Genomic DNA, 144,179 nt, shown 5'->3' with positions numbered 1-144,179 from the left:
CGGGTCCCGAACCCGAACTTTTTTCCGAAGTTCGGCCGAACCCGTCGAACCCGAACATCCCAGGTGTACGCTCAACTCTAGTTAATATGCATTGAGTTTAGCAGGTTCATTCCTTTGAATGGGGTCCAATGCACAAGAACAGACAAAAAAAACTGTAATTGTATTGTGAAGATACGGTGAGGTTCTTTTTTGCAACTCACCAACATGCATAAGGTGCATTACTGCAAAACAATGTTGTAAAGCCAGCCTTAAGTCTAACTGCTGTAATTTTTTTTTTCAAATACAGTTTTTATTTTTGCCTCTGACCCAGTTTTGGAGATTGCTCCCTACAAACCTGTTCCTGTGATGTCTGTTCAAGAAATGAAAGAGGCATGGCCACCACCGGTACAGGAAGGCATCATTGACCCATTGCCACTACATAATCTGAAATCTGAGGAAGAGGCAGGCTTCCCAATCATGTGTCCGCTGTGATTGGCTATTATAGAGGTCACATGATAGGAAGCTCCCGGTCCGTGAAAGCTCCAAAATCAGTTCACTATGGATGCATATGTGTGGCGATTCGCCAGCTACTGTTTATATGTGTACAGCTAACTGGAACAGATTAAAGTATATTCAATTCTAAAGCTTTTCTGTGTTGATAAGCTAAAAAACTTTTTGTTGATGTCTTGGTCCTTTTTAATGAGATTATTTGCCCTTATTACCTTGTTCATTGTAAGTAAAAGTTGGGGAACGAAAAACATGGGTCTATGCAGCGCTAGTAGCATAAAATTAAAGGTAAGAGTCCATAGTGTTTAAAGTAAAGTCTTTGTTCAGGAAAGAAAGCGGGAATCACCCATGGTGTAAACAAAGACAATCAGGTGAGCATGAAATTATCCTCCACCAAACATCAACACACTGGGCATCTTACCGAAGAAAACGGACCCCTGGATTACAGGTGGTCAAATAATCATATGTCGACAGCGCCACCAAACCACTTCAATTGGATCATAGATGGCTGGGTCTTGTAGTCTCACCAAATGGAAGATCATAGGTGCATGCATAAATACAAGAAAGGCAACTCCTCATGGTGTAGTATTAAAACCAGGCAAAATTTCTTTCTAAAAAACAGCCAGGGTACTCACATTTTGTCAGATAAAAACAGGCATATCAAAGGCTGCAGTCTGTCAGGAATGTAAGGGCCACGAAAGAATAAAATAGAGAAGTGGCCCCATGGGATTGTCGCCCCTAACACCCATTTGTTTAATGAATACATTTCATCTCAGCTGCAGAGCACTGGATTGGTGACAAATCCTTTGGCGGGAAACATCTAGCCAATGAGTGTAACCTTTTAATTATATCCTCTCCTGTCACTGGGAGGAGTCAGTATTTACCTCAGGTCTGTCAGCTTGACTCACCTCTGGATTCTCCTCAGCCTTCCTTCTGGATCTTTTGACCTGCTCTCAGCCCAGAATGGATATTCTATTTCATGAACTACTTCAAAGGACTAATTCCCCTGGAGAAAGGCTTGCCTCAGTCATTTAATTATTAATTTTATTTTTACCCCCCTCAGTTTTCACTGGTGAAAGCTGTATCTTCATTTACATCTGTGGGCTCGGGCCTGTATTGTGCCTCTCATTCCTGAAGTGCCAGGTATACTCTAAATACTGATGTTAACAGGTTACCTGAAGCCAGACATGAAACTTTTCATCCACCTGTAGGCAGACCTGGACCTGAGGCAAAACCATAGGAGCATCACATCACATCACCACTGGGACTTTACAGGGACCAGAAGAAGAGGACTGCTGACTGGAAGTGTCAGTGCACAGGCTGACAGGACAAAAGCCACTATGAAAGAATACACAAGATAAGGAGCCCCTACTCAGACACCCACAGTACCACTGTTCCTGCCAGCATGAGCCAGGTAGGCAGCGGCTCTGAAGCTGCTACCATGGGCCGACAGCGTGATCAACACCTCTCCAACAGGATCATCATCATCACAGACTAGGGGTGAGTGAAGGCTCCAATCGCTGGGAATGCACACAGACTTTACTCTGTTCTGGCTGCTTCAGTCTCCTCTGTCAGTGTCTTCCCTGCTCAGTGTGCTCTGTCTGTCAGCCTTTAGTCACCCCTTCCTGTTCACTCTCAGCTCTCTAGTGCTTTCATTTATAGTTTACTTATCACACTTCTGACCTGTGAAATGTCTTCATTGTTTCCATTTGCTGCAGTTATTGCAGGTACAGTACTGTGCTAGGATGGTTAGTGCTCCTGTGCAGTATACAACATGTCAGGGTTGTTAGGGGAGATTGTGTAAAAATGTGCATGTGTGCCAAACAGGCTGATGAGTCAGCTTATCATCATTGCTTTTTCTGAGGGTTTTTATTTACTTTCTTCACAGGAATTAGGCTGTTTAGGACTTGTAAGTTTTACATCTGTGAATGAGTTGCCTGATATTGTGTTTCTACATATATTTTCCCGAAAAGTTAAAGAGCAGTACACATACAGTTCACAGTACGTCACAGAACATGACATGTAGACATGATAGTGTTTTAAAATGTTCTAAATAAAATTATGAAGTGAGGATCCCGCCTCCATGTGTTTATTTAGGTTATCACCTTTAGCTGTGATTCCTGAAGAAAACAATGAGTTAATCATTTGTCAGTTACATAAGGGATCATGTTCTTTATTGATCTAATTGGTGATAGCCTATTCTCATTGATATACCTAAATCTACAGTATATCAAGCTCTTTTTGTGATTTAGATCATTTGATCAGATGCCCTTTTAGTCAAATCTGACATTAAATATTTTTGTTCTCTGCTTTTGGTCAGGAGCTTGTAAGTCCCTGGTCATACTCTTCTTGTTTCATCTCAAATGTATGTTTTTGATAAGCAGCATGAAGATTCAATAGTGAAGCATTGGAAGGTTTTTGATGTAGTTACATGGTCTCCTCTGAGGCTCTGCCACAGAGATCTGCATCCTCCAATGCTCCTCCTCCCCCTCTCAATTCAGTATAGGGCTCTGATTTTCTTTTACTAAATCACAATGCATTTCTGCTACAGTGCTGCAGAAATCTGCTTTGAAAAACACTGTTGCCTGGTAGGAAGTTTGTTCTCAAAGCCAGAGTCCAGTGAGCATGGGGAAAGTGATCCCCCTGGTCTTCCAGTTTGATGGTATCATGTCCCTTTATCTGCTGAATCTCAGTTCTGCTTTGCTCCACATTAATTTCCTGGTGTCGGTATAGAGTTTGCCAGGATGGATTTTTAGACTCCTACAAAAAAGACACAGTATCTTTTCAGAACCACCTTATCAGAAATTAGTATACTGTTTATGTGATTCAGTTGTCCTTGGGCTTTTTAGTGTTTGTATCAGGCATTATGCCTATGAGCAGAATTTTACTAGTGGGCTGGGTGATTCTCATCTCTGGTCTTAAATTCCCTTATTGGCATGTTGGTTTTGTTAGAAGGTAAAATAGTACCTAATGGTTTTGGCGTAATTTATTTCAACTTAAAATGTTAGCTCTATGTGGCAGGTGGAATTAGTTTTAGATGAACATTTTCTAGTTATCTACAGATGCAACATTAATGTATTGAATGTGGTCATTTCTGGTCTGGTAAATAATGTTCAGCGTTTTGACCAGAATATTGTATTTTTCATGGTATCCCTAAGAATATTGTTCACTTGGGCTCTTCCCTGTTGCTGTGGCTGTGGCACTTTGGGGCAAGCAGTTCAGCTGCCAGAGCCTCTTATTGATGCATGTTAGAATAGCGTTTTTATGCAATTAATTGTCTAAGATATATGGTTCTTCCTGGTCTTCATTTAATGTTTAGGTTTAAGTGAGACATTTTCAGGGTAGCCAAACATTTAATAGCAGATGCTTTGTTTTGTTTCCAGTGTTTCAGGACAGCGGTTACCCCAACAGTGAGCAATGGCCCACAACATCCTTAAAAACATTTTTTTTTGCTTGCAGCTATATCCCACATAATATTCCATTCCGTTGCTGAAAAAAATCTGCATTATCTATGCCACTGGTTGCTTCTCTTTAGAGAACTCTGCAGAACTTTTTTGGCCTTCATGTGACATGTATCGAAGTGATTGTTTCCACACTCTTTCACCAAAACTGTTAGGAGTTTGAGACATAATGACTTTGCATATAATTCTCATTTTTGGTTAGGAGTTCTTAAAAGGATTTTAGAAGCAGTGTTTATATGCTGCTATTGGGTCACAAATTGCATTCAACGTGTCATGTAATTCCGCTACTGCTATGGAATCAACCTGTTCTTCTGCATATACAACACATTAGAGCTGCTTTCCCACTCAGTTCAGTCTGGTTAGTTGAGGCAAGTTGTTAACTTGCTGGACAAAAGTGTTTGCAGAATTAGATTAGCAAAAAAAAGGTTAGGCAATTATGATTTAATGCCTCAGGACATTCCCATTGCCCAATAGAGCTGATTCAGCAATTTCCACTATTTGCAAGGTTTTTTATTTATTTTTTATTTTTTGTCACATATGAATGGCTCTCCTTTATCAGAATCATAATTTAAATCTGTGCCTAAAAGATGTTTATGGTGCAGGATATGCAGCGGCATCAGGACGTAGATGGGCGCCCTGCTCTTTATGTCCATCCCGCTTTTTGCATTTATTACGCAAGTCCCCACCTTTTATATTTATATATATATATATATATATATATATATATATATATATATATATATATATATATATATATATATATATATATATATATATATATATATATATAAAAATAAAAAATAATAGTATGTATAGTTGAGATTCATATGTTGTCTAATGCAGAGGATTTTATTTCCCTCCTGTTAAAAATCCAGTTCTCTTTCAGGGTATATGGGGTATGTATTTGGAATAGTTGGCTGATCATGTTCCCTATTTGCTAGTGTGAGCTGCGTTGGATATCCTTCTTGTTCACCTGAAAGGGATTATAAATATTAAACCTTCTAAAAAAAAAGTGAACTGTCCTGTCTACAAATAAGTGGTTTTCTAGGTCTGGGCTTCAGTTCATGGTACTGCTGATTTACTGTATACTCATTATAAGTGACTTAATTTTATCCCTACTGTGATCTGCGAGTTACAACAGAGGTCTAGCAGTATTTGGCATAGTGCCCAATTGTCCCTCCTTTGGGACCAAATTCCCTCTGTCCCTCATGCAGCTTCAGTTGTCCTGCTTTTTAGTCTATGCACATCTCTATACAAAATGTACTATTTTGCTGCCAAAAGTGTTATGCTGCACTAAACTTTTTATCCAGCCTCTATATTACTGCATTTGTTATTTTGAAAAAGCATTATAAAAGGAAAAGTAGAGGGAAGTAAAAAGCACATGTATTGTTTAGCCAATCATTTTCTGCATATAAGATCCTTGAGGTCCCTGTAACTGGGGACATGTCCTTTGTTACTTACTGTGCAGAAGGGTGCCCCTCTCTATAATTTCGGAAATGTGGGAGGTATGTTTTTGGTACATTGTCTTTGTCATTTTCAATGCTAGATTGTGAAGAGTGATTTTTAGGCCGCGGTGGTGGGGTGGGGCCAGGTTGGTAACCTGGCTTTTGGGTAATGTCGCCCACTTTGCGGGTGGACAGTGGTTGGTAAACTGGTATTTGGTTGGTATAAGATATTGCTGCTTGAGTCTTGGTGACTAAGCATGTTGGTCTGTTAATGGTTAACAGCGATTCTGTTTGGTATTAAAGGTTAAAGTTAATTTTATAATTAAAATTGTTTTAAACCCAATAAAGGGGCCGCGGCCTAAACTTCTCCACAATGCTTGTTGTGTTTATTTTATATTTAAGGTATGTTCTTATGGTATGATGGGTGTTGATGGGGTGTACTATCCCATAGCATTTGTTTCCAACCACAAAGATGACCGCAGTCAAAACATGACCGTGTCGTGATGCTCCACCCTACGTGGCGTTTCGTCCAATGTCATCAGGGGCATGGTCAGAGATCACCTTATCGTCTTTATATAGGAGGGAGGGAGTGCAGGATAAAAGCACCCATTCCCCCTGCACTCCAAGCCTCTCTCTCATCCACAGGAAGTGAAACCACGACAAAACAGGATGTTTACATCACAGCTTAGACATGCATGGCTCAATACACCTACGGCAGCAATGTTTAGAGAGACCAGATAGAAACCATAAAAAGTAAACCTATCCAGTTTCTGAGAGAGGGAAGGAGAAAGAACTGGACCAAATTGGAAACAAAAATCATGAAAATAGAAATACTTAAAAGTCCAAAAATGAAAATAAAAGTAATATTGAACTAATAATAAAGTCAAATTTAATCAAAAAATTTACTATGTAATAGATGTGGTTGAAAACGGGTAATACAGAAAATCGAAATATTTAAGAACAATATAGAAAAAAACGAACTAAAAATTGCTAGAAGGGGGAGAATAGTATAGGGATCAACTGTTATTGATAAAAGCATTAGCATCCCATTCTATGTTTAGGCTGAATGGTCTATAACATTTTAAACACAAAATCCACTAAGTCTCCATCTTTGAGATCTCCCTCCTAGTATGGTGGCTACCTCTCCAGCGAGGAATACATTTGTCTATAGCCATAAAAAAGTATCCTTTGAGCTTTTATGGCTATAGACACATTTGTTATCAAATTTGCATAGGAAAGTGCACCCTTGTCTAGTTTTAGTCAATAATAATGTCCTTAGAATTTCTGCCCTTACTCTGACTTTCACAGTGATATACAGTATATATTGTGTGTGGTGAAACTGATGTTTAGGCTCCATTCACACAGGTTGCAGACTTTTGTCTCCTATGCAGGTCTGTCTTTTACTGGCACAAAGACACATGGTTGTTGTGTTCATCCCGGTGGCAGCATCCCGTTCATTTCTATTCTATGTCCTGATATAATATGCCAGTGTGTGTGGGTCCCTAAATGCATACAGGGTGTGCTCAGGGAACTGCACCCACCCTCATGCTATATTAGGACACAGCGGCCCATGCAGCTGCCTGTTTGAGTAGAAATGAATGGGACGCTAGCACAAGGATGCACACAACAGCTGCACAATGCTGTACCAGTAAAGGATGGCCCTGCATGGAGGATGCATGTTTGAGCCTATAGAAATGTCCCCTTATGTACCTAAATGCACCCTATTCTGGCCTTTGAATTAGTGATTATATGTAGGACGATGGGGCTACCTATACATTTTCTTCTATTTCATTTTACTGCTCCACGCCCTAAAATGCAGATAATCATGCACAGGTTTTGATTTAGTAGCAGCCTCCCCAGGCACAACAGCATGAGAATGAGGACTCTGAAACCAGCAGTGCTCAGAGCTGAGTGCCTCCAGCATCATTGACATCAGAGGAGATCAGGGAATGGATGTTCCTCAAACTCTTTCCGACATCCTGAAATAATTTGATTCACAGGAAAATGAGGAGAGCCTGGGAACCATGGTATGGATTTGGGGCTCTAAAGGTGGAATACCACACCACCATCACCGTAAAAATGAAATAATTTTTTCATGACCTGTCAAGAGTCCTCTGAACAAAACAAATGTATGTGCATGGCAGATTCTGTAATAGTGAGCTTGTTTTAAACTCTTCACACTCTGGATGTACTATAGATATTATGTTGAGAGCGGTGAAGTGGTTATTATGCTTACAAGAGAGGAGAAAAGAGGTTTAACTTCTTTAGTGAGCTGTGTTCTTTGTCCAATTGCAGATTAAGGGAATATCCTTGACCAAGCTATGCTGCCACTGTGGTAGAGGTCTAAGACTTGGCTTTGCTGTCTGGCATGTTTGCCTGGATCACAAGAACAAAATTGCACATCTTTTTTTGTCAGGTAAAATAACTTACAGTATGTTTAAATCACATGTTGCTCTGAGTTACATTGAATATGGGCGCCACTCTGAAAAAGTCACTGCCTTTAACAACAAATTACAGTGTGCAACCAATTGTATTTCATTTTTGATCATAACAATTACAACAATGACAAATAACTTATGTAAATCACATTGTATATAATATATCCTGCCTATGTCTAGATGCTTCTTACAATTTGTTCTGCAGTTCAATTCACATATATTTAATGGCTGGTGAGAGGTATCCTTATCTATATTCTTTGTCCACACTGCCCAGAATATAAATAGTTTTTGGTCAGTATGTGGACCAGAATAAATGAACATCGGGGTGCGGACAGAAACTAAATGAAACAATCCTGCTTGTAAAATTATCTACACAAGCAGAGTTAACTGGAACAACAATGTGCCAAAAATTATTAGTCAAAGCAAGATACGTTTTCTATATTTTCTTGCGTTTCGTAATTATCATTTATTAAAACCTAAATAAGCATATCAATACCAATGTTTGACAAAATCTATATCACAGAGGGTGATTGCTTGCCAATGTGGTATTAAAAAGAGCCTGCCTGTTCCTCAGAGAATGGAATTTTTCTACAGGAGCGTACAGTAAATTAAATCACAAAGAGAGTAATGAGAGGTTGCAAGCTTACCGTAAGATAGATGGCAAGCCAATCTTAATATTAAATTAAACCTGCTCCACTGGAGAATAATTAGGTATGATATATTTGCCACATTTTAATGTTCTTTGAAACAGATTAATACATTTTAAAATTCAAAGGAGTTTTGGAGTAGATATGTTTGAATAATACTTCATTTACTGAGTATCATTGTGAGGGCTCCTCATAAAAGTAACAGATTGATTCTTACTAGCACAAGTTTATCAAGCAAGATGTATGTCAAGCTTTTCTTCACATCAACAAAACAGTTACTAGCTGGATTTCTATAATATCTATTCTATTCTGCCCAGCTTATTTAAATCTGAAATTTAAGCATGTTTTTCTTTTTTTACATAGTTACATTGGTTAAGCTTGGACCAATGTAAGAGTGCATATCTCATACCTGAATTATCCCTGCGGGACTTGCAAATTACTGTGGTAGCCACCACTATTACAGTGATAGCAGCAGTCTTCCATATGCAATGCCTAACAGCTGCCCTTCTTCATAATAACCACAGAGGGTGGCTAGCGCAACACTAAAACTTTTCCAGGCAGCCATGGAAACAGCTCCTCACATGTCCTGGAGTGTGTCGTGTGACTTGAGTTGGAACCAGAGGTACAATATTTTATACTTCGTTTTAAGTGCAGGTATATTCTGAGAGCACAATTTGGTAGTTTCCCAGATTTCCTGCCATTGCCGTGGTTCCATGGTAATGCTGAGAACCGATTCCCATTCCTGCATGTAGATATGATTGGGTAACAAGGAGACTGAAACAAGTGAGATCAGTCCTGGAAAATCCTGGTCCTTACAGCAACACTTTTTGAAGCATGTTATTGCCATCCCTTTATCAGGGAGTGGAATCGTAGACTGTATGACGTGTTTGCCTTGCAAGTAGCCAAAGATTTCAGTTCTAGGCAGTTTATTCTCTACTTGCAGAATGAGAAATGATTAAAGGCCACAAGATGTCAAGAGGTAACAAATGTTAGTGAGCTTTAGATCTATCCAAAGCCAAAATGCACTTGGATTTTCCAATCCTGGAGAATAAGAAGGATTGCAGAGAAAGGGCATTAAAGGCAGATGGGGGGACTGAAGCTTACTGGAGTATTAACCGCCATCCCATATGGATATGAAGTGCAGGGTGACAGAGTTCCAGAAAAAGGATGACTACTTCCATGTCATAGATAACAGGTTATCTGTATAAGAGTGCAATCCACTGCCTTAAGGGATACTCAAATAGGTATTTGCATTTTGACATGTTAAGTGAGAGCAGCCAGTTGGGCTGACTGATAGTACTTCTGCAAATGTTGGACTCCCAAACCCCCCTTGAGGCTAAAGGGTTTGTTTAGTTATTCTAGGTCTACGGTAATTTCAGATACATTTTAAAAGTTGTTGTTGAAGATCCTGTAGGATTGGAGTTGAGATCCTAATTGGCAACACACATGGATACAGGACTTCCAGCAAATATGTCATCTTGATTGCTGCTATGGGGCCAAGCCAAGATAGATGGTAATCCCTCCAGGCATTTAACCACTTAAATCCCAGACCATTATGCAGGTTAAGGACCTTGCCCCTTTTTGCGATTTGGCACTGCATCGCTTTAATTTTTTTTTCCAGAAATTCTTTTATTATTTTTTTCCTAGACATTACAATAAATACAACATAAAATCAACATATAGACTGACAACATACATGGTCTCGATAGGTACCCCTTACACTAAGAGAGATAAAAGATAAAAGAGGAGACATCTTCAGACAGTACTTCTTCTAGAATATTCCTTTCCATTTTGCCTCCAGGTCTAATTTTCCCCTTGTATTCTCTATGGGGAACACTGGGGGAGAGGGCTCTAAAGCCCCTAGTGGAGGGGGGGGGGGGGGGGGGATGAATGGGGTAGATGGGGTCACGGGGTAACGAAACATGAAAGAGATTAAAAAAAAAACACAAAAAAAAAAAAAAATATATATATATATATATACACAGTATATATTCTAGTTCCTTCCCCTTCTATTCCCACCTCCCCTAGGCCATGACAAGTGAGCACTCAGAAAAGACTATTCTAGGGGGAATAATTCCCCTTATTGTGTATATACATTAAGTGTGAAAGAGAAAAAAAAGAGATATATTTTTTCAAATTTTTTTTTTTTTTTCAAATAAGAAGGGGAGTACAAAAAAAGGGCAATTACCCTATATTGTGCTAGACGAAAAAAGACATAATTAACATATGGGGGATAATTCCCCTTAATTGTGTATATTCTACTAGAAGGGAGAAAAAAAAAAAGGAATTTAAACATCTCCCTTCTCTTTTCTCCTTTTTTTCTTTTAAGGGGAAGCCAAGTTCCCCTACATTGTGAAAGGTGAGAGGGAAAAAAAAAATATTCATAGGGGGGGAAATTTCCACCTATTGTGTAGAGGGGGGGTGGGGGAAGGGACCAATCCATGCATCATTTAATTGACAATTGTGTGGTCATGTGATGTGGCTCCCAAACAAAATTGCCTTCCTTTTTTTCCAACAAATAGAGCTTTCTTTTGGTGGTATTTGATCACCTCTGCGGTTTTTATTTTTTGCGCTATAAACAAAAATAGAGCGACAGATTTAAAAAAAATTCAATATTTTTAACTTTTTTAAAATTCTACAGGTTGCATGTTTTGAGTTACAGAGGAGGTCTAGGGCTAGAATTATTTCTCTTGCTCTCACGATTGTGGTAAACATCCCTTGTAATAGACAAAAAAGCATGACAGACCTGCTTAATAATGAGATCTGGGGTCAAAAAGACCTCAGATCTCATACTTGCACTAAAATGCAATTAAAAAAATGCAGTTTAAGAGCTATGGGCGGAAGTGACGCCCTGAAATTATATGGAGACATGTGGGGGTCATCTTCCCCTCACTCATCTCCATGTCAAGCCAGGGACAGGACCCGATCGCCACTGCCGCTTCCAGCAGCTCCAATAAGCGGCAGAGGGCACAGGAGAGCGGTGGGAGGGGTGGACCCCCTCCCCGCCGCTGATAAAAGTGATATTGCGGTGAATCAGGACGCTGGGTGGCAGGGAGTTATTTTTTCTCACTGCAGCAGCTGGGGCAGAGAAAGTTGCCTGCTATACTCTACGGCTGGTGTTGTGCTACTGGCAGATGTGTTGCAAGGACCTGGACAACCATTTGTTATACCATCATCCCTGTCAGTGGAGGCTGCTGAGAGGTCATGAGATATTGCGAGGGGTGTAAATGAAAGGTGAGGGTTGAAGCAGAGAAGAATTGTGTCCCTTGTGTGTAGCTTTCAGGTGCTCTTGTCAACAGTCTAAGTTGTGGGAGGTTAAATGCCTTGTCAGGCATGTGGTACCCTAATGACTGGTGTTTTTGCCATGCTTGATCCATTTCGCGGCAGAGATTGCAAATTGCAATAATGTGATCGGCCACACATGTGCTAAAAAAAAGCCCAGACAGCTGAGCTGTGGTAGTGGGCCAGGAGATAACAGCTCCATAATGTGATGAAATAGGGAGGCTGCTCTCTGCTCTTCCATGATGGCTGTTTCTAGAGGACATCCGCCATTGTTTGGGTGGTTTCTCCCCCTCACTTTCCTCCTCCACTCTATCTGGCACCCAAGTCACATCATTGACCTCATCATGAACCATCCCGTCAATCCTCCTCAACACTGGAACCAACTTGGCAATACCCTGCGGCTGGGGAAACAAGAGTGCCAATTTGTTTACCATTGTTCTCCCCTCTCTGTAGGCTCATGTTAGTAATGTCTGTGCATCCTCAAGAAGCAAGTGGCTAATCCTGTGTTTAAATAATTCAGATGACTCCTCCATGCATGATGTTGGGTCTATAGCAGGAGTAGCTGTGGAAAAACATAATAAACTACTCTGGCAACTGCGGTGGACTGCCAGCTTGGGTGATAGAGGATTAAGAGAATGGTTTAGTAAGCCAGTCCAGCACCTCATCTGCATGCTGTGACTGGATAGCACAGGCAACATCACTAAACAGGGACAAATGTGCCCTACCTAAGGACGGACCACATCCACCTTTGCCTGTGGACACAGGATGTGGATGCTGCTGGCCCCTCATAGTGGCATGGGAACATCTCCCCCTCCTGGTTAACCTCCTAGACATGATGGGGGATTTTTGCCCAAATTTTTGAGAAACTGGGAAATGTGTGATTGGATGCACTTTTTTTATTGAAAAGTGGTGTTGGGTGCACTTTAACTTGAGGCCTGATGCTGATGGAAACGTAAAAAATAAATAAAAAAGGGGACCAACAGCGTTGCAGTCAGAAAAACTGACAATTTAAAAAATGGTGGGCAGGCAGGGGACAAAAAGACAAAAAAGACCCCCAAGAAAACATCCAGAAACCAAAGAAAAGGGGGTACAGAACACTGTATACAGCATAAATGTTATATAATGCTGTGTTAAACACTGCACTACACTAACACTACACTATACTGACACACTATACTCACACACAGTACTATCTCTACACTCAGAGTCACAATAATTGAACACACTAACTTGCTAGTAGCAAACTGAACCTTGCTCTATCTCTTTCCACTCCAACACAATGCAAAAGCTTCCTATGGGAAGTTACCTTTTATAGTGTGGGGTGGGACTATGAGCACTAAGCCATGATTGGAGAAAGTCATCATCACTGCTCTGACAGTCTTCTGGTGCACAAATTGATGAAGCCATGCACCTGACCAACGGTCAGGTGCAAGACTTCATCCAATTAGGGCCCTAGAATGCACTGTGAAGCATGCAGTGCATTATGGGGCGCTTGGTGGGCAAACATCCTACCAAGCGAACCGCAAATACAAACTTTTACTCGTCTAGAACCATTTGCCCAAAACTACTAGCAGCAGGTTTTATCTAAACATTGGAGCAAGCCAGAAAAAATCTAAACAACCTCTTGGTGATATTTGAAGCTGAATGGATAACTCTCCAACTTTGCCATCTCCTCAGGAAGTGCTGGGTATTTTCACCAAATTACCTTCTTTATTGCACTGGTCACCAATGCTGGGGGGTAATTTTCACTGCCATTTCACTGCCAACCAATGCTGTTTAAATACCACTGTTACGGATGACTAGTTTTGGGGTTAAAAAGCACTGCTACTGAGCCCAGATGCAGGAGGGGGGTAACTGCACTGTCATTGACACCAATGCTGTGGTGTTATTTTGTGCTCACTGACACCAATGCTGGCGGTCCTTACTGTGGTCAATAGCACCGATGTTGTTGTTTTTTATTGTCACTGACGCCAGTGCTAAGAGTTATTATTGTGGTCACTGAAACCAATGTTAGGGGTTAAAATTCTAGCCACTGACACCAATGATAGGCATTGAGGTGTGCTACATTTTTAAATAGACTGCCTAACTTGACGCAATGCAGTTCAAAGCATGAAAATGTGTTGCAGTTGTGTGGCCCTCTGGAAGTGTTTGGGCCTCATCTAAGAGCATCTGTTATTTTCAAGTTGACCATCACAGGGACAGGAAGTGTGGAAATCAGCTGCCTATTTACAATTGAAAAGTATGTCCTAGTGCAATTTACTTTATTTTACTTCTCTTTAGATGTGTGTATGTTTCTTTGATTTTTTTTTTGTTTTTTTGTTTTGTTTTTTTACTTGTTTGGTTGCTGATTGACAACAATGATGAATATAAACATGATTTGTTGTAAGGATCTTGGTTTGAAACTGAACAGTGCAATAAAGATGGTAAAATATACCATGGGGTTGATTTACTAAATTTGCAAAAGCAGCTTCTCCAGAGCTTAGTAAATGAGCAGAAGCTCTGCTGACTTCCATAATCCAATCATATGCAAGCAAAACTTATTTTATTGTTTTCCATGCATGTGATTGGGTATCCTTTGCAAAGTCAAGCTTAACCTCATTTACTAAGCTCTGGAGCAACTGCACTTGCAGAGTGCAATTGCACTTTGCAAGGTGCACAGTCTGTTGGCCTTTAGTAAATCAACCCCCCAGAGTTACCATTTCACTAAGGTGCAGACAGTACAGAGTAGTTTAGCACCGCAACTTCTAGTACTGGGGTTAGAAACCTATGCATTCTGTATTTGCAGACTACAGTTCCTGGAATGGGTGTGCTGGTGATTACCATTAATTGGGCTAAGGCAAAGTACCTATTACTAGATTCATTTAAGGTTGGGGTCTGGCCAATGATCAAATGCCAAAGAGCAAGAGGGATACAGAGTCAGGGAATGTAGCCAGAGGCAGTTGCCAGAGATAACCAGAGAAAGGAGCAAATATATAGTTCAAGAATACAAAAGTGGTCAAGGCAGGCAAAGTACCATGTAAGTAGCCATTGCAAGACAAATTTATTATTTATGATGCCTCCTGACACCCTCTGAAATGTAGGAATTCTCAGTCAATCTCTGGTATTTTGCAATGCAGAAGGACCCAGCAGAGGGAGCTAAAAAAAGGGGGGTACCTGGAAGTCAACCAAGGGCATTCTGAGCAAAGTAACCTGGTGATAACCTGTATATATTGATGCAGCAATGGAATATGTGTTATATTAAAGGTGTTGTAAAGGTAAATGTTTTTTTCACCTTAATGCATCCTATGCATTAAGGTGAAAAAACATTCGACAAATCCGCCCGCGGTTTACTTACTTGACCCTTTAGAAAGTCCTGCGCTCGCACACTTCATCCTCCTCGTTTCTGAGCCTGGCCGTTGATTGGCTACACTGGATGGATTGAAAGCAGCGCAGCCATAGGCTTGCGCTGTTGTCAATCGCATCCAATGACGTGGCACGCCGGGGCAGGGCCGAGTGATACAATGAGCGGCAATAGTCACCAGCTGTATCACGGGAGCGCGCCCACAGGAACTCAACAACATGGGAGCTTACCAGGTTCTCGGGCACTCTGCAAAACAAGCTGCACAGTGGAGGTAAGTATAACATGTTTGTTATTTAAAAAAATAAATAATTACAACCCCTTTAACACCAACTGCCCAGCTAAATAACAGCCCTCCAGGTGTGTTGCTGAAGCATTTATGTATTTTATTTGTCAGCATATAGTTAAATGTAGAAGTATGTGACTAGCAAAGAGAATGAAACTTGCTGCTTTTATTCTGTAACACACTAGTTGGCATTTGTAAAAACAACAGTAAACTAATAATACTGATAAGTACCATATATTATCCGTATTGTTTGGGACAATAGGCCTGATCTACTAATGTATATGCTCATATGATCAATTACACCCGGGTGAGCAAAATCTATTGTATGTTTATGAACTAGGTTATTGATTTACACACAGGTTACAGTGAGCATAAGTGAAATTTCTTAAGCAGTATGCTTTGCTATAGAACGTTTACTCTATTGTTTGCTGCATATTTCCACCTTACCTCAGCATTCACTGTCAAAACATTTATTGAATGCAGCCAAACCACTCATCCCCTAATACCGGAAATCTACTTGAGTACCTTCTGTCCAGGAATGGCTCCTTAAAGCTGATACCTTTTATGACATGGAGGAAACATTATCTCAAGTCAATGACAGGGTTGAGTGATTTTATAAAATATGGTCTTCTTGGTTTGACTTCAGATTCTTAGAGAATTTTGACAACTTAAATAGAACTATAGGCAATTGTTTATTTTTAAGAAAAAATTGGATAGAATAAGGGAGGGTTCTAACCCCTGTCAGATTTTTTTTCACCATTTGTGTCCCATTGGGGAGATTTAACTTTACTTCCTGTCCCATAGCCAAACAGAAAGTAAGAGAAAATCCCAGGAAATTAACCACTTCAGCCCCGGACCATTTTGCTGGTCAATGACTGGGCCACTTTTTGCGATTCGGCACTGCGTCACTTTAACTGACAATTGCGCGGTCGTTTCCAAACAATATTGCCGTCCTTTTTTCCCCACAAATAGAGCTTTCTTTTGGTGGTATTTGATCACCTCTGCGTTTTTTTTGTGCTATAAACAAAAATAAAGCGACAATTTTGAAAAACAAATTATATTTTTTACTTTTTGCTGTAATAAATATCCCCCAAAAATATATAAAAAAAATAAGTTTTCCTCAGTTTAGGCCGATACATATGTTTCTACATATTTTTCGTAAAAAAAATCGCAATAAGCGTTTGATTGGTTTGCGCAAAAGTTATAGCATCTAAAAAATAGGGGATAGTTTATGGCATTTTTATTAATAAAAAGGAGAAGGAGAAAACACAATTTTATAACAGAAACTAAGAAAAACTTTTTTTTATTTTTTTCAAAAATGTTTGTCTTTTTTAGTTTGTTTAGCAAAAAATAAAACCCCCAGAGGTGATAATATGCCACCAAATGAAAGCTCTATTTGTGGGAAGAAAATTATAAAAATTTAGTTTGGGTACAGTGTTGCATGACCGCGCAATCGTCAATCAAAGTGCGAAAGCGCTGAAGGCTCAAAATTGTGGGCAGGAAGGAGCGAAAGGACCTGGTATTGAAGTGGTTAAAGGAATTATTTGTTTATTTACTTGTTGGCAATGCATACAAGTTGCATATTATATTCTCTTTATTATGACTGATTATGTATGTATCTTTTTTTTTCACTGTATCTGTGGCTAAGACATTGGGAATAAGATTATAGGATCACACTTTTTTTCATGTTTTTTTGACAGCGCTGGGCTTGCACATTACAGTAAGCTTATTAAACAACTTGCCTCCTAGGTGACTCAGTGCCCACCCAAACAATATTGTGATTAATCGGAGATCCTACCCCACCTCAGACTGTCGACACCAAGCTCCCAATCAATTTCATCACACATTATCATAAGTATAATTACACCATAACACCTTCATAAACAGACAATAGCAGGAGACCCCATGTAGCAGACTGTCAGGCTTTTACATTGGAGAGCATGAAACAGAGGCCAATGTGACCAGCTCTTTCAATGAACATGTCCAAATTATTCCTGGTTTATTTGATTTGGAATTCGTCTTCAATATAAGAAAAGAGTCCCTCAAAAATGGAACAGAAAGAGAAATCTAACAATAACAAATAACAGGGTGAATGTGGGCAGAAACGGTCCCTGCAGCCAGTGTCAGTGACAGTCATCAACATTGCAAATGCATGGATGTTTGCGTGCATGCTCAGATGTCCATGCACTAGTTGGGGTACCAGATTCTATATTATGGTGTTTGAAATAGAAATTATAATAATAAATAATCATGCATAAATTGACTTTTTGATATAACATAGCATGCAGATTATTTTGCTTGAGGGTTTCATTTTGTAGTGAGACAGTTTTTTTTTTTTTTTTTTTTTTTTACATTTCACGTCATTTTTTTAAATATGTGTAAGTGCATTCTGTGGTGTACCTTTTGTACTGTACCTCCACCATACACATTAAACATATAAGTGGAATCAGCTAAATAGATTCATTGATTATGATTGCATGTATGAGCAAAACTACATCTACATTCACTCAAGTGAGTCAACTGTACGCTCACAGTTTTTCCCTGCTCTTGTTTTCTTTATTTAGTAAATCAGCTTTACTGCATGTGGGTAATTGAGTTTGTGACTAAAAACCTAGTAGCTGCACATACAGTGCGACAAGCAATTTATTTTTTTACTTTTTTCAATCAGTAATAGTCTTGTACTGTGTAAGCCATTAATTAATGCAGAAAGTTTGCAGTTGCTAAATTTATTTTTTTGAAACCTACACACAGACACCTAGTTGTTGTTTGTCAGCAACATTAAAACTGTCAGCAAATGAAAACTGAAAAAAAAAACGTGTTGAGATTGGTTTCTAGATGGTTGCATGATGATTTCTTTAACCACTTCAGCCCCCGAGAGGACTTTTTACAATTTGGCACTACAGTATTCTGCTTTAACTGGTAATTGCGCGGTCATGCAATGCTGTACCCAAACAAAATATGCGTCCTTTTTCCCCCCACATAGAGATTTCTTTTGGTGGTATTTGATTACCTCTGGAATTTTTATTTTGTGTGACATGAATAAAAAAAAACAATTATATTTTCTACGTTTTGTTATAAAAAAATCCAATAAACTAAATGTTAGCCATACATTTAGGCCAAAATGTATTCAGCCACATGTTTTGGGTAAAAAAAAATCAATAAGCGTATATTTCTTGGTTTGCGCAAAAGTTATAGCATCTACAAACTAGGGTACATTTTCTGCAATTTACACAGCCTTTAGTTTGTGACTGCCTATCTAATTTCTTGAGTTGCTAAAATAGCAGGGCAGTACAACCCCCTCCCCCAAAAAAATGACCCCATTTCGGGAAAGTAGACACCCCAAGGAGTTCAATTGCTAAGAGGCATGTTGAGCCCAGTAAATATTGTATTTATTTATTTTGATTGAAAAATGCCCAAAAAAATTACACAAAGTTGTCACTGAAAATTGCTCACACATGCCATGTATATTCTGCTGCTTCTCCTGAGTATGGGAATACCACATGTATGAGACTTTTTGGATGCCTAGCCACGTACAGGACCCCCAAAACTAATCACTGCATTCATACTTTCTCAGGGCGTAAAATTATGATTTCACTCCCTTACTACCTTTCGGAAGCCCTGAAATGTCAAGATAGCACAACCCCCCCCAATTTTTTTTTTTTGTAAAATAGACACTTTAAGTTATTTGCTGAGAGTCATGTTGAGTCCATTGAGTATTTTATATTGTGCCACCAGTTTTGGGATTTTTTTTCAAAAAGTTGTTTCCAAATTATTTATTGCTCAAACATGCCATGGGCTTATGTGAAATTACACCTCAAAATACATTCTGCTGCTTCTCCTGATTATGTGGATACCACATGTGTGAGACCTTTTGGCAGTCTAGCCGCATACTGGCCCCCAAAAACGGTTTCAGAGGCTATGAAATGCCAAGATGGCACAACCCCCCGAATTACCCCATTTTAGTAAGTAGACACCCCAAGCTATTTGCTGAGAGGCATGTTGAGGCCATGGAATATTTTATATTTTGCCACAAGTTTTGGGAAAAGTAATTTTTTATGTCATTTAATGATATATTTCTCAAACATGCCATGGGTATATGTGAAATTACACCCCCAAATACATTCTTCTGCATCTCCTGAGTACAGGGATACCATATGTGTGGGACTTTATGGCAGTCTAGCTGCGTGCAGGACCCCAAAAAACAATCTTCGCCTTCAGGGTTTCAAAGGGCGTACATTTTTGATTTCATTCCTCACTGCCTATTACAGTTTCAGAGGCCATGAAATGGCAAGATAGCACCCCCCCTCCCAATTACCCCATTTTGTAAAGTAGACACCCCAAGCTATTTTCTGAGAGGCATTTGCAGATCTCACTTTATAAAAAAATCTATTTATTTCTTAATTTTCAAAAACAAATGAGAGCTGAAAAAATACTCACCGTGCCTCTTCGCAAATACCTTAGGGTGTCTACTTTCCAAAATGGCGTCATTTGAGGGGGGGGGTTGTGCTATTTGACATTTCAGGGCCTCTGAAACTGTGATAGTTAGTGAGGCGTAAAATCATAATTTTGCGCCCTCAGAAATCCTGAAGGCAGAGATTGGTTTTCGGGGTCCTGGACGTGGCTAGGCTTCCAAAAAGTCTCGCAAGTGGTATCCCATACTCAGGAGAAGCAGCGAAATTTATTTTGGGGTATGATTTCACATATACCAATGCCATGTTTTAGCAATATATCATTTAGTGACAACTTTGTGAAAAAAAATTTAAATAAATTCCTGAAACTTGTGGAAAAATATAAAATATTCCATGGACTTAACATGCCTCTCCGCAAATAATTTGGGGAGTATACTTTCAAAAAAGGGGTAATTTGGTGGATTTTGAACTGCTAGAATTACTGCCCTCGATCTGATGTTCTTGGTGATCCCTCACATGCATAGTGCAATTGCTGTTTACATATGACACAAGACCGACGCTTGCGGCATGGGTGTGGCATGAACAAACAAGCTGACTGATCGTGCTACTCAGTGATCCCATGTCCACACGCCACCATCCTGCTGCACCCCTACCCGGTGGGGGTGGAAAAAGACAGGATAAGGTGCTTAGAACTTACCTCTTGGCGCAGAGTGCGGATCCTGGGCGTGCAATTAAAAGAACCCGGTCCAGGAGGGAAGGAAGTTCGGCTCCCCTGGGATTCCCCTGCACAGGGCTGAGGAGTGACAGACATTGGAAGGGGTGTTGCAGCACATGGCAATGACCAAATACCTTTGAGCAGAGCTGTACAACCCTGGAAAGGGATCTCCAAGGCGAAGGGAGAGACACCTCGGTTTATGCCGTTGGAATGGAGGGGGAGTGTATTGGAGGGGACCCGAGTCTTCAGGAGGTGGAAGAAATTCCAGGAGCGATAGTTGAATCCCTGGAAGTTGAAAGTCGTGGTACTACAAAACCCAGCAGTGAATCAGCAAAGGACTTGTGATGAATCCTGAAACAGCCTCTAGAGGGCAGGCATAGTATGTTAACCCTTTGTCAATCAGAGTTAATAGTGGATTGGGACTTAAGAGAACATTTGAGAGCACTTTCTACAAAGAGACATTCAATTACTTATAACTGCTGTTGAATCATCCTACAAACAGGCTGTGGAGGGGTTAAGGAAGAATATAGGTGCAATAGGGCACAGAGTGGAGGAGATGGAGATGGACCAGGATGATATTAGACAAGGAGTGGCTGATATCCAATAAATGACAAAACATCATGAGGGAGTGTTGAATTCTCTGTAAGATCAAATGGATAATCATGAAAATAGAGATCGTAGGCAAAATATACGTATAAGGGGCCTGCCTGAAATAAAACAACATCTTGAATTACTTCCAAAGGTGACCAGTCTGTTCCAGTTAATTCTGGGGCCATCTGCACCGGATAAGATTGAAATAGACAGAGTTCATCGTGCCCTTGCCCCTACCCCCCAAAATGCAGATAAGCCAAGAGATGTAATTTGTAAATTACATAGATATCCAGTGACAGAAGCTGTCATGAAAACAGTCCATAATAAATCCACGGTTGATTTTAAAGGTGCACAAATAGCCTTATTTCGAGATGTATCATATAGAACTCTTATGCAACGCAGAATGATTAAACCCTTGTTGGAAGATTTACAAGCAGCTGTCACTTAAAATGAAAGATGACTTGCAACACTTCATAGAGGTGCTGAAGCTCCCCCTGGTGGACATTCCGGATTGGAGATTGAATAACTGCAAACCATCACTACAACGACCAGAACGATGGGAACAAGTGTCAGTTAAAGGTTGATGGAAAATTGATGTTGATATGGATAATACAGAACTATAATCTGGTCATAGAAAGATATAAGAGTAGTGGTGTACAGTGAAAAAGGCTAAGAGAAAAGGAGCAGATTGCCTAGAGTTGACTGGGGGGGGTGGAGAGGTTTTTTTCTTTTTTTTTTTAATCCTTTTTACTACCCCCTCTTGAAATGAAACATAAGGCCCATTTAAAACCTGGGGATGCACAGAGACTAAAACTGCGGGCAGACTTCTCGATCAATAAGTTCATAATAAACACAGATATTTTTCCCACCGATTCTATGAACAGGGGAATAAGGGTGGGATACCATTGGCTAGACAACTAAAGAAACAACGGGATTTACGCCATGTTCACACTATAAAGACAGGCAATAAGCAGATAGTGGACTCCCAAGCAATTGCAGATGAGTTTCATCGCTTTTATGCATCTCTATATAATGTAGACTCAGTTCCTGGCGGGGGGGGGGGGGGGGTGGACGTTTGGAAAGAATTGGGGAACATCTTGAGAGGAGATGGAAAAGGCAATCTCCATTGAAGAGCTGAATTTAAGCTCCTGGCTAAAATTCTGTCTCTAAGGTTACGAGAACATATAGTTAAATTGATTCAACAAGTACAAACAGGGTTTATGAAGGGCCGAGAGGCTAGAGATAATATTATTCGGGCCCTGCATGTATTACATTGGATGCATAATGGACCGAACCAGACCCAGAGTGTAGTCATTTCAATGGATGCTGAAAAAGCATTCAATAGGGTGGGGTGGGAGTTTATGGTCGGCGTTTGAGTGAGATAGGTCTGAGATAGCAGATGATGGGATGGGTGACGGTACTGTATGCAGATCCTAGAGCAAGGGTTAAAGATTTAATGGTAGACTATCAGATTATTTTGAGATACAGAATGGGACTAGGCAGCAGGCCCGTCGCAACAAGACAGGCAAAGGAAGCAATTGCTTGGGGCCCCCAAGCTGGCCTGGGGCCCCAGTATCCAGCGGCTTGAAGAGGCACAGGCAGCAGGAAGAATTTTTTGCATAAGCATCTATCTTTAATGGGGATACTGTCTGTGGAATGTGGATATCACACCAGTTAACAAAATTCAGCTTCACCCTTGCCGAGCCACCGAGCCGATGCGGCGCCGGGTCACTGCGTCCTATGCTGCAGCCCACGCGGTACAGGAGATTCAGTTTGTGGTAACCGGCCGGACTGACAGGAAGTGCACACACTGAGTGCTCTGTGCTAACTTCCTTTCAGTCCGGCCGGCCAGGAACGCGGTACTGTAGGGAGGGGGGTTAAAAAGAACAGGGGGGGAGACACTCAGTCATTACAAAAATATGTTAGCTGACAGTGACCATAAATAAAAATAACCCTACCTGGATATTATCTTACGTATTATAAACAAAACAATTACCATAGATTTCTTTACATTTTCTTTACCATCCCATTTCCATTTTATAGCTTCTTTTTTGAATCAGGTAATATTTATTAAAGCTTTTTGCAAAAATGTACAAAGCAGAGAAAATACTTTACAATAGACTCTACTGTTGAGTCTTTTCTCTGCTTTGTACATTTTTACAAAAAGCTTTAATAAATATTACCTGATTCAAAAAAGAAGCTATAAGATGGAAATGGGATGGTAGAGAAAATGGAAAGAAATCTATGGTAATTGTTTTGTATATATTGCCTGATAAAAAAAAAGAAGCAATAGAGCATATTGCAGGCGCTAAAACATTAAAAATAGCGCCTGCAAACCGCCCTTAAGCTGCTCAATTGTCTCCAGTGTGAAAGCCCTCAGGCTTTCACACTGGAGCATTGCACCAGCAGGACGGTAAAAAAAGTAAAAAAAAAAGTCCTGCTAGCCGCATCTTTGGAGCGGAGAAGGAGCGGTGTGTTTACCGCTCCTTCACCGCTGCTGCCCATTGAAATCAATGGGACAGCGCAGCTATACCGCTGGCAATGCGCTGCTGCAGCAGCACATTGCGGGCGGTTTTAACCCTTCCTTGCATCGGCGGTAAAATAGCAGAGTTTTACCGCCGACGCTATGAGCGGCTCAGTGTGAAAGGACTCTTAGATGGAAATGGGATGGTAAAGAAAATAAACGGAAAGAAAGCTATGGTAAGCCCGCCTAATTCAAATGGGGCGTGTATCATTTCATTTAGGCGCGTTCCCGCGCCGAACGTACTGCGCATGCTCCGTTTTGAAATTTCCTGACGTGCTTTGCGCGAAATGACGTCGCCCCGACGTAATGTTTTGAACGGCGACGTGCGTTATGTCCTTTCGTATTCCCGGACGACTTACACAAAAAGATTTGAAATTCGATGCGGGAACGACGGCCATACTTTAACATGGCCTGTCTATTTTTACACCACCTAAATAGCAGCCGTATCTTTGCGACGGGAAAAGCAGACTAGCGACGACGTAAGAGAATGCGACAAACGCGCGTACCTTCGTGGATTGCCGTAAACAGCTAATTTGCATACCCGACGCGGAAAACGACGCAAACTCCACCCAGCGGGCGCCAAAGTATTGCATTGTAAGATCCGAAGGCGTACGAAGCCGTACGCCTGTCGGATCTTAGCCAAATGCCGTCGTATCTTTGTTTGAGAATTCAAAATAAAGATACGACGCAGCAAATTTGAAAGTACGCCGGAGTATCAGCAGATACTCCGGCGTACTGTTTCTGTGAATCTGGCCCACTGTGTCCACTGTACAAGATGTTTATCCTAGTATCCATAATTTATATGCCCAGCCATATGGGTGCTTTAAGATCTCATTGTTTACTGCCACAATGCTTTCATGTTGGTGTGTACTGTAAGGGGTTAGCTCGGTAGCGGGGGGGTGGGTTCACTACACACTGAAGGATGCAGAGAAACAGCCGAAGACGGTTGAAAACAAAGAATTTGGTTTATTCTTCCATCTTGCTGGAAACAAGTGCAAGCATCCAAATAGCATAAACAAAATCAAACATAAAATAAACCCTGGCCACTTGGTGTGTCTACCTTCACCACACAGGAACCTATCTATGAAGTCTGGCACAGCCTACTGCTGAGCAGACACTGCTGGTCATACAGCAGAAAAACAAATAGTCTTTTTGATTTTTTTCACACAGAAAAATCAACAGCACCTCACCTCTTCAGAAGTATTTCTGTTCACTGCTCTCCTTCACTCAAAAAGCCTCAGGATGCAGCAATCAGTAGTAATCCTCTGGATTACTTAGAGGCTTTAATTGCCTCATTCTGAACAGCTGAAGTTTTCCAACGCCCTTAAACCTTTCTGGCTCCTTCTGCAGCCGACGCCTGATAATAATTGGTGTATTGTCTAAACAAGGCAGAAATGTATCTCCCATCTGTGACAACACCCACAGATTTTCCTGACTTCCTGTCACAGTATGTAACCCTCCTATTTTGGTTGTTCCAGAGTGGAACAACCAAAATAGGAGGGTTACGCACACTGTGGTACACACCAACATGAAAGCATCATGTAGCAGTAAACAATGAGATCTTAAAGCACCCATATGGCTGGGCATATAATGTATAAGGGATAAACATCTTGTCCAGTGGACACAGTATATCTACCAGTGGCGGTGCGTCCATAAAGGGTGCAGGAATGCCGCCCCCTCTCTCTCCTGCACGGCCACTGATCAACAATACATAGATTCATGCATTGCATGAATCCATGTATTGTCGCTGATGCCCACTATTCAGATGGCCGGCCCCCTGTGAGCTGAGCTATGTGGAAGTGCCTATCAGAGCCAGCAGCTCATGGGCACAGTGGCGACAATTGATGGGCACAGTGGCGACAATTGATGGGCACAATGGCTACAATTGATGGGCACAATGGCTACAATTGATGGGCACAGGGGTGACAATTGATGGCATGGCACAGTGGCTGTGTTTGATTAGACAGTGGGTGCGTTTGGCATGGCACAGTGGTGACAATTGATGGGCACAGTGGTGTAAATGAGCACAGTGGCGACAATTGATGGGCACAGTGGTGACAATTAATGGGCACAGTGGTGACAATTGATGGCATGGCATAGTGGCTGCGTTTGATGGCACAGTGGCTGTGTTTGGCATGGCACAGTGGTGACAATTGATGGGCACAGTGGTGACAATTGGTGGCACAGTGGCTGCATTTGATGGCATGGCACAGTGGTGACAATTAATGGGCACAATGAGTGGCGGCAATTGATGGCACAGTGGCTGCATTTGATGGCATGGCACAGTGGTGACAATTGATGGGCACAGTGGTGACAATTGATGGCATGGCACAGTGGCTGCGTTTGGCATGGAACAGTGGTGACAATTGATAGGCACAGTGGCGACAATTGATAGGACAGTGGCTGCGTTTGATGGCATGGCACAGTGGTGAAAATTAATGGGCACAGTGGCCACAATTGATGGCAAAGTGGCTTTGTTTGATGGCATGACACAGTGGCTGCATTAGATGGCATGGCACAGTGGCGACAATTAATGGCATGGAACAGTGGTGACAATTGATGGGCACAGTGGCTGCCTTTGATGGCCACAGTGAGGCTGCAAATTTTTTTTTCGTTTGTTTGCGCCCCCCAAAAATTTTGAGCACCCGCCGCCACTGTATCTAACGATATCTAATGAGGAGAGCAAAAAAGAAAGACAGTTCCATATGTATAACAAACCTGTGGACACAGATGTATGTGTTGTAGAAGACTATATGGGTACTGACTTCTGCTACTAGTCCAGAGAAGAGTTGGCTGGAGATGTCAACAAGGAGGATGACAAGGAAACTACACTTTTTTGATTTTTTTGGAGAGCCCCTCAGCTGCTAGGTAAGTTTTTCTCTCTCCAATATAGTGTTAACTGCATCTCACCATTGTGCCATAGTAGGGGGACAGGACGACAACCATCTGTCTGCTATAAGTTTACGAGCAAGGAAGAACAGACGTACTAGTAACAATTTGATGGATGGCTAAACAGCATCTTCAGGGATGATGCTCAAAGGGGCCACTTCAGGGTAGTAAAGGAGCCATAGTTCCGAAATAGTTTGAAATTTGCTAGACCAATATCTATATAATTTATAATCCCATTGCTTCTGATTAAGGATGAGCCGAACACCCCACTGTTCGGTTCGCATCAGAACTTGCGAACACACCAAATGTTCGTGTAAACTTTAGAACCCCGTTAAAGTCTATGGGACTCGAACATTTGAAATCTAAAGTGTTCATTTTAAAGGCTAATATGCAAGTTATTGTCCTAAAAAGTGTTTGGGGACCTGGGTCCTGTCCCAGGAAACATGTATCAATGCAAAAAAAAGTTTTAAAAACGGCTGTTTTTTCAGGAGCAGTGAATTTACTAATGCTAAAAGTGAAACAATAAAAGTGTAATATTACTTTAAATTTCGTACCTAGGGGGGGTGTAAAGTCAGCATGTGAAAAAGCGCATGTTTCCCGTACATAGAACTGTTCCTGCACAAAGTGTAATTTCTGAAAGAAAAAAAGGCATTTAAAACCGGCTTTGCGGCTGTAATGAATTGTCGGCTCTGGCAATTACAGAGATGATTAATTCATAAAAAAAAAAAAAAAAAAGCTGGGGGTCCCCCCAAATTCCATTAACAGGCCCTTCAGGTCTGATATGGATATTAAGGGGAACCCCGCCATCAATTAAAAAAAAATTACGTGGGGTTCCCCCCAAATATCCATACCAGACCCTTTAGGTCTGGTGTGGATTTTAAGGGGAACTCCACCCCAAATTTAAAAAAAATGGTGTGGAGTTCCCCCAAAAATCCACACCAGACCCTTATCCGAGCACGTTAACCTGGCCTGCCGCAGAAAAGAGGGGGGGACAGAGTGCGCCCCCCCTCTCCTGAACCGCACCAGGCTACATTCCCTCAACATGGGGAGGATGTCCCCATGTTGATGGGGACAAGGGCCTCATCCCCAAAACCCTTACCCGGTGGTTGTGGGGGTCTGCGGGTGGGGGGCTTATCAGAATCTGGAAGACCCCTTTACCAAGGGGACCCCCAGATCCTGGCCCCCCCTATGTGAATTGGTAATGGGGTACACTGTACCTCTACCATTTCACGAAGGAAGTGTAAATAGTTAGAAAAAACACACAGACACCGTAGAAAAAAGTCCTTTATTAATAAAGAAAATAAAAAATAAATCCAGCGATGTGAATCCACTCACGGCCCGGCCCCCCGCTCCAACGTTGTCTTCTATCCAGCGACGGATGATCTCTCCAGCGATGGGTGATCAGCAGTCCGGTCGATGAGAAGATCCATCCGTCCAGAGCGCAGCAGGCAGCTCCTCTCTCCGCTGGACACAGCCCAGCGGAATGACGCGCTGGAGCTGTGACATTTCTTATATAGGGGAAGCGGCCACCCGTCACGTGACCCCGCCACCTCTGACGCACCCTCGTACGTCACTGGGAAACACCGGTCTTTCATGGTGCTGGATTTTTTATTATTAATAAAGGATTTTTTTCAACGGTGTCTGTGTGTTTTTTTTTTTAACTATTTACACTTCCTTCATGAAATGGTAGAGGTACAGTGTACCCCATTACCAATTCACATAGGGGGGGCAGGATCTGGGGGTCCCCTTTGTTAAAGGGGTCTTCCAGATTCTGATAAGCCCCCCGCCCGCAGACCCCCACAACCACCGGGCAAGGGTTGTGGGGATGAGGCCCTTGTCCCCATCAACATGGGGACATCCTCCCCATGTTGAGGGCATGTGGACTGGTGCGGTTCAGGAGAGGGGGGGCCGCACTCTGTCTCATCTCATTTCTGCGGCAGGCCAGGTTAACGTGCTCGGATAAGGGTCTGGTGTGGATTTTTGGGGGAACTCCATGCCATTTTTTTTTTTATTTGGGGTGGAGTTCCCCTTAAAATCCACACCAGACCTGAAGGGTCTGGTATGGATATTTGGGGGGAACCCCACATATTTTTTTTTTTTAATTGACGGCGGGGTTCCCCTTAATATCCATATCAGACCTGAAGGGCCTGTTAATGGAATTTGGGGGGACCCCCAGCTTTTTTTTTTTTTTTTTATGAATGAATCATCTCTGTAATTGCCAGAGCCGACAATTCATTAGAGCCGCAAAGCCGGTTTTAAATGCCTTTTTTTCTTTCAGAAATGACACTTTATGCAGGGACAGTTCTATGTACGGGAAACATGCGCTTTTTCACATGCTGACTTTACACCCCCCCTAGGTACGAAATTTTAAGTAATATTACACTTTTATTGTTTCACTTTTAGCATTATTAAATTCACTGCTCCTGAAAAAACGGCTGTTTTTAAAAAAAAAATTGCATTGATACATGTTTCCTGGGACAGGACCCAGGTCCCCAAACACTTTTTAGGACAATAAATTGCATATTAGCCTTTAAAATTAACACTTTAGATTTCAAATGTTCGAGTCCCATAGACTTTAACGGGGTTCTAAAGTTTACACCGGGGATATGCAATTAGCGGACCTCCAGCTGTTGCAGAACTACAATTCCCATGAGGCATAGCAAGACTCTGACAGCCACAAGTATGACACCCAGAGTCAGAGGCATGATGGGACTTGTAGTTTTGCAACAGCTGGAGGTCCGCTAATTGCAGATCCCTGGTTTACACGAACATTTGGTGTGTTCGCAAGTTCTGATGCGAACCGAACAGTGGGGTGTTCGGCTCATCCTCCAGACTTTAACAGGGTGTTCCGCGGCTTTTCGAATTTGCCGCAAACACCCCTAATTGTTTGTTGTTCGCCGAACAGGGGAACAGGCAATGTTCGAGTCGAACATGAGTTTGACTCGAACTCGAAGCTCATCCCTACTTCTAATAGATACCCTCTAGTTACTCCCTGTCTACATGCACTTGTTTGTCAGCATCAGCTCATCATGAAGCGGAATTATGCTTCAGGAAGCCAGAAAAGAAAGAAGAGGAAGCAAGAGGAGAATAAGAAAAAAACAAGATGGTGGTAAGTGATAAATAACACTGGATAGAATACAATTAACTAAAGATTAATTAACTATCAATTTACCATCTATTAATGATTGTTATTATAAAGTGTTACCATCTTGTTTTCTTTCTCCCTCAAGGTGCTTTGCTTAAATTTCTCAGCCCTCAGGCTCTTCCTAAGGATACCTCCACTGATGAAGGTAGAGTGAATTTCTCTCACTAAGCTGAGCTGTTAATAGTGACCTCTTTCAATATGCTAACAGTGAAATGGTAAAACATACTTCACAGGTCATTTCAGATTTTTTTTTCAATTATTTTCCCAGCTACACCATCAACTTCATCCTCAACAACATCAACAGATGCATCACTTCTCAGTGCTGATGTTTCCTCTATAGCACAAGGTACCACAAGCTCTATAATTATAGCTGAAATCCTACACAGCCCAGAGTTTAAACTGATAAGTGTGTGCCGGCATATTGTTAGAAAAAAAAACTGTGCAAATCACCATTGAATTCCCACCAAACTGTGTAAATACCACCAATCACTTTTGCCCGTGGACAATTCTGAGTTTTTTAATATGCAGTAATGCCTGTCAAATTTCTAGGTGTCACTGACACCGTGTCAGACACTCAGTGATGAATTCTGTACCTGAACAGATGAATTATATTAATAAAAATATAATTTTTCCCCAGCTACACCGTCAATAGCATCTCTCACAGTGGAAGACACTGCATCCAGAACAGAAATTGAGTCTGCACCACTTCCCAACACTAAGGTTACCTCTACAGCTCAATGTACCACCACAATCACTGTAATTATAGCTGATGACCCTGCGCAGTGGTCAGCAGTCCTGACTGATAGTGTGCGCTGTCAAATTGTTAAAAAAGGACCAGTGCAAGTCACAAACATTGTATTCCCCCAAAATTCTGAGAATCCACCTTGAAGATTCACAAATGACAATTACATGAGAAGCATGAAAAATGGGGAGAAAATTCTTCGATCATGGATGTTATATTCCATGAGCACAGACTCAGTGTTCTGTTTTGCCTGCACTGTTTTTGGGAAGAGTGAAAATGTCTTAAGTAATAGTGGCTTTCGTACATGGAGGAACCTAGCTCATCATTTAAAAGTACACAAATATTCAAAAGGGCAATGTGACAATATGACGAACTGGCATGAGCTGCAGAGGAGACTGCAAACCAATACAACCATAGATAAAAGACAACAAGACTTGATGCAGATCTAGATTGAGCATTGGAAAAGTGTCATAAGGAGAGTGATTGCTATAATTTGTCACTTAGAACGCAACCAGGCTTTAAGAGGGACCACAAGTGAGTTGTATGACCCACACAATGGGAATTTTCTGGCACAAGTTGAACTGATGGCACAGTTCGATTCAGTTATGACTGAACATATAAGAAGGATACAAAACCAAGAGACAAGAGTAAATTTCTTGAGTGGAACTATTCAAAATGAAATAATTGCACTAATTGGAAACAAGGTACTGGAAGAGATTGTGAGAAGAGTACACAGAGCAAAGTATTACTCCGTTATTATGGATTGCACTCCTGATGTCAGTCATAAGTAACAGCTTTCCATTGTTCTGAGAATTGTTAATTGTGAACCATCTGAGTCCATTGCAGAACATTTCTTTGGATTTTTAGATGTTGAAGACACAACTGGTAAGGGCATGACTAAAGTCCTGCTTGACCACCTGCAGAAATACTGCCTGAGTCTTTCTGACTGCCGTGGTCAGTCTTATGACAATGAAATAAGGGGGGTGTAATGGTGCTTGCAATAAATGAGAACTAAGGCCCAGATTCACGTAGATCGGCGCAAATTAAGTTACTCCCAACGTATGTCATTTAAGTTACGGCACCTTAATTTTGTGTCGTAAGTGCCGTATCCACAGCGCATTTGCACCCAAAATTACGCAAGTGTAACTTAAATCCCGAGGCGTAAGGCGGGGTTATTGCAAGTGGGAAGGAAATGGGCGTGCTCCATTGTAATGAGCCATGACCCCATGCAAATGAAGGGCCGGCCGTACTTCGCATGCGCGCACGAATCTGCACCTCACTGGGCATGTGCAGAACTCGGCTCGGCGCAATCAGTGAGATAGGTAAAAGGCCAAGCGTACTTAGTTTGAGAATCGCCCTGTGTATAAATAGCCCCAGACAAAAACACTTCCCTTGCAAAAGTACATCCCTGTGTTCCCCTTTCCTAGAGCAAGTTGCTTTTGCTCTGTCATCTGTTGGTGTGTGTTGGTGAGTTTAGTGTTCGATAAAAGATTTGGAGGAGTAGTAGAGTGTAGTAGCTGTGTTTTTTTTCTGAGTGTATTTTCTGTTTGTTTTTTCGGTGTTTGTTTTTGAATTTGTATTAGCTGTCTGCTTGTGTGGTTTGATTTGTGTGAGTATTTGTGTTTGTTTGTTTTGTTTGTTTTTTGTTGGTGCGGAGTGTTGGGTGTTATGGCACCGAAGCGCAGGAAGCTTAATTTTTCAAACACAGAAAAGCAGATACTTGCTAGGGCCATCAGCCGTTTCGGGCGTTATTTGCATGGCCCTGAGAGCCGGAACACCACCCCGGCCAGGAGGAAGGAGATCATTAAAAAAATTACTGATCAGATCAATGCGGCGGGGGGGGGGGGACAAGGACCCCCAGTGGGATTCAAAAGAAGATCAACGGTCTTAGGAGCCTGGTCCGGGACAAGATGGCCAAAATAAATGCCCATGCCACGGGCACTGGAGGAGGCCCACCCTGCTCCGTCAGGCTGACTGAGGAGGAATGGGCAGTGGCCCGGTGTTTCCATAGCCAGCAGGTGGTGGGCCTGCCTGGCTTTCAATCTGATTCTCCTGTGAGGACAGGTAATTTTGGGGTTTTTCTATCTGGTGATTAGCATGTGTGGGTGGGGGAAGGGAAGATGTGCCAAGTGTGTGGATCCTCCAACCTGTGATTGTTTTGTGTCCTCCACAGATGGCCAGGAGATTGCTGGGCCATCAGGCCAGGAGGTTGCTGGGCCATCAGGCCAGGCTGCACCATCCCCAGGACAACAAGCTGCAGAAGAGCCCCAAGAATGGCAGGAGTCCCCAGGGGAGGGGAGTGGCCACACCTCCCCTCATTAGGAGGTTGAGGGGGGGGGAGGATGAGGGAGGGAGGATGAGGATGAAGATATGGAGATTGCCAGGGAAATCCTTTTGGCTTCAGATGTGGTTCCCCCTGAGGCTACCCCTGAGGCTGGCAGCAGTCAGGCCTCCATCAGGGGTAGCCCCTCCCACTCCTCCCCCAACAGGCCTCCCCCCACAAGGGTCTCTCTCTCCCCTCCTCCCAGGCCACAAGACTCAGCTGCAGGCAGGAAGGCGACCCAGAAGACCAGGGGGGTGGCCGAGGTTCTGCCGGCCACTCTGCGGAGTTACAATGCCTTTCAGACCCGCCATCTGGGTCAGATCAACCAGACTCTGACCCAGATAGAGGACAGCCTGGGCTCAATTAAGGAGTCACTCACTGATGTGGCCACAAACTCCTTGGTGGTCATCACATGCATTTGTGACCTGCAGACTGCCACAACAGGCGTGGCCCAGGAGGTGAGTGCCCTGACCCAGGCTGCCCAGGACAATACCCGGGCTGTCCAGGCCAATACGGCTGCCCTCACTCTGGGTCTGAACAGAATTGCAGTGGCCTTGGAGGGCAGGCCAGCAGGAGAACAGTCACCAGGGGAGGCTCCTCCTTCCCCTGCTCACCCCCCCATGAGTCTCCTCCTTCCCCTGCTCACCCCCCCCCCCCCGGAGTCCCCCCTGGTTGGACGTGGCCGTGGGCGGCCCAGGCGTAGCTCTCGCCGCCGCCGTTAACTTTTGGGGTACTTTTGTTTTTTTATTTTTATTCTTTTTTTTATTATACTGTACTTATGATTTGTTTTATGTGTGATGTATGAATGTGGGGTGACATTCCTGATTAAATAAGGGGTGTCACCCTCAGTTTTGGTGGAGTAGGGATCCCCAGGACCAGGGAGAAGTGATCCCAGGTCCATGTGAATGGTGTATGAATGCACAGTGACATAATTGGAGCCATGGCGTGGCGTTACTGCTCCCAAGTACCATTGGGGGTACTTGGATCTAATCCAATTAGATGTGCATGTGATGTGTCTGTGCTAGGAACCACAGTGGGTGTGCATGCATGCATTCTCATTGTGCCATGATTAATGTGTGTGTTTACTGTGCAAAGATGCATTCTGCGAGGCGTCTCCTGGCTGCTGTTCCCTCAGAAGAGGGGGTACCCTCGGTTACTAAAGTCACTAGTATAGTTATGAGCATGGATGCCCCTGGCATGTTGGCATACAGATTGTTGTCCTGCAAGTGTGTGTGCTCAGCTCTTCCTTAATGGTGTTGCTTTAGCTGACCTTTACACGGCTAGTGCAAAGTTAGGGCTGCTTTTATAAAGTGTAATTTTACACCATGAAACTAGCAGAAGCGCACAGGGCGTAATCTACGCCGCACACACTTAATCTTGTGGATCGCCTTATCTCCCTCATTTGCATCTTTGCCTATCAAAACAGCGGTGTGTCTAGTGTATTTTGCGCGCAAGGAAGCGCCGGTGTAATTCTTTTAGGTAGGACGGAAAAAAATGGATCTCCAGGCGTATCTCATTTTGAGGATACGGCGCAAAGATACATGCGGCGCATTTTTCAATTACGCCGCGCATCTCGAGTTAAGTCGGCGCATCTGCTTTGTGAATCTGGGCCTAAATAATCATAATGACAATTCCTGTTGATGAAAAATAATACGAACCAAGTATATAAATCCACCACTTTCTGTGTTTTTAAAAATGTTCCACTCCAAATGTAGTTGAATAACCATCCAACATCAATAAAACAATGTGGACGGTGATGGGAGTGAGAATATATTAATATGAATATCCTAATTCAGATAATACAAACGTGCCTATATACGCACATGTAAGACAAAAATAAATCCTCAACGACCTGGGATATTGAACTCTCCAGAGCATCAATAAATAATTGTGGGGGATAATGAGAGTGAGATAAAATCAGATTTCCTATAGGTGAGCAAACGTGCCAATAAAAGTAATATACAGTATGATAAGAAATGAATTAATGACAATAAAATCCAAATATCAAAAAATAAATAATAAGTGAAAAATCCAAAAAAGTGCTCCATTCATTAAAAGTGCATTTGTGTAGAAATAACTATAGTCCAATGTTAATCCTAAGAGCAGAAGTCCTTATCAGTGAAAAAAATCAATACCATGCATGGGTGAACAAGACCCAATCCATAGATAAGTCAAAGTGAAATGTCCCATAAAATTCAAAAAAACACAAAAAAAGTGTCATTATATATATATATATATATATATATATATATATATATATATATATATATATATATATATATATATATATATATATATATATATATATATATATATATATAAAAAATGAATTATATAAAAATATTTAATATAATAAATGTAGTAAAAATTATGAAAATGTGTCCAGTGCACAAACGTGCAGAAACCAATGGATGAAATCCAATAATGTGTCCAGTACACAAACGTGCAAAATGAAGTAAATCCAAAGTATATTGCAATCATAAACTTGAAAGGTGCATAAGTGCTCCACCAACCACCAGGCTTTCCACAGTGTAGGTATACGGATCAACATTCATGCAAGCCCCTTACCTCAGGGAGGCTATATTAAAGCCTGTATTGCTGCCAGATAGGTTTTTCCCAGCCAACCTGCTACTCCACTCCCACACAAAAACGTCTCACAGGGTTCCAGCAAAGGTGCTCAAATACAAAATAGGGATGCTTCCATAGCGTAATACCGTAAACATTTATTTAAAATTTTAAATCGGTAACACTTACAGACAGCGCTGTACCATCAGCATGTATACACAGACAGATATGTCTCCGCTCTGCGGCCGCGAGCGGATGACGTCACCAGCAATCCTCCTACTTCCTCCTCACGCGTATCGTGACACCACGTCCCTTTATAGGATGGAGGGTGGCTGGTAACGGAGGTGACTTAAATAGTGCCAAATTTGCATATCAATTCAGGCAATCGGAAAACGCATAATACAATACACTGCCCATTAATAATCCTCGGCTGGGAGCGATGATCAAATGCGCATTATAAAGTAACAAATTAAATAATAAAAATGGAGACAGTTCATAACGATAAAATTAACTCCATCTAGTGGTGAAAAAGGAGAACAGGAATAATTTTAAGTATACCAGCTAGCGACTAACAGGTGCACCAACACCCCCTGCTGGATGCTCCAAATACCACATGAAGGCAATATTCAGTTTATATAGAAATTCTATAGAATGAGGAACCAACTTAGAATAAATATATAGGAATCAGGAGCTCAAATTCAGACATAAGATCAACATTTAGCATGTATAATAAATAGGTAATCACCTATAAATAAATATAAACTTCCTAATGAATATGATAAAAGTGTATATAGCAACAACTCCAAAAAATGGGGAATGACTCAGAATGGGAAGTAACCCGTCATACTTATCCATATCAGTGAACAAATAATGGAATTTACGCAACAGTAATATATTACAATTTATAAAATATTAAAAAATGATGATAAAATCATATTATTAATAAAATATATATTAAAATGGAGAGTAAGAAGTAGCTAAATGACGAATGGTACTGAAGGATCTACAAGACTTGAAGATAAGACTTGAAGATAAAGAAAATATCTGACCCAGGAGACATCAAGAGCGGTATACATAAACTGAAAGAAAGAAATTATGTAGTGGTGAGACAGGCTAATAAGCGGGGGGCCATTGTCATCCAATCTAAAGTGGCGTATAAGAGGGAAAGTGAGCGCCAATTGAGTGACAATACTACATATCTGAAACTACCTGGGAACCCCAAAGTCCGCTACCATGATGACCTAGCAAGTCTTATCAAAAAGGGAACTAAGAAAGGTCTTCTGAACAAAAAGGAAGCTAAATATCTTCAACCTTTGGGATGTAAAATTCCAGTTCTATATACGCTCCCAAAAATTCACAAATCAAGAGAAAACCCCCCGGGAAGGCCAATCGTTAATGGAATTCCGTAGATGCGAGAATAGGGGAATATATAGATTGGTTCTTGCAACCCGTAGTGAAAAAAAATGAATCATATCTTAGAGATACAAAACATCTGATCCAGCTTATTCACTGTCTGGACCTTCGCTCACTGCTTTTACTCTCACTATTACACCCCTAGACAACGCCAGGGTAACTTAGCAGGCCAATCCCAAAACAAACCAGAGGCTCCTTCGGGGGTGAGCGCTACACATGTATTGTTTTTTTATTCCTTCTGTTACTCCTTGGTGGTGGGGAGTAGGATGACTGGCAGTGCTGGCGGGGAGTTGGAATGAGTGGCAGTGCTGGTAGGGGGAATGGGATGAGTGGCAGTGCTGGGGGGAGTCCTGATCAGCTAACTTAGGTGCTCTTGATCAAGGTCATCTGCTGATCTAAGAACTATAGTAGGGACTTTTAATGTCAGCTATATTCACAGGTAGTGTAACTCATTGTGTCTCTGACTTTGTGATGTCTCGTAGAAGTGACACCTATGCTGAAATCATGAGAGGTCTCTTACAGCCCCTCTCACTTCACATTCCTCACCAGTCAGCTGACCTCTAGTCTCTGCCCCCCAGAACTGAATGGGCGGCTGCAAAGAGACTGAGTGGGCAGCCGTGGACTCCAGGAACAGTCCAACTAGGTGGCCACAGGCTCCAGAGACAGCCCTGCTGGGCAGCCACAACAAGGCTGAGAGAGTGGTGCAGGCTTCAGGAACAGCCCAGGATTTGGTGACCCCTGGCAAATCATCATTTGACCCCCGAGTGGGTCCGAACCCCAGGTTGAGAACCACTGCTAAGACATTTGAGCAAAAAAATCCAAATCTCTCTGGGAGAGGTCCCTAACCCTATTAGAACCTCTCCAGGCTGGATGGATAGTATCTATGCCACAGAATTGTAGCAATGACGGATCTTGATTATGATTTTCTTTGAAATGTAGTGATACACTATGGTATAGAAACCCTTTCCTTATGTTTGCCAGATGCTCGGCAATACAGACTTTCAAAGGTCTTTTGGTTCTTCCCACGTAAAGCAAGCCACATGGACACCACATGACATAAACAACATGTGTGGAATTACAGGTGATGAATTCCTTAATATCAAAGGATTCTCCATGCCTATTGGATATTTCTGTTTTTCCTCTGTTGCTGACCCTGACGGTCCTACAGCATATACATTTTCTGCAGGCAAAGAAACCTTTCAGATCAATCCTCAATACTTGTTTGTCTGGAGGATCCAAGATCTTTTTAACTATTTGGTCACCAAAATTTGGTGCTCGCCTGTAGTGTTGCTCACGAATATTCACATTGCGAATATTCGACTCGAATATAGCATATTCGAGAAATCGCGCTATATTTCGAATTTCGCGGTGAATATTCGCAATTCCGAATATTCGCATTTTTTCAATTTTATTTTTAAAACAGATCACATCCTATCTACGTCTAAAAGCATTGCTGGTATGATTAGAGACCCTGGGCCGAGTAGCTAAGCTGAGGCGATCCTTTTATGTTGCCAAATTGAAAAAAAAAAAATTGCGATTTTTCGCTATTGCGAATGCGAAAATGATTGCGAATTTTTGATAACTGTGGTAGGAGAACTCTGATTGTCTCTGATGCAAAAGGGGGGGGCTTTGTGTATGTGTATGTTATGAATATTTGTATGTTTGATATTATTATTTTTTGTAAGAAGGAAAAAATTGCGCATACCTTAAAAAAAGGGAAGAATACAGCAGCAACTCAAAAATGTTATACAACATAAATTAATACAAGACAGAAAATGGAGTCGCTCTACAAGAATAAAAAATATGTCTAGTGACAAGACATGTGGGCAAATTATAAAATAAGCAAGCGCAAATAACTTGTGAAATACACAGTGAAACAAATATATAAAGAAATATAGTCCCAATAATAGAAAAATAATCTTTCATAAAAATGTCTTTGATATGTGAAGTGAAAAAAAGTCCAAAGCATGCAGCATGAACGTGTTCAATCTTCAAGGTGTTTGATTGACAAACGGCTGTGACAGATGGATAGAGTAAAGAATCACCACCAATGCAAAACACTTTTTATTTTCTATTGTAAAATATCAAGAATATTCTGAGCCAATCAGAGTGCTCCTTCTGCATTTGCCGAATATTCGCAATTATTTTGTATTGTAAAATATCAAGAATATTCTGAGCCAATCAGAGTGCTCCTTCCGCATTTGCCGAATATTCGCAATTATTTTGTATTGTAAAATATCACGAATATTCTGAGCCAATCAGAGTGCTCCTACAGCATTTGTCGAAATTGCGCAATAAATATCGCATTCGCATGTTGCGATATTTCGATAAAATATCACGAATATTCTGAGCCAATCAGAGCGCTCCTCCAGCATTTCTCGAAATTGCGCAATAAATATCGCATTCGCATGTTGTGATATTTCAATAAAATATCACGAATATTGTGAGCCAATCTGAGCGCTCATCCAGCATTTCTCGAAATTGCGCAATAAATATCGCATTCGCATGTTGCGATATTTCGATAAAATATCACGAATATTCTGAGCCAATCAGAGTGCTCCTACCGCAGTTATCAAAAAAATCGCAATTATTTTCGCATTCGCAATAGCGAAAAATCGCAATAATTTAATTTCGATAAAATATCACGAATATTCGAATTTAGCGAATATATCTCGAATATTCGAATATATATTCGAGATATATCGCGAAATCGAATATGGCATATTCTGCTCAACACTACTCGCCTGTAGATGAACTTTGGCTGATGAGTAACGACTTGCCCGAAGTCTCTATCTCTACATAGTATGTGCCAATGTCTCTTATATATGTTCTTGATTTCTTTATATTGGCAATGGAAGTTTGATATAAAGCCCAGTTGGTTCTTTTTTTATCTGTTCCGTAGATTTTTTCTGCAGGCATTGTTCTCTTGGTATTTCTGATACCTCCTGAATTATTAAATCTAGAGAATCTTCTGTGTACCCCTTCTGTAGAAATTTTGTCTTCAAAATTTGGGTCTGTTGTTTATAGTCAGTCATCTCAGTGCAATTCCGTCAAACTCTTAGCATTTGACCCTTTGGAATGTTCCTAATCCACGACGGGTGATGTCCACTTCCAATGGACAAGTAACTATTACGGTCCGTCGGCTTGAAGTCTACTTTGGTCTTTATCTATAAACCTGCGATAGAACCTCAATTGTGGAATATTTTTGCTGAAAACATGCCTGTCTTCCCATTCTGCCATAAACAGGTTGGCGAGGCTGGGAGCATATTTGGCTCCCATAGCCACGCCAACCTGTTGTGAGAAAAATTGACCACTCCACCAGAAGTAGTTGTGTGACATGCAGTATTCTAACGCTCCTGCTTAGTGCCCAATTTAACGCCAATGCCGCATTTTCATGCTGGATAATGGTGTATAGTGAACACACATCAGCCATTACTAAGTATGATTCAGTAGTAGTGCTCAGATGAATCTCGTCCAGCAGTCACATCAATTCTGAAGTATGCTTCAGATAGGCCCTGGTGACTTTGACACTGGGTTGCAGAAATGTTTCTAAATACTCCCCCCAACCTAGCTGTTACTGACCCTATGCCATTGACAATAGGGTGTGCTGGGGGAGTTTGGATATTCTTATGTATTTTCGGTAATGTGTAGATGATGGGAATTCTACACACACAAGGAACCAGATACCATCTTTCTTTGGAGTTAAGGGCATTAATACCATATCCCCATTCTACTAGTAAATCCAACTGGGTACTAAAAGAAAAGTTTGTCATGTGAGTGCAATGATTGAAGTGTTAGTGGGGATTTTAATAAATTGGTTGTTATTTTACACTATTGGAGCACTTTTTCTTATTTACATGTGTGGATAAACCCTGAGTTGAAACACAGTTGTATATTGGATGGTCGTTTTGAGTTGAAACACACAGTGGATGGTCGTTTAACCCTTTGGAGTTCTAACTAACAAGCTCTTGAGCCGAACATGAGAGTGGGAGTCAATTTTAGCTGGTAAATGCTATTCCAGAGGGGTGGTGTCACAAGCACAGCGGTGTGATGGAAGATTTTAAGAAGATTGAATCTTGTTTGAATATCACTTCACTTTATGTACTATTAATTTATTTATTAATTAGTCGCATGTCACTTGGGACAATTTATTTATATATATATATATATATATATATATATATATATATATATATATATATATATATATACTAGTGATTTGTTTACAGTTATTAAGTGATTGGCACTTGGGTACCGATCTCATGAGCACTACATTTTTGTCTTATTTTCACAGTTTGATTTGTAGGTTGACATTCAGTTTATCATAATTAATAATTTTAAGTGGCAGCTTTTATTTCTCATTTTTTTTCTTTGGAGCAGTGGTGGTACAGGATATTAGGGGCAGTTTTATATCTTTATACCAACAGTTCAGTTCCCTACAACTGCTTGTAAAAGCAGTCTAGCAGCTAATTGGCCAATAGGATTGCTTTTACATTAAAGCCGATAGCTGAAAAGAACGATACCAAGATGATGCATAAACCTGCAGGCATCATTGTGGTATAACCACTCAAAGTCCAGCAACTTGTTTGCCATATATTGTATAGTTTTTTTTTTAATGCAGCCTGTGGGCTGAACGAAAAAAGAGATTGATCGGTGGGTATGCCTACCATTAGAATGCCGCCCTGCGTCCACCCACTTCTAATGATGGGCATACAGTACATGTATCATTTTTTTTTACTGTGGTGGTGGTGGTGAAATCACCTCCTACATCGCTGGAGTCCCTGATTTACGTATCATGAGAGAAAACGCTGTTGCTCTCAAGATGAATAAATCAGTGCTGCAGCTGAATGGCGTAGCTGAAAAGCAAACAATGGTAACAATACAATATTCATGCCGCATACACATGATCGAACATTCCGACAACAAAACCGTGGATTTTTTTAAGGCGGAATGTTGGCTCAAACTTGTGTTGCACACACGGTCACACAAATGTTGTTGGAAATTCCAAACGTCAAGAACGCGGTCACGTACAACACTACGACAAGCCAAGAAAAATTAAGTTCAATGATTCCGAGCATGCGTAGGATTTTTGTGCATCGGAATTGCATACTGGTAAAGTGCCGCTAAAATAAGCTGCACCTTACCGCAACCGCAGAGCGGTCTAGGTGTGAAAGGGGTCTACATGTAAACAGTTACAGAAGCAAGGAACTCACCTGTTCTACTATGTGCGAATGTTTTTTCACTTGTATACCTTTACATTTCAATAAAATTACAAGTTAAAAAAATTGAAAACAAAACATGTAGTGGCTCCTCTTGGTATATCTAACTAGAACTCTTAAAGGGGTCACATGGTCAGTGGGAATACTCTAGTATGCTGTTGGTATTCACATTGTTCAAGTCTTCAGTCGAAGACTGCATAGCGAGTGGGAGTGAAACCTGGAATGCTCCTTGGCTCATCCTCTTTAAGTCCTGCATACAAAGATACCTTTCCACATATTGTTGTGAAGAGGTTTTCTTGCAACAAGTCTGCATGTACTTTTTATCCTCATAACCAATGGTCAATGGATTTTTTTTTTTAATTTTCTGTAAACCTGAGACTGCGTGGAAAAGGTCCTAGAAATTATTCCATTGTCAAGATCACACCATCTTCATTCTAATGTTTGTCCAAAAAGCAACTCAACTCCTTGACCATGTCTATATCTGGTACATATTGAGTAACAGCCATGTGATTCACTGTTTGGATATTTGCATCATTGAGCGCTATTTAACAGAAGCATCACAACGTGTACATACAGTAGCATGCATAGTGCAATGGATATTTTGACAATATGACATAAGGAGTGCAAAAAATCAAAAACAAGTCAAGTAAATTTCTTGGTCAGTGCTGTATCATGCTGTGAGGTGTAGAATAATACTGCTATATACACTATTGCATTTCCAAGCTCCTGCTGTTGACATGCTTTTTATTTTTAGAAATAAAAGGCTGCATAGAGGACTCTTTGTGCCAAATACCCAGAGCACAGAACACAGTCTGTTCTTTGAACAGAATATTACTTTAACTGTCTAAAATATCGGATACTATTTCTCATGTTATGATTTTTTTTCAACCATAAATGCATAGACACACATTAATATTTCAAAAATAATGGACAGCATGACAAGTTCTGATTTCTGCAAATTTTGTAAATCTGATTTGCTCAACAAGGTTACAGAATAAGCCTAAATGGCATGAACTGTATGGCAGGTAATTGCATGCCAGCTAATCCTTTTATATTAAAACAAACAGAAATTACACACATTATATATATATATATACACACTTGAAAAAGTGTTCATGCCATTTGGAATTTTTCGTTTTTGTCATGTTACAACCAAAAACATAAATGTATTTTATTGGGATTTTATGTGATAGACCAACACAAAGAGGCATACTAATTGTGAAGTGGAAGGAAAATTATACAGCTGTTCTGTGAAGCCCTCAGAGGTTTGTTGGAGACCTTAGTGAACAAACTGCATAATGAAGGCCAATGAACACAGCAGACAGCTCAGGGATAAAGTTGTGGAGAAGCAGGGTTAGGTTACTAAAAAAATCCCAAAGCAGCTGAGAGACCCATGGTAACTCTGCAGGAGCTGCATAGATCCACAGCTCAGGTGGGAGAATCTGTCCTAAGGACAACTTTTAGTAAAGCACTCCACAAATCTGACCTTTATGGAAGAGTGTCAAGAAGAAAGGTCTTAAATTCAGGAATTGATACAGGTTTACAGCCAAATTCTCTGCCAGGGGTAATATTTGGATTTGTGACAATAAGTTGACCAGCGTATAAATTGTTTTGGTCCACAATAGATCTGCACAGATCTTTTGTGGAAAACAGCTCATAAGAGTCAAGGGAAGTAAAATCTGTTGTTTACACCTGAATTTCGGGTTGGCAAGTGAATGGGGGAAATACGGGCACTGCAGAAGTGTTGGACTGCCAATCAGGATTTGCATGCGCATTAGGAAGGGCACTATGGGCTCTGCGGGCCTGTGTTTGAATTATTGGTGTCTCTGGGACACTACTTGTGCTAGCCACCGCACCAGCTTGAACTGCAATTATGTGGTTTGGGCTTTAAAGGCACACGGTACAATTCATATGAAAAAAATAGAAAATGTATTGGTATGAAATATCATAAAATCAGTTATAAACATAAAATCAAGATAGAAATTAAATGAATAGCTGGTTCTACAGAGGTTATCACATTAATTATATGGTCTCAGTATACAAAGGCTTAAATATAAAGCAGAGTCATAAATACAATCTTATATTGTGTTAACCGAGTAGTGATCCGGAGGATATGGAGGGCTTGCTCTACATGTTGCGCGCTTTGGAGTAGCGCTTCCTCAGGAGCATAGATATTTGAGTAATTGGGCCGCGTTGAGGGTAGACAACGTACGGTCGTGTATTAGCCCCACAATGGCTGTGCATTCAGAAATGAACTGATCCAGCCCAATAGAGGGGTAGTATCATCAACACGAACGCAAAATTGCGTAGGATGGTAGGGCAGTCAATTGCTGGTATACAACAATGCAAGTATCTGATCCAGGGGTATGATCAAACGGTGATTTGTAAGCTAGGTGGACAGTAGTGGGCAGATGGGTAAATCTGCCAGACCGATAACCAGCCTAGAGGTCCTCAATCCATAGAAAAGAGGAGGTTACAGGCAATGGTAGTAAACAAAGTCCTTAAAGCCCAAAGTTACATAAGCATCCGTGAGGTATCCCCCTGATGTCAAAATGTCGTCATTTTGACATCAGGGGGATACCTCACGGATGCTTATGTAACTTTGGGCTTTAAGGACTTTGTTTACTACCATTGCCTGTAATCTCCTCCTTTCTATGGATTGAGGACCTCTAGGCTGGTGGGGTGGTCGGCTCATCCCTACTCTGCAGTTTGCACCTAAAGCTACTTGGTGTGTACTGCCTGTGTCCTCTGCAGTTTGCACCTAAAGCTACGTAGTGTGTGTACTGCCTTTGTCCTCTGCAGTTTGCACCTAAAGCTACTTGGTGTGTACTGCACGTGTCCTCTGTAGTTTGCACCTAAAGCTACTTGGTGTGTACTGCACGTGTCCTCTGTAGTTTGCACCTAAAGCTACTTGGTGTATACTGCACGTGTCCTCTGCAGTTGGCACCTAAAGCTACTTGGTGTGTACTGCACGTGTCCTCTGCAGTTTGCACCTAAAGCTACTTGGTGTGTACTGCACGTGTCCTCTTGTTGTCCTGAGCTCTGCCGTCCCACGAATGGGCACTTCCACTGCATGTAGAAAAGATTGATGAGAGGCTTTACAGCTGCCTAAATTACTTCTATAAAGCCCAGAGCCTGTTTATACCATTGAAAACAAGTTCCTGGCTATATTGAAGCCATAAACTTGTTTTAACTCTTTTAATGCTGTCACCTGTGGTCAAACTATGATCTGAAGATTTGATTTCTTGGCCCAATGTTCTCAACTGTACATCTAAAACAATTTCACAGTAATGCAAATAGTAAATATCTGAGCCCTCAGTACAATGATATAATAATGGGCTAATGTGTGAGGTTGCCATGTGGAGCAGTGTTTTTAAGCTAATATTCAATATATTATATACTTTTTTTTATCGTATGTATTTTTGATTGATTATACGATACTTATTTTATCTATTATTTGGCTGCTGCTCCGCTTTGGCTATCTCTTTACCCCATTCCCCACTGATTTATTTACCTTAGCCTATCCTGATGCACTTGCTATACATAGCTAAGTGCCCATATTTGGGTATATATATGTGCCATATTGGCTTACGTTTGGCACTGTCTAACTTAGCTTAATAGGTTCCTGGCCATTTATATCCTTGCATGGAAGTCAAATGAATTTAGGTGTGTGTATCTTACCATGTTAATCATGTGTGGGTATATACACGTTACCTTATTATCTTTTAATAATTCACAGACATCTGTCTGGTTGCCGGGCTCTCCAAACGATCTAACATCCACACATCTTCTGACCTAGTGGACCTGACTACCACTGGTCAGTGTCTTGGCATTCTGTTTGTCTCGCCAATAGGACCTCTGGGTTGCGTTCTGGTACATCTGACTCAGTATTTAGCAGAATTGGTGAGCACACAGGAATTCTTTATTTACTGATATAAATATGTAGGGATGAGCCGAACATACCTGCGTTCGGTTCGCACCAGAACGTTCGAACAGACCGCGGGTTCGCGCGAACATTTAGAACCCCATTGAAGTCTATGGGACTCGAACATTCTAATTAAAAAACGCTCATTTTAAAGACCAATATTCAATTTAATGTTGGAAAACGTCGTTCAGAACCCGGGTCTTGCCCCGGGAAACATGTATCAATGGAAAAACAAGTTTTAAAAATGGCCGTTTTTTCCGGAGCAGTGAAAAAAAATGAAAAATTCCTTTAAATATCACACCTGCTGTGTGTCTATAGTAGTGGCACGTGTTTATAAATGTCCCTGCACAACATGAGATTATTATAAGAAAAAAGTAATTTAATACTGCTTGCGCACGTGCTGTGTGGCAACAATATGTCGATTATTTTAGGGGTGGTGGGGGGCCATTATTTTTTTGTGAAAGAAAAATTGTAGAAAAAAGGGCACCCCTCAAACATACTGTAATTGGAGCGCAACAAAGAGCCACGTGCAAAGTATTGCATCAAAAATTGTTATTAGGTGCCCCTGTTAAACAGGGGCAGAAAAATTGTGCCTTAGGCACAACACAACACTGCAACCCCTCCCAATAACTGTAATTGGAGCACAACAAGGAGCCACGTGCAAAGTATTGCATCAAAAATTGTTATTAGGCGCCCCTGTTAAACAGGGGCAGAAAAATTAGGCCTTAGGCACTGGTGGCGGAGCCCAGAAACACAACATTTCTTACTTGCTATCAGCAAGAAAAGTGAGGAGGATAAGGATATTCCATCAGCAGCATAACAGGACAGTCACTCAGCATCAGCATGCGCAGTCTCAAAGGGATCTGACATTTCAACAAAAAATTATTATTCAGTAACATCAGCATCAGGTGCTTGGTAGCTGTTGTTGATCCAAGCCTGATTCATTTTGATGAAGGTCAGTCGGTGGAGAGGCGCACCCTGTGATCGGTCACAAAGCCTCCAGCAGCACTGAATGTGCGTTCTGAAAGAACACTGTATGCAGGGCAAGCCAGTAGCTCAATTGCATACTGTGCAAGCTCTGGCCAGTGATCCATCCTCAAGACCCAGTAAGCCAGAGGATTTTCGGTGGGGAAGGTGTCCAAGTCGGATCTTGCCCCTAGGTATTCCCGGACCATGTAAACCAGACACTGGCGATGGTTGCTGGAACCGGTCAGACCTTGGGGCTGCGGACTAAAAAATTGTCTGAACGCATCAGTCAGACGGCCACCTTCTCCACCGCTCCTTCTGTGACTCACCGAAGCCTCAGCAACACGTTGTCCAGGACCAGGTTTTGGTAATCTCCCCAGTTCTGGGAACGCATTGCACAGACCCTTCTGCAAGGCCTCCCGCAGAAGTTTCATCTTCTGCTCCCTCTGCGATGGCAACATAAGGTCCGCAACCTTACTCTTGTAAAGTGGATCAAGGAGAGTTGCCAGCCAGTAATGATCCCTCTCCTTGATAGCACGTACACAAGGATCCTTACGCAGGCTTTTCAGGATCAGGGAGGCCATGCAGCGTAGGTTTGCAGAGGCATTCGGGGCACAGTCCTCTGGGTCACTGAGGACTACAGGATCCGCAGCCACCTTATCCCAGCCACGTAAAAGTCCACGTGTTCCTTGGGACTGTAAATGATCCCTTGAAGACTGCTGCTGCTGATGCTGAGTGCTAGGCTCCACCTCCATGCTGCTGATACAATCATCCTCCTCCTCCTCTTCCTGTTTGCTAGGTGGGCAAGCAGGACCACTGTCTGGATAAAGGGGGCCTTGAGAGGTAAGGAAGTCCTCCTCTTCCTCCCTCTGTTCTACCTCAAGGGCTCTGTCCATTATTCCACGTAGCGTGTGCTCCAACATGTGAATAAGAGGGACAGTCTCACTGATGCATGCACTGTCACTGCTCACCATCCTCGTGGCCTCCTCAAATGGTGACAGGACAGTGCATGCATCCCTGATCAAGGCCCACTAGCGTGGTGAAAAAAAGACAAGCTCCCCTGACCCAGTTCTGCTGCCATATTGACACAGATACTCATTGATGGCCCTCTGCTGCGTGTGCAGCCGCTGCAGCATGGCCAACATAGAGTTCCATCTGGTGGGCATGTCACAGATTAGGCGGTTCTTGGGCAGGTTGTATTCCCTTTGGAGGTCTGTCAGTCGAGCAGTGGCATTATATGACCTCCGGAAATGCACACAGACTTTCCTGGCCTGCTTCAGGACATCCCGGGTACCTGCCCAAGAACCGATGCACCACCAAATTCAGGAAATGCGCAAAACAGGGCACATGGGTGAGTTTTCCCTGTCGCAGGGCAGAGAGGAGGTTGGTGCCATTATCGCTGACCACCATTCCAGGCTTCAGCTGGCGTGGCGTCAACCACCTCTGAGCCTGCCCCTGCAGAGCTGACAGAAACTCTTCCCCAGTGTGGCTCCCGTCTCCCAAGCACACCAGCTCTAGCACCGCATGGCATCTCTTGGGCTGCATTCCTGCGTAGCCCCTCGTACGCCTACGGAGCACAGCTGGTTCTGAGGAAACACCACAGGAAGAGGCCACAGAGGAAGAAGAAGAGGAGGGGGTGGAGGAGAGAGGTGTGTCACAAGCAGTAGTAGTGTTTTGGAGGCGTGGTGGCGGAACAACCTCCAAAACTACTGTACCTTGCCCTGCGTCCTTCCCAGCTGCCAGCAGAGTCACCCAATGAGCCGTAAAAGACAGGTAACGTCCCTGTCCATGCCTGATGGACCATGAGTCAGCGGTAAGATGCACCTTACCACTGACCGCCCTGTCCAGCGAGGCATGGACATTGCCTTCCACATGCCGGTAGAGAGCCGGAATCGCCTTCTGTGAGAAAAAGTGGCGTTTGGGTACTTGCCACTGAGGTACTGCACATTCCACAAACTCACGGAAGGGGGCAGAATCTACCAACTGAAAAGGTAGCAGTTGAAGTGCTAGCAATTTTGCTAAGCTAGCATTCAACCGCTGGGCATGTGGATGGCTGGGAGCGTACTTCTTTCGGCGCTGAGGGAAGGGAAACTTGTCTGGTACTATCAGTAGATTGCCCGCATGTACTACCACTACTAGGTTGTGACACACCTATTTCTACACCTTCAGTGCAGGCTTCAGAGAGGACTGGGGGTCTAGTGGGGTTGGAGGTCACAGAAGGGCAAGGGGAGGTCCGCTTTGGTCTTTGGTGTGGGTCTTTCTGGTATGCTTGCCAATGAGCTGCATGGCAGCTCGACATATGTCTGGACAAACATGTGGTGCCCAAGCGGGTGATGTTTTGGCCATGCGAGATACGCTTGCGACATATGTTGCAAATAGCAAAGGTACGATCTGATGGACATGTTTCAAAAAAGGCCCACACCAAAGAACTTTTGCTGTACCGTTCAGACACAGCAGCGCCATGCACAAGCGTAGATGTGCGATGTGATGCAGTTGGTGTGCCCTTAACCTGACCCCTGGAGGGCATCCTGCCTCTTTGGAGATGTGCCTGTGCCTCGTCCTCCTCCTCCTCTTCCTCCTCCTCCTCTCTCCTATCAGGCACCCAGGTAGAGTCAGTGACCTCATCATCCCCTCCCTCCTCATCACTGTCGAAAACCTGGCAGTATGCTCCAGCTGGGGGAACATCACTGCCAGATTGCTGTCCCTCTCAGCCACCCCCTCTTCCTGGGCTCACATCAATGCCTTCCTCTATCTGTGTTCCATCATCGAAGCCTTCAAAACGCTGCGCATCTTCATTCAGCATGTACCCAACACTGTGTTGAAACAGTTCAGGGGACTCCTCAGGAGGACACAGTGGGACTAGGGAAGGATTGTGTGATGCCATTGTGCAGAGGGAAGAGGAAGCCTTGGCAGCTGCTTTGCCAGACAAACTAAGATCAGTCTGTGTGAGAGAGGATGAGGAGGATGAGGACGGCTTGGTCATCCACTCTACTAATTTCTCTGCATGTTGAGGCTCAACACGGCCAACTCCCGAAAAGAAGGACGAGCGGCCACGGCCACGTGCTGAAAAGGATGCACCACGTCCACCATGCAGAGCCTGCTTGCCCTCGTGATTCTCTGCCTCTGTTTGTTGTCCTTCCAGACATTTTAATGCGTTCAGGTGTAAATAAACAACACATGTGCACTTACAGTAAATGCGTTTAGGTGCTATTAAAGAGCAAACTTGCACTTGCAGTAAATGCGCTTACGTGCTATTAAAGAGCAAACTTGCACTTACACAAAATGCGCTTAGTTGCAAATAAACAGGACACATGCACTTACAGAAAATGCGCTTATGTGCGATTAAAGAGCAAACTTGCACTTACACAAAATGCGCTTAGTTGCAAATAAACAGGACATGTGCACTTGCAGTAAATGCGCTTACGTGCGATTAAAGAGCAAAATTGCACTTGCAGTAAATGCGCTTACGTGCGATTAAAGAGCAAAATTGCACTTGCAGTAAATGCGCTTACGTGCGATTAAAGAGCAAAATTGCACTTGCAGTAAATGCGCTTACGTGCGATAAAAGAGCAAAATTGCACTTGCAGTAAATGCGCTTACGTGCTATTAAAGAGCAAACTTGCACTTACACAAAATGCGCTTAGTTGCAAATAAACAGGACACGTGTAGTAACACCCAGTACGTTTAGGTGTAAACTACACAGCACACAGGCAGGCAATACAACACGTTAGAGCACTGCAGCTATGCACAATCTCCTGCCTGACAAATACTTAGGGCCAGATTCACAAAGGAGATACGACGGAGTATCTCAGATACGACGGAGTATCTCAGATACTCCGTCGTATCTCTTAGAGTATCTATGCGACTGATTCATAGAATCAGTTACGCATAGATAGCCCTAAGATCAGACAGGTGTAATTGTTTTACACTGTCGGATCTTAGGATGCAGTACCGCGGCCGCCGCTGGGGGGAGTCTACGTCGTAAACCAGCGCCAGGTATGCAAATTAGGAGTTACGGCGATCCACGGCGTTTTTTTTGCGTTCGCTACGTCGCTGCTAGTCTAGTTTCCCATCGCAAAGTTAGTCGTGGTTTTTGGTGCCCTAACTTTACACAGCACACGTATGTGCTGTATAAAGTATGGCCGTCGTTCCCACGTCGAAATTTGAAAATGTTTCCTTCTTGCGTAAGACGTCTGGGAATGCGGAAGTACGCTACGCACGTCGCCGTTCGAAAAAATGACGTCACGGCGCGCAAAGCATGGCAGGAATTTCGAAACGTAGCATGCACAGTAGGTCCGGCGCGGGAGCGCGCCTAATTTAAATGGCACACGCCCCTTTGAATTACGCGGGCTTACGCCGGAGGCCGCCAGCATAGGTTTTCATTGCAAGTGCTTTGTGAATCAGGCACTTGTGATGAAAACTTGCGGCGGTGTAACGTATCTATGATACGTTACGCCGCCGCACTTCTACGTGAATCTGGCCCTAAGAGCAGATCTAGCTAAGCTATACAGTGTATAAATTTATGTACAACTCCTAGGGATGTATATATATTCTCTACACACTGTATTTCAAGCTAAACTGACTACCCTGCTCTATCTATCTATCTAAAAAGATAATCTCCCTGTCTCTCTAACTGCTCTCTGTAACGAGCCGGAACACACTACACGAGGCCGCCCGGAAGGCGGCCTTTTATAGTGTGGGGCGTGTGCTAAAGCCCTGAGCCATAATTGGCCAAAGCAACCCAGGCTTTGGCCAATTATGGCTCTTCGTTTTTTGCGCGCTGTGATTGGCCAAGCATGCGGGACATACAGCATGCTTGGCCAATCATCAGCGCTCAACGCTGCAGTGAATTATGGGCCGTTTTGCGTCACTCGAATTTGGCGCGAACGACCCGTTTTGTTTGAATTTTGACGAACGATCGAACTGCCGATGTTCGAGTCGAACATACGTTCGTATCGAACGCGAAGCTCATCCCTATAAATATGTAATGTGTTTTATTATATGTTGTGTATTAATGGCGTATTCTTATGTCATACACAGACTACACTATTCAAAATAAAAGTTGCAAGGCCCTGACGAAGCACATCTGTGCGAAACTTGTTGGCTACCTGCATACTGCCGCATACCCTGCTTTTGTAACTACTGTGGTCTATAATAACTGTTGGAAATTGTTTTTAACAATTATTAAATTTTGATACTTTTTCATAAAACAATCTGTGTTTAGTGTGTTTGCCTTTTTACAGCAAGTGACACCTCTCATATTAAAATCCCCAAATTTGGGGAGTTTTTTTTTCTCTCCTAAATTGTTCTCTTTTCTTTTTTGCATTCAACCATGGGATTGTGAGATATTGTCTTATCTCATTTTAATCCCCTACATCATTCATCCTTTTGTTATTCCACATCAGCCACTGGGAATGTATAAAATAATCCCTGAATAAAACAAGTCTGTTGCTCAAGCCTGCATTGTCAAAGCACAGGGTTGCTTTAAAGGATAGGTGCACTTTAACAAACTTGCCTGACTTAAATTTCCCACCCTTCATTTCCCAGATGAATACTTGCCTTAATCTAATGGTTGCAGCCTCTAGTTTTTGTTTACATACTTCACCAGAAGCCTTCTGTGTACTGGCCAAACCCACACAGTAGCTTCTATGGGATCATCTCCCAGGAGTCCAGAAGTTCATGGGGATCTACTGTGTAGAAGACATCAGCTTGTAACACCCTCATATCGGCCTTCCCTGTATCAACTATTCTGGACATGTAAGCAGATTTAATCATACTGGGACGGGGTGCTCATCAACATATATGGTATTACATCTATCAAAATCTCCAAAGATCCCTGGTTGTGCCTGTTTAGCTACGATAAACCGCCATCCATAACCTCTTCTTCCTCGACCACTCAATTACTGCAATGGATTCACTTATGTCTAGTAATCGCTCAACGGACCATCATGAAATTTTGGACCTCATCATCTTCCCCACACAATTGCGACTATTAAAACAGAACTGATGTCACTCTTATATTTGGAAAAGTTGAATGCTATTCAAAAATTTGGTCCAGTTAAGCGCTTATTTACTAGATGAAGGTGCTTCATAGAACACACTTTCATGCCTTCACAAATTGCTTCACCAATGCATCTCTTCAAGTTCACTGACTGGTATCTCAAGGCTGCCCTCACAATTTATTTAGGGAGACTCAGGATCCCTGCTGATACCTAGTCAACATGTGTCCTTCCTCACATTGTTGATTAGCTATGATGCAGCTATTTACTTCATACGATGTGCCCTTGTGAGAGGATGAACCTGCTGACTATTGGTTATTTGTTTTGATTTTGGTGAGATTTCTACTGCTTTCATCCACATTTCTAATATGTTTTTTGGGTTCCTTTTTGGGCATGGGCAAACCCCTGGAGTAAGAAACCTACCCCTGTGATGATACTTTAAGTACTAGTTTATTAGTTTCTATTGTTTTTCCTTTTGTTCCTCTGGTACACAATACACATGTTGTGTATTAATCTAGTATTGCATATTTTGCATGCTCCAATTTTTTTTTCTTTTTCTATGGAATGGTTTATTTGACCTATGTTGCATGTGAAATATTATTTTAACAAAAAAACACCCTCAGAAAGGGATACAGCCTTAAAATCAAGGCAAATATGCATCTGGGGAGGAGAAGGATGGACTAATTCAGGCCAGGTAAAGTGGGAGAAGGAACATTTGCAATGTCAGGTTTACATTTCTAATTAATGATCAGATACATTAACAAAAAGACAGTATGCAAAGGTAAATGTGGGAGTTTAATAAAAGTAAATGCTCCAGTATAGCAAAAAATATGAATCACTATGAGAAATAAAGATAAATTGAAACAAATTATAAATACATCAGGGAGAAGGAAGCACGTGTAAAAATTACTTATGGATTATGGTAAACACTTATTTTAATTATGCTGCAAAAAGTAGCTTTCCAAACTTGTTGCTGATAGTTCTACCTTGGATCATTTTGCCTTCATCACAAAGTATAGTATCACCTTTTACTTCTATGCTGCAAGCCCTCAAAAAGAAAATATACTTTATTCTTCATTGTCAGCTTCCCTGCTGCTTGGTGCTTCTGCTTCATGATAAAATTTGTTTTTACCTTCAGTTTCTTACATAACTAATATTTGCAGTACAAGTAAAGTTACAATATAGAAATCCCCTTAGAAAAATAAAATAAAATCTTAGGGCCAGATTCACAAAGAATTGCCCTGGCGCAGCGTATCAGAGATACGCTACGCCGCCGTATCTTACCTAGCAGAATTTCGAAACCAGGAAGATTTTGCACCGTAAGTTACGGCGGCGTAGTGTATTTCTTGGCGCGTATTTCAAATTGGGCGGGTAGGGGGCGTGATTCATTTAAATGAAGCGCGTCCCCGCGCCGATTGAAATGCGCATGCTCCGTTTCAAAATTTCCCGCCGTGCTTTGCGCAAAATGACGTCGCACCGATGTCATTTTTGAACGTAGAGGTGAGTTACGTCCTTTCCTATTCACGGACGACTTACGCAAAAAAAAAAAAGTTGACGCGGGAATGACGGCCATATTTTAACATGGCAAGTCTATCTATACATCACGAAATAGCAGCTTTAACTATACGCCGGGAAAAGTCGACTAGCGACGACATAAGAGAATACGACGGCCGTGCGTACCTTTGTGGATCGACGGAAAAAGCAAATTAGCATACCCGATGCGGAAAACGACGCAAACTCCACCCAGCGGGCGCCAAAGTATTGCACCTAGGTTCCGAAGGCGTATGAAGCCGTACGCCTGTCAGATCGAAGCCAGAAGCCGTCGTATCTTGGTTTGAGGATTTAAACTAAAGATACGACGCGGAAAATTTGAAAGTACGCCGGTGTATCAGTAGATACGCCGGCGTACTCTCACTGTGAATCTGGCCCTTAGTCTCCTCCATGCTATTTTCTTCGGTGCACCTTCTAAGTTCAGATTAAGAAGAGATCATAGGTTGGTGAAATGTCAATTGGAGTTTTTGTCTGCTTTTCTATAAAAATAAAAAATAAACCTTAGAAGAGGACAATTGGGAAAATTCACAGATCTAACTCCGAACTCTCTGGAAAGTTAAAACAGACGGAGTGAATGTATTTAATGGGAACTTAAAGTGGACCTGGCAACAAATATATTTTAATATTAGAGACATGCATGCTAAATAATATGTAAGTGAATTTTTTTTATCTTAATAGCTTCCTTTACCTTAATGCAGTGCTGTTTTCATGTCCTCATTGTTCGTTTTTGCTCTCAAGTTGCTGTAATTCTTCTCTGATCTCCACACTTCCTGGTTGTCTGTTTCCTGATAACCACAGTGCTGGGAGCTTTCTCTCTGTGGTCACTAATCAAGGAGGTGTGATTACTGTGTGTCTAAAACCCCACAGCACTAATCAGTTTCGTTTTCCAACTCATCACAGCCCTGTATTGGCTCTGTGGCTCTGGACAGCAGAGAGGCAGGAAACAACATGCAAAAACGAAACTAGAAACTACAGGTACATTATATGATTAATTTTTATCCATCGTTAATTGTTTTTAAAAGAAATCCGTTAACTATTATGTCTCTATACCCTGTAAACAGTAATTTCAGCATATATATTTTTTTATTATTTACAACTCCTTTAATGATTTTTTGAAGGATAATGCTATAAGTGCTCAGATATTATCCAGAGGTACTAGTTATTTCTTGCACAGAGATGCCTCTAGGCAAGTCTGATCTTAATGTATGTAATGTTATATGTATGTCCTAAGTAGTTTAGAGCAGAGGTAGGCAACCATAAAGAGGTGCAATTCTACCTGAACAACATGGGAGAAGCCAAAGACCAGACAGTGTTGCCTCCTCTCACCCGATTTAAACCTCTAATTTCTGTGCTACCACATCACAGTTGCATGCACTGCACAGTAGCTACATGTTTTAATCAGTTGAGGCAACATATTACCACCTGTCAAACACACTTGGATCACTTTTCAGAGGAGTAGCTTAATGGCATTCAGCAGCGGCACCCTTAGGGCTTGTTCACAAAACGTTTTGGGGGGCTGCGATTTACTGGTAGATTGTGATCTATGGGTTGCTGACTCCGGGTTTAAAGGGACTACACTTTGCACTGATATGGCTTTATAAGTACTCGAACATGTATGCTTCAAAAATCCCAATTTTTATTTATCGAGTTTATTAGATATTTTGCACTGATCATTTGGATTAACTGAAATTTTGTATAGTTTGGTGTTTTGCCTTTCTTATATGCACCTCTTTTTGTCTGGTTATAAACAAATTCACGTGGCTGCCATTTAATTTCCTGGCTCGGAGATGGTATCGTCTAATGCCTGTGCTGCTTTCAATTGTGTTAACAAAGGTCTGACAAAGATCACTTGAACTGTTTTTGTAAAAATCCTGGATGAATATGTTTGCAGATGTACCCTTGATAGAGCTGGTAATTTGTGTCAATTGTAGGTCCAGAATACAAATCCTTCTTTCTGTAAGAAAACTGTTATTATACACTAATGTTATGATATCAATGTTTAATAAATCTTTCTATGCATATCAGAAGGACTTGTACTCTGAAACATTCTTAACAGCATCCATAAATAACATTGACACAAATCCTCCTTTGTACAGCTGATTCTGCAAACATCTTCATCCAGTCATCAAGTTCCAATAGACCATGTGCACATTTCCAAAGAAGAGATCAAGGACTAGGCATCTGGAAGCATTGAGAGTGACCACCTAAGATTCTGAATGTGAAAAAGGAAAAAAGTGCGCTTACCAATAAAATTGAATACAATAGTGAACAAGCTGCTAACTCAAAAATGTTATACTAACATAAAATCTTATACAAAAAAATGTGGAGTAGCGCTTAAAAAAGATAATAATTGAAGGCCTCCAAATGACAAAAGGCTGTTGTGAAAATGTCAATCAAGATACTGTAGTACATGTGAATAAAATCAATTAGTCAAACAATCAATAGTCCAAGTGAAAAACAAAAATAGGAGCGTAACGCCCCAGGCGATAAATCAGATCTGGCTCCAATGTGGATAAATGCAACTTGCTGACCCTTACCACAAACGAAGGTCCCAACGGACCTAGTCAAGCTGGAATCGCTGAGTGTATTGAAGAAAGGACTAGTCTGTGTAGAAGGTCCCTCCCGAGGTCATATATCCACAATTAAAGCAACCAGAAAAAAAAGGAAAACTCATATAGTGTAAATCTGTGTTGAAATATACACCTAAGTGTATCACCCTGTGACTGGCAACAGACAGTGTGAACATAAAAACCACCACCAGTACACACACTGACCCTTACCAGAGCATAGGATCCATCAGGATCAGTCAGAGCATAAGGAACATGCACAGTGAGTAGCAATGGAGCGTCTCAGCCGATGTTGAAACAGGAGATGCAGTAAATCCAAAGTATAAGGGGAGGAAAGAGAACTCACATGGCGTGATATCGTATGGATATTTATTAAAAAAATAGTATCACTTACAGTTAGGTACAGAAATGTCAGCAGAGAGAAAAAGCCGGCCGGCGTGACAAAACAAATCCTCAATTCGCGGTGACGTCAGCACGTCGCCTCCCTACGCTTCGTCTGCCCTAGACGTGGTCACGGGAATGAGGAGACGTTCTGCGTCACCGCATATATACGAAAAAAGGGCGGGGAATCAACCAGACAGCAGTCTCTGAAGATCACCCGTCCGCCATCTTACTTGAGGGCAACAGTCAGGGAAACGAATCCTATTGCATGTATAAGAACCTAAGCTGTTATGGGAACGTATCCTAACAACGGAACCTTAGATATTATCTCTTCAAGGGACCGTGGAGGGAATACTAAATATGCAACACTCAAAAAACGAAACTAATAAACAAAATAAACAAAAGGGAGGATGATCTAAAAATAGTGATATACATCCTCAGAGACTGATGTCTGTTTGGCCAACGCAATGGCGACATTATTATAAAATGCAATCAGAAGATATATAAAATCAAAGAAGACATGATAACAGTCTGAACACTGCCAGAAAAAAACTGATACATGTCCTCTGAACCTGGTGCTTCATTCAGTAACCTAAATAGCACCATCATTAATATCTATTAATGGTATTATAAATGATATAGATACAATAAGACACGTGTAAAGGGACCATTGCCTGCCAGCAATGACCCAGTTAAAAAAACTGCAAAAAATTGAAAGTATGCAGTGTTTGATAAAAAACATATATAAAACATGTGACACATATTATATTATTTAAAAGGCATATAAAAAAAGTTAAAAAAGACAAAAATATTCAAATATAAAAAACAAATGAGGTGGGTATCCTGCACCTAAGCGTTATCGATGAAACAATTAACATCTACCTCTATGTTCATACCGTGAGGTTCATAACATTTTAATTGGTGAATCCACATCATCTCAGATCTTGAGATGCTCCTCACCAAATCACTCCCTCTCCAGTGTGCCTGAAATTTTTCAATTCCTATAAAAATTGTGCCCACAGGGTCCTTATTGTGAGCCAACAAATAATGTTTGGACACAGAATGATTAGGGAAGCCATTACAGATGTTCGTGAGATGTTCATTCAAACGTATGTGGAGGGGACGTTTAGTCCTTCCCACATATTGGAGTCCGCAAGGACATTGAAGTAGGTATACCACTCCCACCGTAGAGCAGGTGATGAATGTTTCTATTGGGAACCTCTTGTTTGAATGTCTAGAGCCAAAGCTGGTGGTTTTTTTAGGGATTTGACGATTGACCGCACAAACATTACATTTGCCACATTTGAAAAAACCCACAAGACCAGATAAAAACATGGAAGGGATCCTGGGTGGATCCAGGACATTAGGGGCCAACTTATCCTTCAAGGATGATGAACCCCTAAAGATGACACGGGGTTTATCTGGTAATATTGCACCCAAAATTTTGTCACTCTTGAGCACATGCCAATGTTTACTGATGATATGTTTAACACTGGCATGTTGACAGCAATAATCTGTCACAAAAGGAGTTTTGTAACTGCCACTTTGATCATCTCGGGGTTTAAAACAAAGTAAATCCTCACGATTAGTTTGGGTCACCAAATCCAAAGTGTCAATCAAGGAACCACGGTCATAACCCTTTTCGACAAAACGTTCAGTAAGGACCTTAGCCTGATCAAGGAAAACGTTATGTTTACTACAGTTCCTTTTCAAGCGGAGGAATTGCCCCTTGGGCACAGCTCTAAGCCAAGTGACATGATGACAACTGTCACTTGGAATAAAGGCATTTCTGTCAGTACTCTTAAAGTAGGTGGCAGTGGTGAAAGCATCAATGTCTGCAGAAATGGTAAGATCCAAAAAATTAATTTTTTGCTTACTGGCCTCATATTTAAGTATAATCCCCCTGTTGTTAGTATTGAGGAATGTCATGAAGGTGGACAACTCATTCTCAGACCCTGTCCAAAGGAGGAGGATGTCGTCTATGTACCGCGCCCATAACCGAATATGGGGCCTAGTACCAACACAGACGACATCCTCCTCCCATTTGGCCATAAATAGATTGGCCAGACTCGGGGCATATTTGGCCCCCATCGCCACTCCCCTATCCTGCCTGTAATATTGGCCATCATGCCAAAAGAAGTTGTGAGATGCGGCATATTGCAGTAACTCCATGATGAAGGAGATTTGAGCAGTCGGAAGACCTGAGTCTCTTTCAAGAAAAAATGAGACAGCTTCCAACCCCAGATCGTGTGGGATCACCGTATACAAGGAAGTGACATCTGCAGTCACCAGCCATAAATCTGGTGTAGGTTGAATATCAGACAACAGATTAATGACCTGTCTGGTGTCCTTTAAATAGGAAGGCATGTTCTTCACCAGAGGCTGGAGAAAGAAGTCGATGTATTTGCCCACCCGGGACGTCACGGAATCAATTCCGCTGACTATAGGGCGTCCCGGGGGGCAAACGGGGTCTTTATGTATCTTAGGAAGGTAATACATTATAGGCACCCGAGGAGCCTTAGGAACCAGAAATGCCTTTTCCTTCCTATTCAAAATGTTAAGATGAAAGCCTTTATTTACAATCTTTACCAAAGCTTTCTTATATCTGTCTCCCGGATTAAGGGGGAGACGGGTATAAGTATCGCCATCGTCAAGAATACGTCTCATTTCCAATAAGTAGTCGTCTTTATTCAAGACTACAATACCACCCCCTTTGTCCGCAGGGCGGATGACGAGATTCTTGTTGGCACACAGAGACTTAATACCCTCCTCTAAACTCAATTTGCATCTTACTTTCTTAGTATTCAGACTATCCAAATCTTTAAGAGTAAGGTCTCTAAAGACTTTTAGAGACGCCGGAAGTTGACCCGGTGGGTTATAAGTGGAGGCATTGGCCAGACCTGAATGAACATAGTTAGAAGTCATAGTGGTTGATGGATTAAAGGGGTTTGAAGAAACGTAACGCTGGATGTTTAGTTTCCGAATAAATTTATGAACATCCATATATGCTCTAAATTTATTGATGTTTCTTGGAGGGGCATATTTCAATCCCTTATCAAGGACATATAGTTCTGAACTAGACAAAACATGGGAACTGAGGTTAAAAATGCCGGCCCCTGTTACGTTTTCGGCCTTTTTGGGCTTAGTGTGTTTGCCCCCTCGGCTCCCTCTTTTAGTTCGGCCAATCTTTTTGTTCCCTGACCAGCCTTGTGAAAACCCCAATTAGATTGAGTCAAATTGGAATAACCGGGATACCCCAGTTCAAAAGGGGCTGGGGGTACAGTTTGGCTGGTGGAGGGCTCATTAGAAAAATTATGACTCTCAATGTTCTCTAAATTTCCCAATGGAAGAAAGCTATTATGGGTAAGCACATTATAATCTGGCTCAAAGGTTCCAGTATAGTGCACTACCTCATTGTCAGTGTATCTCTGTGTCACATTTGGGTGGAGGCCTAAATTGTATGCATTAGAATGTCCCAAATCGTGAGAGGTTGGTTGTCCACCAACAAAGTTCGGTGGATAACCTGGGGGCGGACCATTAAAAGTACCTCGACCTCGTGGGTCAACAGTAGTTGGTCTCCCCAAAGTGCCTTGTCCCCATGGTTGACCATAGTACAAAGGTGGTGGGCCAAATGGTCCACGCTGGTTGCCCCTCCCTCTCCCCAGATTGGGGGCATATGGTGCTGTCTGTTTTTTGGTTCTCTGATGTCCTTTAGGGGTGTTGTTAGAATTAGTGCGACCTATACCTCCTCGCCCCTGAGGCACATTGGACCCACTATTGATATTACTGTTTGGTACAGAATACACAGGGGTGATTTCCATTGCTGGATTCAAAGAAGCAGTGGCTTCAGCCAATGTTTTCTTTTGCCACTCAAAGACGGTATTACTATGGTAATCTCCAAAGTCTCTGTTAAATTTCTTCTTTTTTTTGATTTTTTGCTCCCTTTCCTCTTTTTCAAGGATCTTAAGAAGGCTTTGTGATTTGACTGTATATTCCTCACTAGACATGAAAGGGGTTAACTTCTCCTTGATAAGAGTAATCTCATCATCCAGTCTTTTGAGTTTAATGGTTTTGCGGTCCCCTAAAAATTTAAGTAGATTCAGACCAGAATCATTAAAATGCTTGAACCACCCCTCCAAGTCAGTGTCACCTTTTTGAGGGGCAATTTCCCATCTCAAACTTCTGGGGACCATCTCCTGTTTGATATAAGCATCCAAAAATACGACGTCCCACTGGGTATGTAGCTCTGCAATGGTTAGATTTTTGAGCCTCATAAAGAGGCCACCCAAATCATTATCGCCCTCTTTAAAGGTCTCAAATACCCCCTCTGAATTGACCACTCGAGTGGCTCTGAAGGTAAAGATATCCATAAGGGCTAAAGTAATAGTGCTTATTGCAAACACCAAGTAGCTGCACTAAGTGTGTATACGAACAATAGATGTGAAAAAGGAAAAAAGTGCGCTTACCAATAAAATTGAATACAATAGTGAACAAGCTGCTAACTCAAAAATGTTATACTAACATAAAATCTTATACAAAAAAATGTGGAGTAGCGCTTAAAAAAGATAATAATTGAAGGCCTCCAAATGACAAAAGGCTGTTGTGAAAATGTCAATCAAGATACTGTAGTACATGTGAATAAAATCAATTAGTCAAACAATCAATAGTCCAAGTGAAAAACAAAAATAGGAGCGTAACGCCCCAGGCGATAAATCAGATCTGGCTCCAATGTGGATAAATGCAACTTGCTGACCCTTACCACAAACGAAGGTCCCAACGGACCTAGTCAAGCTGGAATCGCTGAGTGTATTGAAGAAAGGACTAGTCTGTGTAGAAGGTCCCTCCCGAGGTCATATATCCACAATTAAAGCAACCAGAAAAAAAAGGAAAACTCATATAGTGTAAATCTGTGTTGAAATATACACCTAAGTGTATCACCCTGTGACTGGCAACAGACAGTGTGAACATAAAAACCACCACCAGTACACACACTGACCCTTACCAGAGCATAGGATCCATCAGGATCAGTCAGAGCATAAGGAACATGCACAGTGAGTAGCAATGGAGCGTCTCAGCCGATGTTGAAACAGGAGATGCAGTAATCCGGGAGACAGATATAAGAAAGCTTTGGTAAAGATTGTAAATAAAGGCTTTCGTCTTAACATTTTGAATAGGAAGGAAAAGGCATTTCTGGTTCCTAAGGCTCCTCGGGTGCCTATAATGTATTACCTTCCTAAGATACATAAAGACCCCGTTTGCCCCCCGGGACGCCCTATAGTCAGCGGAATTGATTCCGTGACGTCCCGGGTGGGCAAATACATCGACTTCTTTCTCCAGCCTCTGGTGAAGAACATGCCTTCCTATTTAAAGGACACCAGACAGGTCATTAATCTGTTGTCTGATATTCAACCTACACCAGATTTATGGCTGGTGACTGCAGATGTCACTTCCTTGTATACGGTGATCCCACACGATCTGGGGTTGGAAGCTGTCTCATTTTTTCTTGAAAGAGACTCAGGTCTTCCGACTGCTCAAATCTCCTTCATCATGGAGTTACTGCAATATGCCGCATCTCACAACTTCTTTTGGCATGATGGCCAATATTACAGGCAGGATAGGGGAGTGGCGATGGGGGCCAAATATGCCCCGCGTCTGGCCAATCTATTTATGGCCAAATGGGAGGAGGATGTCGTCTGTGTTGGTACTAGGCCCCATATTCGGTTATGGGCGCGGTACATAGACGACATCCTCCTCCTTTGGACAGGGTCTGAGAATGAGTTGTCCACCTTCATGACATTCCTCAATACTAACAACAGGGGGATTATACTTAAATATGAGGCCAGTAAGCAAAAAATTAATTTTTTGGATCTTACCATTTCTGCAGACATTGATGCTTTCACCACTGCCACCTACTTTAAGAGTACTGACAGAAATGCCTTTATTCCAAGTGACAGTTGTCATCATGTCACTTGGCTTAGAGCTGTGCCCAAGGGGCAATTCCTCCGCTTGAAAAGGAACTGTAGTAAACATAACGTTTTCCTTGATCAGGCTAAGGTCCTTACTGAACGTTTTGTCGAAAAGGGTTATGACCGTGGTTCCTTGATTGACACTTTGGATTTGGTGACCCAAACTAATCGTGAGGATTTACTTTGTTTTAAACCCCGAGATGATCAAAGTGGCAGTTACAAAACTCCTTTTGTGACAGATTATTGCTGTCAACATGCCAGTGTTAAACATATCATCAGTAAACATTGGCATGTGCTCAAGAGTGACAAAATTTTGGGTGCAATATTACCAGATAAACCCCGTGTCATCTTTAGGGGTTCATCATCCTTGAAGGATAAGTTGGCCCCTAATGTCCTGGATCCACCCAGGATCCCTTCCATGTTTTTATCTGGTCTTGTGGGTTTTTTCAAATGTGGCAAATGTAATGTTTGTGCGGTCAATCGTCAAATCCCTAAAAAAAACCACCAGCTTTGGCTCTAGACATTCAAACAAGAGGTTCCCAATAGAAACATTCATCACCTGCTCTACGGTGGGAGTGGTATACCTACTTCAATGTCCTTGCGGACTCCAATATGTGGGAAGGACTAAACGTCCCCTCCACATACGTTTGAATGAACATCTCACGAACATCTGTAATGGCTTCCCTAATCATTCTGTGTCCAAACATTATTTGTTGGCTCACAATAAGGACCCTGTGGGCACAATTTTTATAGGAATTGAAAAATTTCAGGCACACTGGAGAGGGAGTGATTTGGTGAGGAGCATCTCAAGATCTGAGATGATGTGGATTCACCAATTAAAATGTTATGAACCTCACGGTATGAACATAGAGGTAGATGTTAATTGTTTCATCGATAACGCTTAGGTGCAGGATACCCACCTCATTTGTTTTTTATATTTGAATATTTTTGTCTTTTTTAACTTTTTTTATATGCCTTTTAAATAATATAATATGTGTCACATGTTTTATATATGTTTTTTATCAAACACTGCATACTTTCAATTTTTTGCAGTTTTTTTAACTGGGTCATTGCTGGCAGGCAATGGTCCCTTTACACGTGTCTTATTGTATCTATATCATTTATAATACCATTAATAGATATTAATGATGGTGCTATTTAGGTTACTGAATGAAGCACCAGGTTCAGAGGACATGTATCAGTTTTTTTCTGGCAGTGTTCAGACTGTTATCATGTCTTCTTTGATTTTATATATCTTCTGATTGCATTTTATAATAATGTCGCCATTGCGTTGGCCAAACAGACATCAGTCTCTGAGGATGTATATCACTATTTTTAGATCATCCTCCCTTTTGTTTATTTTGTTTATTAGTTTCGTTTTTTGAGTGTTGCATATTTAGTATTCCCTCCACGGTCCCTTGAAGAGATAATATCTAAGGTTCCGTTGTTAGGATACGTTCCCATAACAGCTTAGGTTCTTATACATGCAATAGGATTCGTTTCCCTGACTGTTGCCCTCAAGTAAGATGGCGGACGGGTGATCTTCAGAGACTGCTGTCTGGTTGATTCCCCGCCCTTTTTTCGTATATATGCGGTGACGCAGAACGTCTCCTCATTCCCGTGACCACGTCTAGAGCAGACGAAACGTAGGGAGGCGACGTGCTGACGTCACCGCGAATTGAGGATTTGTTTTGTCACGCCGGCCGGCTTTTTCTCTCTGCTGACATTTCTGTACCTAACTGTAAGTGATACTATTTTTTTAATAAATATCCATACGATATCACGCCATGTGAGTTCTCTTTCCTCCCCTTATACTTTGGATTTACTGCATCTCCTGTTTCAACATCGGCTGAGACGCTCCATTGCTACTCACTGTGCATGTTCCTTATGCTCTGACTGATCCTGATGGATCCTATGCTCTGGTAAGGGTCAGTGTGTGTACTGGTGGTGGTTTTTATGTTCACACTGTCTGTTGCCAGTCACAGGGTGATACACTTAGGTGTATATTTCAACACAGATTTACACTATATGAGTTTTCCTTTTTTTTTCTGGTTGCTTTAATTGTGGATATATGACCTCGGGAGGGACCTTCTACACAGACTAGTCCTTTCTTCAATACACTCAGCGATTCCAGCTTGACTAGGTCCGTTGGGACCTTCGTTTGTGGTAAGGGTCAGCAAGTTGCATTTATCCACATTGGAGCCAGATCTGATTTATCGCCTGGGGCGTTACGCTCCTATTTTTGTTTTTCACTTGGACTATTGATTGTTTGACTAATTGATTTTATTCACATGTACTACAGTATCTTGATTGACATTTTCACAACAGCCTTTTGTCATTTGGAGGCCTTCAATTATTATCTTTTTTAAGCGCTACTCCACATTTTTTTGTATAAGATTCTGAATGGACAATCATATTCTCCAAGAGCACTTAAAGTGGTTGTAAAGTCCCCAGGTTTTTCAGCTTAATGCAGTCTATGCATTAAGCTGAAAAACCTTCTGTGCTGCAGCTGCCCACAGAGCCCCCTGTGTTCTTACCTGAGCTCATTCGTTCCAGCAATATGCACAAGCCCAGCGACTTCAGCCGCTGTCCCCATCCTCATTGTATAAATTGATAGCAGCAGAAGCCATTGGCTCCCACTGCTGTGCATTAAATCCAGTGACATGGAAGCAGGAGGCAGGGCTGAGTCCCACTGTCTGTGTCAAAGGATGCAGCAGCGGAACTCAGGAGCGCACCCACACTGGTGCCCCCATGGAAAGCGTCTCTATGTAGGGGCACCCAATGAAGGGGAGGAGCCAGGAGCACTGCGGGGGCACCCCAAAAGAGGAGGATCAGGGCTGCTCTGTGTAAAACCTTTTAAAGAATATTAGACATGTAGATGAACATGCTTTAAATAAAGCACCTATTCTCTATACCGAGTTACCGCCTTTACCAATTTTTCCAACAGTTCCAGTGTTTATCAAAAGATGAACAAGAGTCTTTTGTTATAGCTATGAGCCTTTAATACTGGTAGTTGATCTTAACCTGTACCAGGACTTCTGAGGGGTTAGAAGTATAGGTGTTCATTCAATGCCTGCTAATAACTAGTTTAGCTGTAATCGGTATATGAATAACTACTATGAAAAATGTTGGATATTTGTCTATTCCTAAATGAAGGATTGCTAACACTGGCTCAGGGGGTAACAGAATTCCAGTGATGTCTTCTATAATACTGAATATTTTCCTCCAGAAGCTAGATGGGTTCTTACAATGCCAACAATTGTGTAGGATTGTTCTAGAGTTGCCACAGTCTCTCTAGCAGAGGGAGAATGTGGAAGGTAACATTTTGGAAAATTAGTACGGTGTTCTATACCACTGAGCCAATATCTTTTGAGTAAATTCCCAGTAATTAAAACAATGAAAAGCTGTGTAATTGTCTCAGAGCGCTATGGCCCATTGTTTGGCATCAAAAACCCTATACAGATCTGTCACCCATGACAACATGGGTGCAGGGCCGTCTTAATAGCATCATGGGCCCCTGGGCAAAGTAATTCTCTGGGGGCCCCTACAATGGAGACAGTGCAGGTAAACATAAATCAAGTAGGTAGGAGGTAGGGGATATCTAGGATGTAAGGGATCAGAGTGCTGGGGGGATATTTGGGATGTAGAGGGGCAGCCTGGGCTCAAGGACCAGCTGCTTTAGGGAAAGGGCAGGGCCCCCCATGCATATGGGGCCCCTGGGCAGTGCCCAGATGTACCCTCTCATTAAAACAGCCCTGGGAACTATTGAATGTCTCCAGGTGATAATTAAATGATCCTTTTGTTTTGTAAAGCAACTTAAGCCCTGGTTCACATTGATGCTACTTTGAAATCGCGTTACTTCACTTGAACTAGTGCAATTTCAAAGTAGCAAGGTCAGCGCAATTTCAGGTGCTACTTGATAGACATTTGTGTAGTTTCATGCACAGATGTCTATTGAAATCGCACCTGAAATCGGCAAAAGTAGTGCAGAAACTACTTTTGCAAATCGGTGCGGCGCAGCAAAATCTGTGTCGCACTGCCTCCAATAGGCTCTCAAATCGCATTAGAAATCGCTCCAATGTGAACCTAGGCTTAGAGGCTCCATCTCACCAGGGGACCGTTGACATGCTAATGTAGGAACTGGTTGGGCTGGAGATCAAAGGGGTTGTTTATTAAATCATAGGCATGTAGTAGACCGAGAGGCACCGGAGGTTTAAGACCTGATCATGAACATTAAGGAGGTTTCAGGTGCGGTCAATCAGAATTTGAGCAACTCTGGACCAATAACAAGGTCCCAGGGGGGTTGGAACCTGGATGGGGGGAAGGAGGGGCATGGGGGGTATAAAGCAGTACAGACAGTACATCAGGCTCTCTTTAAGCCTGATGATCTGATCTAAGGAGTATGGTGATGTAAGGTTTCTCTCGATAAAGGTACCTCCTTCATTTTCTTTAACTTTTCTGTAACTTTTCATTTCCTACAACTTGTCCCGATATACTGATGTGTCCATTATAGCAATATTCCTATTTGTATTACTTTTTATCATTGGTAACATCTTTGTTTTAAGGTTGCATCATGTATGTTATAGTTGCTAATATCGGAATAATACAAGTTTCTTTTCTGTATAAATAAATGTAATTTTCTCTTTTCACACCGTTATCATTTGTTTTTTAATTCTTACATAGACAAAAGGTGTTTAATCATTTTATGTATCATTAAGCGTGTACGTGAGGAAGGTATAAAGATCTCCAATGTCCATGGACATACACAGCTTGGCTTGAGAATGATCCCATGTGTCTGCCTCCAAAGCAATCACTTGCTATGAGGGCAGACACAGAACAGGAGGAGCAAGTAGCACCAGTGAAGGATCCTAGAAGAGGAGGTTCAAAACCCCTGGACAGAGCAGGTAAGTATAACATGTTTATTATGTTTTTTAAAAAAAATATTTACATTAAGTTTAGGATTGTGGGTAGATCTATGCAAATCATTTCTTTTTGCCCCTAAAGCTAACTTTTCACCCAGAACTGTTGGTTTTCAGCACAGATACAGCCTAATGGCCCGTACACACAATCCGAATATCGGACGAAAACGATCGTCCGATGAAGAATCGTACGATTTTCGGATCGTGTGTACACTACTTTGGAGAGCCGATCACGACCGTTCATCCGATATTATTCGATCGGACATGCACGAAAATTTTCCTCGTACGGTGTAAGATCGTACGATTTTCGTTTAGTCAGTACAGTTGTCGTCCGACAATACAAATACATTACAACACATGACATCACTTCCGATTATTTTTTTAGGTCGTACGAGAATTTTCGGGACTTTAATAACCTATTTCATTTTACTTGCGACTATTAAGCGAAAAAAGTCGTACGATCCGTCGTATGATATTCGGATCGTGTGTACGGGCCATTAACTATAAAGCCATTAATTTCAAACTGCATACAGCTGTTTCAGGTTTGTTGGTCATAATCACTGGCGTGTTTCTCCCCAATAAAACAAATTGAGTAAATGAATGCTAATGTGACATGAATTGTACGTGAATTTGGACAGCTTAAATATGTATTCTATTTTCATACACTTAGAAAAAAGATCCCTGAACACTATATACTTTTATGAATATTTTACACTAGTTTGGTACTAGTAATGAAAAAACCCATTTTTAAAAAAAATATAGAAGTCATTGCAAAATAAAAGAGCTGAAATCCACAAACACCGTGACAATGGCAACACTTATTACCATGATTCTCAAACTGATTAAAAACAAGTCCAGATCTGTCTAGACTTCTTGAGCACCATATCTGTGTTATTAGACTCCCTGCCATTCACATAAGATTGGGATGTCAGGTGACAGAATTTTAAAACAGCAAAGCACAGCGTGAAGATGATAACCTTTGTTTAGTGCATGCAGAGACTTGGTTTCCTAAAAAAATATATATTTATATACAGTCACTGACATTTAAGACACAAGAAAAAATATAAAGTAAAACTGCGTTCATGGCATCAGTTCAAATTTCTGAGACAGTTGGGAAAAATACCAAAGGGTCTATTAGGGTAGATCTTGGCATAGTCACCACCTTGAATTCATTGGCATTTGATTGAAGCAATGAATGAATGAAAGTTTGGATAATGGCTGATTCTTTAGTGCACCTATCGTGTTTCTCTTTTGACAATTCCTGCAATTTGACTGAATCTGTTGGTTCAAAGCGATAAATAGTAACAAGGGTATTTTTGTTGTGAATGTAACATTCCCCACCTTTAAAAGGCAGCTCATGATGTGGATGAATGATACTCTACTTATGGTGTGGTATAGCAGTGTAAATTCCCAACATGTTTCACCTTTAAGGGCTTCTTTAAGGGAAATGATAGCCACTAATAATGTGGACGCCTGTAGCCTGTCTTTTATTGAAGAAACAAACCAACAAGTTCCATCACGTATCTGTATGACCAGCCCCCTCTGGAGCCGGATGGTTTCCCGGGCTCGGCAATCAGTAATATAAGCCCGGGAAACCATCCGGCTCCAGAGGGGGCTGGTCATACAGATATGTGATGGCAACATGGCTGCCGCTCATCTTTATGCTCTTGGAGTACCGGAGCAATGTCATGATGTCACTTCCAGTTCTCGGGCCATTTAACCATTTGGCTGGCCAAAGACCAGGCCACTTTTTGTGATACGGCACAGCGTTGCTATAATTGACAATTGCGCGGTCGTGCGACATGGCTCCCAAACAAAATGTATGTCCTTTTTTCCCACAAATAGAGCTTTCTTTTGGTGTTATTTGATCACCTCTGCGGTTTTTATTTTTTGTGCGCTATAAACAAAAAAAGAGCGAAAAAAAAGCAATATTTTGTACTTTTTGCTATAATATCCCCATTTTTATATATATATATATATATATATATATATATAAAAAAGCATTTTTTTTTCTCATTTTAGGCTGATATGTATTCTTCTACATATTTTTGGTAAAATTGCAATAAGTGTATATTGATTGGTTTGCGCAAAAGTTGTAGCGTCTACAAATTAGAGGATAGTTTTATGGCATTTTTATTATTATTTTTTTTACTAGTTATGGCTGCAATCTGCGATTTTTAATGTGACTGTGACTTTACGGTGGACACTTTTGACACATTTTTGAGTCCATTGTAATTTTTACAGCGATTAGTGCTATAAAAATGCACTGATTACTGTGAAAATGAAGGGGTTACGTGTGTCCTAGGGAGTGATTCTAACTGTTAGAGGGAGGAGCTACCAGTGACACATTACTGATCACTGTTCCTGATCACATGTCACTAGGTAGAACAGGGGATTGCCTTGTTTACAAAGGCATCCCCCTGTTCTGCCTTTGCCGACCGCAATGGCGGGCTGCCCGGGAACATTGAGTTTCCAGGACCCGCGAGCACACTCACGAGGCACAGCAAATTTAAAGGGGTGTACAGGTACGCCTATTTGCCTGCCCGTGCCATTGTGTCGACGTAAAAGTGCGTGCGGCGGTCGCTATGTAATTAAACGTAAGTTATATGATTTTTTTTTTATCTTTTGCTTTTAAAGGTAGAGGAGACATTTGGGGTCTTATTGAGGCTTTGTCATGATGTGTTGCTATTACAGGGCATGTTTACATTTCTTGCGATAGCAATAAAAGTGATTTAAAAAATAAATAAGGAAAAGTGTAAAAATAAAAACAGTGGAATAAAATAAATAATAAGAAAAAATAAAAATGACCCAGTCCCCACATGCCCACGCACAGTGGCAAACTCGTGCAGAGGTCACGCCCACATATGTAAACAGTGTTCAAACCACACATATGTGGTATTGCCGCAAACATCAGAGTGAGAGCAATAAGTATAGCACTAGACCTCCTCCATAACTCTAAACTGGTAACCTGTAGAAATGTATTAAAGCGTTGCCTATGGAGTTTTTTAAGTAATGCAGTTTGGCACCATTCCACGAGCATACACAATTTTAAAGCATGACATGTTATGTATCTAATTACTCGGCGTAACATAATTTTTCATGTTAGAAAGAAATAATAAATGGTGACTATATTATGTTTTGTTTTCTTTTGACATTTTATTCTCTAGAGTCTATGCTAAATATATATAATATATATATATATATATGTATGTATGTAATAGTGAGAGTCCCTGTCACTATGAAAAGGGAGCAAAAATGCACACAGAGGGCCAGATCCACAAAGAAGTTACGCTGGCGTATCTATTGATACGCCACGTAACTTCTAGTTTGCTCCGGCGTATCTTTGTTTTGTATCCACAAAACAAGATACGCCTGAAGCTGGGCTAGATCCGACAAGCGTACATCTTAGTATGCCGTCAGATCCAAGGTGCATATTTACACCTGGCCGCTGGGTGGCGTTTCCGTTCGATTTCCGCGTCGAGTATGCAAATTAGCTAGATACGGCGATCCACGAACGTACGTCCGGCCGGCGCATTTTTTTACGTTGTTTCCGTAAGGCTTTTTTCGGCGTATAGTTACCCCTGCTATATGAGGCGTATCCTATGTTAAGTATGGACGTCATTTCAGAGTCAAATTTTGAAAATGTTACGTTGTTTGAGTAAGTCGTTCGCGAATAGGGCTTTGCGTAGAATGACGTTCACGTCGTAAGCATTGGCTTGTTGCGGGTTAATTTTGAGCATGCACACTGGGATACCCCCACAGACGGCGCATGCGCCGTTCAGAATAAAGTTAATTTACGTCGGGTCAAGACGTATTGCCATAAAACACGCCCCCATCTCATCCATTTGAATTGCGCGCCCTTACGCCGACACAGTTACACTACGCCGCCGTAACTTACGGTGCAAATTCTTTGAGAATACAGGAAATATGCTGTAAGTTATGACGTATCTGAGATACACTACGCCAGCCGTAAAGAAGCGCCGCACTTCGTGGATCTGGCAGACTGCAGAACTGCAGAACTACACGGCATAGTTTTGAAACTGAGAAAACTGTTTTGGCAGCTTTCTCCGGGTTTTTCTAAGCTCGGATGGGGCTGTGTAGTTTGGAGATCCTGCAGAGACTTGGGCGGGATGGGATCTTCAACCCTCTGTCCAGGTCTTGTGAATAACCAGCAGGTTGTGTGCCCAGGTGCATATAATGAGGGACTGGTGAGAGGGAAGGTGGAGTGTGTGCAGCTGGCTGCTGGTTCAACACAGTGGGCCGGATTCAGATACATTGCAGTATCTGTCAGCGCGGCGAAACGTATCTCATATACGGTACGCCGCCGTAACTTAGGGCGCAAGTTCCGTATGCAGAAAGAACTTGAGCCCTTAGTTACGGCGGCTTAACGTATGTGTGTCGGCGTAAGCCCGCCTAATTCAAATGGGGATGATGTGGGCGTGTCTTATGTAAATTCACTGTGACCCCACGTATTTGACGTATTTTACTAACGGCGCATGCGCCATTCGTGAAAAAATCCCAGTGCGCATGCTCGAAATTAGGCCGCAAGTCGTCATTGCTTTAAACGTGAACGGAACTTACGTACAGCCCTATTCGCGAATGACTTACGCAAACAACGTAAAATTTTCAAAACTCGACGCGGGAACGACGTCCATACTTAACATTGGCTACGCCTCATATAGCAGGGGTAACTTTACGCCGGAAAAAGCCTAACGTAAACGACGTAAAAAGATGCGCCGGACGTACGTTTCTGAATCGGTGTATCTACCTAATTAGCATTTTCTTTTTTTTTCATTCAAATTTAAGTTTATTTTCAATAAAAGTACATACATTTGTACTATAACAGCAGTATACAAGTCAGTAATATACAGAAAATAATAAATCAAATGCATTGCTTTACATATTAGACGGTCCTGTCGTAGAAACTGTCTATCATATACAGCCATTTCATATGCTCATCACCATACGGTGAGAGTAAAACAGTTTGTATAAGCTAAGAAGAAAAGTTAGGTTTAACTAATAATTTATAATTAAATAAAAGGATATTTTAATATGCTATATAATTCCATAGGGTTATCGTTGCCACACAATAAAAAAACCCATGTGTGTACTGGATCTAAGTTCATGGAACGAATATAGGATAGGATTTCTGGAGAACAATAACCTCTCTGACACCCCCACCGGGAACTGTCTGTGTCCAAGAGGTCAAGCAAACCTTTCAATCCCCCCTCTCTCCCTCCAATAATTATCACTAATACCCACCGGTATCTGTAAATATATATTCTCAAAACCCTTATCAAACCTATTATCCCCAAAAGTTTGGTGGAATCCTTTAACAACCTAAACATAGGCAAATACAAATGTTTATATATATATATATTTTTTTTTTTCTAAACATAACACTCTGAGAATGAGAAATAGCAAGGATTCTATCCTCGTATATAAGACAACGAGATAAAATCAAAGAAAAATCAATGAAAAGAAGAGAAAAAAAGACAGAAGACAAAAAGAGGAGTAAAAAAGAAAGTACGAAGAAGATCAGGAGAAAGAAAAAGGAAAGAGATATGGCAGCCTGCCTGCCAACGGACAACATCGTCCTCAGAATATAAATATCATCACAGCCTTTACGGAGTAAAAGATATTCCCATAAATTTCATCCAAGGTTCCCATATTTCATGGAAAAGAGTAGACATATCCAACATGGAACAGACCCTCTTTTCTTGTTCCATAATCCATGTAACCTTTTGTTTCATATACCGGATGGAGACAGTAGTCTTTTTCCACGCAGCTGCGATTGTGATCCTGGCACCTGTCAGAATGTATAGGATGAGTTTTCTAGTAACCTTGGAGGTCTGGGGTAACATCCCGTGAAGTAAAGCAATAGTGGGGGATTGATGCAAGTTACAGCCTGTGACACGTCTTATTATGTTGAACACCTTATTCCAGTATCCACGTATTTTGGGACATTCCCACCATATATGTACCATAGACCCCAATCCCTGACAACCTCTGAAGCATAGGGGCGAAGTTGACGGATACATGGAAGCCAGTTTAATGGGAACTAAATACCACCTAGTATAAATTTTTACATTAGCCTCTACAAGGGATATATTCACATATCCTTTAATGGATCTAGTATAGTTACTACACCAGTCAGATAAATCCCATTTGTTATTAAGTTTCCTTTCCCAGGCCAGCATATGAGGTAATTTGGTGCAGTTATTAGCAAGCGATTGATATATGAGTGAAATATTCCCCTTCCTGATCAAACCCTGATCACAATTACTTTCATAAGGTGTCAATAGTCCAAAGATCGAGTCACTATCCCATAGGCTTTGTGCATAGTCATGTAGTTGAGAAAATCTTAATTTTTCTGAGACAGGAAGACCTAGCTTGTCAATGAAGTGTTGTTCAGGAAGTGGACCCGAGCGTGAAAAAAAGCGACCTATACGATACAACCCTTTGTCATGCCACCATTTGAAAGAATCTATATCAATTTTAGCAACAAAGAGTGGGTCTAGAAAAACACTCGATAAAGGTCTGCCTTTAGAAATTAGAGAGGGATTGTTTTTAAGTGAATCCCATAAAACTAAGGTTTGAGAAAGAGTCGGAGATAATATAGAAGGCCTATTCTTGGTAGGACTCCACATTAACTCCTCTATCGTTAGAGTCGGGGTCGCCTGCTCTTCTATATCTAACCAGTCAGGGCATTCATGTTTAAGAAAAGTTTCCGATAACTGTGCCAATCTCGCTGATTGATAGTACCATAATAAGTTGGGTACCCCCAGACCACCCTGTTCAGGCAAGTTATAGAGAGGCGTGGACCCTTATTGTTCCAAATAAACTTGATAATCTTTCCTTGAAAATATTTTAGATGACTTTTAATTATCGGTATGGGTAATGATCTAAAAAGATACAAAAGCCTAGGGAGAAGAGTCATCTTAACCGAGTTAATTCTACCAATCCAACCTATATTCTGAGTCCCCCAATCTTTCAAATCTTTCTCAAGTTTTCTATACATAGGGGGATAATTGGCCAAATACAAATTTTGGATGTTGGGGGTCAAATAGATACCCAGGTATTTGATATAAGAGGTGTCCCATTTGAATCCATAATTTTTCTTCAGTAGAGAAACCGTGGATTCAGAGAGAGAAACATTGAGGGCCCTAGACTTGGCCATATTCACAGTTAGACCTGAAACCATAGAAAATTTGTCTAAAAGAGAATATATTTCCGGTAGGGATGTATCTGGAGCGGTCAAAAACAGTAAAAGGTCATCTGCAAATAAGGCACATTTATGCTCCATTTTGGCACATCTAACTCCCCTGATATTTGAGTTTTCTCGAATAGCTATAGCCAGGGATTCCATCACTATTGCAAATATCAGGGGAGATAAAGGGCAGCCCTGCCTAGTACCCCTATGGATCTCAATAGGTTCCGAAAAAATACCCTGAAAGCGTATATTAGCTTTAGGGTGAGAGTAAAGTGCAGATAAGACTCCAAGAAATTTCGTGCCAAACCCCCAACGTTCCATCACTCCGAACATAAATGGCCATGATACTGAGTCAAATGCCTTCTGAAGATCTATAGAAAGAAGCATACCCCTTTGATTAGTATCACCAGTCCAACCCGAGTTCAATATAGAAATTAGATCTACAGCCCTCCTGACCTGATCTGGACCTTGTCTTCCAACGATGAAGCCTACTTGATCTTTACTAACATACTGGCCAATGAAAGAGGACAATCTATTGGCCATTATCTTAGTGAGTATCTTAAGACCGTTATTAATAAGAGATATTGGTCTATAGTTTTCCACCAGGCTATGATCCTTTTCTGGCTTAGGAATAACCGAAATATAGGCCAAATTGAGTTGCCTTTCTATGGGAACTCCACCAGTCATTTGGTTGAAAAATCTAACCATGTAGGGTGTCAAAATGCTCGAATATGTTTTATAATATGCACTTGAAAACCCATCAGGGCCCGGGGCTTTATCTAATTTTAGGTTTTTAATTACTAACAATACTTCTTCAGCTGATATGGGAGACTCCATCACCTCTCTATGTATTTCAGTCAATTGAGAAAATTTTCTAATTGTCCAGAAAATCATCCATTCCTTCTGAAGAAGAATCATCAGTGGATGCATAAAGCTTAGAAAAAAAATCATGAAAGGCCTCCATTATCTTCCTAGGATTCAGGGTAAAAGAACCATCAATCATTCTTATTTTAGGGAGAGACCGTGATTGAAATCTAGGTGAGAGTTTATGAGCTAGCATTGGGCCTATTTTATCTTTAAATTTATAGAAATTAGCACCAGTCCATTTCATGTCTTCCCCTGCTTTAGTGGTAAGTACCAAGTTTAGGGCAGATCTAGCTGCATCAAGTGCCTGAGTAGGAAAGTTAAGAGGATCAGATTTATGTTTTTTACGGAGGTCTAAATAGTTGTTTTCCAGTCTCCTTATGTCCAGGTTTCTTTGTTTCTTGAGGCCAGCGGCCACTTGTATAATTTTGCCTCTGATAGAAGCCTTGTGGGCAGCCCACAAAGTTTCAGGGGACACATCTTCTGTATCATTATGCTTAAAGTATTCTAGAAGAGATCGCTCAATATCCTTCATTAGGACAGGATCCTTCAAAATAGACTTATTTAGTGTCCAATGAGACACTTTAGGAGAAGTGTCCTCTCTCCTCAGTGACAATAGAACCATCGAGTGATCTGACCAAGAAACATCAACTATATGAGACTTAATGGCAGCTGGGACGTGATGGTTAGAGATTAATATATGATCTATACGAGAATAAGAGTGGTGAGGGTTAGAATAGTGAGTATAGTCTTTAATTTTGGGGTTCAACTCCCTCCAGATGTCAGTTAATCTAAACTGATGTAGAATGCGTGCTACTTGCAGACTAAGTTTAGTTGGTCTGACAATTCCATTGACAGAAGGTTTGGACTTATCCAATCCCGTGTCAAAAGCCAGGTTAGAGTCTCCACCCATAAGAATGATCCCCTCCATAAATGGTCGGAGGGTATCAAGCATCTGTAAGAAAAACTTTTTCTGACCTCTGTTAGGAGCATAATAAGAAATAAATGTGTACAGTCTGCCATCAAGGGTACCTTGTAACAAAAGAAACCTACCTTCCGGATCTCCAAATTCTTTAATCAGGTTAAAATTACAATACCTAGAAAACAAAATGGCCACACCCTTAGTTTTGTTTTCTGCTTTAGCTAGGTAAAATAATGGAAAGTGGGCATGCATAAAGGAGGGGTTGTATCGTCTAGGAAAGTGGGTTTCTTGAAGGAAAAACACATCTACACGGAGAGACTTGTATACTTGGAAGGCTTTGCGCCTCTTAACAGGAGAATTCAACCCCTGAGTGTTGTGAGTAACAACACTAAGGGGTTTAGATACATCATTCGATCCAGCCATAAGTCTTGTCAACATCTATGAACAGGCAGGACCGTACAGATATCATCAGTAGTCTCGTAAATACGAACAATGGCAGGCAGGCTGAAGAAATGAAGAGAGTATGAAGAAGAAAGAAAAAGAAATGAAAAGAAGAGATAAAAAGAGAAAAATAAAAAAAACATATAGCACAACAAACTATTAGATCGTGCAAGGTCAATTCGTGACCCAGAATGGGGGAAGAGAATGATTCTCCTTCCCTCATTCAAACAAGAAATTTTAGTATAGTCCCAGAAAAGGACTACATTCTTACCCATTGGGTCGACAAAGTGTCGACACAAGAGGTAAGTTGAGGTTCAATACCTCACCGTCGTCAGTTGCCGACAAATTAAACATTACACCTTAAAACAAATTTAAGAAAAAAGGCATTTGAATCATAGGATGACCAAAAAAAAGAGGAGAAAAATCTAAAGAAAAACGGCATTAAACTAGATATGCATTCCCGGAGTCTTCTTTTTTTAAAAAGCATCCGGGATAAAATTCATCTGAATTAAAGAATAAGAGATACGTCCTGGGTAAGTCTATTCAATATTCAGGGTGCTTGGTCACCTCCAATTTTCCTGTATTTGACCTTGTTCCATGGATTTTGAGTCGGACTAGTAGGTGTGTTCCTCTTGGCAGATGGAAGTTGAGGCGGATTAGTGTCCATGGCAGGTTCAAGAGATATAATTTTCAGATCAAACAGAAGTCGTTCACCTTCTTGGAAACTATGTATTACATGGTTTCTACCATTATAATTGAATTTTAGGGTGAAGGGGAAAGCCCATTTATACTTGATGTCTTTGTTGATGAGGGCAGACAATAACGGTTTCATTGCTCTTCTTCTCTGAATGGTATATGGCGAAATGTCAGCAAATATTTGTATTTTAGTACCTTGGTATTGAAGATTCTCCTGTTGTCTGGACCGTTTCATAATGTCCTCTTTGGTGGAGAAATAATGAGGCTTGACCACCACATCCCTGGGCAACCCATCTCTTCTCAGTGGACCTAATGATCTATGAGCCCTATCAATTTCCAATTTTATATCAGGCATAGATGGAAGGAGGATTCTCATAATGTCTCGTATTGCTGAATGAACGTCCATAATGGACTCAGGAAGACCCCTAACCCTGAAGTTTTCTCTTCTTGACCTGTTTTCCAAATCGTCAATCTTAGCCTGAGCGGCCTCCAGTTGTTCTTGTAGGAAATGGATATGGTCATCATGTTGTTCAGTTTTAGAAACGTTGGTGTCCAATTTATGCTCTACTGAATCAATCCTGTTGCCAAGACATTGGAAGTCTGCCCTAATATCTTTAGTAATTTTCTCGGCCGTATGAGCTAAACCCCTTTCCAGCATTTCAGATATCCTGTTATAGAGATCAGCAACATTGAAAGAAACTTCTGGGGCAGTTTCAACGTTAGCAGTTACTTGTATAGGGTCATGTGAGGGAGAAACCATAGGAATCCCGTGATCAGCCATTGTAGGTATTATTCCCTCCCTTACTACAGATGAAAATAAAGCTGAAGTTGTAGTAGAACCTAAGGGAGGAGGTGATGAGGAGGGCGTCACATGAGACGAGAAATGTTCAGTAAACTTAGGATCCACCACAGGCACCTGAGGGCTTGTATGAGGAAGGGTGTCCATATCAAAAAGACACTCTTTGATAATAGAGTTCTTATTTTTTTTTTTGCACTGTTTCCCCTTCATATATAAGAAGTGCTATAGTGAATTCGTAACAGCAGGGGTAAAGTTGCTCTATATTGTAGAATCAACAGTTCACTCCTATATCAGCTCCTATAGGCATAACAGTCCTATAACCACCATCATACAGTGGGTGTTACTTATGTGAACAGACCAAGCCCAGATTTGAGCCTTTACAGTAAGTATCGTGAAAAGATCAGCATCATAAAAATGCCTCAAATTACTTATCATGCAGGTGTTATATTAGCGGATTGGTTTGTAGCTTTTGTCGACTAACATCGGACGGTGTGTAGGAACACTTCAGCAAGTTTCCATAGCAGGGACAATCATAGGATAATCCCACACTGTATAACACAGACCCTGGGCATCGTATCCAGTTGGTAACCAACCTTCGACTACTGTTATTAGATTATCATTGCAGTCAGGTAGCCAGTGAACAAAGAATTACCTCAGTTTAGAGAAAAAATAAATATAATAAGAACTCCAAATAGTGTGATACAGTGGATTATGTATGTTTCAGGATGTCACGGTGACCTGTGCATAAAATCCATCCATATACTATCAGATCCTTACAGTAATTCCACAGTATAATGGTCACAAGTCACTACACACTGAGTTTAAATCACTGAGGCGGATTATGAGAGAAAAGTGGTTAATTGCAGTAGTTTTTGCCACAGAAAAGTGTCTATAATATTTTCAAATTAGTATGAAATATGCAGGCCGCTAGATGGCGGCGTTACCTCCTTATATAGACCTCAAGGGGAGTCTGTGGGCTTAATGTGGTAGGATCGGGCTCTTTTCACTTAAAGCATAAAAATGTCTCATCCACTGTGAAGGGTAAAGGTGAAGCAACACAGAGCCTTAAGTAGATAGGATCGATTGTGAGGTAAAACAGTGGATAAAGCAAGATGGCCGCCGGGCCTCCGTGTGTAGGCCGAGACCGCGGGCCTCGAGTAGCTGAGGGGGAAGGAGATATGCCACCTGTCGCTTCCGACGGCTAGCTGAGGGGCAGAGAATCGAATCCTAGGTAAGGATGTTCCTGGGTAAGCAAGTAGTTTGTCCTATGGAGCCCGCGGAACGCGGAGGGATTACAGGCCTCAGGGATAAGGAATCCGGCAGTGACCACTGGAGGGATCGAATCTAACGGTATCGATGTCTGTCCTAGATCCCTGAGCCTATGGCTGTATCTGACTCCCAGCACAGAGTAATGTATCCTGGGTGGACGGAGGGGTGGATACCGCTAAATCGGCACCGCGATCCGTACTTGAGTCCGGGGATGTCCGTGCAGCCGTAGGCCTCAAAATGGCGATGACGCCACAGAGTGTAGAGGAGGCCCCGGGTCGCATCCACGGGTAAGTATATCACCAACCGCCTCAATAATGGTATCTTTTTGTGCAGGTATACCTCCTGATACGGGATGGGGCGAATTTAGAACCAAAACGGCAATATCGGTAGCCGATGGTTCCAGATTAGATTCGGCCTCACGGAGCTCATCTAAAAAGCGTCCAACGCCATCCTCGTCCGGCCACGCCCCTCCCTAATTAGCATTTTCATTGTGTAACTGTACGGAAGCGCCACCTAGTGGCCAGCGTAAATATGCAGCCTAAGATACGACGGTGTAAGACACTTACGCCGGTTGGATCTTAGAGAAATCTATGCGTAACTGCTTCTCTGAATCAGTCGCATAGTTACGACCATGCACACTCAGAGATACAACGGCGTATCCGGAGATACGCCGTCGTATCTCCTTTCTGAATCTGGCCCAGTGTGTGTGTGGAAAGCTGTCTGTCCTGGAAGACTACATCCCTGGTGTGGGGGGGACTTTGTGCCTGGTGGACTGGGAAGGCTTGTAGACCTGAGGTGGCTAGCGAGTCCAAGGGGGCTGGAGGAAGTCCGGAAGTCTGGGAGACAGTAAGCTGGAGAATCATGTTGAGGCCAGGTATAGCAGGTACTGCAAGGCTGAGTGAGCCTGGGAGCCAGGAGGCTTGGTATTTTGTTTCTATGAACATTACTGGAGAAGAACCCCTCCATGGGAATCCTTTGTGTGAACTGTTATTTTGTGCTTTTAAATAAAAATGGGCTGCCATGCCCTCAAACCTAACATCTGACTGCTGTGGATTCGCTGAAAAACGCATTTACCATTGAGTTAAACCCCCAATGTTTAATATATATATATATATATATATATATATATATATATATATATATATATATATATATATATATAATGTTTGGGGGTTCCAAGTAATTTTCGAGCAAAAAATACTGACTTGTCAGAAAAAGTGGAAGCTTTGATTATCTGTCTCCTCCAGTCTACCTTTTTTTGGACAGTTACCCATCTCCACTTTCGTCAAACCTCGCCGTGGCGAGGTACGTTAGAAGGTTTTTGTCCCCTCCTCCTCCCTCCTCCTTTCCCTGCTGCAGGGCCATTTACGCATGCAAAAGGCTACACTGTCGGTTTCCCTTACAGGCTAGGGCAGCAGCAGCACCCGAGAGCCAATGGAAACATTGACTGGGGTGCCGACATTGCTGGATTCCAGGACAGGTAGGTGTCTTATTATTTTTTTGTGCGGGGGCGGAACTCTGCTTTAAGTGGATATACTGTATCCTAACATGCTGCAAGGACCTTTGTTAGACAAAATACGTAACAATGTACAGGAAATAGGCCATGAGCAACTGGAGAATTAATAAAATGAATGTATTATTGAAAATTAAATATATGCAATGCAAAGAACAAACAGGACAATAGAATACGTTAGATTAACCAACTGGCAGGTTAGCCTTACCTTGCCTATGACTCATGCCGCAATAAGGTTAAGTCCATTATACTAATCCATAGAATGAATAGCATCAACCATGAAAGTATGAATGATGTAAAGGAAACCTCACTGCAATGACAATGTCTACACAAACAATGTTCTTGGGTGCACTTTATGCATACAGTCCCAATAGCGAGTGGGTGTATGTGGTACTGGCAAAGGGGTACCCCTGATGGTGGCATAAGTATCTGGTGCCAAATTGCCAGTGTTGGCCAGCTGTAAGTGGAGCCCTTCTGTAAGTGGTGCTCATGTAGCTGTCCCTTTAAGGCTGCCCTTTACTTTAGCAGCCCATCAGCCATTGCTTGTGTACAGTCTCAGTTGACCTCCTCTCTAATGTGGTGGCACATGGCAACAGGTCTCCCCAGCTCAGTTTCCAAGACACAACAACCCTCTCTGTGGCTCAATTTCTTGCTTGAATCCTCACAGTTCTGTCCTCAGTGTGGGCAAGCACAACACAGGTCCGCTCACCCTGATTTGAGGATCACACATGCTGGCGGGCACCCGGATACATTTATTTTGCGGTTTATGTCTCCATTGGGAAGATCCACCCCTCTATTTGTATTAGTGACCATTGCCACTGAAAACAAACATGAGAAGAAATTCAAGATGTTAGCTAAGAATTTTGGAAATACATACGCTTTAATTCCTAAGGTTGGAGAGATGGGGTTATCTGTCAAGGAGCTAAACAAGTTATAAATAGGTGTAGGAGAAACCCCAATATGCAGGGCTGTCTTAATGAGAGGTCACACCTGGCCACTGCCCAGGGGCCCCAGCTGCACAGGGGGCCCCTGTTTTTTCCCCAAAGCAGCTGGTCCTTGAGCCCACGCTGCCCCAAAATTGGGGGCCCCATGATGGCATGGGAATGTAGGCTGTACCAAATAAATTCAACTAATGCCTATAAATAAAAACTCAACATAGACCATAATATATTTAAATAATTTTATTGATAACACATTTTTTTTTATTGGTAATAGAAATGGCCGCGGCACCTTTATTGGTATATATATATATATATATATATATATATATATATATATATATATATATATATATATATCAATTAATATTATTTAAATTCTTAATAAATAACTTTCCAAACTTAAAATTCTCTCTCAAGATCTCGCTCAGTCCTAAAACTCGAGTGAATACCATAAATAATAAATAAATACAAAGTCCCCACCAGCTGATTTTGTTCGCTAACAAAAATGGCCTACCCCAACACCGTGGCCATTTCTATCATGGTTTGAAGATCCAGATTAAAAATATCTAAACCTATATCGGCTAGGTGAATACCATCTTGCCTGTAAAGGCCAGAAAAACCTCCTACCAATTCAGAATGCCTATAGGAAAAACTGCCCAAAGTAGGCATACATTTTTCAATTGAGTGATTAACTTGTTTCCGTATCTTTTCCAAAGATTTTTTCTCTGAAAAAGATAATCAGATCAGACGAGGAATCATCTCTGAAAAAATGATTCTGGTACCTGGGAAAAATAAATGAATACGCTGCAAATAATTTTTAATCATGAAAATTAGGTCTAACGTTGAACTTTTTCCTACATCATTCCCACCAAGGTGAATTATAAAATCATCCGGGTAAGGTAAAATATTAGATAGCACAGAAATATGATGAAAAAGATTGTTCCACCGGAGGCCACGAATACCTTTCCAGAAGACTTTAAAAGAATCAGGGGGTAAAGAAAGGTTAGTAGAGTAGCAACGTTGACCTGCCCTTTTGTGCAATGTCCAATGATCCAGACGGAAGATATTGAACCTAGAATCAGAGAGATAGATTAGGGCGAATATATATACTAAACCTCTTAGATTCCCATCTACCCAGACTCTTGATTACGGAATCATTAAGACCCATTCTAGCAGCTTCCGTGGCAGCTCCGATACAGAAAGAATGAGAGGAAAATTTTAAATGACCAAGATCTAATGAAACCAAACAGCGCTGAAATATGGTAGAAAATTGAAACTTTGTCAGTGGAGAAAAATCAAGGTGAACTAGAAAATTACCTCCACAGGAAGGCCTTACTGAAAAATACTTGGACAAAATTATATAAGGGCAAAACATAGGATCACCGCAAGCATGCAGAGTAAGCCAATGACCTCTGCAAAAAACGTCTGTTTTTGACTTGCTAATAAAAACCTGAACTTTAACTTGTGAGATGCAAACTTCTCCCACTTGCAAAGCAGAATTACCTTTTTTTATTGTTTGGAACTAGCTCCGATATACGGAGAGCTGCAAAGAAAATTAGCACGAAAGCTGTCTGGAAGAGTAATGATTCAAATTCTGAACAACATACTTTAATAGTAGCTAAACAAATATTTTTTAAAAGCTCTATTAAGATGGGCCTGCGTGTATCTGGCGTAAAGGTCTGCCTTCTATAACCCTTTAAAACTTGTCGGACTGAAAATAAACTGTTACAAGCTGGTAAATTATGCAACTTTAGGAAAAAAGAAATCTTAGCCAAACTCTTGTTAATTTGGGGATAGGATGATCTTTGTTGCATAAGGGAACAAAGAAATGCAAGAACTGTCTGTTCAGTAGGTGAAAAAACAGATAAACCTATTTCCTCATTGAACAATAGCCACTTTATCCATGCAACCGAATAATCGATCCATGTCTTGGGGGCAATAGAATTCCTAATGGCTGATATAACAGGAGTTATGTCAAATCCCATAAATGACTCGGGCAGGTGTAGCCTACTAGGTCCGCTTCCGGAAAGAGTTGTCTGAAACGAGCCATCTGAAAACGAGACAGGGCATCCACTATCAGATTACTTTTTCCAGCTACATGCTTCGCTTTTACCCAGATGTTAAGTTTTAGACATAATAAAACGAAATATCTTAGTAACTTTATTCCAAAAATGGATTTAGAAGAAAGACAATTCAGTGCAAAAATAATGCCTTTATTGTCTGAATGAACCAAAATTCTTTTATTGGCAAAAATGTTTCCCCACAGTTCAAAGGCTACTACTATAGGGAATAATTCAAGTAAAACTATGTTCTTAGTTGCATTATTGGCCACCCAAAAAGGAGGCCAACGACCACAGCACCAATGGGTGCTCCAAATTGCAGCAAAACCGTGTGCTCCTGCTGCGTCAGTGTAAAGGTTCCTGTCAGCTGAAAAAACAAATTCTTCCTGAAAAAAGGTACAGCCATTGTGATCTAATAAAAACTTAGACCAAACCAAAAGATCATCTTTTAGCTTGGAAGTGATGCGAATATGAGAAAAAGGAGATTTAAATCCAGACATTGCCAAAGACAACCGTCTGGAAAAAATCCTGCCAACCGGCATTACCCTAGTGGAAAAAGCCAATAACCCCAAAAAAGACTGAAGTTCCTTTAACAAGACCTTCTTTCTTCTTAGGAAAAGAAAAATCAAACTTTGAATTTTACTTATTTTAGCTACATGGAGTTGATACTAACATAGCATGGTATCAATGGTGATACCCAAGAACTCTATGACCGTAACTGAAAAAAAATTTTTTTTAGTGGCAATAGGAATGCCGAAATATTGAGAGATATTTAAAAATAATTTCAATAATAAACAAACAGGAGAATTTGGCGGACCAACAAAAAGAAAATCATCTAGGTAATGGATGACTCCGTCGCAACCCCACTCGTGGGTGATGACCTATTGCAAAAACGTGGCGAAAGTTTCAAAATATCTACACGATAGGGAGCAGCCCATGGGTAGGCACATGTAAAATATTTTTTTTTTCTTCAAAACAGAAACCCAATGAATTAAAGGATTCAGGGGAAATAGGCAATTATCTGAAAAAAGATTTGATATCAGATTTTGCTAAGAAGGCCCCTTTACCAAATTTTTTAATAATTTTTATTGCGTCATCAAAACTTGCATATGAAACGGAGGCTAAGGAATCATAAATCTCATTGTTTAATGAATCACCCTTGGGATACGAAAGGTGATGTATCAAACGATATGAGTTGGGCTCCTTTTTTGGCACAACACCCAAAGGAGAAATACGAAAATTTGCAAAGGGAGGAGAAACAAAAGCACCAGCAACCCTACCGGCTGCTATTTATTTTATTAATTTCTCCCTTACCACCTGGCTATGCATCATGACAGATTTCAAATTGCTTACCATAGTACAACCGACTCCTGAGAACACCGGTAACTCAAAACCTGAGGAAAAACCTTTAGTTAAGACCTCCACCTTCTCCCTATCTGGGTACAGCATTAGCCAAGGGTGCATTTTCCCAGGGCGTCTTTCAGGACAGCACCTCGAGATATTGGCTCCTCCCTCTCCACAGGAAACACCTTCAATCCAAATCTTTAAAGGGAGGCTCCTCCCAGCACACATCAGTTTTTGTGTTTCCTCCGACCCGGAGGGAACATCTTCCAGAGGGGAGTATATTTTTTTGTGGTCCAGTGGGACCGCTTCCCTCTTACCTGTCAGGCATCTGCCTGTGAGACGTCCGCTCCCCGCGCTACCCGTTCGGTGGCGGTTAGTAGCCGGGCTCCCCCTTCCACGGTAGCGTGCTCAGTGGAGCCAACGAAAAGCTGGGATGGCGTCCGGCGGCCGCGCGCGCGATTCGCGCCATTTTTTTTCATACAGCGCGGTCGCTGGTGTGATGCGTCATTTCCGGCGCTTTCGGCTAGAGGAAGGGGCGGGGCGGGAGCTGGTGCTGATTTCCTTCTTCCGGTCCGGCGCAACGGCGCTTTAGGTCTCCGGAGAAGGTGTGACAAGCCACAGGGTGAAGCGCTGGCATTCTGCGATGGAAACGGCAGAGAATCCAGCGGTGGGGACAGGCACAAGCACCAGCAAGACCTCAGCAGGAAGCAGCACAGTAAGTGTCCTTCCTTTTGGTTTTTCTGCCTAAGTTTTTTTCTTAAGGTGGAGGGTCGGTCTCAACTTTTTTTCTCCCCCCCCAGTGGCTTTGGGGGGCCTGTCTGGGCACTGGTTTGGCTGCTGTCTTTTACTAGTGCACCTTTGCTAGGGGACCACATATGGGAACAGGGTTCTCACTAGGGTCCCCCTACTTTCTTCTGTGCTTTTTTTCAGGCTAAATCCGACAATAGAAGAAAATGCCCATCATGTAGATCAAAGATGAGCGATAGCTGGAAAAAAGTACTGTGTAAAGCTTGCATTGATGTTTTAGTTCAGGAAGAATCAGCCGCCATGCGGGATGATCTGATCTCCTCAGCGAAAAAAGAACTATTGAGCACGTTCCAATCTATGCGTGATTCATTAGTTGCGCCTTCCACCCCTCAAGCATCCACTTCCCAATCTTCGCAGGAGTCAGGGATTGTACCTGAACTTGTTATGGTTGAGGATTCAGGTCCCAGGGACCAACACGGTAGTGAGGACTCAGAGGAATCAGAGGGGGAGGTGATAGGACAGCCCTCAAAGTTTAAATTATCTTTGGAGGAAGTGGAAGGCTTAATCAAGGCCATACATGTTACTTTGGGCCTGACTGAGGAAAAAAGGGATTTAACCTTACATGACCGCATGTATGCGGGTCTAGGTGAACCTAAAGGGCGGGTTATTCCGGTTCATGCAGTAATTTCTGAGGCCATAATTAGAGAATGGCAGGATCCAGAAAAGAAGCCCTTTTTCCCTAAAGCTCATAAGAGGCGCTTTCCTTTTGAGGAAGATTCAGCAGCAGTTTGGAACAAAGTTCCTAGACTAGACGCGGCTTTTTCGCAGGTGTCCAGGTCAACAGACTTGGCCTTTGAAGACATGGGGGTCCTTAAGGACCCCATTGATAAGCGTATGAATCTACTCTTAAAGAGGGCATGGCAATCGACTATGAATGGTCTAAAGCCTGCCATGGCTACAACATGTGTGGCCCGGAATCTGGAGTTCTGGATGAACCAGTTGAAAGCTCATATTTCAGCTGACTCATCGAAAGAAGAGATTCTGGATTCTTTTTCTACCTTAACCACAGCTGTAGCTTACATTGCAGATGCTTCAGCAGAGGCTATAAAAATGTCAGCTAGGTCCGCGGCTCTGGCAAATTCTGCCAGGAGAGCGTATGGCTAAAAACCTGGCCAGGGGATGCGGCATCAAAGAATAAGTTGTGCGGCATTCCTTTTTCAGGAGACCTCCTGTTTGGTCCTGAGTTGGATAGCATCTTGGATAGGACTGCGGATAAGAAGAGGTCTTTCCCTGTCAAAAGAAAGAGGCAACCTCCCAGACGGTTTTTTCGTCAGCAAAGAGGGCAAGACAAAAACAACAAACCCCAGGGAGATAGGAGAGGTTGGGCAGCCCAAAAGGGCAAGGAGAAAAAAGGAATCCTTTTCAATCCTCCTGCGCAGCCCCAGAAGTCTCAATGACTCGGTGACCCGGGTCGGCAGAAGATTGCAGAAATTTCTTCCGCGGTGGTCAGAGATAACCACCAATGGTTACATTCTGAACACCTTGTCCCGGGGGTACGAGATAGAATTTTCGGAGGCCCCACCGCAAAGTTTCCGGGTAACAAACCTCCCAAAAGATCCACTAAAATCCCTGGCCATGAAATCCTCTTTAAAGGAGCTTATTCAGCAGGGGGTAATAGTGCAGGTGCCTCAGGCAGAACAAGGGTTGGGGTTTTACTCCCATGTGTTTCTAGTGAGGAAACCCACGGGAAAGTTCAGGATGATCTTAAACTTAAAACCCTTGAACAAATCAGTCAAGTACAGGAGGTTCAAAATGGACTCTATTTTTTCGGTAAGGAATCTATTGACGCCAGGTTGCTTCATGGCGTCAATAGATTTAAGGGACGCCTACCTACACATCCCAATCGCTCCGCAATCCCAGAGATACCTCAGACTAGCGGTAAGGAGAGGAAGGGTGGTCCAACACCTACAGTACAGGGCTCTCCCCTTCGGGCTCTCATCCTCACCACGGATATTTTCCAAGGTGATGGCAGAGGCTTTGGCCCCGCTTCGTCTACAGGGGGTGGCGGTAATCCCGTATTTAGACGACCTATTGATTTTTGCCCCATCAAGGGAAAAACTGCTGATAGATTTGTCCAAAGCTCAGAGTCTCTTAGAATCTCTGGGATGGATTCTGAATCTTCAGAAATCATCTCTAGTAACCACTCAAGAAATTATTTTCCTGGGCTATCAGGTGAACTCTTTGAGCCAGAAAATGTTTCTGCCCCTAGAAAAGAAAGCCAAGGTCCAGGAGACCATTTCTCGGCTCCAGTCCAACCAGCCCATAACTATAAGACAGGTAATGTCGGCTTTAGGGGTGTTAACCTCGACCATGCCGGCAGTACAGTGGGCGAGACTGCATGTCCGTTGCTTGCAGAGTTTTCTTCTAAGATCTTGGGATCACAGTCTCAGCTCCCTGGACAATCTTGTAAAGATTCCATCCCAGGTAAAAAGATCCCTTTATTGGTGGAAGAACCAGCAGGTCCTCTTGAGGGGTCTGTTGTGGTCTTTTCCGGTGGAAAAAAGGTTAACAACAGATGCCAGTGCGTGGGGATGGGGAGCCCACTTGGAGAAGGATTTCATTCAGGGCTGCTGGTCAAAAGAGGAGTCGGTTCGGTCCTCAAATTGGAGAGAGTTACGAGCGATCTCATTAGCTCTACAGAGGTTTGCCCCAGATCTGGTAGGCCACCACGTTCAGGTGTTGACAGACAATGTTACGGCTGTAGCATATGTAAACAGACAGGGGGGCACCAGAAGCAAGCCCCTGCTGTTGTTGGCCGAAAGCACCTTACAGTGGGCAGAAAAGAACTTACTATCCCTCTCAGCGGTGCACCTGATAGGATCACTGAATGTGGTGGCAGACTTTCTGAGCAGACATCAGGTTCGGGAGGCGGAGTGGTCATTGAGTCCAGAAGTCTTTCTAGAAATCTCCAACAGGTGTGGTCAACCGGAGGTGGACCTGTTTGCCTCGAGAGAGAATGCCCAGGTACCTCGATTTTTTTCCCTGGACAGGCGGGTCGGGTCCCTGGGGATAGATGCTCTGGCGCATCCATGGAGATTTCGCCTTTGCTTCGCTTTCCCCCCTTTCCAGATTCTCCCGCTAGTCCTAAGAAAGATTCAGAAAGAAGGAGTCCCAGTTATTTTGATCGCTCCTTACTGGCCCAAGAGAGCATGGTTCTCAGCAATCCTAGGGATGGCGACAGAACCATGTTGGCATCTTCCTCTCAGGTCAGATCTTCTGAGGCAGGGTCCAGTATTCCACCCGGACGTATCCAGACTCTCCCTTGCAGCTTGGTTTCTGAAAGGAAGATCTTAAAAGATAAAGGTTTTTCAGATCGGCTGATCTCTACCCTGTTAAATAGCAGGAAGAAAGTCACGAGAGCCATCTACGCTAAAGTTTGGAGAGTATATACGTCCTGGTGTAATGCTTCAGCCAGGGAGCCGAGCAGTCTTATTGCCATCCTAGAGTTCCTTCAGGATGGAGCGGACAAAGGATTAGCGGTCAGCACCCTAAAAGTGCAGGTGTCCGCCTTAGCAGTCTTCTTGGAAAGATCCATAGCCTCAGAGCCGTTGGTAGCCAGATTTTTTAGAGCCATCTCTAGGGCTAGGCCGCCACGGGTCAAGGGCTTCCCTAAGTGGGACCTATCGGTGGTTTTAAAGGCTTTAGCAGTAAAGCCTTTTGAGCCTTTGAGTGATGCGTCTCTTAGGGATGCTACCTTGAAGGTTCTTTTTCTGGTCGCGATAACCTCAGCTCGCAGGGTTAGCGAACTACAGGCCCTGTCAATAAGGGAACCGTATTTTTCGTTATTTTCTGATAGGGTTGTGCTTAGAACAGACCCAAAATTCTTACCTAAGGTAGCCTCAGCGAGCAATCGCTCTCAGGAGATTGTGCTACCCACTTTTTGTTCCAACCCCGTGGGGGAGAAAGAATCTTTTTTTCACATGTTGGATGTGAGAAGGGCTTTGCTATGCTATCTCAAAATAACAGAGTCCTTCAGATGTTCAGAGTCACTATTTAATTTATTTGGGGGCAAAAGAAAAGGCCACCCGGCCTCAAGGGGCACTATAGCCAGATGGTTAAAATTAGCTATCAGGGAGGCTTATTTGCATTCAGTTAGTGCCGCCAGAAGGGATTTGTGCTCATTCTACACGTGCGCTTGCAACCTCATGGGCTGAGAGAGCTGGTGCCACCCCGGACCAAATATGCAAGGCGGCGACGTGGTCAAGCTTTAACACCTTTGTACGGCATTATAGGTTGGACCTTATTTCTGCCAAGGATCAAGCATTTGGCAGAAAGGTCCTACAAGCTGTTGTCCCGCCCTAGGGTGGTAAGTCTCTGGTATCCTCTCGAGGTGCTGTCCTGAAAGACGCCCTGGGAAAAAGCAAGTTAGGCTTACCGGTAACTTGTTTTCCAGAAGTCTTTCAGGACAGCAGCATCCCGCCCGTATATGTAATTATTAATGTGCCACGCTGTGACTAACCTATGTGTTTATGTGTTCCAGCCGGGGCCGGAGGTTTCTCGGTAACAACTGATGTGTGCTGGGAGGAGCCTCCCTTTAAAGATTTGGATTGAAGGTGTTTCCTGTGGAGAGGGAGGAGCCAATATCTCGAGGTGCTGTCCTGAAAGACTTCTGGAAAACAAGTTACCGGTAAGCCTAACTTGCTTTTTTTCCAGCTTCACTGGCGTGCAAGCTTTTGGAATTATCCCTGTGTTGTGTATGTGGGTAGTTCCTTTTAAAGCATTTTGTAACTCGGTGAGTCCCAAAACAAAAGGAGCACTCATGCTTGTAACGGCATGAGGTCGACCACTTGCACTGGGACTCGTATGCGTAACAAAAACCTTTTTTGTAAACTGTCGCACTATTTTGACTTAATGGTGATAAAACCGGTTTCTGTGGAAGAATTAAATTCAGCCACAAGCCAACATCTTTCATACCCCAGTTTAAATTGGGTTTAACACTCATTTTTTGGCAGAAAGATTCATCATAATTAAACCAACCATATCCGCCAAAATTCCGGTAGGCTTTCAAAATATTTTCCAGATGCTGGAATAAACCACTACATTTATCGGGGAATTTTTCACCCATAATAGCAGAAAAAATACAAAATACTTGAAGCCAATTATGAAAAGTTTTTGGAACCATGCGACGTCTATCGTCAGAAACCTCCTCTAATTTTTTATCAATCTTGCCAGAATATTCTTTGCCAGGCAGTAAAGTTAACAAATCAATAAACTCGCCCTTCCAAATTTTTTCTTTAATATTAGTTGTCAGGTGAAAACCTAACGGAGAAATATCGCATGGCAAGGGCTCTTTAAAACAAATTTCCGGGACTTGTGCTGGGACTGGCAAAGAATAAATGGGATCCTGGAAAGAATTAACCACTTCCATACAGGGCACTTACGCACCTTCCCGCCCAAGCCAATTTTCAGCTTTCAGCACTGTCGCACTTTGAATGGCAATTGCGCAGTCATGCTACACTGTACCCAAACAAAATTGGCGTCCTTTTTTTCCCCACAAATAGAGCTTTCTTTTGGTGGTATTTGATCACCTCTGCAATTATTTTTTGCGCAACAACTAAAAAAAGACTTAACATTTTGAAAAAAAAATTACGTTTTTATTTTTTTCTGTTAATTTTTTTGTAAATAAGTAAGTTTTCTCTTTCAATCACGGGCACTGATATGGCGGCACTGATGGGCACCGATGAGATGGCACTGATGGACATCGATGAGGTAGTACTGACGGGCACAGATGAGGTGGCACTGATTGGCGGCGCTGGTATGCAGCACTGATGGGCACACATAGGCGGCACTGATGGGCACACATAGGCGGCACTGGGCACAAATAGGCGGCACTGATGGGCACTCATGGGCGGCACTGATGGGCACTCATGGGCGGCACTTATGGGTGGCACTGATGGATACTTATGGGTGGCACTGATGGGCACTGATAGGTGGGCACTGGGCATGGATGGGCACTGTGGGCACTGGGCATGGATGGGCACTGTGGGCACTGGGCATGGATGGGCACTGTGGGGTGGCACTGATGGACACTGTGGGGTGGCACTGATGGACACTGTGGGGTGGCACTGATTTACCCATGTGTGCCAATCAGTGCCCATTTGTGGGCACTGATTGGCATCTTTTTTTTTTCTGCCCAGACTTTTTTTGCCCCTTTTTTTTTTTGCCCTTCCCTGGTCCAGGGTGGGCATCCATGGTGGTCCAGTGTGGCGATCCGAGGGGGGGCTGCGCTGATAAACAATCAGCGCGAACCCCCCCTGTCAGGAGAGCCGCCGATCGGCTCTCCTCTACTCGCGTCTGTCAGACGCGAGTGAGGAAGAGCCATCAACGGCTCTTCCTGTTTACATTGTGATCAGCCGTGATTGAACACGGCTGATCACGTGGTAAAGAGTCTCCGTGAGAGACTCTTTACCGAGATCGGTGTTGCGGGGTGTCAGACTGACACCCTGCGACAACGATCGCTACGATGCGTGCCCCCGGGGGCGCGCAGTGGCTCAGAATCCTGAGGACGTCATATGACGTCCAGTCAGGATTCTACAACCACTTTGCCGACGTCAATATGTCATTGGCGGGCGGCAAGTGGTTAATATTAGAAATGCTAGGAGCCTGAGAAGGGTTAACCTGACTAGTCCAAACACTAGCTGGAGACACTTGAGACTGTAATTGATTATTAATAACATCTTTTAATTTGTTAATAGAATTTAACAATTGGTTTAACATTGAATGGCCAGCAGACTCACCATCTACAGAGGACGCTGCTGCCACCTGTGGTGAAAATGTAGTACTGTGAATGTAGTGCTGTGAGAGCTTGTTGCTTTTGCAAATGAATCCGACCGTTGCTGAGCCATCACCTCATTCAGCCTATTCTGCCTGGAGACTGGTGACGCTGAGGATTCCTCTAAGGCTGAGGGAACCTAAAAAGGAAAAAGACAAGGCCTCTCTTCTGCTTGTGATTGACGGGCTCTACCCCGCCCTGCAGTGACGCGCACAGGAGAGGGAGAGGCCAACCTCTTCTGCTTCTTCTGTATCCGGAGACTGCTGTGTTGAGGCATGACGCTGGCGGACCCCAGATGACTGGCTTCCTCCTCCGTTCGGGACACAGATGCTTTTGCCGGGCGCTCGGGCGGCTGGCTCCTAGGAGACCTGTGGGGAAGAAAAGATGGCTGCAACGGGAGAGGGTCCCGAGATACCTCGGAAGGACCCGCTGTGTCTTCTTCTTCCTCGGGGACGAGAGGGAACTCCGCTTCGGATTCAGACACGCATCTCCTCAGCCATTCTTCGCCGCCTTCAGCCGGCCCACGCTCCAGGTCCTTCCGGACCAATGACTCCAGGTACGAGGGGGGGGGAGCACACCACGCTGTTCCAAGTTACAGCTGGTTAAGGCCTCAGGGTGCTGGGCTTATATAGCCCCATACATGTGTACTATGCCCGGGAAAAATTTGACTTTCAAAGCCCGGGAAACACGTGACCTTCCTGCTCAAAGTCACGCTCTACCCGCCCAAAACCAGGCCTCTACCCGCCCAAATTACACCTGATAGCCCCAGCTGACAGGAACCATTTTTATTTATTTTTTAACAATTAAAGACCATATTAAATATTATTATTGTATATATTTTTTTTTATTTATTCTGACAGCCACTCCCCCCATGTTGTGGGCACTAAGTAATGGCCCCTATTCACTGGGAGTGATAGATACACAGGGGAGGCAGTCTGCTACTACCTACTTGATGTCTGTTTACCTGCACTTACACCATTGTAGGGGGCCCCTGAGCATTACTTTGCCCAGGGGCCCAAAATGCTATTAAGACGGCCCTGCCAATATGTATGGGTTTCAGTAACATTTTGACTGCTGAAGCCAGATTGAAAACTTGTATTTATTAAACAAGCATGTAGGTAGACCTAAATGCAGGGAGAGCAGCACAATACAAAGCAGGTTATTTACAAAAGGCAAACCCACTTTACACTAAGTGCAAAGTGCACTTAAAATTGCACTGAAAGTGCATTTGGAAGTGCAGTCGCTGTAAATCTGAGGGGTAGATTTGAAATGAGGGGAAGCTCTGCTGATTTTATTATACAATCATGTACAAGTTACAAATGCAAAGTGGATTTGCCTTTAGTAAATAACCCCCCATAGTGTGAGCTCATCCAGTACAGATTGTATGCAAATTCATAAAACCATATTTTTGATGAACAATCACAGGTCCTAGTTTTTCATCATTATTCGGTGGTAATGCTTTACAAATGGCTTTTTACTAAATAACAAATATAAAAAAAATTATCAACAGGATTCCAAGGTAAAGCTTCATGTAGAAAGATGTCACACATGAGTGTTGCAATCTGTGCATACCCTTTAGTGATTCATAGTAAAAATGCATCTCTGAAAACTGTGGAATGTTTCTTCCAGGTTCATGGGATAACACTGTCTTCTTCTAAGTAGTTTAAACACTGCACAGTCATGTTCATGAATGATAGAATAACGAGAAGTGAGAATGCAGCTAGTGTTCCCTATTAGTTTATTTGTCCTGTGGCCAATAAAATAGTTCACATACAGTATTTGTCATTGTGTATTTAGCTGTTTACCTAAAGCTGCACTTTAAACCCTACACCAGCATTATGGTTCATTTTCACATCAAGAGACGAAAAGAATACAAAGCTAGCTGCTGTAATCTTTCCTCCCATTTATTTCTCATGAGCTGGATTCTAGCAGAAATCCTGGAGGATGTCACATCTGCTGTCCAGAAGACAGTGACCATAGAGGAGTTAGGAGTGAGAACATGCTCGAGATTACCGACAGGGACACAGTAAGGGCGGAAGCGACGTCCTAATTTGAATCACAGAACAGCAGTACGAATGGTGCTTAAGATACCCGGAAATACAGAGAACAAAAACCATCCTAAAAAAGGTATTTGCAGGCCTTGTTTTTGGGAGATTATATATATATATATATATATATATATATATATATATATATATATATATATATATATATATGTGTATTGCATTGCGATGAGCTGTTATAACTTAATTGAAAAACTGCAAAAATCAGCTGGGTGTTTACTTCAGAATCGAGATCTCTATTTTTTTTCTCAGTTTATTCAGGATTGTGTAGCTCTAATACATAGCTTGTGTATGTATAATTTTGTTCTATTTAAAGTAATGTATAGAAGGTAAGGCCCAAAAGTGACTCAAGCCCAGGGGCCTCCACCACCCTAAGTCCTGCCCTGCCTGGGAGTGATACAGGGTATACGGTGCCCAAAGGTGCACGGGTTGTCAGTAGTGCTGCAACAGGCTGGTAAGCAGAATGTGGCTGGGGTGTGCTGGGTAGTGATGTCAGTAGCCGTGCAAGAAGAAGTCCTAAATAGGTGTTTGCAGGATAAACCAGAAGCAGGGTTTGCAGCCAGGCCAGAGGTCATATACCGGGAGACAGTCCAAGAGCAAAAAGGAGCAAGTCGGGTCATAAACAGTGGGCAGTGGATCGAAGAATATTCAGCCAAGGTCAGAGTGAGGAGATAATCGGGATCACTGGTAAAGCCAAAAGCAGAGATCAAGCCAGGGGTTTCAAGGTAAACAGACACAGGAACACAGGAAGCTGACGACAATCCAGCAATTTGGCTCAGACAGTGGCAGCCTTTTATAGGCCAGCGGCAGCCTTTTATAGGCCAGCAGGGGGATCCATCTGTCACATGATGTGCCTCTGGCTGCCATTTCTTCTACTGGGAGGATTGACAGTACTTCCACGGCCGTTTCCAACCGTGCCCATGTTTTAGGGTATCGGGCACAAAATCTCTGGAGAAGTCTAGGAGCATGTATATTGCCTGCAGGTTCCCAAGAATTCTCTTCTGCTGAGTAATCCTTCCATTTAATAAGAAATTGAATAGTCCTACCTCTCTTGAGACAGTCCTGGATGGGTTCTACCTCGAATTTGGTTTCATCTCCCACTGAGACTGGAGGCAGAGGGTTTTCTTCTCTTCCTGGAAAAGGACTAGAGACAACAGATTTAAGAGAGATGTGAAACACAGGATGCACTTTTTACGAGCTTGGTACAGTTCAAACGCTACTGGGTTGATTTTTCGTTTAATTTCAAATGGACCGATAAATCTTGGACCCAATTTCCGGGAGGGGCAAGGGAGCCTGAGATTTGCTGAAGAGAGCAGGACCTTATCTCCAACCTCAAAACTAGTACTCTCTCCCCTCTTCTTGTCATATTGGTTCTTGCAGTTCTCTTGCGCTTTCTGTATGGTTAGCCGGAGGGTTTGATAATTAGCCTGAATGGAACTTTTCCTGTCTTGAACTGCTGGGACTGAGGCTTCCGGAATGATGTTAGGTAGACATGAAGGATGGAAACCATAATTGGCCCAAAATAAAGAGGTGGTTGAGTGTACTGAATTGTTGTAAGCGAACTCTGCACAAGGGAGTAGAGAGATCCAGTCATCCTGGGAGAAGGAGCAGAAGCAACGCAAGTATTGTTCTAAGGTTTGGTTAGTCCTTTCAGTTTGACCGTTGCTTTGGGGGTGATAGGCTGAGGACAGGCACACTTCAATTGATAGTGCTTTACAGAGCTCTCTCCAGAATCGGGAGGTGAATTGTACCCCTCTATCAGACACAATGTTGTCAGGAAAGCCATGAAGTCTGACTATCTCCCTTATGAAGATTTTGGCCATCTCTGCAGCAGAAGGAGTTCCTGCCATGGGCAAGAAGTGCGCCATTTTGGATAGGCAGTCCACAACTACCAGGATTGTTGTAAATTCTTCGGATGGGGGCAGCTCTACTATAAAGTCCATAGATATATTTCTCCATGGTTGTTCTGGCACTGGCAGTGGACGTAACAGACCCCAAGACTGGATGTTGGACCCTTTATTTCACTGGCAGGTAGTACAGGAGCTAACAAACTCCTTGCAGTCAGATTTCAAGGTAGGCCATTAGAGGGATTAAAGTGATAAAAAAGTGATAAGCGCTAAAGTATAGGTGCGTATACAACTGATGGCAAATTGCCAACACACTGTGACTAAGAGTATATAAATAAATATATATAAAATGGGCTGGGGAGCCCAAAACGTGAGAGTGCTATCCCACTAGAAACTAGAAAAACTGGAAACCAATGGTTAAATGATAAAGTCTATGAGTGGGTGATCAATGAATCATTTCAAAGGATCAATGGATGGATCATCTTGACAGGATTGAACAGTCCAACATCTTATCTCCTATTGCCCTTACCTTCAATCAGTGGTGTATGCGCATAGGGCAAATCTTTTTTCCTCCTATTGGGTCAGCGCCGCCACTCCTGGATCTGTTCTACTGCTGTCCTGGCAGATTGAAGGTGCTGGGGTCCGTATATCCGTAGTCCCAGGGATCGAATCACAGGATCGCCAAAGTGGGCAAAAATATAAAAAATATGCCACAATCGTGAAGTATGTAGGGACCAGTAAAAATGTATTTCAAACGGTGTGTCCAAACAGAGATAAAAAATGCAGATAAAATTTAAATTAAAAATTAGCGCTACAGCGCATCAGCCTATGACAGCGAGGGACGCGGCGTTATCTCAGCCGACTTACTTCCGTTGGCCTCCGGCTGTTTGCATAGGTCTCACTTCCTACGCCGTTACGTCACTCACACGTGACTTCTTCAGGGATGGTGATTGGCTGTACAGCCTGACCTTTTATTATGGGTGACCGGAAGTAAACAGAACGCCATTTTATTGAAGTCCATGGCAAGGACTTCAATACTGAGCTATAATAGAGCCATGAATCGAATCGATTCCAACTATAAGGGAAACATATAATAATTAATGATCATTCATACACTATCTAAATGTGAATAGCTACTAGCCATATACCCATTCCACCACTGAATTAGTGAGACAGCGAGGTCAAGCTATGATATGAACCATAAGAGAAGTATAGATGTAAAAGAAAATTTCAAAAATTATTCAGAAAACAATTGAGGTCGAAGTCTACATTGAGGCCTGCGGGGGTTAAAGTATTCAAAGTATGAATCCACCGGGATTCCGTTTGACTAATGGCCCTCACCATATGACTGCCTCTCCAGGATGGTTTATATTTTTCAATTCCCCAGAATTGTAGTGTACTGGGCTCTTGGTTGTGAAACTGTGCGAAATGTCGCGATACATTGTGTTTTGGGTAGCCACTTCTTATGTTTCGTACATGTTCTTCTATTCGCGCTTTCAATGCTCTCTTTGTCCTACCCACATACTGTAGTTTACAGTCTCATTGAAGTACATAAATAACCCCTATTGTGTGGCACCCTATGAAATCCTTAATTTGATGCGTATGATTGGTGTTGGTACCCAAAAATGGTGTCCTTTTCCCCTGGAATAATCTTGCGTGTCTGCATGCATAGCAGTTCCTACAGGGAAAGAAACCTTTGCCATCAAAAAATGAATAACTTAATTTGGGAGGGGGGGCAATGACTGATTTAACCAGCTTGTCTCTGAGCGTGGGGGCTCTTTTGTATACTATCTTTGGTCTAGTGGGGAGTATCCGTTTTAGGTCTTTGTCGCTGAGTAGTATATGCCAATGTCGTTGGATCAGTTTGTTGAGGTCCCTATGTTGGGTATTGTAGTCAAGTATCAAACATGGTGCCATATCTCCTACCTCAACTTTTTTGATCTTATTTTCAAGCATTGGTTTTCTCTCCAGATTTTGAACATGCTGGATTTGTTGGTTTATCCATGATTTGTCATATCCCTTTGCTTCAAACCTCCTACCAATGAAACTGGCTTGTTCTTTGAAGTCTTCCTCCTTCGTACAGTTTTGTTTAATTCTAATTAGTTGGCCTTTAGGGATATTATACAGCCATGGTTTGAAGTGGCAGCTATCTATGGATAGATAGCTGTTGGTGTCAACTGCTTTGAAGTGTGTTTTAGTGATTATTCTGTCCTCTTCAAGTGTAATATTTAAATCCAGGAAGTCCACCGATTTGTCATCAATCTTCCACACTAATTTAATATTTTTGCCATTGTCATTCAGCTTGTTTAGATAGTCTTCCAAACTTGATCTACTGCCATTCCATACTATGATTACATCATCGATGTATCTTCTGTATAGGGTAAGTTCTGCTGGCATGTTGGTATACACAGCTAGTTCTTCCCATTGGGCCATAAACGCATTAGCAACGCTGGGAGCAAACTTAGCGCCCATGGCGATGCCTATGGCTTGCTTATAGTATGCTTGATCATGCCAGAAGTAGTTGTACTTTAAACAGAATTCTAGGCATTTTATCAAGTATTTCCGCTGTTTGCATATTACGTCACTATGGTTGCGTAATAGCCACTTAGTGGCATGGCATGCGTCATGGTGTCCCACTATCGTGTAGAGGGACGCGACATCGGCGGTAGCCAGTAATGTCCGTCCCTCTAATACTGGAGTGGATTCCATTAGCTGGAGGACATGTTTTGTGTCCTTCAGATACGCTTTGGTGTTCTGAACGGCTGGTTGGATGAAGTAATCAATATATTGCCCCATCCTAGATGTAAGCGATTCTATGCCGTTGACAATCGGGCGTCCTGGTGGGTTATCTTTGGTCTTGTGAATTTTCGGTACAGTATAGATCACTTGGATACGACAACATTCTGGTATGATATACTTAGCTTCTTACTTGTTGAGAATATCTTTTTTAACCCCTAAATTGACCACAAGTGTCAATTGTTTTTTGTATTTCTGAGTGGGGTTACCCAACAATTTGACATATGTATCCGTATCTGACAATTGCCTGGTGATTTCTCCCAAGTATTGTTCCTTGGATTGGATGACTATAGCTCCGCCCTTATCGGCAGGGCGGATAACTATGTCATTCCTAGTTGTAAGGAGTTTGATGCCCTTTCTAATATGTATCGGGTCACAGCTCTTTTTCACTTCCAAGGACTCCAAATCCTCCAGTACTAGTCTTTTAAATATCTCAATATGATGGTTATCCGAGACTTGCGGGTTAAAGGTCGAGTTGTTGCGTAATGTACTATGTTGAGAATTGGCAGTCGCAGTAGTGGGTTGGAATCTGTCATTCAGAAAATACTTTTTCATATTTAATTTTCTTATGTATTTTCGGATCCCAATGTATGTGTCGAATTTGTTCAAATTCCTAGCTGGTGCATGCTTTAGCCCATTATCTAGTACTGCCTATTCTTCGTGGGTAAGTGGTATAGAGCTCAAGTTTACCACGTTCTCTCCTCGTCTGGTCTTTTTCTTTTGTTTTCCCTTTCCAGCTCTGTTTCCCCTTTTGGTTCTGGACTTGTTCTTGTTCCTGATTCTTGTGTCCGTTTCCTGGGTGAGCGGTAGGGTTCTTGCGGGTGTCTTCGAGGGGAGAGGTCCCTCCTCTCCCTGTCTAAAAAAAGGACGTGGTTGCGCGTATTGGGGGTGGTCATAATAATGGCGTAAATCTTCCTGATATTGTTCCTGGTAATGTCTTAATGGTTCATATCTGTTGTGTAATCGAGTTCTATTAGGTGCTCCATAGTATTCAACTATTTGTGGAGGGCCTCTTGCATAATTGCCATATTGGTCAAGGCTGTATGTCGATCCTCTATTGTATCCTCCATATTGTTCATAATGTTCGACATTGGGATCCGAAAATACATAAGAAAATTAAATATGAAAAAGTATTTTCTGAATGACAGATTCCAACCCACTACTGCGACTGCCAATTCTCAACATAGTACATTACGCAACAACTCGACCTTTAACCCGCAAGTCTCGGATAACCATCATATTGAGATATTTAAAAGACTAGTACTGGAGGATTTGGAGTCCTTGGAAGTGAAAAAGAGCTGTGACCCGATACATATTAGAAAGGGCATCAAACTCCTTACAACTAGGAATGACATAGTTATCCGCCCTGCCGATAAGGGCGGAGCTATAGTCATCCAATCCAAGGAACAATACTTGGGAGAAATCACCAGGAAATTGTCAGATACGGATACATATGTCAAATTGTTGGGTAACCCCACTCAGAAATACAAAAAACAATTGACACTTGTGGTCAATTTAGGGGTTAAAAAAGATATTCTCAACAAGAAAGAAGCTAAGTATCTCATACCAGAATGTTGTCGTATCCCAGTGATCTATACTGTACCGAAAATTCACAAGACCAAAGATAACCCACCAGGACGCCCGATTGTCAACGGCATAGAATCGCTTACATCTAGGATGGGGCAATATATTGATTACTTCATCCAACCAGCCGTTCAGAACACCAAAGCGTATCTGAAGGACACAAAACATGTCCTCCAGCTAATGGAATCCACTCCAGTATTAGAAGGACGGACATTACTGGCTACCGCCGATGTCGCGTCCCTCTACACGATAGTGGGACACCATGACGCATGCCATGCCACTAAGTGGCTATTACGCAACCATAGTGACGTAATATGCAAACAGCGGAAATACTTGATAAAATGCCTAGAATTCTGTTTAAAGTACAACTACTTCTGGCATGATCAAGCATACTATAAGCAAGCCATAGGCATCGCCATGGGCGCTAAGTTTGCTCCCAGCGTTGCCAATGCGTTTATGGCCCAATGGGAAGAACTAGCTGTGTATACCAACATGCCAGCAGAACTTACCCTATACAGAAGATACATCGATGATGTAATCATAGTATGTAATGGCAGTAGATCAAGTTTGGAAGACTATCTAAACTAGCTGAATGACAATGGCAAAAATATTAAATTAGTGTGGAAGATTGATGACAAATCGGTAGACTTCCTGGATTTAAATATTACACTTGAAGAGGACAGAATAATCACTAAAACACACTTCAAAGCAGTTGACACCAACAGCTATCTATCCATAGATAGCTGCCACTTCAAATCATGGCTGTATAATATCCCTAAAGGCCAACTAATTAGAATTAAACAAAACTGTACGAAGGAGGAAGACTTCAAAGAACAAGCCAGTTTCATTGGTAGGAGGTTTGAAGCAAAGGGATATGACAAATCATGGATAAACCAACAAATCCAGCATGTTCAAAATCTGGAGAGAAAACCAATGCTTGAAAATAAGATCAAAACAGTTGAGGTAGGAGATAAGGCACCATGTTTGATACTTGACTACAGTACCCAACATAGGGACCTCAACAAACTGATCCAACGACATTGGCATATACTACTCAGCGACAAAGACCTAAAACGGATACTCCCCACTAGACCAAAGATAGTATACAAAAGAGCCCCCACGCTCAGAGACAAGCTGGTTAAATCAGTCATTGCCCCCCCTCCCAAATTAAGTTATTCATTTTTTGATGGCAAAGGTTTCTTTCCCTGTAGGAACTGCTATGCATGCAGACACGCAAGATTATTCCAGGGGAAAAGGACACAATCTTTGGGTACCAACACCAATCATACGCATCAAATTAAGGATTTCATAGGGTGCCACACAATAGGGGTTATTTATGTACTTCAATGCGACTGTAAACTACAGTATGTGGGTAGGACAAACAGAGCATTGAAAGCGCGAATAGAAGAACATGTACGAAACATAAGAAGTGGCTACCCAAAACACAATGTATCGCGACATTTCGCACAGTTTCACAACCAAGAGCCCAGTACACTACAATTCTGGGGAATTGAAAAATATAAACCATCCTGGAGAGGCAGTCATATGGTGAGGGCCATTAGTCAAACGGAATCCCGGTGGATTCATACTTTGAATACTTTAACCCCCGCAGGCCTCAATGTAGACTTCGACCTCAATTGTTTTCTGAATAATTTTTGAAATTTTCTTTTACATCTATACTTCTCTTATGGTTCATATCATAGCTTGACCTCGCTGTCTCACTCATTGTCATGAATATGCATCATGTCTGTTTGCCTACCTGATCTCCATGTCTTCATTAGAGGCAGATCCTGTTCTGGTTTCCCTTCTTATCACTTCCTCTTCCTGTACGGCTCCACCCTAGTCCATCCCAGGAAGCCTATATTAACCTTTGCTCTACAGGTCTGCAGTGCTGTTCAACAGTGTTCCAATGCTCAGTTCCTGTCTGCAGTGTATTGCTAGTTCCTGGTTGCAGAGTGCTACGATCATCTTCCGTGTACCGTTTTGGCTTGTCCCCGACTTCCCTGTCTGCCTGTGCCCCTGACTATTTGCATGTTCCACGGTTATCCTTGTCTGCCTGTTGCCCTGACCTCGGCCTGTCCATCACCACTGTTTGTTCTGCTGGCTGTTTCCCCCTTCTCCCTGCGGAGTGTGACCTGAGGAATCCCGGGAACGCGACCTGGACCCAGTTGCGGCCAAGACCATCCCTACCACCAAGGGCTCTGGTGAATACAAAACTGGGTCTTAGACTCCGCGCCCTGGGTGATCTTGGGTCACGCTTCCTCCCTGCCAGCAGTAGTCGGCTATAGGGTTCACTTCCCTGCGGTGCATCCCTGACCCCTACAGGGTGCACTTGTCACCTGGCCACAGGTGACCTGACACTCATTCAGTGGTGGAATGGGTATATGGCTAGTAGCTATTCACATTTAGATAGTGTATGGTCACATAGTATTACTAATATAAATATTTTAAATATTTTTTATTACTTAATGACACCTTATGGTTTCTAGAAAATATCACATTATCCTTGTATATTAATATTTGTGATCTGTTGGCCTTTGGCTGAAGGCGAACTTCTGAGTCCATCATCCTTATGCTAGTCCAGCTGGGTGCATACACATAGCTGGTTTTTACCCACAAGGGGGCTTCTTACATTTACTGTAGTAGTGGAGGATTTAGTTTGAACCATTCCCTATTTACTACACAGATGGCTATCACCCTCTGATGGACATTAAGACATGTTCTCACTGGTTAATGATTTTAATTAATTAATTATTTTATATTGACACATTATTTTATATTGCTCTATTATACAGGGTTAATACCAGTTACCCGTTTTTTACCATTATTTTGATTATTAATAATAATACAGGCTGGTCCTGATATCGCTCTCAATGTAATTCAACCTTAGCTAGCACAGGGGTGCACTATGTTTTCAGCATTGAGAACGATCATTAATTATTATATGTTTCCCTTATAGTTGGAATCGATTCGATTCATGGCTCTATTATAGCTCAGTATTGAAGTCCTCGCCATGGACTTCAATAAAATGGCGTTCTGTTTACTTCCGGTCACCCATAATAAAAGGTCAGGCTGTACAGCCAATCACCATCCCTGAAGAAGTCACGTGTGAGTGACGTAACGGCGTAGGAAGTGAGACCTATGCAAACAGCCGGAGGCCACCGGAAGTAAGTCGGCTGAGATAACGCTGCGTCCCACGCTGTCATAGGCTGATGCGCTGTAGCGCTAATTTTTAATTTTAATTTTATCTGCATTTTTTATCTCTGTTTGGACACACCGTTTGAAATAAATTTTTACTGGTCCCTACATACTTCACGATTGTGGCATATTTTTTATATTTTTGCCCACTTTGGCGATCCTGTGATTCGATCCCTGGGACTACGGATATATGGACCCCAGCACCTTCAATCTGCCAGGACAGCAGTAGAACAGATCCAGGAGTGGCGGCGCTGACCCAATAGGAGGAAAAAAGATTTGCCCTATGCGCATACACCACTGATTGAAGGTAAGGGCAATAGGAGATAAGATGTTGGACTGTTCAATCCTGTCAAGATGATCCATCCATTGATCCTTTGAAATGATTCATTGATCACCCACTCATAGACTTTATCATTTAACCATTGGTTTCCAGTTTTTCTAGTTTCTAGTGGGATAGCACTCTCACGTTTTGGGCTCCCCAGCCCATTTTATATATATTTATTTATATACTCTTAGTCACAGTGTGTTGGCAATTTGCCATCAGTTGTATACGCACCTATACTTTAGCGCTTATCACTTTTTTATCACTTTAGTTATTGGTTTTGTGCACCCTTAGATATAGCTGCTTTAGTAACACTGATATATATTTGTTTGATTTTTCATTATATATTCGACACATTCTTGATTTTCACTTTCAACCCTCGCAGTAGCGCAATAGATTATTCTATTATCATTAGAGTGATTGTTGGATAAGATCCATAGTTTTCCGCACTCTGAAGTGGCTAGCGAGTTGGTGGTCATGCAATGTCTTTAGGACCTGAATTCAGGCTTGTTGTGGAACAAAGATCTTGTCCTGATGCCAGAGATACCCCCCATGGTTTCTTAGAGAGGACACTTCTGGTTCCTGGCATTGGAGGGAAGCCTGTTCAAGAGAAGATCTTAGATCGGGTTGGATCAAAAGAAAGTTCAGGTGACAGGATTGTGCTATATATTGTCCCTTCTGGAGTATCGGGGAACATTCGGGATAAGGCATCAGCCTTTCCGTTCTTGGAGCCAGGGTGGTAGGTAATGTGGAAGTTAAACCTCGAAAAGAACAGAGCCCAGCGAGCTTGATGGGGTCTCAGGCATTTGGCAGTGCAGAGGTATTCGAGGTTCCTGTGATCTGTAAATATCATTATGTGGTGAGCAGACCCCTCCTGAAGGTATCTACACTCCTCTAAGGCTGTTTTAATGGCCAAGAGTTTGCCATCACCTACATCATAGTTCCTCTCGGGCTGGCTCATTTTTTGTGAGGAGAAGTCCACGGGGTGAAGCAAAGACTTGGGTCCCTGGCGCTGTGAAAGGACTGCCCCTGTGGCTACTTCTGAGGCATCGACCTCCAAGATGTATGGCAAGGCAGGATCAAGATGTTGAAGAATGGGTGCAGAGGTAAACAATGACTTCAGTCTCTCGAAAGCAGTTTGGGCTTCGGAGGGCCACTGGAAGCGCATATGTAAGCGGGTTACCTGGGTTATGGGTGAGATGATGGAAGAAAATTTCCTTATAAACCTTCTATAGAAGTTTGCAAAGCCCACAAACCTTTGCACCCCTTTCTTATCCGATGGAGTTGGCCAATCCAGGATTGCCTGCACTTTCTGTGGATCCATAGCTATTCCGCCAGTAAAGTCTGTGTTTTCTAAGTGTGAGCAGCACTGTTTTTACTTGAGTCCGGTGAAGCGCCAGAGTATCCGAAAATATGAGGATGTCATCCAGATAGATGATGACGAAGTAGTCAAGATATTCCCAGAAAATATCATTTACAAAGTGCTGAAACGTTGTCGGAGCGTTAGAGCCCAAAGGGCATCACGAGATACTCAAAGTGTCCGAATCTCGTTCTGAATGCTGTCTTCCATTCATCGCCCTCACGGATACGAACAAGGTTATAGGCACCCCGGAGGTCAAGTTTGGTAAATACTTGGGCCGTACTGAATCTCTGGAAAAGTTCAGGAACTAGTGGCAGTGGGTAGCATTTTTTATGGTGATTTTATTTAGTTCCCTATCATCCACGCATGGTCTTAAAGTCTTGTCTTTCTTTTCGACAAAGAAAATGCCGGCACCGGCAGGAGAGGAGGAAGCTTGGATGAAGCCTTTAGCCAAGTTTTCATCGATGTATTGTCGCAGAGCTCCTAAATCCATTTCAGAGAGAGGGAATAATCGTCCAAATGGAATCTCGGCCACTGGAAGTAATTCTTATGGACAGTCATATGGCCGAAGTGGTGGTAGGACATCGGTTTTTCTTTTATCAAAGACATCCAGGAATTCTTGGTATGCCTGGGGTACATTCTGGTTAGTGGTAGATACAGGGTGGACTGTCAAGCAACTTGTATTGTCTCTGGGTTCGGGAATGAGGCAATGCTGCTGGCAATAGGGAGAGGTGAACGGGACTTCCTTCTTGATCCAATTGATATGAGGGTTGTGGGCTTGGAGCCACGGAATTCCTAAGATAACTGGGGACATAGGGGAGCTCAGAGTGTCAAAACGTATGAATTCCTGATTGCCATCAGGAGTGGTGACAAGGAGAGGGATAGTCTCTTGGGTAACAGGGTCAGAACTAGGCAATGTGCCATCTGCCAGGTGAACTTCCAGCCCCCGTTTTTTGTGGAGAAGGGGGCAACTTAAGGTTTCTCACTAGGTTCAAGTCCACAAAGCATCTGCATGCTCCAGAATCTATTATGGCCTGCAGTCGGATCTCCTCTTTTCCAAACTGCAGCGTGATGGGGAGAACTAGGTGTGCAGGAGAAACTCCAGAGACCTGGAAATACACTGGAGGGTAGGAAGGTGGCTTTTTGGGCCTTCTGGGGCAATTACACAAGAAATGTCCGCTTCCTCCACAGTAGAGGCAGAGCCTAGATTGCATTCTGTATGATGACGCCTTTCATCCAGGGTTAATGCAAAACGTAGCAGACCGACTTGTCTAGGAACTGGGGTAGATGTACTAGTGGGCACAGGCACTGGTGAAGGGGAAACCTTAGGCGGCATCATGGCAGGCCTGGAGAACTGAGTTTGTTCAGACTGTCTCTCCCGTAGACGTCGGTCCAGCTGGAAGGATAACTGGATAAGATCCTCAAGTGTAGTGGGGACCCCAATCCTGACCAGCTCATCTTTGAGAGACTCAGAAAGTCCTAAGCGAAACTGGTGTTTGAGGGCTGCCTCATTCCAGCCTGTGTCTGCAGACCACCGCTGGAAGTTGACGATTTAGTCCTCCACTGGTCGAATACTCTGCTGTAATGAATGCAGAGCGGCTTCGGCGGTGGCTGTACGCTGGCGGTCCTCATGAAGTTGTGCCATAGCTGCCAGGAATGTGTCCACTGTGTTAATGACTGGACTACTTTGCTCCCATAAACTGTGGGCCCAGGTCTGGGGTTCATCGGACAGCAGTGAGATGAGGAACCTGACTTTAAAGAAAAAGCCTGTGGCTGCAAGGCTAGGTACAAAAAGCAGGCATTCTTGAAGGATCGAAACTTTTTCCGATCTCGGAAAATCATTCAGGGATGGGAACTCTGGGTTCTGGAGGAGGGAACACCATCGTAGGAGCCACAGAGGAACGTGTGTGGAGCTGGTAGAAGCTGGAACCGGGTCTGCAGAAGCAGATGATTATGACAGGTGTTGCAGCCTATCCTCCAGCTGGAGGTATCCTTCTTGTAGTGTCTGGATTGCTTGGGTCAGAGTAGTGGCCTGTTGACAAAATTCCTCTAATGGGGACACACCTCTGCCGGCCTCAGACATGGCTGGATTGTACTGTCAAGTCTCTGATGTGAGGCCGAGTGGCAGAGAGGGCGCCCCTTGCGGCAACGCTCCCCTGGGAGTGATACAGGTGATACAGTGCCAAAAGGTGCACGGGTTGCCAGTAGTGCTGCAACAGGCTGGTAAGCAGAATGTGGCTGGGGTGCGCTGGGTAGCGATGTCAGTAGCTGTGTAAGAAGAAGTCCTGAGTAGGTGTTTGCAGGATGAACCAGGAGCAGGGTTCGCAGCCAGGCCAGAGGTCATATACCGGGAGACAGTCCAAGAGCAAACGGGAGCAAGCCGGGTCATAAACAGTGGGCAGTGGATTAAAGAATAGTCAGACAAGCCAAGGTCAGAGCGAGGAGATAATCGGGATCACAGGTCAAACCAAAAGCAGAGATCAAGCCAGGGGTTTCAAGGTAAACAGACACAGGAACACCGGAAGCTGACGACAATCCAGCAATTTGGGTAAGACAATGGCAGCCTTTTATAGGCCAGCAGGGGGATCCATCTGTCACACGATGTGCCTCTGGCAGCCATTTCTTCTACTGGCAAGATTGCCAGTACTTCCACGGCCGTTTTCCTGACAGTAGGTGTTGACAATCCGTTGCAGTTTTGAGATATCATAGGGGAGAATAGGCCGACATAATGTCCTAAAGAAATAAAGCAGGTGTGGTAAGAGGAACATTTTTTTTTTCTTAATAGGTTTTTATTGATTTATTTCAGATGAAACATAGTTGTACATACATCTAAATGTACTTTTTTTTTTTTAAGAAACCTATGTAACAATACACGAAATAAAGAATACATACAATATTTTTGTATGTGCAGCAGTAAAAGTAGTGCGGCAAATGCAGTAGAACTAGTAGTTTAATGAGCAAGGTAAATAGCCAAGGCAGTGGTTGGCAGAAGAGGTGACATAAATCTATGTTTGTGATGTGAGGGTGGAGTGGGAGCGACTTCACCCGAGCACCCCTAAAAGGGAGCAAGACTGTGTTTCGGTAAAATACCCCCCTTTCCTAGGAGGAACATTTTTGTTAATGCTATGCATCCAGCCCAATAAGCTTTGACTGGGCTTATCGCAGTGCTAATATCCTGAAGTTTTTGGGTTACAGTAGATACATTAATGTGTACGTACTAGTTAACAGTAGAAGAGGGAGAGACACGTTGAATGCCTAAGTAAGTCATAGAGTTTGGAGCCCAGGAGAAGGGAGAGAGTCTGGTTATCTCATTTTTAGCTATTTGTGAGAGGAAAATGTGTATGAATATATAATAATTGTGTGAGTAAACTTACAAAAGATGTATATACTAAACAGCGCTAAAGTATATGATAAACACACACATGTAACAAAAATATAGTGACAAATAAATAAATATTAAATGTCAAAAAACTAAATAGGTGAACTCGTGAATAAATAAAGGTGATGAAGCTCAAAAGTTCATAAATGTTAAATAATCTTGTAATCTTCAAAATCTTCCACCACACCAGAAGTGATCAGTGAATCCTCCACCCATCAAAATGGTCACTCACCAGAACGATTTGCCTCAGGCCCCGTACACACGTCCGAGAAACTCGACGGGCAAAACACATTGTTTTGCTCGTCGAGTTCCTTGTGAAGCCGCCGAGGGTCTCGGCGAGCCAAGTTTCCTCATTGACTAACGAGGAAATAGAGAACATGTTCTCTATTTGGCCCGACGAGATCCTCGTCGGTTTCCTCGTCCGAAAGTGTACAGACGACCGGGTTTCTCGGCAGAATACGGCTCCGATCGAGATTCTGGCTGAATTCTGTCGAGAAACTCGGTCGTGTGTATGGGGCCTCACACTCTCGTGTTTTGGCAAAAAAAGCATAAGAGATTTTCCAAATCAAAATCACAAAACTCCGTCTGCACCAAAGTGATTGGATTGGCTCCACATGAATAACAAAGAGAAGTGCACAATAGTGTAATATTGCAAGGCAGTTTATTAAAACACCACAAACAAATCTTCAATGGTTAAACTCACAAAAAGAGCCAAATTAAAAGCAGTGATCACAGCAAACTCAAGATTCTCTCCTCATCTTTCAGCTGATGAACTATGGCCTTGGCGGGCCTGCAAACAACTTGAATGATTCTCACCACTCCACCGCACTGCACTGCAAAGATCCCCAGTCTTGAAAAACCTCCCGCTATCGTCCGCTGGTTACAAGCGAACCGCTACACACACCTTCCTGTCACGTCGGTTCACAAGTTTAAATGATCGTTGTGTAGCCACGCCCCTGAAAAGGAGAATGTGTATCATAGAGGATTTAGAAAGATTACATTTTTTGAGGAATATTGTGCTAAAGTGTCTAGGGGGGAGAGTTGGCGTACTGGCTCAGTTAGTGAGATAATATCATTGGCGTACAGTATAGTCTGATCTCATGGGATACCTGGCCCACCTGTATACCAGATATGTTGGGGTTGGATCGTATAGCATAGGCTAGTGTTCTGATCAAGATAAAGATCAGGGGTGAAAGCAGGCACTCCTGATGAGTGCCGTTGGTGATCGAGAATGTATTTGAGAGAAGACTTTAGGTCCATATCCTGGCACTGGGGGAGGAATATAGTGCCATGTAATGCCAAATTTCACTAGAATTTCTTCCAAATATTGCCAATATTCCAGATTCCCTATCAAATGCATTCTCTGCATCAAGATATATGAGCAGAGAGGGCGTTTTATAGTGGTCGGCCCAGTAAATAAGATCAGTGTATCTTTTTTTTTTTTTTTTTTTTAGTTTTTTTGAGTTTAAGGAGAAGTTTATTGAAAAGCAGTGCAATACAGCTTAAAGTCCCCATTTCACTCTGGGGTACACTACAATATCAACAAAGAAGTGTAACCGTAATAAAACCAACATTTTCTTGCATTTACTAAGAAGTCACATCGCAACTTCCTCCATGTTCCCGGAACAGATCATAGTATCTTATGGTGCTGTCTGAGGCCTGTCTGTTGGGAACACAACCCACTTGATTGAGGTGAATGAGTTGGGGCATGAAGCTGGCTATGCAAGAGTAAGTAATTTAGTATAAAGTTTAGGGTCTGTATTGCGTTGGAAGATTCTGCGATAGTTTGCTGGATCATGGGGAGACATGGCAGGTTTGTAAATAGTAACAACTACTGCTTCAAGGGACTCCACAGTGTCTTTTCCTTTTGTGTCCAGTAGGTAAGGGATCATAGATTGCACTACTTTTTGCTTATATTTATGTTCTATAATGTTGCTCGCCGTGTTCCACTTTGAGTATTAGTTGAGATAGAGTCGTTTGAACTAAAGTCAAAGATGGCCTGTAGATATGAACTAAGGTCTGCCCGGTGTTTACTTAGTCCAGCTACATTAGAGTTGCTGGAGTCAGATTTATTGCAGGCCTCTAAAGACTGTATGCAGTTTAGGAAGGAGGTGATAGTGGCAGTTTATTTACGTTTCTCCTGGGCAGCAAGTTTTATAAAGATTCCTCTGATAACCAACTTATGAGCATTTCAAAGAGTTGTAGGGTTAGCGACAGAACCATAATTAGAAGTGAAGAAAGCCTTAATTTTTAGATCTGACCTGTTCTTGCAACTCCCTACGTCTAATAAGGGAGGCGTTCATACGTCATATAGTGTGTTGCCTGGTAGAATGGGAGAGCAAGATTGACACTCTAAATGAGGATTCAATAACTTGCTGTAACGGTGTGTTAGGCCGCGTACACACGGTCGGTCCATCCGATGAGAACGGTCCGAAGGACTGTTCTCATCGGTTGACCGATGAAGCGGACTGATGGTCTGATGTGCCTACACACCATCAGTTAACAAAACGATTAAGTCCAACGCGGTGCCGTAAAACACGACGACGGTTCAATGCTTCCAAGCATGCGTCAACTTGATTCTGAGCATGCGCAGGTTTTTAACCGATGCTTTTGCATACTAACCGTCGGTTTTGACCTATCGGTTAGGCATCCATCGGTTAAATTTTAAAGCAAGTTCTAAAATTTTTGACCGAAGGATAACTGACCGATGGGGCCCACACACCATCGGTTTGGACCGATGAAACGGTCCTTTAGTCTGTTTCCATCGGTTTTGACTGACCGTGTGTACACGGCCTTAGAGGTAAAGAACAGGTAAATCCTGCAGTAGGTCTTTTGATATTGGGAATAGAAGGAGTAATCCTTCTCTGTACCATGTTGGCATCTCCAGGTGTCATACAGTTCTTCCAGGGATAGCAGGGAGGAGAGGGCAGAAGAGTATTATTGCTTAGTGCTGGAGGAGTCTAAAAAAGGATCAATAATATAATTGAAATTATGACAGACAATGATTGTATCCTTGGTGTAGTGTTGAAGTTTCTTTAGGTTGAAATTGTAGAAGGATTTCTGGTGAATGTTAGGGGCGTGTATGTAGACAAGGACTAATGGGGAATTATTAAATGTAGCTGATAAGATGAGAAACCTGCCCAAGGGGTCCTGTTCAACATGGGAGAGGAGGCATGATGCAGATGAATGCACTGTAATAATAACCCCTCTTGCCTTCTTATATGTGTGGGCATAGAAGCAGTGAGGATAAAGCCTATGAATGCAGAGGGGAGCCTTGGTTTTAGAGAAGTGCATCTCTTGAATGAAGAGCATATTGGTGCATTGTGACATTGCTTCTCTCCACAGAAGAGATCGCTTGAATGGGCTGTTAGCGCCTTTGACGTTGAGAGAAGTAATTTGAAGTGTCATAACGTCTCAACAGGGGTAGATGCCAAAAATGTTACTAAAGAGAGCATTCCGCCAACCCCGGAATGCAACAAGAAATGTAAGGGTGCAATCAGGGTGGCTAAGATGAAACACAAATGGCACATAGTGGAGGCGAGTAAGAAAAATCTCAAGAAATTCTTTAAGTACATAAAGGGGGAGGGGGGGTTCCAGAGAGCTTTGAGCTAAATAAATCTTAAATAGAGAAAGATCTAACCTAGGTAAAAAGACTTTATTACAAATATAATGACCACATCGCCGTGGCCCCAGGAGGGTCCCACCTGGCCATACTCCACTTCCCCATTCCCCACAGGGGGAAGCGTGAACTGCTGTTTTTGATATTGCTGGCCCCTGAGATGTTGTTCTGTATTCTCTGAAGAAACCCCCCCCCCAGCTGCCATTTCATTATTCTCCCCTGAGCTCAGGGGTAGATTCTACTCTACTTGCCACCCGCAGGTCGCATGATGGACTCGCTCTTTGTGCCTTGTCACTTACCCCCCAATAGGTCAACTCCTTTGGAGTTATGCTCCTTTTTGGGGACTGCGTCTGCTCGCTGGCCTCTGCCGTCTCTCAGTTCTTGGGAGGCGGTGGTGGCCCCCGACCAGTGGTGCTGTTGTAATATATTGTGCCCTTTGGGCCTTTTGTTTTATCTTGTTTATGCGGATTGGTTTTCACTGTTTTTGTGTTCTTTGTTTTGTACATCTTCTGTATTTGTACTCTGTTCCCTAGGCTCCTGCTCAGGCTCGTTGTGCCCTGTGTGTTCCAAGCTGCTGGCCGAGATGTGTGGGTGGTCTCTTCCTCTTCCCGTCGATGGTTGGGTGGCTCCTCTTCCTGATTCCCTGTCATGGTTGCTCTGAAAGTCGTATCCTATAATGTACGTGGCCTGGGCCCGATGAAACGCAGTAAGTTGTGGCTTGAGATGAAACGCATGGGTGCACATATTCTTTTTTTTTTTTTTTTGCAGGAGATGCATTTCCACACTGGCTCGGTCTCCCGCCTTCCCACACACCTTTACCCATCCTGGTTCCTTAGTAACTCCCCTTGGGGAGTGGCTATAGCGGTACACAAACATTGTCCCTTTGTCATGGTGGATCAATTGCTAGACCCTGAAGGTCGATTTGTGTTTGTCAAGGGTCATATAATGACATGTGAGTACACAAGAATAACAACCACCAATAATGTGGGGTGTGGAAATAGAGAAACAAGACATCCACTCCTCCACAGAATTAACTAAATGTGACACAGCCAGTATTGTGTTCCAGGAGGAGAAATGTGGATATTCAGGCAAGTATAAGTTGCATTGCTGGAAGCCCAGCGATCTGTGATTTTAGATGAAGGTTTAGGCTTAGGGGTAGTGGGGGGTGGTTACGGTTTCAGGCACTCCTCTGAATGTTATAATATTGCACCTGGTGCAATCCTCCAGGTCGGCAACTTTCAGACTCAAATTTTGCAGGCCTTCGGCATGTTCATCTTGTACGTCAACCACCTTATTGTGAGCTTTGGTAGTAGGACTAAGATGGTAATAAATTTGATCAGTTCAGTCCTCTAGGAAGTCCACTTGATCATGTAATTGGTTAATGGAGGCTCTGAGTTTCCTTCGTAGATCTGCTTGCAAAGATCTGTAGTTGGGAAGGCTGCTAATGAGTTTGCAGGGGGGGTGTCAGCTTTTCAGAGCCATTCTGTCCCTTTACTGGAGGAGGCTTAGTAGGGGAGTGTACTGGAGAGCTTGCTACTCTCTTACCTCTGTCCCTGGGAGAAGGAGCAGATTCTATCTGTTGCTCAATAAGTTCCTCTGAGTCAGAGGGAAACTCACCCTCCGCTGGCTGTATAGGAGACGGCAGTGCTTCTCAAAATCCTCAGCGGCATTTTGTGGAGAATGCTGGGCAGGCCGCATGAAGTAATCCATGAGCCGGCGCAATCCCTATGGCTTGGATCGCTTGTGGATACTCCAGAGGCACCATGGGTAACAACCCTCTGGTCTAGAGGCAAGATATGCAGGTGATCGGTGCTGTGTGTTGCTTGGGCAGGTTGTGGAGGAGCAGAGCTGAGAGCCTAAGCAGCCATCTTCTCCCACTGCCAGGCTGCGCCTCCCATGGATGTTGGTTTTGCTCACTAAGGCCCCTTTCACACTAGGCGCAGGAGGTGCGCTGGCACTATAGCGGCGCTTTTTTTAGTGCCACCATACCATCGGTGCAGTTTTAACCCACGCTAGTGACCGAAAAAGGGTTAATACCACCAGCAATGTGCCTCTGCAGAGGCGCATTGCCAGCGGTATTACCGCGGTTTCCCATTGCTTTCAATAGGAAGAAGCGGTGGAAGAGCGATAAACACACCGCTCCTTCACCGCTCCAAAGATGCGGCTAGCAGGACTTTTGGAGCGGTCCTGCTAGCGAATCGCTTCAGTGTGAAAGCCTTCAGGCTTTCACACTGAAGACTGCAGGGCAGGATTTTTTCAGGCGGTATTGAGGCGCTATTTTTAGCGCTAAACCACCTGAAGAATGTGTCAGTGTGAAAGGGGCCTTAATGTATCCCCATTTACAGTCCCTTTTGCTACAACACACATTCTACTATTAAGCTGCAGATTGAGGAGATGATTTTAGAGGAAAGGGTTGTTCCTCCCTTTTTATTTATTTTTTGCATTGTCTATTCAATATATGATGTTGTCAGGATTCCTACTGCACCTGTATTTTTATATATATATATATATATATATATATATATATATATATATATATATATATATATATATATATATATATATATATATATATATATATATTTAATAGGAATACATGTATTTTGTATTCCTATTAACCTATTTCCTAAAAAAAACGAATATATAGTATATCTGTGACAAATCTTAATTCTTCTGCCTCATACACACGATCGTGATTCCCTAAGAGAAAAGTGTGATGTGAGCTTTTTGTTGCAAATTCTGACCGTGTGTATGCTCCATCGCACATTTTCTGTCAGAATTCCGGCCAAGAGAAGATTGAGAGCAGGATCTCAATTTTCATGACAGGAAAAATTCCTGAGGCCCCATACACACGACCGAGTTTCTCGGCAGAATTCAGCCAGAAACTCGGTCGGAGCTGGATTCTGGCGAGAAACTCGGTCGTGTGTACACTTTTCAGCGAGGAAGCCGACGAGGAACTCGTCGGGCCGAAAAGAGAACATGTTCTCTATTTCCTCGTTGTTCAATGAGGAAAGTCGGCCCGCCGAGATCTCGGCGGCTTCCACACTGAACTCGACGAGGAACTCGATGTGTTTGGCACGTCGAGTTCCTCGGACGTGTGTACGGGGCCTGACACGAATCGCGTTCATCCTGTATGCAACTACGATGCGCAAAACGTTGCGCATACTCAGAATCGAGCAGAAGAGCCAAACTGCCTATTGAACTTCATTGATCTCATCTCGTCGAACGTGTTGTACGTCACCGTGTTCTTGATGTTTGGAATTTCAGACAAGATTAGTGTGACAAATTTCAGCTGTTTTCCTGCTGGAAAAAAAAACTGGTTTTATTGTCGGAAATCATGATCATGTGTACGAGGCATTACAGTTTTACAATGAAATTCCCATTATTTTAGATGACAACATTTTGTTGTGATCCTAAAAGGAACCAGTCAGGATTTAAACATGGTAGCTGCTATTGCTGTCATGTTGAAGGTGCAAGCATGAAGTGTGAGGACACTTGCTTTGCACATGCTTGTTCAGGTAGGTGACATACTGTACCAAGTAAAAAAGGAAAAGTACCAATTCCCCAGAACCTTCACCTTCAAAAATAACTTAACAATGTCACATTTCAAACTGGAGTTTTTGTTTACTACATGTGTCTCTCATTTGCAGTGAAAAAGCAATGGGCCAGATTCAGAGAAGAAGTACGCCGGAGTATCTGCTGATACTCCGGCGTACTTTAAAATTTGCCGCGTCGTATCTTTAGTTTGAATCCTCAAACCAAGATATGACGGCTTCTGGCTTCGATCCGACAGGCGTATGGCTTTGTACGCCTTCGGATCGTAGGTGTAATACTTCGGCGCCCACTGGGTGGAGTTTGCGTTGTTTTCCGCGTCGGGTATGCTAATTAGCTGTTTACGGCGATCCACGAAGGTACGCGCGGTCGTCGCATTCTCTTACGTCATCGCTAGTCAGCTTTTCCCGACGTATAGTTACAGCTGCTATTTCTTGGCTTATATTAAGACTTGCCATGTTAAAGTATGGCCGTCGTTCCCGCGTCAAATTTTTTTTTTTTTTTTTTTTTTTTTTTTTTTTGCGTAAGTCGTCCGTGAATAGGAAAGGATGTAACGCACGTCGCCGTTCAAAAAATGACGTCTGTGCGACGTCATTTTGCCGCAAAGCACGGCGGGAAATTTCAAAATGGAGCATGCGCAGTACGTTCGGCGCGGGAACGCGCCTAATTTAAATGATACACGCCCCATTTGAATTAGGCGGGCTTGCGCTGGACGGATTTACACTACGCCACCGCAAGTTTACAGGCAAGTGCTTTGTGAATCAAGCACTTGCCCGTAAAACTTGCGGCGGTGTAACGTAAATGCAATACGTTACGCCGCCGGAATTCTACCTGAATCTGGCCCAAAATGTTTAAGCTAACTGTGTCACTTGCATCTCCTCCCTTATCTCCTGGGTCTCTGCTTTAGATCCCCTTCTTTAAATGTCAGCTCTCTAAAGGTGACTACACACTATACAGTCTGGTTGTGCAATGTCCTTTTGATCTCTATAGTACAGGGCCTGCCTGGATACAGATTGTTTAGGACTGTCCTCCTTATTACATAGTTTTGGTAAATCTAAAGAAGAGTGTACAGAGGTTGTACACTCAAACTTCAATGTGTATGTTACAAATGAACTGCCACTTTAGAATGACTGCTGGAGATCTCCAGATTTCATTGCAATGCTCAGTCTACTTTATCAATGGTACATTTTCAATTGTGATAATGTTTTTTTTTTTTGTGTGTGTGTGATAATGTATGAGCCCTTTAGCAAAGCAAGGGAAAACAAGTAAAAGTAGTAATTATTATTATACAGGATTTATATAGCGTCAAGAGTTTGTGCAGAGCTTTAAAACGTACAATGATCATTAGAGCTTACAATATAAAAGGGGGGGTCAAGTGATACAAAAAGGGAATAACTGTGGGGGATGAGCTGATGGAGAAAAGTACAGCTGGTAGGTGTAGGTAGGATAGGCTTCTCTGAAGAGAAAAGTTTTCAGGGTTCACTTAAAGGTGGATAGAGTAAGAGATAGTTGGACAGATTGGGGTAGGGAATTTCAAAGGATGGGAAAGGTTCCGGAGAAGTCCTGGTGGTGAGTACGGGAGGAGATGACAAAAGAATTAGAGATCAGGTGGTCCTGGGAAGAATGCAGAGAACACTTTGGTTGGTATTTTGAGACTAGGTTAGTGATGTAGCTGGGGGCCAAGTTGTGGATGGCTTTGTAAATTATTGTTCGTATTTTGAATTTAGTTTGTTGAGGGATTAGCAGAGAGGGGTAGCAGATGTTAAATGGTTTGTAAGGTGAATGAGTCTGGCAGCAGCATTCATGATGGACTAAATAGGGGATAGTCTATTTAAAGGAAAGCCAATGAGGAAGGAGTTGCAGTAGTCAAGGCGAGAGATAACCAAGGAGTGAATTGTGAGTTTTATGGTGTCATTGGTTACAAGGGGGCGTATTTTGAAGATGTTTTGAGGTTGAGGCAGCAAGCTTTGGAAAATGATTGGATGTGGGACCAAAAGGAGAGTTCAGAGTCCAGGATAACACTTGGCACCCTGGCATGCCGGAATGGGTTGATGGTTGTGCCATTGTTCTTGACATAGAAGTCAGGGGCAAATGGGGGAGAACATTTTATTAGCTTGGATTTGGACAGGTTAAAGGGTCACTAAAGGAAAACTTGTTTTAGCTAAATAACTTCCTTTACCTTACTGCAGTCCTGGTTTCCTGTCGTCATTGTTAGTTTTTGCTCTGATGTTGCTGTAATCCTTCTCTGTTCCGAACAGTCTGTTTCCTGATGAAAAAAGTCATGGGAGCTTTCTCTCTGTGGTCACTAATCAAGGAGGTGTGATTACTGTGTGTCTAAAACCCCTTAACAGCAATCAGTTTTGTTTTACAAACCATCACTGCCCTGTATTGGCTCTTTGTCTCTGTTCATCACAGAAGCATGAAACAGCATGCAAAAACTAAACTGAAACTGTAGGCACATTATATGATTGATTTTTATCTATTTTTAATCATTTTTAAAAGGAATCAGTTAACTATTATGTCTCTAAACCCTGTAAACAGTCATTTCAGCAAAAAAAAAAAAAAAAATCCTTTACAACTCCTTTAAGTTTAAGGAAGTGGTGTGACATCCAGACTGATATGTCAGTCAGCAAATTAGTGATGCGTGGGGAGACTGATGTTGTAAACTGAAGGGTAGAGAGATAGATTTGGGTGTTGTCAGCATAGAAATTATATTGAAAGCCATGGGAGGCTATCAGCTGACCCAGGGAGGAGGCAATTGACTGTATTAACATTAAAGGATCACTAAAGGAATTTTTTTTAAGCTAAATAGCTTCCTTTACCTTACTGCAGTACTGGTTTCATGTCCTCATTGCTCGTTTTTGCTTTGATGTTGCTGTAAAACTGCTGTGATCTCCACACTTCCTGGTTGTCTGGCTCCTTATAACCATCGTACTGGGAGCTTTTCACGATGGTCTAAGCTGTCATTACTGTGTGTCTAAAACTTAACAGAACCAATCAGATTCATTTTAAAAACAAAACACTGCCCTGGATTTGTTTGTTTTTGTTCTGTGGGTCTCTTTACTTCACATAAACATGAAACCAGTTTAAAAACGAAAGTGAAACTACAGGTACATTATATGATTGAATTTAATCAATTTTCAATCATTTTTAAAAGGAATCAGTTAACTTTTATGTCTCTATACCCTGTAAATAGTAATTTCAGCAAAAAAAAAATTCCTTTAGTGATCCTTTAAGCTCTTCCTATCCTGGGACCTTCATGATTACAGTATTTTTTAGAGCGCATATTTAGCTAGATTCAGATAGACTTAGGCTGGCGTATCAGTAGATACGCCAGCCTAAGTCAGAATCTGCGCCGACGCAAATTTAAGCATATTCTGGTAACCAGATACGCTTAAATTAGTCTCAGATACGAGTGGCATAAGTGTCTTACACTGTCGTATCCTAAAGTGTACTTTTTAGGCTGACCGCTAGGTGTCGCTTCCATTGCGGTCGGCCTAGAATATGTAAATGAGTAGATACGCCGATTCACGAACGTACGCTTGCCCGACGCAGTAAAGATACGCCATTTACGTAACGCACTTTCAGGCCTAAAGTTATTCCATCAAATAGCTGGAATAGTAATGTTAAGTATGGCCGTCGTTCCCGCGTCAAAATTTGTAAATTTTCCGTAGTTTGCGTAAGTCGTCTGTGAATAGGGATTTACGTCATTTACGTCCACGTCAAAATCAATAGGACCGTGCGGCGTACTTTGCCGCAATGCACACTGGGATATGTACATGGACGGCGCATGCGCCGTTCGTAAAATACGTCAATCACGTCAGGTCAAGCTCCATTAACATAAAACACGCCCCCTCAGCCGAATTTGAATTAGCCGCCCTTACGCCCACCCGATTTACGCTACGCCGCAGTAACTTAGCAGGCAAGTACTTTGTGAATCATGTACTTGCCTCGCTAACTTACGGCGGCGTAGTGTAAACACGATACACTACGCCGCCGCAAAGTTAGGACGCTCTACTTGAATCTAGCTATTTGTGTTTTTCCATAGTACTGGCCACTATAAATTCTGTGATGCCTTTTGCATGCAATAATAGACTGATAGTAGCAAAATTGAGATTGCCTTTCTAGCATACCAAAAGTCCAAAATGTATCTTCAGATGTCTTACACCTTAAATTTCAAGCTGATATCCCTATCAAATACATTAATCCATAGAAAAAGAGGTTAATTGCTTCAACTTTCCTTAAAACAAACAAATTCCATATCTACATAATTTCAAATTAATTGTGATTTAATGTTTTAGAAAAGGGTAATTAGGGTGCAATACATGTGTTTGCAGAATGAGCTCTTTTAAGCAGGATGGCAAACTAAATAGATGCTGAGATTTTGTATGACACATGGTAAGATAATAACTAATTATAAATCCAGTGCCTATGGCAAATCCATTCCAGATCTTAAAAAAATAATGGAGTGTGGAAAAAAAATAAGATGACTGGCCAGAGGGTTAAAGGAAAAAAAATCATTCCAAATACTTAATGTACTGAAAACAGCGCATTTGTTTTCATTGTTAATAAATGTCCTGGCACTGAAAGTTTTATACTAAATCTAGTTCAAGATATTTCCTTTTTCCTATTCATTTCTTCTGACTGCAAGAAAAGATTAGGAATGATGTTGGTTACTATCATAGAAATATAAAGATGCTAGTATATATTTGATCCGATACAGTCTCTATGACCCATGGTCCCAGATACACCCGTTACTTTTTTCAACAGTTAAACCAAATTATGATCCCAACTGTCAAATCCAATTCCAATGGTGGGTCGCATTCCTGATGTAAATTATTGATCTACAGGTTAGACTGCCTACTTTCCCAGTGAGCACCATACTACAACATTCTCTTTACAACAGCTTTTCCAGCCTTGGTGGTTCTAAGCAGATTATAAAATATTATAAAAATGGGGATTCCTCTCATTTAGAAGGGCGCTTACTCTTCTGCAACATCTTTGATGAACAAACCTCTCCACCAGAAAATAAGGATGAAATAAGAAACATCTAAATATATTAATTGACCACATGTAGCAGGTATTAGTGGCCAGTAGGGATGGGCCGAACACCCCCCTGTTAAATTCGCAGCAGAACTCCCTAACAGGGGAAACTCGAAAAACAAACCCCATTGAAGTCTATGGGAGCCAAACAAGAACACTCAAAAGTGCCCATTTTGAAGGCTTATATGCAAGTAATTTGCCCTAAAAGGGGTATGGGGGTCTGGGTACTGTCCTGGGGGGGACATGTATCAATATATGTAAATAGACAATTGACGTCCGGGAAGTGGTTGTGAAATCCTGACTGGACGTCTGTTGACGTCCTGCAGGATTATAGTACATGCCGGTGCGCGCCCGTGGGGGCACGCAGCGCGGCGATCGGTGATGCGGGGTGTCAGTCTGACACCCTGCATCTCGGTAAAATGCCTCCGGCGGAGGCTCTTTACCACGTGATCAGCCGTAATGCTGATGCCCAGTAATGCCCTCAGTGCCACCCCTCAGTGTCCATCAGTGCCACCCCTCAGTGTCCATCAGTGCCCATCCATGCCCAGTGCGCACCTATCAGTGCCCATCTGTGCCACCCATAAGTACCCATCAGTGCCACCCATAAGTGCCCATCAGTGTCACCTATAAGTGCCCATCAGGCCCCATATGAGTGCCCATCAGTGCCGCCTATGAGTGCCCATCAGTGCCGCCTATGAGTTCCCATCAGTGCCGCATACCAGCGCCGCCTATCAGTGCCGCCTATCAGTGCCCATCAGTGCCGCCTCACTGGTGCCCATCAGTGCCACCTCATCGGTGCCCATCAGTGCCACCATATCAGTGCCCCTAATCGAAGAAAAATTATTTACAAAAAAAATAACATAAAAAAATAAAAACGTAATTTTTTTCAAAATTTTTGGTCTTTTTTTAGTTGTTGCGCAAAAAAAAATCGCAGAGGTGATCAAATACCACCAAAAAAAAGCTATATTTGTGGGAATAAAATGATAAAAAAATTGTTTGGGTACAGTGTAGCATGACCGCGCAATTGTCATTCAAATTGCGACAGTGCTGAAAGCTGAAAATTGGCTTGGGCAGGAAGGTGCGTAAGTGCCTGGTATGGAAGTGGTTAATTATGCTTAAAGTGCAACAATAAAAATTAGTGCATGGGGGGTCCTCTTAATGTGCCTGTAAAGTGGTGCATCTGAAAAATGCATAAAGCATACTACAGAAAATATGACATTTCTAAAGAAGAAAAGGGGGTTATTTACGAAAGACAAATCCACTTTGCACTACAAGTGCAAACTACAAGTGCAAAGTGCACTTGAAATTGCACTTGGAAGTGCAGTCGCTGTAAATCTGAGGGGTAGATCTGAAATGAGGGGAAGCTCTGCTGATTTTATCATCCAATCATGTGCAAGCTACAATGCTGTTTTTTATTTTCCTTGCGTTTCCCCCTCGGATCTACAGCGACTGCACCTCCAAGTGCACTTTCAGTGCAATTTCAAGTGCACTTTGCACTTCTAGTTTGCACTTGTAGTGCAAAGTGAATTTGCCTTTTCGTAAATAACCCTCAAAGAGTCAAATTACCATTTAAAATGACTAGTGGTTATAATTGCTGGAACTCGGATATAGAAAAAATGGCATGGGGTCCCCCCAGTGCATACCATGTTGATGGGGACAAGGGCCCCTTCCTGACAACCCTGGGCTGTGGTTGCCGGGGTCTGAAGGTGGGGAGCTTATCGGAATCTTTAAGCCCCCATTAATAAGGGGGCCCCCAGATCCCGCCCCATCCATATAAATGGGTATTGGGTACATCATACCCCTACCCAATCACCAAAAAAGTGTCAAAAAGTAATAACCACAAAAAACTGTTTTTGACAAGTCCTTTATTAAAAAATAAAAAAAGTGTCCCTCGATGTAAATCCCTCATCAATCATGATGCCCACCAGACCCGAAAAATAGAAAAAAATAAAAATGCTCCACCAGGAGGTATGCCAGAGCTGGCATATGGCCAGAGGCCTCCCACCATATGCCAGCTCTGTGCTTTGACAGTTCTTATATAGGCAAGGGGCAAAGTCACCCGTCTACATCACTTGGTGACACCTACCCCTTCTGACATCACAAGTTAAGGGGGGCTTCCATATTTCGATAAGCCCCTCGCCCGCAGACCCCGACACCCACAGGCCAGGGTTGCCGGTAAGAGGCTCTTGTGTCCATTAACATGGGGACAAGCTGCTTTGGGGTGCAGGGACATGAGGTCGTGTGGCCTGGTATGGTTCAGGAGGGGGCACTCGCTCATCCCCTCCCCTTTCCTGACCTGTTGGGCTACATGCTCGGATAAGGGTCTGGTGTGGCACCCCACATGTTCTTTTTTTAATTCCCCTTTAATCTATACAAGACCCAAAGGGCCTGGTATGGCCTGGGGGCACCCCATGCCATTGTTGTCCCTATTTTTTACCGCCATTTTTTTTTTGTTCAGCTGTCAACGGGGAAACCCATTGACAGCTGCTGATGTATCAGCTTACACTGTGCCCTGATTGGGAAAAGCTTCACCCAATCAGGGCTCAGAATGCAATGTGCAGCGCTCAGTGAATTGCAGGTTGTTCGTTAGGGCAAACATTCTGCAAATTTGGGTGTTTGGTGAACGACCAAACTGGCAAATGTGTGGCCCGAACAGTTCGCCCATCCCTAGTGGCCAAATACTTTTTGGAGTTACATTTGGTGGTGGTGCTGCCTGCTGAACGCGCAACGGGGGGATACATTTTGCTGTGCGGCAAAGCAAATCATTGCGGAATGCACACATTCCATCCAACTGCCTTAGCAGCTTAAGATGACATACTTGAGGGCTTTAAACACATTGCCTAGCTGTGTTTTTAATAAGTACTTGTTGGAAATGAGAATGTTACATTTTTCTTGTGGTAATATTGTTAAAGAAGAAGTCCAGATATAGATATGTTTACATTACATTACATTATGTTACATTATTCCTATTTGAACTAATGTAATTATGCTTTTTCCATACTGTGGCATCCTCCCAGAAACTGGAAATCTCTGTATTGGGCACCACTATTTTAATGATCTCCACTAGCTTCCAGGTCTCATGCCAGGTAGCTCCTGTGCTGCATTGTGAAATCAGGAGCTCACCCCTCCCCATTCAGACAACGCTTTGCATCCTATAAGTTAATGCAAAGAGTTCTCTGATTAGACAAAATGGAGAGCATATTCTCACCACTCCACCTCTCCACCTCCTCAAATCCGAGAACACTTTAAATTTACTGAGAGATTACAAAGCGATCTCTGACTGGCACCTTTGCCAAATTGGCTAACTATGTAAAAATATCCATACATGGGGCTAGATTCAGGTAGGGGCGCGCATTGTTGCGGCGGCGCAGCGTATCGTATTTACACTACGCCGCCGTAAGTTAGAGAGGCAAGTACTGTATTCACAAAGCACTTGCCTTCTAAGTTACGGCGGCGTAGCGTAAATGGGACCGGCGTAAGCACGCCTAATTCAAATGAGGATGAGGAGGCGTGTTTTATGTTAATTCTTGGTGACCCAACGTGATTGACGTTTTTCCCTAACGGCGCATGCGCCGTCCGTGGAAATTCCCAGTGTGCATTGCTCCAAAGTACGCCGCAAGGACGTCATTGGTTTCGACGTGAACGTAAATTACGCCTAGCCCTATTCGCGAACGACTTACGCAAATTACGTAAAAAATTCTAAATTTGACGCGGCAACGACGTCCATACTTAACATTGCGTACGCCTCATAATAGCAGGAGCAACCTTATGCCGAAAAAGCCTAACGTAAACAACGTAAAAAAAATAGCGCCGGGCGTATGTAAATTTGTGAATCGGCGTATCTAGGTCATTTGCATATTCTACGCCTAAAACGACGGAAGCGCCACCTAGCGGCCACCGTAAATATGCACCCTAAGATACGACGGTGTAAGAGACTTACGCCAGACGCATCTTGGGCTAATGTCGGCGTATCTTGCTTTCTGAATACAGAAAAAAGATACGCCGGCGCAGCTTTGAATTTACGCGGCGTATCTATAGTTACGCCGGCGTAAATCAATGCTGAATCTAGCCCATGGAATTCTTTTAACTTTATAGCAGAACTGAAAAGTCTATAGATGGCACAGCCAGCTCGAGTCAAGAATAGGTGGTGGTCTGCAAATGGCAGTGGAGCGGTCAGATTATATGGACACACTCACTGGGATGTTTGTCCCCTTACATGGCATATGGCTAGTTTAGGGACCAGGCTTGAAATTACCTAAAATGCAAGGTCCTGCATATGTGTAGTAAAGTGATGTTTTTGCCTAGTCAAGCCAAACATGTGCTTCAGAGCCTGAAATCTAATAGTGTTGATGGAATGGGGTTGGGCTTTGTTGCTTCCAGCCTACAAAGCTAAGTGGATGATTGGCCTGGGAACTAACTTAAGAGCAGCCCCAGTGTCACTATCCTAGAATTGATGAACTCTTCACTGTGGCCTCCCCTGGCTGGAAGAACCTGCTCATGACCTCCCTAGCTAGAGGGCACTACTTACAGAAATAATTACCCTTTCAAATGGTAGATTAAAAGTTAAAGCAATTTTACAATAATAGCCAAAATTATCTTTTAAGGCTTCACGCACACTATTGTTTCCCCGCAGGGATGTAGTCCCAAGGGCGGGGGGGCACGCTGACTAACCCCCAGCCAGAACAGCTCGGATGATGGGGGCAAGCTTACCGAGGAGAAACAGGAAGTGAGAAATTCAGACAAAGAAAAAAAACATTTGGAAGGGAAATCGAAGGAAAAGGTAAGTGAACCAAAAATGCACTAGCTTAAAGGAACCTATTTAGAAAATAAAAAACAAACCTTTACAACACATTTTAAGGTGCTTTTAGATGCGTTTATGCGTGTTTAGGCACGTTTGGCATTTTTTATGACCAAAAGCTCCTCTCCTGGACGTGATTCTTCTGCTTTAAGAGGAGCTTTGACTGCCTTTAAACTCTGCTGCTCCTAAACACTGGTGAAAGCCTTTTCGTATATGGACACATAGGGGGTTATTTACTAAAGGCAAATCCACTTTGCACTACAAGTGCAAAGTGCACTTGAAATTGCACTGAAAGTGCACTTGGAAGTCCAGTAGCTGTAGATCCAAGGGGGACATGCAAGGAAAATAAAAAACAGCATTTTAGCTTGCACATGATTGGATGATAAAATCAGCAGAGCTTCCCCTCATTTCGGAACTACCCCTCAGATTTACAGCGACTGCACTTCAAAGTGCACTTTCAGTGCAATTTCAAGTGCACTTTGCACTTTTAGTTTGCACTTGTAGTGCAAAGTGGATTTGTCTTTTGTAAATAACACCCATAGGATTTTATTGAGTTGAGTTCAGGGGGTTTGACAAAAAACAAAAGCGTCAATAGCTCCTAAATATGAGTTTAGGAGTAGCAGTGTGCATGAGGCCTAATTATGTTTTGATGAATACAGTGCTGTATTAACTGCTTCAATACCAGGCACTTACACCCCCTTCTTGCCCAAGCCAATTTTCAGTTTTCAGCACTGTCGCTGTTTAAATGACAAGTGCACGGTCATGCTACACTGTACCCAATCAGATTTTTATCATTTTGTTCTCACAAATAGAGCTTTATTTTGGCGGTATTTGATCACCTCTGCAATTTTGAAAAACAAAAATGTTTTTCTTCTGTTTCTGTTATAAAATGTTTCTGTTTCTGTTATAAAATGTCTTCTCCTTCACTGATGGACAGTGATAAGGTGGCACTGACGGACACTGATAAGGTGGCACCAATGAGGTGGCACTGACGGGCACTGATGATGGGCACTGATAGGCAGCACTGATAGACACTAGTAGGTGGCATTAAAGGGTGGCACTGATATGCAGCACTGTTGGGCATTGATAGGCGGCACTGATGGGCACTGATAGGCAACACTGATGCGCACTGAATGGCTTCACTGATTGGTACTCATGAGTGGCACTGATAGGCGGCACTGCTGGACACTGGTGGGAACTGATATGTGGCACTGGCAGGCATTGGGGATGGGCACTGATTGGCAGCTGCCTGGGCACTGATTGGCATTTCCCTGGTGGTCTAGGGTGGCATACCTGGTGATCCAGTGTTGTGGCCTTCCCTGGTGGTCCATTGCAGCATCCTGGTGGTCCTGGGCGGGCATCCGAGGGGGGCTGCACTGATAAACAATCAGCACAGACCCCCCTGTCATCAGAGCAGCCGATCAGCTCTCTTATACTTGCATGTGTCAGACATGAGTGAGGAAAAGCCGATCAGCGGCTCTTCTTGTTTACATTGTTATCAACTGTGATTGGACATGACTGATCACATGGTAAAGAGCCTTTGTCGGAGGCTCTTTACCGAGATTGGTGTAGCGGTGTGTCAGACTGGTACGCCGTACCACCGATTGCCACAATGTGTGCCCCTACGGGTATGCGGCGGCTGTTATCCTGCTGGACGTCATATGACGCCCAGTCAGGATAACTGAACCACCGCCCGGCCGTCATTCTGCAATAGGCTGGGCGGAAAGTGGTTAATTTGTGCCTTTTATATTTGCCTATAGTTTAAATAGAAGTTTAGCCTAAAACTAACTAACTCTAAATGAACTGGCAGCCCTCTTCTAAGACTAATCTATCCAAACCTGTAAAGCAAAAATTGCTATACATACCTTTTTTTCCGCCGATCCTGCCCAGTCTCCAGTGGAGAATGCTGTATGGAAGAACAATGGCTAGGAAATATTTAGGAAGTGACATCACACATAGAGTTACTATGGGATTTACGGTGCCGGCTGCCTCTCCTGCACATGCCTACACAGAGGGGCAGTTGCAGAAAAGGCATGTATAGCGATTTCTGATTTACAGAGTTAGATAGAGTAGTCTTAAGATGTGGCTGCCAGTTGAGTTAGAGTTAGTTAGTTTTAGGCTGAACTTCTACTTTTAGTTTTGAAATTGGGTTGCATGATTTAAACCAAAGTTTGAAGTGATGCATCAGATTTTTCTTGCTCTACACCAGACTGAAATTAATGCAGATAGCGTTCATGTTTGAGACTGAATTTCCATTCATCCATCAGTTCTGCCGTGTTAAAGTGCTAATTAAGACATGATGTTGCGTGATAATGAAAAGTTAATACCACTTAAGGGTCATCAGTGAATTTAAGCCAAGGTGACTTGTTTGCTGAATAAGTCACACAAATTGTATTTGCCCTGTGTAACCTGTGTAACCATGTCTGTCTATGTATACTACATAGTTCATGATATAATAGTTGTTACTGTATATCTTTTAAAAAGTATATTTTCCTCCATTATTGTGAATCTCATAATTCACAGATATATGCAATTTTAGTGTTTCTACAAATAAGCCACTCAGTTCTGAAAAACGGAGACAGCTTTTATTCTATCTAATAGCAAAGTCAGAATCCAGACTGTTGATGAAAGTTGAATTCATCAGATATTCAAGAACATCCTGCTTAATATAGCATATCTTATACAGTTACGTTTGTAGAGGATTGACTTCACTGAAAAGGCTCCCATTAGCATCTGGCTTTTTGATTACTGGTATACAAAATCCAGCATTTTATGTAAAGGTGGAACATGCAGTACATTTTCTTGTCTGATACTATACAGCAGAATGCGTGCTCGCTATGGCAACCTGTTTACTATTATAAAAGCTGTGAACAATATGTACTGTATATATCATTTTGGCACTTTTTTCCTATGCTATACTTAGCTGTGTCTGATGAAATTGCTTATCCCTTATATAATATACAACACGCAAATGTTTATTTGTTTACAAACAAAGCACATCTAAAATGTTACGTAAATGCTATAAATTTATATTTGGTTACCTGTAATGGCAATATACTGTATATAGTATGTGATTAGCACATAGACACAGCTGTAACACCACTTTTTATTGTGGACAACACATGAGCTACTGAATTTCAATTCAACACCTGACTGATTAATTCTTGAGAAGTGTCCTTTTATTTCACAAGTCCATGGTAGCTCCCATGAAACTTGCTCAATGCCACGAGACATTAAATTTGTTTAATTTACCAAACACATATACTGTATTAATTAATGTTTCAATGCAGCCCATGCTATCTATTTTTAAAAGTAATTACTACACACCTATTGGAAATGGAAATTCTACATGACACAAAATATAATTGCCTCATTGGACTTGATTTAATAAAGCAATAGAGATTATTTTGTTTGCGTTGTGAATATCCACCGAACTTAATGAAAAATACAATAAAGACAGGGGCTTCAAGGTAGTGCTAGTAACAGGACTAACATGGTAGGGGGTGGAAGTTGGTCCTTTAGCCCAACAGTTCAATATACCAAGCACTTAAAGCACAAAATGTCCTAGAATGGCTAAATTTAGTCTGGCCCTGTAGCAATCAAATTTATAGGTCTAATTTCTAGGTCTGGCCCGGTTTCTCTAAACTTGGTGGTTGATTGATCCTGTCTGCCTCTGGAAAAAGCTTTCAGAAATAGCCTCAGTCAATCCCTGGAATAGGGCACCCATAAAGTGTCAGAGGAAAAAGATAAATGTTTTGGGAGGCTTGTTCAGAGCCTTTCTCCTGGGGCTGTTGCCCTTGGGAGGCAGCTGTTGTACTGAAGAGTTGTTCCTAGGCCTCAGTATGTGCTTGGCTAAGGGCTCAAAGGAATATTTGCATGGAGTTTTTCATGGAAGCTGGGTGGATAACAACCGTCCTTAGACATATTGAGTAGGACCTTTGTCTAGGACTCCAGGTGTGCAGGTGCTTTAAAGGGTAATGCCGGAGTTTGCTTTAAGGATAGGGACTGCTCATGTGGAGGTTCAGATTAGCTGGCTATACTGGCTATACACGCTACCTCTATAAAGGTCTACTGCTAAAGGATTTGTGCTTGAGAATCTGTTCTCCTGTACTTGCTAATGTTCTTGGGGTATCCTGCACCCTCTTCCCTCTCTCCTGTTCTATTACTACAATACAACCCTTAGACTGAGCCTGTAATTGTCAGTGCGCTTGGAACTGGTGTCTGGACCTGGCAGCCTTTGAATGGGTAGGACAGACCTGGGTCATTCTCAGTGGCCCCTTCAGGGGTTAGCGTTGCACTAATTATTTTCTACAAATAAGTCCAGTTATTTAAAAAGACCCACACTTGATAGATCATTATGACAGAGCTCTCTGTGAAAAAAAGTTTCTGTGCAATCCCTGTTAACCCACATCTGTAATTTACATAAATTTGACAATTTTAAGGATGTATTTACATGTGATCGCTCCGTCATTGGACGGAGCGATCACGTGGTAAACGGCAGCTATCAGCATCAATTTACCGTGATCCATGATGCGCCGGGTCCTCTGGACCCGGCAGTCATGGACACTCCCGTGTGCGCGCCCCACTCCCGGGAGCGCGATTCTGGGAGGACGTCCTCCCAGCGTTAACAAACCGCCCTGTAGACATCTTTTGGGTGGGTCGTTAAGTGGTTAAATGCTGATGAAAGCTCAGGAGCTATCCTTATGTGAGCATTTCACCGGTGTTTGTCTGGTTTTTAATTTCGGCAAGTCAGCAGGCAGTGAGCACTATGATCGACACTGGATTTACAAAGAGGGGCCTTTTTTGGAGGATTTTTATATTTTTAATAAAGGACTTGTCAAATATATGGATGTCTTTATCTCTAGGTTACATTTTCTTTTGTGAATGAGTAAATGAATAGGGGTATTATGTAATCTTTACTCATTCATGTGGGGGAAGGCCATTATCCGAGGGTACTATTATATTTAAAAGAGGATCTCCAGGTTATGATAAGCTCTTTGCTCACTGGCCCCCACAACCACTGGTCCAGGGTTGTGTTGAAGAGGCACTGTTCAGGGTATAGGGCATATGCCTGGTATGGTTCAGAGGGGCCCATATGCCCTTGTCCCCCTTTTCTGGTATCTGTTATGGATTAGTTCCCCTTTCCTGGTTTTGGTAGGGATTATTAGGGAGACCTTACACAATTTTTTTGCATGAGGACCACCTTAAAATGTATTAACATTTTTTAGTAATGTTGTAGGATGTCCTACAGCAAAAGTGACATTCACAAATAAACAATCATACGACAATGATATGACATTTTATTGCAAGCTTCTTTTCTTCTTTTTCTTTGGGGGGTGAACCTTAGGAGGGGCCTGTATGCAGTTTTGGCAGTTTCTGATGGTGAACTGAAGAGACTGTGGGAATACAATGAGCCCAGTTGGGGCCTATAATAACCTCCAGCTTGTGACCTACTAGACCCTCCTCAAATGGTATACTGTGCCCAGTGGTGCCCCAACCTAGAACACCATCCTGGTCTGCACTGCCCACTGTTCTAGAACAATGTGAGAGGGACAGAGGGAGGAGCCTAGACTCAGCAGCATGCAGGAGCAAGGTTCTTTGATTGGAGCTATGGAAGGAGCCTTTCTTTAAGCTGCAGGGTTTAAAAGAAGAGATGGGAGGAGTCTGGGTGGAGAGAGACATGTTTTCTCCTGGGTATCTTCATGATCTCTTCAATCTTCTCCTGGATGTATTTCTCCTCATATCCCTTCTGAGAGAACCTTTCACCAATGGTGGTTGCTTGCATCTGAAAGTCTTCTAGGTTTGTACAGTTCCGTCTAAGTCTTAGCATCTGACCCTTGGGGATATTGAACAGCCAATTTTTGTGGTGGCAGCTGGTGATTGGGAGATAGCTGTTACGATCAACACTTTTAAAAAAGGTTTTTGCATGCATGGCAATTCAGTATGTTTCACTTTTGGCTAGGACCAATTTCAAGTAACTGCAGCAGTGCCCCCTAGGTTTAGAACATCGATAGCGCAAGAGTCCTTTCATTGCATGTTTTCTCTACTCCTCCCACAGCTCTGCTACTCGGAGGAGTTCAATTTACACAATCATGTGTGTCCATATGTGTAGCGCAGCTCAACCTTTAGAGAATATCAACCTGTTGGTGTGACACCTGAGAGCCTGTGCAGCTGGAAATATAACAAGATTATTGTAACATGTGGCTCTGAGCCTCTATCCCTGTGCAGCAAGTAATTTCCCCCTCATATTACTTTGCAAGTTTACATCAATTCAGGGTGGATTAATGCTGTTTTGCAAAGCAATGTGGGTGATCCAAGAAGGTGCATTAATGGGGTCCTGGAGACATTTTTGGAGGTGCTTCAGTACCCCTAAGCACCCACCTAATGCTGACCCTGACAAGTGTGAGTAAAAAGATTGAGGTCTCAAACCCAAAAGTAGGTTTCTGTGGTAAATGTGATAAAGCCCCTGAAGCATAGGTAGACATGTTGAATGTGGAGACTGGCAAGCTGTGCCAGATGGGTTCCCAACTTGTAAAGGCCTGGATAGAAACCTGGTTACCTATAGTGGCTATCAGATGTCAAGACCTATTAGTTGGTGTGTCATGAGATTGTTGTAGAGGAAGAACAACTTGTTTTGGGTTTTTCCTTCTTCTGTCACAGCCCTGCTAAAAGTTGAATAAGAAAACCAAAAGGTTAATGTTACTTACAGTGGTAGCAATAAAAATGCTTTGGCTCATATCACAAGATACAAAACTAGCCTACTTACTAACACTGTTTAAGAACAAGGAGAAAACACACATATGTGAATAAGTTACAGATGAGTGATTTTACATGGTAGCCATACAGTGGACACTTAACTCTTACTCTGCTTCTTAATAATGTGCACATAGTTGAACCTGATACTTCCAGAATGTTTATATTAAAGGACACGTCCACCATATATGTAGAAGTGTTCCCGCGGTTCTTTGGATCATCTCCAGCATTTGTCAGATGTCTCATGGTTAATTTTTTTCAGTAAAACTGGCATTCGGTACCATTGAGTCACTAGCTTATAATTGTTTTCTTCTTGTAGTGTAACGTTTTTTGACCCCTTATGTGTGATAGTAAAGATGTGTTCCCAGCGTTCATTGGAAAGCTCCACATTTAAGTCCTTTTTCCAAGCCTGACATGCTTTCCCTGAGTTGAAAGGTATGGACGCGAAAAGTATGTTGTATATGCTAGAGATTACATGCCTTTAGGGTGATGTTTGGGATCATAAAGCTTTGAATGGAGTGAGTGCGACCTTGATACTGATGAAGAATGGTCAATGTCTTTTATGAAGTGGCGTATTTGAAAGTAGGTCATGGTTTCCTGTCCGCATCCTCTAACCATCTCCTGTATTCTGACCGCATCCCCTGGCCCAGTGGTGTATTTAGGTTTTGTGCTGCCCTAGGCCTGACTAAACTTGTGTACCCCCTAATTTAAATATGACCCACCCCCTTCCTGTCAAGGCCACACCCCTTTCTGTTTAAGACCCACCCTGACATTTTCGAGTGGGGACACTAGCTCTCAATGCCTGGGTTGGGGGAATGGATTTCCTTAATTTGCATAGATTTTCTATCACTTCCTGTTTGGCTATGGGGCAGAAGGTGAAGGAAAATCTCTGCAATGGGACAGGGATGGTAACAAAAAATAAACTGACAGGGGCTATAACGCTCCCTTACTCTATCCAAAATGAAAATAAAAGTCTTGCCTATATTTTTACTTCAAGCACAAATTTCTGATAATTTTAAGGAGAGGACTAAGAAGATATAACCATGCCAATGGTACAGCAGAAAACATATAGCACAGTGAGGAAGGTTTGTGGTCCAGGATGATAGGACAGTCAAAATTAGAAACAGCTTGCGTTACACTAACAGTGTAGCACAAGCCAGTGTGGACTCTTTCCGTGCTGCCCCCTTGCAAAGTGCTGCCCTAGGCCTGGGCCTTGTTGGCCTAGGCCAGGATACAGCATTGCCCTGGCCACCTCCTGTATCCTGTCCGAATCTTCTGACCACCTCCTGTATCCTGTCCGAATACTCTTTTTTTTCAAATCTCTTTATTGTTTTTTTCATTTTTTTCCTCATACAAAAAAAGTAAGCATACATACACATATAGGGCCAGATTCATATAGACTTAAGACGGGCGTATCAGTAGATACGCCGTCGTAAGTCCGAATCTGCGCCATCGCAACTTTAAGCGTATACTCAAACTGATATACGCTTAAATGTTGCTAAGATACGGCCGGCATGAGTCTCCTACGCCGTCGTATCTTAACTGCCTATTTACGCTGGCCACTAGGGGTGTGTACGCTGATTTACGCCTAGAATATGTAAATCAGCAAAATACGCCTATTCACGAACGTACGCTTGCCTGTCGCAGCAAAGCGTTTTCACGAACGTCGCTTGCCCGTCGCAGTAAAGCGTTTTCAGGCGTAAAGATAAACCACCAAAAACATGGCGCAGCCAATGTTAAGTATGGACGTCGGAACCGCGTCAAATTTTTCACGTTTTACGTCATTTGCGTAAGGCCTCGTACAAACGACCGAGTTTCTCGGCACAAAAACAGCAAGAACCTTGCTGGGAGATATTTTTTTGCTGAGGAAACTGTTGGGGAAACTGTCGAGAACCTCGTCGAGCCAAAAAGAGAGCAAGTTCTCGACGGGAGTCTGATTTGGCTCGTCGAGATCCTTGACAAAAGTAGCATTTGTAATGGAGATAACACATTTTTAAAGCTGTAACAGACTGAAAAGTGCAAATTGTCTCTTACCAAACTTTTATTTAACACGCAAACACATGAAATTAGCAAAAGCAGCCCCAAGAGTTTAGCCAGTGGAATCGAACTTCCCCTGCCCGTTGTATGTGTTGTATGTCACCGCGTTTGAGAACGAGGAGATTTTGGCTTGACAGTGTGTACGCAAAGCAAGCTTGTCGAGTTCCTCGACAAGCCTAACAAGGAACTCGACGAGGAAAACTATGTGTTTCGCCCATCGAGTTTCTCTGTCATGTGTACGAGGCCTCTGTCATCCGTGAATGGGGCTGGGCATAGGTTACATTCACGTCGAAAGCATTGACTATTTGCGATGTGATTTGGAGCATGCGCACTGGGATACGTTCACAGACGGCGCATGCGCCGTTCTTTAGAAACGTCATTTACGTGGGGTCACACTTAATTTACATAAAACACACCCACAGCTTCTACATTTGAATTAGGCGGGCTTACGCCGGCCCTAATACGATACACCGCCGTAACTTCGGCCGCAAAATCTTTCTGAATACTATACTCGCCTCTCAAAGTTTCGGCGGCGTAGCGTATAGGAGATACGCTAGGCCCGCATAAAGGTATCTGAATCTAGCCCATACATTACATTTACATTATACATTTAACACATATCTGCTCTCTTCTGGAGCCTCCTTAAAATTCCATTTCACATTTATTTAATCTAACTCATAACCCTTTTACACTCTTCTCCCTCCCTTCCTTTATTCCATGGTGTGGTTATCCTCCCCTTAGACCTTATTTTAACCTGTCATAGGATTTTCTATCCAGATTTCCCATACTCTCTTATATTTCTCCCCATGACCTCTATTACAGTATGTTTCCCTATACAATGGCAGATTCGTATTAACAACATTTTTCCATTGTCCTATCGAGGGGGCTTCTGTCTTTTTCCAGTTTAGAACTATCACCTTTCTAGCATAACATAATAACCAACCCAGTTGTGTTCTCCTTCCCACAGACATGTTATCATTTTTTTTACCAATCCTAACAGGCAGATTTCTGCCTCCTGTTCCAGAACTATTGATGTTATTATAGCAATCACTCTCAGGACCTCACTCCAAAATGCTACTATCTTCGGGCATGACCAAAATATGTGCATAAAATTACCTGGCATATCTGCACATCTCCAACAGTTTTGGGGGTTTAATGGGGAGAACTTATGTAACTTATATGGTGTATAATAACTTCTATGTATTATTTTAAATTGTATTAATTTATCTTGGAGTGATACCAAGATCTGAAATGGAAACCTCCATACTTCCTTCCAATACTCCTCCATCCAATTTTCGCTTACTTTACTTTATCTGGAGATGTAGGCCCGGATTCACAGACACTGGCGCACATTTATGCCGCCATAGTGTATCTCCTGTACAGAGAGGCAAGCATTGAATTCACAAAGCCAATGCTCCCAAAACTATGCTGGGTTTCCAAGGCGCAAGTCGGCGTAAGTGGAAGTGGGCGTGAGCCATGCTAATGAGGCGTGACCCCATGCAAATGATGGGCCGAGCGCCAGACAGATACGTATCGCCAACTGCGCATGCGCCGTCCCGTGGACGCATCACAGTGCGCATGCTCACAAATACGTCGGAACAACTGCCTAAGATACGCCGGATCACTGCCTACGGCGTGAACGTAACCTACGCCCAGCCATATTCACGTACAACGTAAACTACTTAAAATACGCCGGCTTGTGTTCCCTGGTGCAGCCCTTTGCATGGATGCTGCTGAGTTACACCTCCTTTATGGGGCATAACTTTACGCTGGACGTAGAACTTTATGCGCACTGCATCGGGCGCACGTACGTTCGTCAATTGCCGCATCTCTCTCATTTGCATATTTGAATGCGTCCAGCGTAAATATGCGCCCACTCTACGCCGGCGTAGGCAAGTTTTGTTGGTGGGATGAAGCCTGTTTTTTTGGCGTATCTTAGTATGTGGGTCCGGCGCATAGATGCAACGGCGCATATTTGCACTTACGCAGAGATACGTCGGCGCAAGTGCTTTGTGAATCCGGGCCGTAGTCTTTATTAAATATGCATATATGAAAGAAATTGACTTTTTCCCATTTTTACCATTTGTTCCTAACCCAATTCTATTAATTGTGGGGTTCCTCCCGAGAATTGGGCTGACAAAGCATGGATAAGTTGCATGTATCTAAAAACATAGGGCCAGATCCACAAAAGGGTTACGACGGCGTATCTTCTGATACGCCGTCGTATCCCTGTTTCTATCTATGCGGCTGATTCATAGAATCAGTTACGCATAGATATCCCTAAGATCCAACATGTGTAATTGTTTTACACTGTCGGATCTTAGGATGCAGTACCGCGGCCGCCGCTGGGGGCATTTCTCGTCGTAAACCAGCGTCGGGTATGCAAATTAGCACTTACGGAGATCCACAAAGGTTTTTCCCTTTGTGAAGTCGCTGTAAGTGTTAGTTTGCCGTCGCAAAGATAGGGCTGCTTTTACAAAGTGTAAAGTTAGTACACCATGTAAAAGTATACCCGTCTTTCCCGCGTCGCTGTAAAATTTTTTAAACATTTTTTTTTTTCCCAGCCGCATCTCTTTTTTACACGTCGCGATTCACAAAACTCGGGGCAACGTAACGTAATGCAAAGCACATCGGGAAAATAGCGTCGGGAGCATGCGCAGTACGTCACAAAGAAAACTGGGGTTGGGACTTTAAATGAGGCGTATGAAAAACACATGCCTCCATCCCTATTGAATACAAAAAAAGGGGGGGTTTTTGGGACTTTAAATGAGATGCGTTTTTAAACAAACAGTAGTATAAGTAAAATAGTAAACGTTTATAACCAGGCTCATACATACCACCCAAACAGCAAGCCAAATTCAACTGTCTAACTGTATATGTTAAAAGCAGAGATTGGTTGCACGCATTTGCAAGTACATGAGTAAGCTGCAGAGCCCGCGCCAAGGCTCTCTGCGATCTGCAGTCCTAACTAAACTTTAGAAGTCTCCTCAATGGAGGCATGCAAGGACTAATGGGTAGATGGAGGACAGGTGACTAGGGGTGTGTCCCCGCCTCCACCTATGCTTGGTATTGTGGTGAAGAGCACTGGAAAAAAACGCATAATAGTATAAGGGTATCAGCAAAACGCATCTCCATCCCTATATGGTACAAAGAAAACTGGGGTTGGGACTTTAAATGAGGCGTATGAAAAACACACGCCTCCATCCCTATAGAATACAAAAAAAGGGGGGGTTTTTGGGACTTTAAATGAGATGCGTTTTTAAACAAACAGTAGTATAAGTAAAATAGTAAACGTTTATAACCAGGCTCATACATACCACCCAAACAGCAAGCCAAATGCAACTGTCTAACTGTATATGTTAAAAGCAGAGATTGGTTGCACGCATTTGCAAGTACATGAGTAAGCTGCAGAGCCCGCGCCAAGGCTCTCTGCGATCTGCAGTCCTAACTAAACTTTTGAAGTCTCCTCAATGGAGGCATGCAAGGACTAATGGGTAGATGGAGGACAGGTGACTAGGGGTGTGTCCCCGCCTCCACCTATGCTTGGTATTGTGGTGAAGAGCACTGGAAAAAAACGCATAATAGTATAAGGGTATCAGCAAAACGCATCTCCATCCCTATACAGTACAAAGAAAACTGGGGTTGGGACTTTAAATGAGGCGTATGAAAAACACACGCCTCCATCCCTATTGAATACAAAAAAAGGGGGGGTTTTTGGGACTTTAAATGAGATGCGTTTTTAAACAAACAGTAGTATAAGTAAAATAGTAAACGTTTATAACCAGGCTCATACATACCACCCAAACAGCAAGCCAAATGCAACTGTCTAACTGTATATGTTAAAAGCAGAGATTGGTTGCACGCATTTGCAAGTACATGAGTAAGCTGCAGAGCCCGCGCCAAGGCTCTCTGCGATCTGCAGTCCTAACTAAACTTTTGAAGTCTCCTCAATGGAGGCATGCAAGGACTAATGGGTAGATGGAGGACAGGTGACTAGGGGTGTGTCCCCGCCTCCACCTATGCTTGGTATTGTGGTGAAGAGCACTGGAAAAAAACGCATAATAGTATAAGGGTATCAGCAAAACGCATCTCCATCCCTATATGGTACAAAGAAAACTGGGGTTGGGACTTTAAATGAGGCGTATGAAAAACACACGCCTCCATCCCTATAGAATACAAAAAAAGGGGGGGTTTTTGGGACTTTAAATGAGATGCGTTTTTAAACAAACAGTAGTATAAGTAAAATAGTAAACGTTTATAACCAGGCTCATACATACCACCCAAACAGCAAGCCAAATGCAACTGTCTAACTGTATATGTTAAAAGCAGAGATTGGTTGCACGCATTTGCAAGTACATGAGTAAGCTGCAGAGCCCGCGCCAAGGCTCTCTGCGATCTGCAGTCCTAACTAAACTTTTGAAGTCTCCTCAATGGAGGCATGCAAGGACTAATGGGTAGATGGAGGACAGGTGACTAGGGGTGTGTCCCCGCCTCCACCTATGCTTGGTATTGTGGTGAAGAGCACTGGAAAAAACGCATAATAGTATAAGGGTATCAGCAAAACGCATCTCCATCCCTATACAGTACAAAGAAAACTGGGGTTGGGACTTTAAATGAGGCGTATGAAAAACACACGCCTCCATCCCTATTGAATACAAAAAAAGGGGGGGTTTTTGGGACTTTAAATGAGATGCGTTTTTAAACAAACAGTAGTATAAGTAAAATAGTAAACGTTTATAACCAGGCTCATACATACCACCCAAACAGCAAGCCAAATTCAACTGTCTAACTGTATATGTTAAAAGCAGAGATTGGTTGCACGCATTTGCAAGTACATGAGTAAGCTGCAGAGCCCGCGCCAAGGCTCTCTGCGATCTGCAGTCCTAACTAAACTTTTGAAGTCTCCTCAATGGAGGCATGCAAGGACTAATGGGTAGATGGAGGACAGGTGACTAGGGGTGTGTCCCCGCCTCCACCTATGCTTGGTATTGTGGTGAAGAGCACTGGAAAAAAACGCATAATAGTATAAGGGTATCAGCAAAACGCATCTCCATCCCTATATGGTACAAAGAAAACTGGGGTTGGGACTTTAAATGAGGCGTATGAAAAACACACGCCTCCATCCCTATTGAATACAAAAAAAGGGGGGGTTTTTGGGACTTTAAATGAGATGCGTTTTTAAACAAACAGTAGTATAAGTAAAATAGTAAACGTTTATAACCAGGCTCATACATACCACCCAAACAGCAAGCCAAATTCAACTGTCTAACTGTATATGTTAAAAGCAGAGATTGGTTGCACGCATTTGCAAGTACATGAGTAAGCTGCAGAGCCCGCGCCAAGGCTCACTGCGATCTGCAGTCCTAACTAAACTTTTGAAGTCTCCTCAATGGAGGCATGCAAGGACTAATGGGTAGATGCGCAGTACGTCCGGCGCGGGAGCGCGCCTAATTTAAATGGGACTCGCCCCATTTGAATTGGCCCGCCTTGCGCCGGACTGATTTAGGATACACCGCCGCAAATTTCCAGGTAAGTGCTTTGTGGATCGGGCACTAACTTGGACAATTTGCGGCGGTGTAACTTAAATCACAAAAGTTACGTTACGCCGCTGGTTGTGGATCTGGCCCATAATTCTCAGGAAGCTTCCATAACTGCCTCATTTCTGCATATCTATAGAATTTCTCCCCCTGTAGTACTTGTGATATCCTTTTTACTCCATACTTAGTCCATGCTCCTGGATCCTGAATGGAATCCAAATGTGGTAACTCAGGATTTCTCCACAATGGGGTATTTGGGGATAACTTTGTATTGGAGTATCTTTCTTTTCTTATAACAGCTTTCCATATCTTAACCGTTGTTATCATTGAGAGTGGTTAGGTCTCGTCTCGTTTTTATCCCCCTATAGAACAGCCCCTGCAGTGCCTCCACTAATTGGACCACTGCTGCTTCTAACATAGTAGCGGAGTCAAACCCATCAGGGTTCAACCATCTTGCTACCGTCACCAGCTGTGTGGCTAGATAGTACCTATAGAGATCGGGAAAGGCCCCCTGTGTTACCAGTTTCATGAGTGTACTTAATTTAATTCTGGCTGGTCTATTTGCCCATATGAATGTAGAGAATATTCCGTGTAACTGTGTAAAAAAAACTTTTTGGCAGGCATTGTGTAGAATTCCTGAATATATACAACAATTTGGGCAGGATCTTTATCGTCACTAAATTTATTAGCCCCAGTAGTGACAAAGGCAGTGTTTCCCATATTTTTAGTCTTTTTCCTAACTCTTGTACCACTGGGTCTATATTCATAACTCGGAAATCCTTAACCTGTCTAGATATAATTATGCCAAGATATTTGTCCGAATACTCTGACCACCTCTTGTTTCCTGTGCGCATTCTCTGGCCACCTCCTGTATCCTGTCTGGATCCACTGATCACATCCTGTATCCTGTCTGCATCCTCCGACCACCTCCTGTATCCTGTCTGCATACTCTGACCACCTCCTGTATCCTGTGCACATACTCTGACAACCTCCTGTATTCTGTGCCAATCCTCTGACCACCCTCTGCATCCTGTGCGCATCCTCTGACCACCCCCTGTATTTTGTGTGCATCCTCTGACGACCACCTGTACCATGTCTGCAGCCTCTAACCACCTCCTGTATTCTGTCTGTAGCCTCTAACCACCTCCTGTATTCTGTCTGCAGCCTCTAACCATCTCTTGTCTTTCATTATGTCTGGAGACTCTAAGGGGGGAGTCTGGAGAGGAAGCAAGAGTGAGAGCGCTGCTGGGATGGGGATTGCTGGAGGAGTCAGGCCCCATACACACAACCGAGTTTCTCTGCAGAATTCAGCCAGAAACTCGATCGGAGCTGAATTCTGCCGAGAAACCTGGCCGTGTGTACACTTTCGGCCGAGGAAGCCGATGAGTTCCTCGTCGAGCCAAATAGTAGATATGTCCATTCCCGTTCGTACGAAAATACGACAAAATGAAAACGGCAAAAGAACGAAATTACATCTATAACAAAAGATTTGCATTCTGTATCCTGTTTGAATCCCCTCTCTGCTCGTATCCTCGTCCACATGACACCTACAACAAAATATTTGCATTCTGTATTTTGTTTGAATCCCCTCTCTGTTCGTATCCTCAGCCGTATGTTCACACAACATCCACAACAAAAGATTTGCATTCTGTATCCTGTTTGAATCCCCTCTCTGTTCGTATCCTCAGCCGTATGTTCACACAACATCCACAACAAAAGATTTGCACTCTGTATCTTGTTTGAATCCCTTCTCTGTTCGCACCCTCAGTCGTATGCTCATATGACATCCACAACAAAAGTCCCGCACTCTGCATTTTGTTTGAATCCTTTCCCTGTCCGCATCCCCAGTCGCATGCTCACACGACATCCACAACAAAAGACCCGCACCCTGTATTTTGAATTCCTTTTTCTGTTTATATTTTGGATTCAACAGAATGCAAATCTTTTGCCACAGATGTCACACGAACACACGACCGAAAACACCAAAAGAAAAAGGACCCAAAACACAGAATGCAAATCCCTTGCCACAGATGTAATTTTCGTTTTTTTGAATGGGCAGTGAGTGTAGTTAGTGAAGCAGCTTCTCTTTTGTGCTGAGTAGTACAGTAAAGCCAAATAAACTTTTCTGTGGATTTTTATCTGAAGGGAGATCAGTTGGCCAGACTTTTGAACCCAAAAATGGTTTTCTGATGGAGTTTAAAAACGAACACATTTTCTGAGAACGAACGGAAAACGATCGTTTTTATGTTTGTTGTTAAAAAAGTCTGACCAAGTGTATGGGGCTTAACAATCGTTAATATGGATGAGCCGCGTGTTGAAAGTGCCGCGAATCCCGCGATATATTTCAGAAAGTACAAAATGACGAAAATCCTTTTTCTGTTCGTATCTTCAGTCGCATGCCCACATGACATCCACAACAAATTGTCATAGATGTCACACGAACACACGACCGAAAACAC

The sequence above is a fragment of the Rana temporaria genome, chromosome 8, assembly GCF_905171775.1.
Source record: "Rana temporaria chromosome 8, aRanTem1.1, whole genome shotgun sequence".
Lineage (NCBI taxonomy): Eukaryota > Metazoa > Chordata > Amphibia > Anura > Ranidae > Rana > Rana temporaria.
This window is presented reverse-complemented; position numbering follows the sequence as displayed.